At 41.3% G+C, this 104750-nt stretch overlaps 1 long non-coding RNA gene across 2 annotated transcripts; it reads right to left on the bottom strand.

Annotated features, from left to right (window-relative positions):
- Positions 1–9962: 9962 nt before the first annotated feature.
- Positions 9963–101523, bottom strand: LOC130514054 (uncharacterized). Of its 2 annotated transcripts, none has more exons than XR_008946895.1 (5): positions 101422–101523; positions 101215–101309; positions 64665–64735; positions 10268–10346; positions 9963–10114 (listed from the first exon to the last, which is right to left on the bottom strand). It is a non-coding gene; the product is annotated as an uncharacterized LOC130514054 (long non-coding RNA). The 2 variants fall into 2 exon arrangements; XR_008946894.1 differs by lacking the exons at positions 9963–10114; positions 10268–10346 and adding exons at positions 29856–31420; positions 33037–33115.
- Positions 101524–104750: the final 3227 nt, after the last annotated feature.

Here is a 104750-nt window from a genome sequence, read left to right as displayed (position 1 = left end):
GTGACACTGTCAATAGATTATGAAATCCTACTGTGTCAGCTATTCAATATTACAAATTACTTGTGTGTAGTGAGCAGGTGCAGATGTAAACGTGGTTGGTGTGTGCGTCTCTGACGAATACTATATATGCAAGAGGTTAATGGATATATTCTAGCAACGTCCCCATGTATTCACTCTGCATGATTAGGAACTGTCCTTGAATTAGTAAGATGTACCCACACACACATGCACACAAAACTAACCTAGTCATATTCCATCACAGATATCTCTTAATTCATTGTTTATTAGTGAAAGAAGAGAATCTCACCCGTAAGAATTTGCATGTTTCTCTGCATATGTGTGTGAGAGTGTACTGGCTGCTGTGATGTCATTACATTAATGGTCTTTTACTCGGACTGGTCATTAAACCCGGATATTAAAGCAGTAGGCTGTTTTCATATGCATAGAAAGATGGCATGTGGGGGTCACAGTTGCCTCAAATCATCACTCATGCTCAATGGGAGGACACACAAATCCACACCAGGAAAGAACCACAACAAATGAGCAAAATATGAATGAATGGGGTTATGCACCTATGTTCAGGAGACATGCTTTGATTTATTTTTTCTCTAGCATGTGGATAAATTTAAGGAAACACTTGCCCGACCCTCATTTGGGACTTTTAAGTGTAGCTTTCTCCTCTTGAACTTTGCTGATCAAAACATTTATGAGCAGAGTTTGACAAGAATATTATTATTTTCATTATCTATATTATGGACATCAGGCAAGGAAAAAGAAAAAAACATTAGGCCTGTAGAGCTGGTCCAGAAATTATCGGTTCCCCAATCACCAGTTTGATTTATGATTGATTTATGATATGCTGTGCTAAGACCCTTACAGGCACAATGCTGTAAAAAAAAAAGTTTCAGCCAATTGATTAATCAAGTTTCTATTTAGGTGGCAAATAGAAATATGTGTTTGTCATATATCTTTACATATATTGCCAAACTGGTGTTTTTGCCCTTCAGTTTAATTGTCTGACATTGTGTAGTGCAGTAGGATCAGGAAAAGGTGTAAGAAAAGGGCCAAGGAATACACTTTTTAAGCACAAAGGTACAGCATTTGATTAGTGAATGACTCATAAAAAAACAATTTAATTATCAAAATAACTTTCTCTGTCAGCTATTAAACTCTCTGCTAAAGGCAACAATCATAATGACCAACAAAATGATCTTAGAACAAAGCTAAACATGTTTGAACTTTTATTATGCTGGAGCAACCGGCTTCCTCTGCATCAGGAACAGTGTAGAAGACTCCCTTGTTTGCTGTGGCGCACTGCAATATTCAAAATTGATCAGTAAGCAATAGAGCATGAAGACACTTTGAAATCATTACTTCTAATCATTGCTGTCCTTAGAATAAAGCGGCACATCTTGTAGTTGCTTCAAATGTCATTTCCGTAGCTCCCCAGTGAAAATCTTTGAATGTGGAATATCGGACTTTGTTATGGGGCAGATATTATTCCAGTTACATTGCCTGACTGCATAGAGGAGATCGCTGTTTGCCAGTGATGCTAAAAGTTTTAAGTGAAACTGTAGCAGCACAAATCAAAGACTGTTGGCACCATTGTGGCCAATTGCTGTACAGATTGGAAACAACTTTTAGATTCTTGCAAACCGGTTTGTGATTCTGTGACCTCAATCAGTGAATAATGCTATTGCATATATATATATATATATATATATATATATATATATACATGTATAAATATATCATAATACACTAACTCTCTTTCCATTTTCAGAATCCCTGCACCTACAGTAGCAGCTTTCTCCCATCAGAACTCCACTTCAAAACAATTACTGGACATTATTTCAAAGAGGACAAAAGTGACTGTGAGCAAGGGCAAATATCTGCCACATGCAGTCCTATTATTTTGGGGACTGTAGGAAAAAAACTCTACGAATACACGCAACACCTTTGCAGGGCTGTCCTTGTTAACTCCAAACATGCACAGAGACGTTCCAGCTGAGAAGCACATTTCAGGGATTGGAGCCCAGCACAGCAGCACAGGTGAAATTTCAAAGGGAGGCAGGCCTATAGCTGGCTGTGGCCAGGCTGAAGGAATCAAAGCCAAGGTGATTACAGATTCTGAAGGCAGCACTGGACTCTGAGGCAGAGATTATTATGAATTTGGTCATTGGCAATGAGGACACTACAGGGGAGAGAAAAACAAATATTAGGGCCCCCCTTCAATGCCGAGGCCAGTGTGAGCTGTTTTCCATTTTAATGCATTATGTGTGTATAAGGGGGAGAGATGAGTTTCCCCCTCCTCCGCATAGACATATGTGCGTGTGTTAGATTTAGCAAACTCAGATTTACATTTCCCTTGCACTCCCTGCAAAATGATTTCAGACGTAGGCACCGTGACTGCAATAATATATAAGGTGGTGTTTCGCCCCCACCCCTTTCTTTCATACTCATACTTACACTTAGAAGAATAGGGAATAGGAAATACAGCTGTAATTACCAACCAGGGGACGGAAATGGAAATTCACACTTAGTCTGATTCTGTGGTTAGCTTTCAAGACACCTTTTCCCTTAATCTTTTATTGACACAAAGACTTAAAGTGAAAGTTCCCCTGATGTCATTCGTCCCAATGCACGGACAGGTTGGGTTTGAAAAAAGCTGCACATTGGAAAAGACTACCAGCAAGAAAAAGACACATGCAGAAATAGCAAAATTCTTTCTTGTCCTTTAATTACATCAATCTTTCTGTTGTATTTCTTGGGATTCTTGAAACCTAATCCTTAAGCAACAGTTTGTTTTGACACAGAAATTTAATGAATATCTTTCAAAGAATAACTACAATTAAAGTTACATTGCTTAAACATGTCTAGTAGAATGATTCCGCCATCATTATGTTTAGTTTACAGTTGTCATCTATAATATAGTATAATATTGCTTATACACATACTCTTTTTTGTATTAGCATTAAAGTTACAGTGTTGGCAGATGATCTTGAAAGTGATTACTTTTGCTTTTTTTAATGTTGGCAACAATATATCCCAAATATTGTAAAGCAATTAAAACTGAAAATGTAATCTCAGCAGGCACGAACAGATCAGGTTGCATCACTTGAGGTTTAATTGTGTCCCGAGAGCAGCGCTGCATTATTTCAGGATAGTTTACCATATTTGTAATATTGCTTCCACATGTTAGTGTGCAGATATTTTACTGTGGACAGGCTGCCTATGCCCAAAGGGGTCAGATTTGCAAGCATGTATATATTAAAAGGAAGAAAAAAATCATCGGCATTAACAATCTATCCATCTATCTCTACTTTCAGAACTTGCCTGGAGCTTGGCTCGGCCTGCTTGAGCTTCATCTCAGCACTTTGTCATTTTAAGTGTTACACAGGTATTGATTCCATAGGGTTGCATTCTAAATGCAATGTCTTCCTCCAAGAGCTGATCAAACTATTTTGATATTTTATCCTAAACTGCATTCCTACAAAGCGGGCACGGGTCAGTCTAAACCAGTAAATAACAGTATGCTTGATTTTTCACTCCAATAGCATAAAAGCTTCACGGTGGCATGGCTTGCTGACAAATATAAATTGAGGAAGAGCTCACACACTCTAATATGATTTAAGAATAATTGCTGTAGGGATCCTCACTATGCACGAGTTTTCATGTTTGGTGGACTATAAGCAAAAGTGAGAACGGACAAGCATTGTTGCTTAGAGATGATGATTTGCCATCTGGATCACAGTCTGTCTAGCTCTAATTGGTACCAAAATAAACACATTGTAACTCTTTTCGGTACCCTCCCATAGCTGTGTCAAAATAAGAGAGGTATGTTTATTTTGGTAGCCTTGAGGTGGTACTAAATTTGATGGTCCAGACAATATACAAAGGGTAGGCAGAAGCAAAAGTGTGTAAGTGTTGTTATAAAGGACCAGATACCGCCTTCCAGACCAATGGAAGCCAGTTGGTTTCAGGATATAGTAGAGGTGCTTCACAGCAGGGTGAATAGGACATATTCAATCCATGCCTGTCCAGATGGGGTTAGTAAATTGAGGATGTACATTAACCAACCAGAGATAAATGTGAAAGGTTAGAGCAGGAGAGGTTAAGGGCAAATTAAGGACATAGGATGTCACGACTGTGCAGCTTGTAAAGCCCTTTGGGACAAACACTGTTAGTGATTTTGGGCTCTAAATAAACTGAACATGAAACCTGAAACTTGGTACACTTAAAGGTGCATTTTTTGAGCTAATGTAAGCTTCTTCATCTCGGTTCAAAGGAAGTTAAAAGATCAACATAAGAGAAGACACATCTTTTATAAAGCCAGCATACAATGGAGAAGGTTTATTTGGGGATTGTGGATTTCTGAGCAAAGTAAACATTTTTATTATATTGCTAAAAGGAGACATGAAACATATTTCCTCTGTATCCAACTCCTTTTTCTTGGACAAAGATGTATCATGTTAACATTGAGGTATACTGTATATACTTATATTAAGTGCAGGACTTCGTTGAAAAAGTGCAAAGCCAAACATTAGGCCTCTGAAATCAAAGGATGCTGATTTATTATCAGTTTGCTACGTTTCCCATTTGGAACATATCCGCACGGTTTGTTTGACCAAACAGAGGAGCGTTTGAATGATAAGACAAAGTGAGCTGTATCTTTTCATTCAGTGTGTCACAAAGAAAAAAGAGAAGAAAAAGTCCAAACACCACCTTCAATCAAGCCCTTAGCTGCCCTTAACACTTGACCAGTCGCACTCAAAACCTGCATCTTAATGATGACGGCAATCTTGGATTCCTGGCACTGCTAAATAAAGACAAGAAAGGAGAGGTTGAAAAAGATGTTGGGATTTTAAATTTGCTGCGTGGATAAAGAACCAAAGTGAGAAAATGAGGCTCGGGGGTTCATATCAAACTGATGTGTGCACAAACATGCACGCACACAAGCGTGCACCTGCACCTACACCCTCACCAGGGCCCCCGAAGCTAATTAAAGTGATGGTAGGCGAGCAGAGATGTGATAACTCTGTGAGTCATGTAGAATAGTTGTAATGGGTGACCTTTTTTCCACTCCCTGTGCGGCGAGCAGAAATCTCATTTGAGAGTGAGCCGTTCCAATTTGGTGCGGCGAGGCAGGTGTCAAAGTCTCAAGCAGGCAGAAAAACATCCCTTGGTGCCTTCTCTTTTGTTTGCGATCATGTGACGGCCCTGTGTGAAAATGCAAACGGCTACAAAGCCATGGTTTTATTTCATCGATACCTATTCCTTCTTCTCACTCCTTCCTTTCTTTTTCTTTTTTGTTGCATATTGCCTTAATGCAGAGAACCTGAGTGATTTCTGTCTTCATGCTTTGTGTATAGAAAGGATTATGTTAGTGATCAGAGCAAACATGGGAATTATAAACATAGTCCATCTTCATTAGGCTGCAGGCCAGATATTACTGGGCTGGACAGCCTGGAATGTTTGGTCGTCCATTTAGCCAAGGGCAGGAGCAGGAGGACTGCTGCACAGGGCTGCAACTCCCTTTGATCTTCTGTTTGTGTGTGTGTCTGTGTATGTGTGTGTGTGTGTGTCTGTGTAATGCAATTTCACAACCCAAGTACACCAGCTGGTCCACGTTAAAGTTCCAAGGTAACCATGGCGCCCCACGGCTGCGGGAGTGTGTGTATATGGTGTGTATGCGTATTATAAGATGTGGTATACATTTGGATACACTCGTCTACCCCTCCCCCACCTTTAGCTTTGACTTTTAAAGAATTTGCCTTGTGAGCTTCTGCTTCTGTCAAGTAAACAGGATACGGGTTACTGATAAAACAAAACTTAACAAAAGACGTGCGCACACACACACACAGACATATATACGTATATGGCTTAGGTCATCTCAAAAAAGTATACGATGTATCACTATGTGGTTTGAGCCAATGCATATCTCTTCAAAGGGACTTTTACAAGACTGGATTTAATATAGCCAATGTTTGTTTTGGACTGATTTTATTATGTTTTAGAGGCCACGTTTGTCTTTTGTTTAATTTTCATTTTTATGTCATTTGGCTGGATTTCCTCCATTACAAACACAAAAACAAAAGTGTTACTAAGGAGTGTCACATACCAATGATACACCAGCGGTGAGAAAAAGGCCACGGTAATGCTCACAAAGTTGAACTGTAGCTAAAACATGGGGTGGCATAAAAAGAGAGAGATGTGAAGAGGTTGTTAAGGGTTCAACCTACAGCCTTAAAAATGTGTTGAAGTGAAATATTTTCATATATCTTGTATTGATTTCCTTTGTGGCCAGGCTGCTTGCTGAAGGCAGATGTATTCCACCACAATGCCTTCCAAAGGCTCATCCAATCGTTATCTACAGTTTACATCTCATGTTTCATTACCTTATATTTACTTGGAAAGAAAAGTGGATTCAAAGCACACAAACAACTGCTCCGTCACAAATTAAAATGTAGGACTTCCGATCGCATTGCTCCATAAGTGGGGCGACGACAACAATACAGGTGGGCAATGAAGCACATTGTCTGTATTCAGTTAAGAAAGGCTTAAACTAAAAAAAAAAAAAAAAAAAAAATCAAGCACCTGTACTCATGCAAATCATTTGTTTAGGAAGAAAATGTATTTCCTGGAGAATTTCTCACAAGAATAAATTATTGTTTGGTCCTGCTCACAATTATATTCATTTCTGCCTCTGTCGTTCTATGTGTCTCTATACGTGATTGGTGCCACTCTGGAGCTGACTTTATGATTCAGATGGGAACAATTTGAGAAGATTGAGAGAAAGCACAGAACAATACTTACAAGGTCCACCTTGTGACTGCTGACAGACTGTGTAGCATTTCTGTCACTGATTACCTGCTCTGAGGCTGTGGGTTTCTGAGCTCAGGAATGATCCCATACATGGTTCTCTTTGGGTTTTGGTCCAACAACAATAAAGCCAGATAGTAAGCAGCGTATGTGTGATAAGGCTTTTATTGTGTCCTTTTGTTCTCCCTCTGTTGTGAAACATCATCAAACACCATCCACCACCATCCTCAAATGTGTACTTGCTCCACCCATTTTATCAGGTATGCATCAGGCCAGATTTGCTGGACCTGGAACAGCTAGGTTTCAACGGCAGAAAGTGTGTACTTCAAAGTAAGGATATCCTAGTTTGTTCATTGGAAGTCCAGATGGCCATGTCAAAGAAACATTTGATGTACTGAAGGTTGAAGCTGTTTATGATGTATATCTGCAGTAAGTTGCTGACATAAAAATATTCAGGGGGTGGCTTTCTTTTACTGGTGGGTGCTTACAATGAGTCTGCAAGTTAAATATGCACAATGCTATCAACATCTGCTTGGCAGGTATTGGACCCACAAAGCTAGGTGGGGCCAGATCATTGGCTTAGCTTTATACACACTAAAACCTCCCAATTAAACCAGTGAAAACAGCATCGGGAAATGAATATGGGAGCTTGTTTTTAAAAAAAAGTAGAGCTGATGAAGGCTATTTATGTTCATATGTGCTTAGCGTGCTCCAGCACCCCAGCAAATTTCACTGCACACGTCAGTCTTTTGATTCGATTACAGAAGACTATGACTCGTTCAAATACCCCATTTCACATCAATAATCAGCAGGTGGATACAGGGTTTTTTAAAGGCGGGAACACCTGTTTAATATTGACATTTCACAATTTGAAGTTTTTCCTGCAGAGACGATGGGTCCGTCATGTTTGAAGGTGTGATGTACATGACCAAGAGATGCATCCAAGGAACGGTTAAGCTAAAGAAGAGCAAGCAAAATTGCAAATGACATGGTCCTTGGGGCACGCAGAATCTGTGAGAAAAAAAGGGTTAAAGAATAATAGTAAATGAAAAAAGAAACCTTTTGCTGCAACAAAAAGACTTTTACTTTCAAACACGTGGTCTGCACAGCAGGAGTAAATCCTAGTTTTAAGGGTGACTTTCTAGTTCTTGTAGTAAACAGCCACAAGCTTCCTGAAATGATGAAAGAGCTCAAGGGCTCTGCATTTTTTATCCATACAATTTCTACATTTAAATTGCACACAGAGTGCTTTTAAAATTGTTTTATTAATAATAAAATGGCAAAATCCCAACTGGGAGGACTGACATCATTGCACTGTGCAAACAAACATGGCAAAAATTCGGACCAACCTCTGGCATCGATGAAGATGTTTAATCTTTTGTTGAAATGAAAAATCATCCTGCTATCAAGCTGTCCACCACAGAGAGAAAAACCTAATGAAAATATAGTGCTACATATTGATAATGATATTCTGTTTCTTTCCATCCCCACCTAATCAGGGTTGGAATACGGTGCAGAGGCTCTCCTCCCTGCTGCCATGACAGCTACAATTCATCACAGCTTTAATTTAGTCTGTTACTGTGGGTGTCGATAGGACGGACACTTTCTGGCGACCCTCACTCACACAATCTTGCGCATGCACACACGTACACACCTGTGTTTGTGCACCTCATGACTACGTTTATGACCCTTCCAGAGAAACCCTCCAGCTCATCTCTGTAACAAACACACATAGAGAGACAAACTCTCCTTGGTCCAGGAGAGCTATCTGTTGTGTGGTTGTCGGTGGCCCTTAGCTCAAGGCCCTTCTTCCTGGATGTATCATCAGTCATTTAAAGCAATTAAGCACTTCTCAATGAGAATAGCCTGCTCTTCCTTGAGTAAGACGAAGAGGAGCGATTCACAAAGCCATTTTCTACCAAATCCTATTAAAGGTGAGGAAGGGAGGGGAAAAAAGGGGGTTGGAGACTTAAAATGGAGGGCTTTTATTTAAGGACTTTGAGGTATTACAGGCCAGATTACTCTTAGCTTATGTTCCTAGTCTGGGAAATTAGATTCATCGTTTTTTTTCATTTTGGTATTTTTATTTATTATTTTTTTGGAGTGTTCAGGCTTTGCAGTTGAAGTTGAGAATCACCTTAAGTCTCTCTTGTTTTTCACTTCTCCAATTCAATAGGCTGCTCTTGTTCTTGTTGTTGTGTTTTGCTAGAAAGATTTCTGTTTTCCACTTTTATTGGCACCCACTGAGCTCTTAGATACATCCCCGGGTTTGTTTTTAGGGCTAGGGGTTTATTTCAATTCCATCTCGTCACTTCAAGGGAAATGACTTTTCCATTCCGAGATCTATAGTCTTAATTATTGATAGCAAGGAAGACACACAAGCTGGAATTTCACGGGATGAGAGTGTTGTGTTTCAATCTCGCTGGGGTTTAAAAATCATACACCATAAAAACAGCTGTGAGTGATCATATAAATAAAATCACAAATAAAAAAATCCATGCGGCTGGGCTGGCTTTAACCATTGTCTCTTGTGTTTTCATTATTCTCTTTCTTAGAAGACATTAATGGTTTTCATATTGCAAATAAGCTTCAATTTGCCCAACAGGACTATGTATGATTCACGCTGGTAGTAGAGCTAGTACTCAATGCTAAGGTTATGTTTTACAGTCAATTAATCTAAATTTCTTCATACTATAACATTTACAATTTAAGATTGGTCATGTCTGATGACCATTGCTGAAAAGAAATTGCTGTTATCAAAGGAAGTGAGGTATTTCATTGTATCTATTATTTTATACCATTTAAGCATTTAATTAGACATAATATTATATTTACACTTGCCTGGCTTACCATCTGTGAAACAATCTGGGCGAGAAGACAGTGGATGTAGTGGTGTTAGCAGTGGACGGCTCCCTGTCACTATGCCACTGGGGGCTTCCTTGGGTAGCTTTCTTACAAGTTTGATGTTCAGATGGTTCCACAAGGAGATTAAAATAGCATATTTTCAAATCTGACAGACATTTTTTGTGATGATGCACATTATGACAAACCCACCAAGTCGAATAGTTAATGACTAAAAGGCTGTAGGCTGTTTTTCCACATATGGAAATAAGAAACACTGGCCACAATAAACAGTCCGGTTTGTTTTTTTATTTATTTTTTTTAATATGAGAAACACACACATAAAAGAACACACTTTCAGCAGAAATTGTATGCAAAATCTCCATTTCTGGCTGTTCTAACTGAAGCCACATGTGCTCTTGAACCTGACGCCGGACCCACCTGTCCACACCTTTACAGAAGAACAAAAATATGCAAAACTGTTGAATAAGTATATGCAAGTCTGCATGTGTGAGACCACTGATGTGTATGAATACAGACACACGTGTACAAATTCCATCTGTGTCCACCGCGCGTATGCGTCTGTGTCTGTGTTTGTGCTTACCTCTGCCAAACTGTAAAACGGGTTTTTGGTTTATTTTCGTTATGTGATAGCCAGGCCCAGGCGCAGCTGAAACGGACATCTGCAAAGAATAGACATACTCATTTGGCGTTAATGAAAACAGCCTGACTTTGTTCATGTAGCTGCAGTGATCCTCGACCCTCTGGCAGGAACGCGGGGAAAGAAAACACAGATGTGTGTAAGTTACACAGCTACACACACACACGTGCACATTTGAATAAAAGGTCAAATAGCTTTATCAATAAATGAAGAAAATGTGTTTTGTGAGCAGAAGAAACAGCTGATCTGACAGTGGCCACCGCCCTGATGAATAACTATCCGGGCAATCAATAGAAAAGAGGAGTTGAGGTGGAGTGGGGGAACGTTTTGTCATCCAACGGTACACTCCAATATCTAAGCTCATCCATCAAAGGCAGCAATGGCACTCCGTCCTCCGCTTTAATTGAAAGCACACTGAAACAAGTTATTTACATGACGGGATGGATTTGATCGGTGCACGTCAACTGGCAGCTTCGCTGTTGTGAGCTTGCTAAATGTTTGTTTCATGAGCTGACGCTTGACTGTCTCTGAACATGCTAGACGCTGTCAACTAACGATGGAAACTCAGACAAAGAGTTCCCTATCAAGTGAAAACCCAAAGGCACTGAAGAGAAACACAAGGGTATTTTTAAATAGGTGCGTGTTTACATCTACTAAATATTCATCACTGACAGTCAAAACGCCAGAGCGAAGAACCCAGCAATCCTGCTAAAAAAGATCATCGTAAATCAGCAGCGAGTTTAAAAACAAGTGCAATTTAGTGGCTCAAAACAAATCCTTTCGATTGCACCTCTTTTAAAAGTAAAACAACAAAGTAGCATCTTGTTTTACAGGCACGCTTTCAGCAGCTTGTAGGGCTTGATTTGAAGTGTGAGGTCTTTCATTTTGGATGCTATAGGGCTCAGTTTAATTAGCATGCACATATAAGTTTGAGATTTGAGTTTCAAAGACTGCTTTGTGAGGAAAAACCTTTCGTGAGTGTGAGCACTAAAATAAACATTACAAATATAGCTGTATAGTCAATTGTATGTATGTTTGAAAAAATAGTTTCTTGTTTTAAATCAAAGTAGCATAGAGGAATTTTGAAAATGTTGTTTTGGTGGTCAATGTAAGGTGGGTTACAACTAGGTAAAGCAAATTAATGATTTTGGCAGATGTTGCAAATGGGGTAAAAATGCCTTGTTTTATGTCAAATGTCATGAATCCTGCTGAAGAGAATCTCTCTTACTTTTTGCTTTTGCTTTTCATGTCATATAGTTTCATTTAATGTCACCATATGACTGGAATCAAGTCAATTGTTAATCAAAAATCCAAAGTCTTGTCTTCTTAACCACTTTATCCCTTCCGGGGTCACGGGGAGGCTGCACAAATGGGCGAAGGTAGGGTCCACCCCTGGATGAGCCGCCAGTTCATTGCAGGGCCCGATATGAGCATTTGTGGATTCGGTACCTACTAACAGAACACTTCCATGTTTTGTCTGCACTGGGGATCAAACTGAGAACCCTCCGTTTCTCAGCCCAGCCCCCCAACAGACTGAGCTACCACCACTCCAAAAAAGAAAATCCAATCCAAAGTGTGCTATTATGTCCACTAGTTGTGGAAAGCAGCGTTGCTCCAGTATTTTCTTAGTATCATCTGTTTTACAGTTGTGGTAGGTTTGGGGAAACAAGTGAGGTACTGCTCTGTATCGTTCAGTTTGCCCTGGTTGACCCAGTCTGAACTCCAGATGCTACTGTGTGTCACCATGTCACAAGCAGAGCCAAAAAGGCCAGGGGAGGAGGGCCTGCTGCCTGGGAGCCAGCTAACATCTGTCGAGCATATTCACATGTGTAGCAGACATCCACGCAGGCTCTTCCAGAGATGTTGACTCTGCTCCACAGCTCAGGATCCAAAGTCGAACTGACCAAAAAATGTTGTAATGAAAACTTGGACCACTTTTAACATTTTAGCAGATGCAGCAAAAGCCATGACGGTTTAAGCCACCACCTATTCACACAATGAAAAAAAAACCAAAGTTCCTCTCTGAAAAGGAAAATTGAGTCTAATTTTGGAGCCATGTTTATGAATTGGCAGCTAGTTCACATGTAATATTCAAGTAAATGACCTGATCTCACCAGTTACTGCTGTGAACATACCCAGTCCTGGCCACAGTAATCACCCATGCGCCTGTTATGAAAAACTGCAAAAGCTTACAGACCGGGCAGGCCAGCCTATTAGCAGCAATCCATGGGGGAAACATCATATTTTGACTTTGCTCTCTTTTCCTTTGGTGCTTCCAAACCAATAAAATAAAGCACGGGTTGAAATATTCCACAGCTTAGACTTTCTGGATCTTTGAATTCATGGATAAAACAGATGCTTCTGGCAAATGTAAAGGGTGAAATTTACATCCACTTTAGTCCAAAAATGTTTTAAATACTCTTTCCGGTGATTGTCTTTGTTCAGCCTGGGTCCTGGACGGCAGAGCAGGGACTGGGAATGTACTGGGGAAACCACAGTGAGGCGGGCCAGCCAAGTAAAACAGGGGTTCAGGGCTAAATCAATGCATATTTCCTTTTTAGTGGTGATGAGGACAGCCAAACGCACACTCTCAGCTCCATGCAGGATCTTGTGCTAAATTAAATAGAGATTGGAAAAGGCACTCTCATTGGTGGGCATGAATTTTTTGCGAAAGATAATTTGCCTCCTTTCCGATCCCACAAATCTATAGAGTTGAATTTCTTCTGTCTGCTAGAATTCATAGTCAGGCTCATTAGAAAGGTATGGCTTCCAGCCACTGTTTGTCTAAGGCTGTTGCACTTGAAGGCCTTTGCAGACTCTGTGAGGAAACTGTGGCCAGCTCTTCTAAATATGTTTTCGTTGAAGTGTCCAGACGTATTTTCTCTCCGGTCAGAGCGCTGAGGAGGCCCTTGGCTTGCGTGATTTCGTACATGTGTTAATGCTGAGGAGGTTCAGTTGTTGTAGCACATTCGATAGCATGTTGACATATGTGATGTTCCGGCCAAGCTCTGCATCACCATTGGCTGACGGGTAGGCCTATTGTTCAGGCTTTAGTTGCCTCTGGGGTGCACAGCGTGTTTGAACAGGCCATCCAATCTGTACACATTGGTTCTAAAAACAGACTCTATTGGTTTAGAAACTGAGGGATTTCACTGATGTGTAAGTCATTGTTTATCTGAATCTAATATCATTTAAATGAAAACACAAAGAACACCAATTACAGAGGTTGGGCAGTTGAGAAATGAAAACCCCTGTTTTGGGGGTTATTTGCCTCCATCATTGAAACACATCTGCCCTGCCTGAGGGGTTTGTGGGCTAAATGAGCCTTGACAATTATTTTCATAAAAAGCAATAAAGACCAGTAATTATAAAAATGCCAATAAGAATCCATCTTTCAAAAATCTATAAAGCTATTAAGCCGGTAATTAAAAAGATGAGCGGCTAAGTCTGAGAAAATTGCATTTTCCTGCGCAAGTGGCTGTGAAGCCTCGTCTCATGTTTGTTTGGCAAATTCTTCAACAAAAACATTAACTTTGAAATATTAATCCAATCTATGGTATTGATAGGAATATCCCATTAAAGGCATAGGCCAGTGCTTCATACGCATGCTTCATTAGCTCGGCTGCAGATCTAAAGGGTCATTAAGCTTCCATCCTGACAATTACACACACATACACAGTAGAGCAGAAAGAGGACAACATAGCCTCCAACCTGCAAATACGCTTTGAGGTAATCCTCTCATACAAGACATCCTCCAAATAAAAAACTCTAGTTTTTCACTTTAAGATGAATGAATTATACATGAGAATGTGTATTTCTCAGTGTTTTACAGTCAGGTTGCAGAAATACTGAAAAATAAAAGGTAAATCTTGCACGTCAGGCTTGACTTAAACTAAATGTTTACTTCTCATCTCTGCCGGACCGCCCGAAGCATTACAATGTTGGACTCTCATCTTCGACGCCTTGTTTGCTTAGAATGTGTGTACCTTTCCCTCTCACCGTCATGCTTTGATCTGGCCGTGTGTGTTCTCATTGGACATTAGACCATCTCTCAAACCAGTAATGGGCTTTGATTCCCCTGGGTAGCAGTGAGATGGCCACTTCCTACATTAGCCACTCAGGTATGACAGCGCCACGGCTTGCTTTTCCCTCAGCCGGACCGGATAAATAATAAATGAAAGTGGTATTTTCAGTCCTCCAAATCATCCGCAGGGTCGAGGCTTCTTTCTCTCAGTGAACTTTGTAAGATGCGCCGAAGCGCAACGAGATGCTAAAGGTTAGCGTCTTGGACAAGACAATTGTGCATTGGGCCTGCAAGCACGAGTAGTTTATAAACATCCTTCACAATATCACCCCCCCGCCCCTTCCCCCCACAGGTTGTCGGTGAAGAGCATCTTTTCCTGCTCTTAGTCGCCTTCATCTGTCAGGAAATCGGAGAGAGACATGAAGAGGAAAAGTTAGCATTCTTAGGGAGCATACATCTGCTGCTAAACTGGCATTTTGTATTGATTTTTTCCTGAAGCCTGTGATTTGGAAAGCTTGTAGCAGAAGATGAGGTAAATGTCGTTGCATTTGCTGAAACAGTTTCAACTAAATTGGATTAAGGCGAAAATGGTAAAGGCAGGCCAATGGAAACTTGAACGCAACAAGTCCAAGTGCTTAGTTTGATATCTGGTGAGAGAATATGCGACACATTATGGTTGCTCTTAATTTGTGAAAACAAACAAACAAAAAAAATGAAAAGAAGTGGACTGAAGTAAGCAATGTGTTATTCCTTAAATCTGACTTGTTTTACTCTGTGCTGTAATGTGTCTGCATTTGTTTCCTTTTGAGGAGGTCTTTTATAGCTGCACTTTTGGAGACATCAGTGTCAGACTGTGCAGAGAATAGGTGAATATGCAGGAACAATAAAGTGAATTTGAAATAAAATTAGAATTCATCACTCAAGTGACTCCTCAAGAGCACCAAATTCCATTAATTGTCCTCATTTATTTTTTTCCCCAAATCTACAGCAAAAAGCAACAATTCACAAATCTCCCTGAGCACAGAAGTTAATAACCATTGTTTATAACCTCCTCCCTCTCAGCCACCGGGGTTCATTTTTCTATTTACTCTGGAAGGTGAAGTTAACCTCCTTCAGCTCATTGTTGCCAGAGGAGAATGGCAGAGATTAGTGCGTTGGTCACGGTGATGTGACTGTGCATAAAGTACACGACGAGAGCCGACTGCACTGAATACATAACGCAGCTGGAATTGAACTTGCGGTTGACTATTTATTTGTCTTTGTGGATTGTAAAGAGCCATATGTTTTTAATGCTGTTTATGGCTTCAGCCTTGCAGGTCTAAAGTTCAATAAATACCCTTTGTCTTACAAAACAAGTTCACTGCTGATTTTCTTCTGCCTGTTGGCATATTGCCCTGCCAGTAGCGCTCATCTGTTCCAGAGTTTTCCCTCATCTGTCTGCTTTTGTCCATCCTTCCATTCTTTCATTCATCTATCCATCAATCAAGTGGGCTACTTAGGCCAGAAACTCATCAGAACAAAGCAATCAGCCTTGTGCGTCAGTCCTCTTTTCATTAGAGGCATATACAAACCACAAGGCATGGTTGTGTGTGTGCGTGAGAGAGAGAAAGAGTGTGCGGAGGTCGAGTGAGTGCTTATTAGGCGAGGTCAGTTAATTATTTGGCCAAGGCTAATGAAGGTCAGTGTGCTTTTCTGTCTCCACATTGATGGCTTGATTGAGGCATGTACTCTAGCTGTCAAAGTCTCATTTGTCACACGAATATATTATATATTTGTGGGGACATTTGTGGACATAATGCATTATCTAGCACTCTTTCCCAACCCAAACCATCACAACTAAAACTCCTGTGCAGTCTTTCTGCCCCCCCCCCCCCCCCCCCCCCCCCATATTCATTTACAGGTATCACCGCCTTCGGAGCTGCATGATGACCTCCAGCCCCGCTGACCCGTTGTATAATGTATTTTTGTGTGTGTTTCTGTGCTCTGTGCCTCTCCTCTCCTCCTCTCCTCTCCTCTCCTCTCCTCTCTCTCCTCTAGAAGATCCGAGACCTCGACCCTCCTCCCCCCTCCTTCTCCTCTCCTCTCCTCTCCTCCCTCCTCTCCTCTCCTCTCCTTCTCCTCTCCTCTCCTCTCCTCTCCTCTCCTCTCCTCTCCTCTCCTCTCCTCCTCCTCTCCTCTCTCTCTCTCTACCCATCAGCAGGAGGGTCCCCCTACATGATCTTGGTCCTGCTCAAGGTTTCTTCCTGTTAAAGGGGAGTTTTTCCTTGCCACTGTTGCTTGTCTGGGGTTAGGCCCTGGGATTCTGGAAAGCACCTTGAAATAATTTTGATTGTATAAGACGCTATATAAATAAAGATTGATAAAACCTTAACACTAACTCAAATCCAAACCTAATATTAAATTTTACTTTATAACCATTTCTTAACCCTCAAACACTCCTTTGAAGTTGTGAGGACTAGCTAAACTGGCCTCAATTGCCAGTACAGTAAATATTTTGGTGCTTAATATATAGAAGATACAAGGACACCCATGGAAAAGAGCAAATCTGATGCTCACATATGTATTTTTTTCAGAATTATAAAGATCTGAAAGGACTGTCATTATGCTGACAGATGGGCCAACCCCAAATTAGAGAAAACTGAATTGAAGAACGATTTGATAATAGCGATAAAATTACATATCCACTTACCTGGATGCTTAATGAACTGCAAGTGACATTGTCTATTATTCTTGTATCGTGCGTGATTAACACTCTTTATGATTATGTCGAGGCCGATTCAGCCTTCTCTTATTCACTATTGTAAAGGGAACAGAGGACATCTTGACAGTCAATGACAGCTATATAGAGACAGACAATTAGAACTGAAATGAATGATTTCTGTATACAGTTTTCATCATGTAAAGAACATGACATGTTCCATTCCTCACCTGATAAGCCTGATTCTGTTTTATATTAGATTTCTGGCACCACCAATCCATTGACAGGTACACACCTTATTCAGTCACACAATTACACTTGGGACAATTTAAAACACAACCTTAGAAATTAAATATCTCCATCAACCCAGGGGTCTCAAACCTACCAACCAACCTACCAACCAACCTACCAACCAACCTACCAACCAACCTAAAAAACCAACCTACCAACCAACCTACAAAACCAACCTCCCCAACCAACCTACCAACCAACCAACCAACCTACCAACCAACCTACCAACCAACCTACCAATGACTGGTTTCCAAAAGAAAACTGGGATCCCAGTTAAAGAGAAAGTGTTGTTGGTTTGAGCAGGATCCCCCTGAGCTATGGTAGCTGGTTAGAACGAGCTGATTCTTCAGTGCAACATATGTGTTCATATCCAGGAAATCTTTTTTTTAGTTGAAGAAAGCTGCTGTGAAGTTGCACAGAGAAACACAATGCTCTCTTGCACACAGGTTAAAAGGTTTCAGATGGGAACTGAAGTCACATGCTTGTGGGCACAATCTTGCCATCTTGTTTTGGATATGAACCTGTGTAAATGGATGATTAAGTTCATGCTTAGAGATATTTAGACATTTCATACACGATTCCTGATTTTCAGTTTTTTTTCCTTTGACTAATAAAGTATAACTGAAAGTCTCCCCCATTTGTCCCAGCACTTCTCTGGCTCACTCTACAAGGCACAATTCCTGGGCCCACCATCTCTAACAAGCAGCGGATACAGCGCTGGATTACTGTAGGCATTAAATCAATAGCTGCTGGTCTCCCAGGCACCGCTATAGATTATGAATCAGTGTTGGTGAGCAGAACGCCACGGTGGCGAAAAGGAATAAGGAGACAGGAAGAATGCAGAGAGCGGGAGAAGCGGAGAGAAAAAAACAAAGTGGCTGCAATAAATTGACACAGTTGTCATATTATGTTAAAAATACACTGTTTTCAGAGTGTCAGTTGTAAGTTAAACAGTATTTTTACTTTTTAACGAGTTGAAATTGTTGGTTAAATGCATTAATTACTAATGACTTTAAGGCTGTAATCTATTTAGGCCTCCCAACAGTTGTGTGTCTTACTAATGGATTTTTTTCCACACATAATGGCATTTTAATTAGCTTGATAAATTAAACATGCTGTGCTATTTTAGGTCACTGTGGATGCCGAAAAACACAAATTCCAAATCTATATTAGTAAATCTAAAAGCCGATATTACCTGGCATATAAAACCGTAACCTCTTGCGGACGTTTGCATACTTGAGTTTGTTGATGAAAAGTCTTTTAACATTTTAATCAAATTTCCTAAGTGATATATTGATGCACTCAGAATTCCCCCCTAAATATACACAACAGCAGCAATAATTAATAATAGCATGCCTCTATAATAGCATGCTTTCCAGCCAATCCCTGCTAGAATCTATATAACTGATTCATGGCAGCAAAGCTCATTAACCTGCATTGAACCTTTGGTAATCTCTGCACTGAGCTCTGCTGTTTCCAGCCATTGGTTTAATTCAAAGCCCTCTGAGTCCTGTTTACAGATGGCATCTAAGTGGCTTGATTCAACTGCCAATGAATATTGGCATGTGTCTACACCCTGTAGACCCAGCTATTAGGAATGGTGACCACGGGGTTAGCCAAACACAAACTGAACATGACATCTCCCGCGCCTCCACACACCTCACACACAAGGGAAACACACAAACACACATTTCTAATTTCAAGGCATATAAAAAAGTAGAAAAAAAATTGTGTTTATTTTTCAAACTGTATTCTCTCAGTAAAATGCAAGCAAACACCATACGGACACACACACACACGAACACACAGACACACGCGCGAACATTTTACAACCTTGCTATTGGGTGGGTTGTTAGACCCATACTGCCCCCTGGCTCACCTCGCCTCTCTCTGTTTGTCGGCAGTGCAGATGCCTGAGGAATAACTTGTCTCCCACCACAGATTCAGGGTCAGATTACCATGGACCAGCTCCCTAACCTTAACCATTAGAAGGATAAGGAAATATCTCTTCCAGGATCAGTGGCTGGAGGGCTGGGGATGATATTAAGGAGCTGTCAGAGGTGACTGAGTTCAGGGTCAGGCCCTTGGGAGCCAGGAGGTGGGAACAAGGTTGACCTAGGCTACCACGGAGCGGAACTGAGACAGTAGCAAACAAAATGCTGGGAAAACTAGTTGATTCCAGAGAAGAATGAATATACACAGCATGCTAATAATTGTTGAGTACACGTTACCTTATTCTATTACCTTTCTGTGACTATTCTTATGTAGGTCATTATACGTTAAGATATTGAAGGACTTTAAATGAAATATTATGTAGCCGTGCAGTCATTAAAGCTCTCCAATGCTACAGTGGTCTCTGTATAGATAACTGTGGTGCAGACACTGTATTAACTTCCAGTTTTGTGGGTCTGGCAGTCATAAGCTGCCAGCTATGTCTGAATGACTGAATCCCCAAAGTCACTATTGCTCTTGTATGGAGCTGTCAAAGTCAGCACACACGCACATACACACATGCTCAACCCATACGCTTCATCCCCGCTAACCACAAATGCACACACAAATGCATACACACCGCAGCAGAATGATTAACCTGTCAATCAACGTGTGCATTTCCTCCAGTGATCCCACCTATTTTCCCCGCAAAGCTTGTACGTGTGAACAGAAACTGTTTTCTAGATTGCTTCTCACTATACGTACGTTTGCATGCTCGTTTGTCACTTTTATATGAGAGCGCATGCGTGATTTATGAAATAAGCACCTCTTTTAGCTACATTTTCAGTAGAAGCAATGCAGCATAACTGAAAAGCACAGTCAGATATTAGATGGCAGAATCCATCCTAGTTATTCTAAGTGTGCATGTTTATGAAAAATGATAAGCGCCTATGCCATTTTAAAGCATAGCAAAAACAGAGGTCCTGATTTATGCAAAAATAAGGATTTTGCCACATGCAAACGTAATGGAGGAGACTGCAGCAGCCATGTTGCACCGGTGGGTAGACGAGATTCCCCGTTGTGTTCGGGCAGTTAGCTTCCATTACACAATTGTAAAGCCACATACCCAAACAGATGCAAAGAATTTCCCGCACATTTTATGTGCAGTTAAAAGCAGATCTGCATTTTCTCACAAACAGGAGAAACAGACACGCCTTATTTATTTACATATAGATTCTGAGTAAAGCAGCAGCTGCTCTGCTGCAACGAAGTGGGAGAAAACAGACTTTGAGAACAAAGAACGTGCTTAAATCTCATTTTAAACTTATTTTTTTGTTTTGATGAAATATATTTCATCATTACAACTTCTTATCTCAATCATATATTTGATTATTCTCTCTTCTATAATGCTATTTGTCTAATGAGATAAAAATTCATTTTACAAGTTTGTCTGCTGTACACACCTAAATAGGTTGTTGGTTTTGATAAAATGATTGTTTTTTCTCTTTAAGAAGATGCTTAGTTTGATAATGAACCCTCATGCTTCACATTTTCTTTCCAATTTATATTCTGTCATTGCTAATAACATGTTTTTTCTAACATTTTTTTGGATTTAATGAGGCCTGCATCCACATATATTAATTATCGAGAGTGTTCAAAATGCTTCCCATTCAACGTAATTGTCATATGTGATATGTAGATTTGCAGACTGCAGCTGCCTCTAATGAAGATCTAAGTACAACATCTCAGTTTCTGATTGTACAGTAAGATTGAAAAAGGAGCTTTAGACACAAATTACAACATTGAATCTTGTAATTTTACACTCTCATTTTTAACCATCCTGTTTCATTTATGTCTTTCCAAAGATGCTGGGAGAAGATGGTGTTCTCTAGACATTTATATAACTAATGTCTCTAACTAATCACCACTGTCCAAAGTTACTCTGGCTCTTCCGTTTTCTATTCCACTTCCACTTGTTCTCCCCACTTAATCTCAACCGGCCACCCAGTTGCTGATGCTAATTGTGGAAAACCTGGTCGGCTAAAGGAGAAAAAGTTGGAAACATGGCGACAGAGCCATTAGTGCTTTATTGGAGGAGCTAAAGGAGTTAGCCTTATTCCACTGGATCCAATCCGCGTCAATCACACTGGGAAAATTGGATTCCTGAATACGGAAATCCCAGGAGGGAAGTTAGCCTGTCCATCTGGATCAACAGAAGACATTTCTTCTTCTACTCCTCTTTCTCCCTCTCCCCTTCTGTCTTTCTGTCTCTACACCGAGCCACTGTGAGCTTCTGTTCTCACTTTAGTGAACCAGTAGGGCCATAATAAGTATTGATTAAGCTATTAGCCAACATTACCCAGGCACTGGCCGAGACTGTGTTTAGAATCTGCACCTCAGGAGTCTGTCACAATGTGTCACACATGTGCATGCATGTTGGCACAGACACTCACATTTTCAAGAAGCTGATTGGTTGTTAGTTAGTTAGTGAGGCAGCTAAAACACTATTCTCTTAGTCTCCCCTGTCTCTCTCTACCTCTCCTTCCACCCCTGTGAACTTCAATCAAGTTAGGACACACTCCAGAATACAAGGTGTTCCAATGAGATAGGCATTGCACGCAGGCACACACACGCATGCACGCGTGCGCACACACACATACACACACACTCACACACAAACACATGGCATCAGATAAAGGGTGTTTGATTACAAGGGACAAGGTCAAAGTGGGGAGTTACACAGGTTGGACCCAAGTTATCAGGGTTAAACCTCACACAAATATCTTTCTTACTTACACACCTGTGTACATATGCATATTATTTTACACACACTAGTTATGCAAATCATTTGTTTATTAATTCCAAATCAAAATTGCCAGTAATTGCCAATACTCTCTCCTACCCAGTCAACTTAGTTCCGATTATTATTATTGTTATTAGTAGTAGTAGTAGTAGTAGTAGTAGTAGTAGTAGTAGTAGTAGTAGTATTGGTAGCATAAATTGCTTATGCACTTGTATTAATATAACAAACTCATATGGAAACAGCCGGGGCAAGAGAGTGGCCAACAACACCTTTAGGACTCCGTGTTTTGATTATCGTTTCCAAGAGGGTATCTGATTGACTGATTTCCACCAGATTGTCTGGACAAATTACCAACACTTAATAAGATCCTTGGCGGAATCAGTGGATGGTCACTGAGGGAGTGGGGGTGGGGGGTGAGGGGGGTAGTCAGAGGGACAATGACAAGTATTAATTTGAGATTTTTCACAAACTGACACTCTAGTCTCCATTCTCAAGCCCTGGGGCTGTGACACATCTCACCCTTTCACAGACACACACACACACACGCACTTACACACCCAAATGCACACATTGTCTATTGGTTGCCATCCTTCCATTTCTCCTCCCCTCCTCCTGATTCCTGATCATGGAAGAAATTCTGTGCCGTAGCAATTACCGAAGTCTTTTATCGGTCATTTCAAAGGAGGAAAATTAGAGCAATTGTGTCAGAATGGTCATATGGGCAGAAATTGCACAGTTATTGGGTGCACTTATGCCTGTGACTCCGCTCCTTGCACACTGATGGGGCCCCATTGTTAGGGAAGGGTGTCTTCGAGGCTACTGATTGGGCCTGAGAGCAGATGCAATCCCACCACACCCTCTGCATCCCTTCCAGTTTCCATCTTTTTGCCACACACACATACGCGCAAACACCCAAACACACACACAAACAAATGCCCGGTCCATCCTCCTGCCATAGAACTTTTGCCTTGATGCTGCAGTCTCCCTCCATAATTGATTAAAATTGCAGCACTGCTTCGGTTTACACAGACTATCATCACATTTAAGACCAAGCCACTGACTCATTTGACCCATGTCCATTTGTGGAGTTACTTGCTGTTCCTCCTCCTCCTCTCCTCTATAGTTTAAGGCGGTGTAGGCTTGCTAAGAAAAAAAAATCCAATATTGTTACAAGGTAAAGCAAAGGTATAGAAGAGAGGGATTCTTTTAATGAGCAGATTCTGGAAATGCCATAATTTAAAGGAGAGAGGCATTTCCAATTATATCAATTCTAAATTAGGAATAAGACGTTGTTAAGGTCCTGATGATATATTCAGCGGCTACCGCGCAATATTGGCGATTGAGATGATGACCTTTTTTGTGAAAATCCATTCATAAGCCATTGTGAGGCTCAGCCAAATGTCACCTGCATTAGACCTCCCAACCAAAATCTGCGCTGAGGGTGGCAAAGAACAGCACTTGCTTCGAGATCGTCAAGCGGTTGATCTACTGATTCACACAGCCGCGTGCTAAGCACGATGGAGTCCATCAGCCCTGAGCCTACACCAGCCGATGATGGGATACTCGGCTAACGAGTGAAGCTCCTATCTAACACTAACATTGTGTGCTTGCAGCGATCTTTCCCTAAATGCTAACTAGATTCAGGCAGTGAATCTTAGCAGTAAATGCTAAGTCTATGGCTTAATCGTTGACTCTAGCCCCTTCGCACCGCAGGGAGCTGCCAGGCCTCTCTATTCCCACTCCACTGGCCACACATCTCCACTCAATCTGTCTTAGCATATTGATTTCCCAGCTGTCTCGTTGGTTCCTAACATAATTATGGCTGGCTGTGCTAGGGGCACAAGCACAGGGCTAATACATTTACACCAGGCCCCATCAGCGCTGGCTTATATTCATGTCATTGGGAGAGGCAGGAGATTGGATGCCCCTAAGAGGCAGTTCTACTAAGAGAATTTGGGAGGCTTAGCTCTAATGAAAAAGGGAATTAGCTGGCCTGACCTGCATCACATTGCGAGATCAATAGTGACGTTTGGGAAAATTAACTGAAAAAGAAGCAAAATGACGGGACTCTCAATAAAGACGTGGTTATTGATGTGATCATTTTGTCAGACGATTGTTTCTCTATCTTTGTTGATATGAAGCGGTCTGGTGCTGTAAGAACTGGAATATCTATGTTGATGAATCTTGCCAGCTTTATCAATGAATTAATCTGCATGTTGCCATCACATTTCAGGAAGAAAAAAGCTTCACACTTCGCTCTACACTGCCAATATTTCAATCAATGAAAATATGATAAAAGAAGTGGAAAAAAAGGTTAAGAAAGAAGAGAGAAGAAGGTCACTGTCTATCTGTTTTATGGTGCCTAATTGTTGTCAGAAGCTGACCTAAAATGCAGAGACAGTATTTTTCAAAGTCAAGGATGAGGTAGAGGAGGGGTGGGCAATTCATCACGCTATCTCCCTTCCTCCTCCATCTACCATCCAGGACCAACAAAGGTCCACTAGTTATTTAATTCCATAGATCAGGCCCTTAATGGCAAACTCCAGCACCATAAATTAGACATGCACTCGATTAGGATGTCTGGTTTAGAAGAAGCAATCTGAAGTATAATACTGACATGTGAGGTCATCCAGGATTTCTCAGATGTGTTTTAATTAATGATCATTTAAAAAAATGCCAAGGTCGATAAAGCTGAAGTCTGATAGACCGAGCTCATTTAACTCCAGAGAAAATTTTGAATACGCAAATGTTTCGTTGAAAAATGGCTTTTGCAGCACCGCCAGGTTGTGCTCAGCATGGTGCCCTGCAGGACATACCTCAGCTCTGCTCCTTTGAGGACAAAAATCATGTGCGATGCATTTTAAAAAGCCCAAGTTCACACACGTAAAATTACTTTGCCATATTCAGGGTTTACAATTACAGCCAATTTTAACCTTTGTGTCAAGACAGACATTTTCTATAAGAACTGTGCACGAACAATACTGTGACTTGAGTATCAAAAGAAAATCTTTTTCACTGCAGTCGTGACCCACAGCTTTTTCCACGTGATTTCTGAAAGCATTCTTTTTCCATGTGATGCCAAATTTCAGGTGGGTATTTATTTCTTTTTCGCTCTTTTTTGGTGCCTCGGCGGCATCTTGGACAGTCCCATACATTTGCTGACAGTGATTTCGGCTCCTGGCAGCGCAGACATTGACTGTCAACGGGACGTCTCCTTTCTTTTATTCATTTCTTCCTCCCTGAGAGATGCTGCTGAATGCAAGTCAGCCTTTTCTCCCTGGAGGTGGGGGCGGTGGTTAGCACTGAGAAGGAGAATGTGGTGGCGAGGGGAGATCTGGGGGGGCTGTAGACTGAAGAGATGGTGGAAAAGGGCTGCAGGGATGGGTGGAGAGGTCATATGAGTGACAAGACATGCCACCAAGGCGTGTTGTGGTTGACTGTCCCGTGTTCCCTCTCTCTTTTTGCTGTTTGTATTCTTTTATCATCCATCTCTCTTTTTCTGTGTGAGCACATCAGGAATTGTTCCCAGAACTCTCCCCAAACTACCAGATCAGCCAGATCTGACATTAAAGCCTTTTCAACATCCTGGAAAACATAAGCACAAGCTCAGGGAATGCATGTGTCTACCTGTGTCTTCAGCACGATGGAGACACAGGTGTAGGACAGGGGCTTCATGGCTGAGCACATGAATGGATGAATGTCAGATGGCCAAAAAAAAGAATTATAAGAGTTTATGCTTTCTGCCTGTGTCACTTTGACCTGTGTTGGGCTACATCCCTGCCTGTGTGGACATAATTAGGACGTCATGTGTCAGAGGAACACCGGCATCATTTTTTTTTTCTCTTGTCAGCCTGTTGGAGACTGTAATGGGTGGTTTTGCTTGATGAAAGCCTGAAAGCAGAGGTCCAGTGTGTGTGTTTTGACAAAGGGAATGTGCATGTCAGTGAGTGAACCCTGCATTGATGCTCAGATAAAACACATGATCAATAAAATAAACAGCACATCACCTCTATTAGTGACACAACACTGGGATCGAGGTATGTGGAAATGAAAGCAGAGGGGTTGGTAGCGCCGCAAAGGTTTTTGGTTTTTTAGGCAGAATAAGATGTGGGGGTGTGTGCTGAACGTGTGTGATTACTGAACTCAAAGCTGGAGATTGCTGAAATATATGAGAACATAACAAGCACAGTCTGCTGCAGCTGCTAATGATTGCTGAGGAGACGATTGTATTTTTGATTTGGCCATAAAATGACAAGAAAAGGAACCAGCATTTGATGTTGACGTGAAACAAATTGGCTGGCTTAAAAAGAATAGTTTTATACCAAAAAAACAAGCAAACTAAAGCCCATGTTGGCTTAGGACAGAGGCTAAAAGCTCTGAGAGTGGAGTTCCTCACTCAGCTAAATTGATTTCTGTTTGCTGTCCTTCTGTTTACAAGGTGTGCAGATTAATTTGCAACATGCCGCAACACATCCTCGGCTAAAAAGTCGCCAACCCCACCCTAAATCGAGGCGGCTTTTTCTGAAAGCAGCAGAGATGAAATAATGACAACGATTAGATTACTATTCTTAAGGATGCATTAGTCAAAAATGACACCCAGGAAATCACACAGTGCATTTTATCCTAATGCAATAAGGTGCCAATTATAACACTCATGTGGAATAAGTGGAATCATCTCCCACTGTTAGCTGAGGAGAGCACAAATCATCATTACCGTGTATTTCTTAATGCTATCTGCACTGAGAGGCATTAAGGACAGACTAATAAGTTTAGCCCTGCAAACAGAGTGCAGCTGTGTGCTCCATTTTCTCACTTGTTTTCCACACTCTTCTCATCAGTTCTTTGGACCTGTCTGCTTGGCGTGTTGCCGTATTAGCGTAATGTTTTCCAGTCTGTACATCCTTCTGATTGCACCACTTGTCTTTGGCTAGTTTCCTGTCTTCCAAGGCCAGCTACCATGTAAAAACTTGGGAACAGTGCAGTTGATTTTGACCTTGAGGCATTCACTTTTGATGATTAATAAGAAAAAAAGTACATAATCCCAGGAAATTTTGCTTTTACAGCAGGATGTAATAAACACTTTGTACATATTAGGCACAACCTCTTCAAAGCATTGTAAGCAAACAAGCTCCACCAAGCTTTCAGATGCTTTAAGCCATCTCAAACCATCAGCTCGAAGCTAGGAAAAAGCTGGCAAGCTAATATCATTGTCTGACTTTGCCAACAGTGGCCTGCTGGTGGGCTGTTAGTTGCCTGCCAGTTGGGAAGGGCATTAACTGCTAAAAAGGATCCTGTTGGGCTTGAGCAACTTTTCCGAACTTCATCTCATTGGATGAAAAGACAAAAAGAAGGAAAGAGAGTTTGATGGCAGTAAGGCAAAGCCATGGGGAATCTCAGTCAATGATGAAAGCAAACTCTCGAAGAGCCACAAAACACCACACACCCCCTCCATTACATCAAGGGGCAAGCAAAGAGAATTATAATAACTCTGCCTTTTCTTTTTTAATTAATGAAGACTGTTATTTGGTAGGAGGCAGGGCAAGCTGTAAGGGATCTTGGATGATTGGCAAACATCAAACAGGAACGTGTGTGTGTGTGTGTGTGAAAGAGACAGAGAGAGAAAGGGAGAGTCCATACGTTTGCATATGCGTGTTTGTGTCAAGCCAGAGCAGCTTGTTGCCTTTAGTAAATATGCCCATCAGGAGTCAGACGGACTTTGTCTTCTTGTGCAAGTGAAGCTTCTGCATTAATGATTGAAGAAGGGGAAACGAGCGGAGAAAAACATTATTCATACAACACATTATTCAAGTTATGGAAACTTTGAGAAGTTCCTCCATTTCTACTGAAGGTGGTTTTAATAAGGTTCCATGGGAGTTGGTGCTTCAGGGTGTTAGCGTGTCTGAGTGAATGCGTGTGTGTACCACACATGTGTGTTTTGTGTGTCTCGTGTCTGAATGAATGTGTTCTGTGGTGGGGCGGCACGTGGCATGCATTACGCATCAAAGAAAGGTCAGTCTCAAACACAGAGTCAGGCTAAAGGTTAGGGCATGGCTCTATATAGAACAGAGAGAAGGATGGGCCTTATCAAAGCTATCACTTGGCGAGAGACTGCTAGAGGTCACCAAACCCTCGACATGACGTTCAGATCTAATGTCTTAGCTGAAGATCAATAAAACTACACACGGACAAACCAGATAGGCTTAACATCAGTGTAGCCCCACAAGCCACTGAAGGCAGGAATCCACTCCCATCAACGGCAGCGGGAGGGCGAAAAGAAAGGAGAAAGGAACACGGAATAAAATGAAGAAAGACAAATAATCAATTAAACAAGAGTACTGGAATGAATAAAAGACGAGTTTTGCAGGATGCAAACAAGGGCTGAGCTTTGGATAGAATAATGAGGTGAATAATGCTGTCAGGTGTTGAGAAATAATTGCATGGGGTTCATATAAAGCTAAATTTGCATACATGAAGCTGATTTCCAGATTGATAATTGTTCCTTTTATTGATTTGTCCTGTCTAATGGGGGATCAGTTGACTTTCACTGTGCTTTTCCTCTGAGCTCTACAAAAGTGAATTACTTCTACTGACAGTTAAAATGGCTCTGGCCCGGAAAAAAGGGGGAAAAAGAGGAGGCATCATCCTTCTTCCTTGTGACTTCCATCTGCCTCTGCGCTTCTGAAAGTGACAGGACGCCGAGTGTTTTTGCTTACTCATCAATATTTCAGAGCACTACACATGGAATGCTCCAGTGACTTTGAATATAGGGCCTGTGCGTACACCTCGTCTTTCCCTCAGTCATATGTCATCAAGTAATGTGCGCTGAAAGTTGAAAAACCAGTACATCAAGCCCCCCAACCCCCCACCCCCACCCCTTTTCTAATGAAATCTGTGGCAGAATGGCTGGAAGATAGGAGAGCCATTATAAAATCAAGTACAAGAAAACACAAAGGAAATATACACGATGTGATGTCAATTGGTAAGGAAGGTAGGAACTCTGGGGGGGCTAAAGGCTAAGCATTTGTCATGAAGAAACTGCTCTGTGTGTATATGTTCTATAGGCACAGAGGTAGTCATGAAGGCAATGCCAAGGAGTTTCCCGTACGCACTGATGCTAAATTAAACCTAATTTATGCATCCCGGTACATCAATCTCGCCTCCTGCACCCCCAGTCCGAACCTAAAAGCGAAAAGTGGGAAGGAACATTGTATCAGGAACTTTGTCACTGTCCTCATTTATTTTGGAATCGTAATGTTGAAAAAAAAAAACATGGAAGAGATGCTGAAGTGAACAATAGTTTTACACACATTCTTAAGCGGCACAAGATGCGGGCATCCTCATGACCATATCAGAGACGTGCACACACACACACACACGACTGCCATCTGAAGCAAAGCGTCCATTTATCAAGGACAAAAGGGCCCCAAAGTGTCAGAGACTAATGGACACGGCCTCATCCTCTCTTCCCCTCATCGTGATCATCCTCAGAAATTAATTAGAAATAACGAATAGACAGTCTTTTTTCTTTTTTCATTCCACTCTCATTTATTACAAATGGTAATTGCTCTTCCCTCATTGTAGGTTAAGTCTTTAAACACTGTCTTACATCAAGACATACTCATCTCTGCCATCTATAATTCATGATATACTTTGCACCAAGCAAAGCTGTTAAATATTTAGTGAATCATTGCCTTAAACTTAATCACCCTCTGATAAATGCATGTGTTTTGTCCTTTGCTCTGCCCCCTTTTGCTTCATGCTCCCCAATCAAGAAGATACACACTTTGAACTAGTCATGTAATCTATTTTTAATTACACCGCCAGAAATGAACATAACACAGTTTAGCATAATGTATTAATTACAGTACATTGTTAAGTGCTGCATTATGATTCTGTGAAACAAGATATTATCACTGTACTTCATGAAGTATTAAAGCTAATACATATTTAAAAAATGCTTAAACCTTAATAAGTCCGACTTCCTGCTAATGTCTCTTTCCAGCAAACTCATCAAGTGTTTCCACAAGAGTAACTTTTTGCTATAAATTTCGTTTACCATCAGATGTTTTTCTGAAGGTGTGTGTGACACCGGTACACAAAAAACAGCATATTCCCCTGATAATTAATATCAGTATTAATACAGGTTTTTCCCTTTAGTAATGCATTAGAATGTGATACAGTGTGTTCTTTGTGTGACCGTGACTGGAGAAATTACTAGAAGTTAATTAACTTTCTTAATTTGAGCCATGAAATAACACCATTCTCCACTTTTATTGACATGGAGCATTAGGGTTAGAGTTAGGAAGGGTGCTAAAGAGCAAACAGGTACAAATATACAACGGTTGAGGCGGATGCAACATAGCTACTGGAGGGGCAGTGTTTACACCTTTACCAGTTGAGATTACCGTCGCCTAAGTTTTTTTATTTTGAGGCACTAGCATCACAATAATGCTCAGAAGCTGTTGATATTCCATGGAAGTCATGTCCACATACCCTGCACTGTTCATCTTGGCCCGTATCCAGGACTGGGTCTTCTCCCTCTTCTTCCACATTTCAGAATGGATTGTGGGAGTATATGAAGGTGCATATATATGTGGGCATGTGTGAGTGAGTGAGTGAGTGAGTGAGTGAGTGAGTGAGCGAGCGAGCGAGCAATGTGGTGTGTGTGCGTTTGATTAGGGGGGGATGTCTCGTGCTCGTGGGGCCTTGTGCCTGGTTCTACCTGCACCTTACAATCCTGGCCCTTGGTGGGGTTGGGGGTGCACTCTACTTGATTTAATCCATATGACGGTTGGTCTTGGGGGAGGAGTCCTGCTTCTCCGTGGTATGGGTGGTCCTTACATCTGTCCCAATCAGTGAAGATCATGGGGCACCAAGTGTTAAACTAATACACACAGGTGCACATCCTAACACATTTACACCCACACCCATGGGCATTTTTCACGACAACATTTTCTGTAACAGTTAGAAGCCAGTGTAGCAGTATTAGCAAGCCTATGTCTTATGTGGCTCAGGATCTGTAGTGCAGTGTCACCTCTGCCTCCTGTTTGCACTTCCTGATTTGCATCCTGACTGCATGTCCTTGTGTCATCGACTATGAGGTGGGCATCATGAACAAGCTTTAACAACATCATAAAAAGCACAGATGTAAATAACTGCACATTATTTCAAGCTCACCTCCCTTCTCCCAAAAGACAAGTGTACATCTTTAGAATCTAAACACCCTCTTCTCTTCTTGTCTTTACTCACTCCTTTTGCTCCTCTCTTTTCCCATCTCAGAGGCACTCCATCTTCCTGATGTTTAATTCATCACGCTTTTCCATCATCCTTCTACCTCTTCCCGCAGCTCTGTCGGGTAACAAACAATGAGTTTTTGATGTGAATAATTTAATGCATGTACGGCAAATGCCGGCGTGCAGCATTACCCATGCTGCACACACTGCTGTCATTAAGACACCTGATTTCCCCTAAGATTCCTCTCTATGCCTTTCAGATGAAAAGGTAACACACGTGTCGAAATTTCTCCCCTTTACATCAGGGGAGGAACACTATATTTTTAGACAGGCTAAATGAGACAATGACAGCAGTAAGCAATGAAAAGGAAAACGGAGGGAAAGCCAGATGGGAAGAAAGGTAAGGTGAAAAGAAATGAAGGGGGTGTATGTGGAGCTGAAAGGAGAGGAAAGGAACAATTCCCTGTACATATTTTTCTCATGCTCTCGCCCATTGTCACAGCATCAAACGATAACCCTGCATTCAGAAGCTGGTGGAAGCATTGATTCAATATTCTCTCCCCCCGTGTTGCTGTGATCCTGAAACTGCTCTCTGGCTACATCCAGACTGGCGGAGGAAAAATGATGGTGGCAACATCAAACGCAAACGCGCTGGGTGTAATAACAGACACAGCCTCCTTTCCTATTCTTTTGTTTTTTCCAGCTTGTCCCACCTTTTTCCTGAACCTCTTAGACGTGGATCAGCTCCATCATCTCCTTGCATACGCCACATTCACACCTAATGCATTAGCACTTCGTGCCACTCAAGGGCTCCTCCTTACTCTTAACTAATATGAGTGTATTAATTGCTGAGATCATATCATTAAGATATGTCTCCATTTCTTGCAAAGGGCAACCAGCAATGTGACAGTAGTATAGCAGCAGGGTTATGTGAATTACAGCAGCAGGGCCAACACACATTCATCTATCCTGTTCAGCTTCTGCTGCGGCGATTCAGCAGACAGACAATCAGGGCACACTGAGGCCGGCAAATCAGGATCGCCTCTGCTCGCAGTCAGGTCCTCTGTTTCATTAAAAAGGATTTTATTTTATTTATATTTTTTTGGCAGGGGGGAGACAAGAAGAATGTAGGTGATTGTTGAGAGAAAGGAGTGGGTTAAAGAGATGGGAGGAAAGCAAAGGATAGAGGGGAGATGGAAGGCTGACAGTGATGGAGATCCCGGCAGATATGAAGGCAAAAGGGCAGTGTATTTTTTTTAAATATGAAGGACAAGGATGAATAACGGGATGGATTCAGCAATAGTGGAAGGACAAAATGAAGGAGATCTGGTCAGATATGAAGGCGCGGGGTAATATGAATATAACACTGTGCAGCTCTGTGATGTGTGATGAGGAGAAAGAGAGGAAATAAAGAGCTCACTGTGCGGTGAAGGTGGGCTCAGTGTTAATAAGCCGTTGTGGGGATAATTGAGGAATGAGGGAGCCCTAAAAGCCTTTTTAAACCACCTCTACCCTCAATCTTTGATTCACTTTCATCACCTCCTGTGTGGCCACGTTGATTGTGTGAAATCAGCGGGAGGGCCTTCAATTATTACATCTCATCTGTGGTCTTCAGAGACATGTGTGCAGAGGGACAATGCCACACACACACACACACACACACACATACAAAGGCAAGTGTGGACTGAAGGCACACAGGACACATTACGTATACATCTGCAACATACACACCACTGAATTATGTCAATACACTGCTCCTTCTTCTTCACATATGATGACCCCTTGATTTTTATCCAAATGATGGAGAAGTCTGGAAGAAGGACATGCACAAAAGGAAGACAGAATGAGAGAGGGGGAAGACTCGATTATTACCTTTGTCTATTTTGTCATTAGCAGATAGGAGCTCCATAATGTATGGAGGTACTTAATGGCAGTCATACAAGAGAAAAAGAGAGCAAATCCTTTGTAGTTCATAATTACCCTGGATTTGTATCATAAAAGATGTGTGAGCATGTTTGCAGAGTGGCCTGTGGGCACGAAACACATACAAGAATATCTGCAAGAAATATCTCTAGGTAATACATGTGAGCATCTGGTCCACACGCGGCACATCCATTCATGTATCCCATTGACGTCACAATGAAGCCTCACAGCATAATATGGAAGGACACTGCTTCCCTCAGTTGCACTTTTTTTTTCTCTATCTTCTTTTCTTCTCCTATTCCTCTTATTCTGTGCTGGTAAACATATACATTTGTCACAGAAGGCTCAAAATACATCAGATAGATGTACATATGTGCAGATACAGCCACGCACAAACACACACGTACACTAAAAACAGACTCATTCTAAGTCACGGGTGACTCTAAACCTTGTTTAAACCAAACCTTTATTTCCCCTGTTGCTCACTTGGATTGTGACATAGTGTGTGTATGTGTGCGTGTGTGTGTGTGTCTGCTGTTAGCGAGAAAATACATGCGCATAGATGCATGTGTATGCTTGTGGCGGACATTTGTTTGCGCACGTGCTTTTTTATGAGAGTTGGTGTACTGTGCTTTGTCTTATTTATTCCTTTTCATCTTAATTAAAAGCGAGGTTCTGCTGAGTCCTGGTCACAAAGCAGCTCCTGGGAATATTTTTAATTATTTCGTACCTTCCTCATCCCCTTCACTCTTCTATTTGCGATTAGCGAGAGCAGCCGGAGATTAACTGACAGAGGGGCGTATTTGCACAGTTGGTCCAAAATTGACAGAAATGACTAATTGTGTGTTGTGTTCACGCGTGTGTGAAGCTTTCATATCAAAGGCAATCAGTGTTGAACTTATATTCCTTCAGCCATGTTTTCTGGCGTTGCAGGGAAGCTATAAACAGACAGATTTATATGATATGTTCAAACTGGAGCTATGCACACCTACAGGCGAGCGTGCTGTACAAATCAATCAGTCCATATATTTTTAATATAGTCCGAAGCACTAATAATGTTCCTACTTGTCTTGTTGAGCAGCATATTAAACACTGAAGGTATTCATTAATATGTAAACCAGTGTGCTGGCTTTAATATGGAGTTGGGGTTGAGAGACCAGGTTAAGGAGGGGTGGGTGCGGAGGGGGGATGAGTCAAGAGTGCCAAAGGTTTGGCTTGATTAAGTCCAGCAGATCTATTGGATCACCACATATGTGTGTATTTGTGAGCATTTTTCTCGGCGTTTAAATGCTTTTCAATGCCAGCAGGTTGTTTATTGGAAGACTTGCGCGTCTGTGCGTGCAGGGATTTTGCATGCATGTGTTTTCCTGAGGTCTCCAGGTCCCCAGGGTGATTAAAGAGAATAAATATGCTTGATTACAAATGTCCTACCTCCACGTCAACCCTGCTAATGTATGCAGTTTAATTGAGCGTTACGGGCAAAGTATGAGTTATGGAATGGAGAGACAGGCCAATATCTCAGAAAGGTAGGGAGTGGGATGGAAAGCCAGGAGAGAGACGAATAGCCTTTGTTTGGAAAAAAAAAAGGTGACGTACATTCAAATAAAATGCTTGCATCTATATTAAAGACATTAAAAAATGCTCCCAGAGTAGTACATAACATCAACATCAGTGCATACCTGTTCAAAGTATACAACAAGCTACCTCTATCAGACACAATGTACAGTATTGTAGCATTTTGGATAGCATGCTGGGGTCAACAAGGATAATAATAGGCATTCATACACAAAAGTTAAAACTGTTCAACCATTTATTTTACTCTACATGGGACCTCAACTTATAAAATGAACATGAATGAATGATGGAATGGTTAAGCACTTAAAGAAAATGTTCACTGCTGTAGTTCACCAGAGGAGGGTTATTCTTCTCAGGTTCTTTGAGCTGTGGTCACAATCCTGCTGGTAAATCACACCTTGCTTTTTTTAGACTTGGAAGTTCATTATTGGAGCAAAGAAGGGAGTCCATTTTGTTCCTTTGGGAGTCCATTTAGAACACATTGTCTTGGCTGCATTACACAACATGTCAAGACATATTTTTCTAGCAGAACATGTAACAATTATATTAAACTAACATTAGCAATGCCTTTAAAATGCAAGAGCAAATTTGAAAGCAAACAGATTGAGTTCTCAAGCAGATTGATGTAGATGAATGTTATTATTACTAGTAAAGGTACCAGTATTAGTAGTGATATTGCTGTTGTTCATGCTGCACCTGCTTATGTATACCTAACTTAATGCAAAATTAAAGTATCAAAATATTTCATCAATACTTCAGATGCCATGATGGCATTAGAGTTGAAGACACTCAAAGGAAGAAAGACTCTGCATCATTAAGCTTACTATCTTATTACAGCAACATTCTACGACAGCAACAGGTGAGCGCGCAAGGACATCACGGACCCAGGGAGGGCGGGGGGATTGCTTTACCACTGGCCTTCTCTCATTTTTCATGACTTTTATTCATTTTTATTTTACAGTTTTCTATCTATCACTGTTAATTTTTAATGCTTTCCAAATTGATTTCCTTCCTGCTTTAGTTTTGACCTGTTGTATCCAAAAATGCTGATTGTTAGTCACTATTAAAAATTTGCTCTCGATAAAACCAGATTTCGACACTGCCTGTATATTAAACAGCTGAGATAGGATATACATGAAATAGGACGCATAGCTATTTGCCAAAAAAGGGTAGCCAAGAGTGAAATGCACTTATATATACAGTTGTTATGTATTATTACCGTACAATAACAGTCCTTCATCTGAATATATTAGAAAAGTATGCTTGAAGAATATTTGTTGCTAGTTGCTACTCTACTTTCATCTTTTGGTCACATTTTAGCTTACCCCCGCCAAACACACACACACACACACACACCACACACACACACTCTCACACACAAGCCCTAATTGGCTTATTGTCTTGAGGAGCCAATGACAGAAGAACCAGTAGGAGGCAGACTTTTATTTGAGGTTATTGAGAAAGAAAGCTAATTTCCCCACCTTTCCTTGTCCAGGCCTCACTGGTGCACACACACATATATCAGACCCTCTCTGGAGGGATCATTAAGAGTCTGGCATTCTGACTTTCCCCTCTCTTCCGCTGTCTCTCTCTCTCTCTCACCACACACACACACACTTTATTTCATTCTCCAGGTCAACAACCAACAACACAAACAGCTAACCTTTAGAAGGAAGTGAGACAAACACTGGTGCCTCCATGATCAGAATGTATTATGCTACTCATGAGCCCCCCCCCCAAAAAAAACTCATATACAGTAGGTGCATCACTAGATGGTTCTGCAGAAACACACGTCGTGATTCTCAAGTCCTGCATTTATTGAAATCAGGATTTTTTTGTACGGGGCTCTTCCATTGAATCTAATGCTCATGACTAGCATGACTACATGGAGACAAGTAGAGGTACAAGCTCAATTTATCAAATGTAACATAAATTATTTGAATGCAGAGTCTGTGGAAAAGGCCTGAGAAAACCAAGTTGATTAAAACAAGGGCCTCATTGTTTGTACTAGGCTATAAAGCTAAATTTTAATATTGCCCAACTTTCATGACCGATATCATGAATAATCCACGGAACATTTATATGCATTCGCAAATATATGTCAGTAAATCTTTGCTCTAGTGTGTAGATCCTCTACCGAGGAGGACCGGAACATGACAGGACAAACTTACTAGTAAGAGTGCAGGGGGCAGTGATTGCTACGCAGGCCATAAAAAGCGTGCAAGCCTCCTTTGGGGTTTTAGGACTAAGGCAACACCCTGGGAGGGGTACTGCTAATTTACGAGTCCCTCTGCTCCGTGGTCAACAAAAATAAAACAGCTGGGGTAATTACTAATTCATTATTAACAGGCAGCATTATTTATGAGCCAAGAGATGCTACAGGCCTGTAGTTTCTTTGCTATCCCGACCCGACCAGAGCTGGGATGATATGGTGAAGACCCAGCCTGAGGCACTCCTCCTGCCTCCCCTGCACAGGCCTGATGTCCACTCCCCTGGGTGCAGGCCAGAGAGGGCAGATGTTGAGAGCTGAGAAGGGGAGTCCAGCACTTAGCTATGACCAGCATCTATATGGGTTTTTACAATAAGAGAGAGAAAGATGCACATGCAATATAGACGTGTGTTGATGTGCTAGTCTGTGTGGTTGCCCAGTCACAGACTTAGATATAGACGACAATCAGAGTGGGAGAGAGAGGCTAATCTTATCCAATTGACAGTTATTGAAAACTAGGCACTCTTTAGTCCAATTACGTCCAGCTATAACTCAGAAATGCATCACCTTTTCCCCTAAACTTGGATGCCGTACAGACATATGTAACATATTCTGACCTTTGTGGCAGAATGTGTTGATGTGATGAAAAGGTACTTGGTAGGTCTCAATTGCATTTGCATTTGTGTTATTTTTTTTTAATGGATATGATTTTATTATTATTTTTGTACACAATGGTGCATTTTGAACAAGGCAGACTACATTCTGAGAATCGATGTTAACTGTGGCTTCTCTTAAATGCAGCTACATACTGTCACATTCCGCGGAATTACGGAAAATGTCTCAGCGGCAGAAATTATAATAGCTCTCAATGTGATGAGAATACTGGTATTTTTAGGCATTTGATCCATCCTGAGGTTCATGGATTTAAAAGCTTTTGTGTTATGCCTGTGAAATGATACATTTGCAGGCCTGCTTAAAACTCAATTTAACCGTAGCTGCAGCATTGCCATAATGGCTACCCTCTATTTCCAGAGCTCTCCCAATCAATAACAAATTGCTGAAAGCACAAATGATTCCATTTTCTGCTGGGGGGAAACGAGAATGATGAAAAAATAGGTGAAATTGATATGTGAGGGAATATTATCAATGCTCTAAATGTCAGCAGGATGAGGTACTATGACCTTTCATGGCCAAGGGAGGAAAAAAATACAAAGATAAACCCTAAAATGCGGACAAACAATCATTGTAATGCAACAAATGTGAAGCATGTTCCTGATTATTCTTTTATAGCAACAGATGACTATAGGGCATGACTGCTACAAAAAAGAATGGTGGTGTGAACTGGGTCTTGCAATTTTTTTTATTTCTTTATCATATGAGTTAATACCACAGATGAGCAGTAATAGTCAACTTGAAATGAACATGGGTAAGAGAGGATCAGCACAGCACTATTGATCATTCATGCTGTACATTAGGAACTGTACAAGATGTAGAGAAGATTGGCACAGAGGTGTGATCCAGAAGAAGAGGTATGGCACAGGGGTGGGGCTGTCCATAAGGGGCAGTGGTGGGTGCAGGAGGACAATCTGTTGCACACTGAGAATTCTGATGGCCTAATGATTTTTGGATGATTCTGAGTGACCCGTGGAGCCTGCTCCTGAGCTACATCCAGTAAAGTGCTGCTCCATGACGATTGCTCTCTGGCGAAGTTCTACACTTGGTTTTGTACATCCTTAGACCCCATCCTTAGAGAGGTTACTGTTGTTGCACCGGCTGGTTAGTGCTCTTACCCCATCAAGATGGCCAAGATGAGGCCCAGGGTGGGCAATGACTTTACAGTTAGGCTTAATTCTGGTACATTTTTAGGTTACAAGAAAATCAAGTCTTCTCACTATACTTGGATTTTCAGGATTATTGAACTGTACATGACAGTTACACTGTTATACACATCAGTAAATCGTGGACAAAGCAAGAGCAATTGGGCATTTGATCCACGCTGTCACCTCAACTGTTCTGGAAGATCTAGATGAGATGTCCAGGGCAGGAAATTTTAAAATAATGACTGATTGTGGTTTGCTATCGATGGTCCTTTTTTTTCTCACAAAGAAAAATAAAAAAAGGAAAAGAAAGTTGTGGTTAATCTACTGCTGCATGAGAGACGTTTTAAATTAGAGCTATAATGTTTAGCTAATCAAGTTCAATTGATGTAGATTTTTGATTCTACAAATATAGAAGTGTGATGCCTGGAAAAGGTGACATCTTAAAACATGATATTTCCAGTAATGTATAGTTACTCACACTATAAATAATTGGTAATTGTGTAACATGTTGCATATAATTTTGGTTTAGTGGAACTTTGAAGGCAGAGAAATTAGTAATATTGTGTAAAATCTGGACTGTGGCAGCTTGGTTTTGAACTGTCTAGGACATATTATGGGAGTAAACATGTTTGAAGACTTTGTGTACGATATATACATGTGCCAGTTTTTCGACACTTTGCTTCTGTGTTGATGCCCAGTGGTTCTTCACGTTACATGGCAACAACTAAATAAATCATCCTTACAGCTCCTTTTAAGGGAAAATTGAATAAGGATTTTGATTATAATCACACATTCTTGACCTTCCACATGGAAGCTATAATAAAAATATGGTCCAAGTGAGCTTCACAGTAAACATTCAACGTCTCCTTAACCTTTTTCCTGAATAACTGTATGTGCATATCTGGTTAAGGGTATATCTGTACATTTTTTTCCCCATAGAATGGAATGTACAAGGCCTCTGAATGTATAGCTTAAAGGTCATGTGTATTATTGTTGGCATGCTGAGGGTTGTTTTTTTTGCAAGGGCAAATATAAGAGACGTGACTATCTATGAAATAGGTGACATGTTTTTTGAAGTCAACAGTTATATTAAGTTGCTCAGTGTGGAGATATAAATGAAACAGCATTACAGGAGTTGAGTTCAAAAGATTACCTTTCCACATCACTCCAATGAATTCAACATATAAAACCAGTTGTGACTTTCTCTCCCCCTGTCTTCCTTGTGGGTCACCACACAAGTCCCCTCAGAAAAACAACTGTGCTTAACAGAATGAAGATGGGTCTGAAACTTTTCCCAAAGCAGGGTCAGAGGCAGCAATGAGGCCGGTGGCTAGGCCAGAGGCTGAAACAGGGCCTGCCCTCCTCATGGGGGAAGAGCCAGCTCCAGTGGCTCCTCCGGGTCTAAATGAGCAGGCTTGAGATGATAAATTGCCACCCATTGTGGTTTACCCCGCCATGTCCACAACGAAGGTCTCACATCACTGCGCCTTGGAACAGGGAAGACTTTTGGGGTCCGATGACTATCATGGCAAATGAACACTTACCTAGCAGTGACAGGTCCTTGAAGCAGGGGACTGCAGTGACAAGACATCATTGACCAAGCCCCCATTGACCAAGGAGCTGCTGTATCCTGGAATAAAACTCCCCCGGAACACCTCCATATACTAACTTGGCAAATTAGGCCTGGAGATCGTCCGTGGGGTCCAAACGAAGACCAAGCAGGATTGAAAAATGGAGGAACTAGCTGGCTCACAAAGAAGCCTTCCTGGAGCAGTAGAATCTCTCTCACTGTTGTGTGGGTTGTATGCTGTGATAATGTTCATACCCAGGAGCTACATGGCCAAAGTTAAATGCTCCAACATAAACCGTGGGTCCTTGTCTGAGGGATGTCCAAAAGTGTGCAAATGTTAGCCACTGTCTGGTGCAAGAGCAACATTGTGGCTACTGCCTTTATCACTTTATCACTAAGCTCAATGTATTTACTTACTTACTTATTTACTTACTGTTAATTTACTTACTGTTAATTATTCAAAGAAATACAACATACAAAATTGTGATTGTGTCAACCGTGTAATTGGAATAAGAACTCACCCCCCTAGGTCTCCTAGTGGGTCACCATGACAGGAACGGCAGTACAAAATAGCATAGAAACGATTACTATAGACATTTCAATAAAATACTGAGTGTTGCTGCTTTATTATTTTTTTAACCAAATGCATTATTTGAGTGTTATGAACCCAAGAGACAATGAGGTTATCCTTTAATAAAGGGGCAATTGGATTGAAGTGATAAAAATAAAGCATACACAAATGCTGTGTTGGTCTTTTAGCTGGTGATCCTGGTAGAGCAGCCAAGCTGGGAAAGGTTCTTGTTCCAGTTTGAAAGGAATCTTTGCTATGTGGTCCTGGTGTCACACATTGGAGGAGAAAAGGGGCTTTGAGGAAGCTTGTTAATAGTGTAGTGCTAACTAGCTGGGTGGCTTGAAGATTAACCTGAAAACTTGTTTTGTTTTTAATTAAACTCATTTTTCAGTATCTTGGTAATTCCTAAATACTCTAGTTTCATTGCTGTGAGGAAAGGCACCATATCTGCTTTGTTAGCAGGCTGCCTGAGACATTCAGCTGCAGCTCAGCACCTAGGGGTCCCGGTGGAGAAGAGTGGAGGTAGTAGAGCAGAGGCAAGAAAGTGCACCTTCATACAGTATGACCTAATGACCTCAGGGTCACATGCCACTGCCAACCAGTGGCAACTGCTGGATCAGATTTTCACTCCTGGATGATTGTAGCACATTTGGGGTACCATTGCTTTCCTTTGTCTCGAAGAGAAAGTAGGCCATAGGGTCAACTTGTTTATACATGGTGTGACATAATTGCTCACTCACAGTTCCAGGTCCCAAAATGAATTGCTCTCTGTTCTGTGTCATTGTTCCTATTGAATAATTAAATTTGAACAGCATGCTTACTCCAAAGTTGATACTGTAATCATGATGCCTCTGGAGAAAAATCCCTTTGAATCTAATTTAATTGGAGTTTATAATCAAAGTTTGCCATATCGAACCATTCAGTACAATTTCACTGTTTCACTGAGTATATTTCCTGTAATGGTAGAAAATAGCATTTGTCTTTTAATGTCAGAGTAGAAACTAAACCAGCGAGTTTGTTCTCCCCGCCATGAACTGTCAAAGGTTTGCTTGGGCTCTGCTTGTTTGCATGCATTCCAGGTTTTCTCCCAAAATTCAGAGACAGGTGAAGGTTGACTGAAGATCAGGGGTATTGGTGTGTGTCCCAGGATGGACTGACAGCCTGTCTAAGGTGTATTCTTGCCGATGGCCCATGACAACAGTCATCGTCAAACTGGAAGAATGAGCCAAATGTTTGACATAGTGAAATATAGTCACACTCATATTCCCTAAACTCAATTCAACCCAGAAGGCCAACTTGGTTAATTATATTTTCTAGAACTAAAACCAAACACACACACACAGAGATATATACGTCTTGAGTTGCACTCAGCTGCTAGCAGCAATAGATCAAGTATGTATGTAACAGAAGCTGTGCGAAAAACCCAAATAAGAAGTGTTGGCATATTAAATTAGTCCATAAAATAAATCTGTGAGGTTGTTTACAAGAGTTAGAACTCACAGGAGACATCATGGGGAAAAGCTTGTGTCAGTGAATAAGTTTCATGACAAACATATAGTGCACATACAGATGCATGAATCGTGCCTGTAAATCTGTGCTAATTGCAGTTGTCATTTTAAGGTCCAATCATCTAACATGACTGTTACTTCATGGCTACCGACTATACAAACATCCTGCAACCATAATTGATGAGTCGTTGTTTTTGCAATTTAAAGCTTTAAAACTTCATAGCATAAATAAAGAATAAGTGTAAAAATGCAAACTGAGAGACAAACAACATGTAACCCACATCTGTCTTTTTAGCTCCTGCTTCCTGCAGAACCACAGTGAATGAGATGGACAAGTACGCATACACAAACACAATCGTGCTCCCAGACCTTAAAACACCTTGACATCACCCAGTGCTGCCATGGTGATTCGTGCCATTTCCAGACAGTTCATCAGCATAAGAGCACTTACCTTCTGTTTGCGCAGTTGTTTTTTGCATGCATTTTTGTGTATTACAGTTGTGTGTATTATAGTTGTGAGGGTTTACGTCTTCCTATAAATGATAGGACTCAAAATAACAAAAGTTTGGTCCCCATATGATTCATTTTAAGGTTAAAAAAATATTTGGCTTGTGATTAGAATTTTAAATAAAGGCATATTTATTTGCATAAATCTAAGAATAAATTCAGAAAATCCGCTAATTCAGAAATCCAAGACCACCACTTGTCTTTTAGATCCCATCCCAACACACCTGTTGAAGGATGTTTTACCATTGATAGGCAGTTCTATCCTGGACCAGATCAATGGTTCTTTAGAGACAGGTTATGTACCCCGGTCCTACAAGATGGCAGTGATTAAGCCAGTGCTTAAAAAAACCATCACTGGATCCTGATATATTAGCAAATTATAGGCCAATATCCAACCATCCTTTTATCTCTAAAGTTCTTGAGAAGGTGGTGGTGACTCAGTTACTGCAGCACCTGCAGAGAAACAGCCTGTTTGAGATGTTTCAGTCAGGCTTCAGAGCTCATCACAGCACAGAAACAGCACTTCTTAAAGTTACTAATGATCTGCTTATAGCTTCAGATCATGGACTGGTCTCTATGCTGGTTCTGCTGGACCTCAGTGCTGCTTTTGATACAGTTGATCACAGCATCCTGTTACATAGACTGGAACATGTGATTGGGATTAAAGCGACAGCACTAGACTGGTCATATTTATCTGATAGATACCAGTTTGCTCATGTCCATGGTGTTCCCTCCTCATACAGTAGGGTTAGCCACGGAGTTCCACAAGGTTCTGTACTTGGACCAATCCTCTTCACGTTGTACATGCTTCCCTTAGGGAAATTTATTCGGCAGCATGGGATAAATTTTCATTGTTATGCTGATGACACTCAGCTTTATTTATCCATGAAACCAGAGGAGACAGAGAAGTTAGTGAAGCTCCAGACCTGTCTTAAAGACATAAAGTCCTGGATGTCTTTAAATTTCCTCCTCCTTAACTCAGGAAAAACTGAGGTCATGGTGTTTGGTCCTGAACCTCTCAGGGATAGATTAGATCACATGATCACTCTAGATCAGGGGTCTCAAACTCAATTTACCTGGGGGCTGCTGGAGGTTGAGGCTGGGCCGCATTTTTTACACAAAATAAGATGAAAAAATAAACAAATTAAGAATTAATAAGAAAATAAAGTAATCAGCAATAAATAATAATAATATTAATAATACAGCAGATATAGAAAAGTGAAGAAACCACATATAGTTGCTGCTGACCAGAGAAATTTAATTACTATTATTCACATTCAAATGTCTGTATTAACAGTTCTTTAACCTCTAACTTTCTGAACAAGAATGGAACATTGAACATGAACTGTTCTGAACATGGCGTCTCTTGCCTACTTCTTGCTGCTAGAGACCTGACAGCGCTTCCTCTCACATAGCCGAGCCACATTTGGCTTGAGGGATGAAGCAGTTGAGACCCTCAATAGGGCTTGAAGATGCTCATCAGTCAGTCTGGACCTGTATTTGGACTTATTGAAGTTCAAGGTGGAGAAGAGCTTTCCGCACAAGTATGTGCTCCCAAAAAGGCACATGGTCCGCTTGAACATCCGGGAAAGCTCAGGGAAGCTGGAGGTCAATTCTCTCAAAAATTGGCCAAGCTTGTCTGCTTTTCCACTAACCTCCCTGAACTTGGCTTTAAGTTCAGAGTTGCACTGAAGGTCAATGAGCTCCATTTGAAGCACAGGAGGGGCATCTTGCACATCAAAGGAGAAGGGGTCCGCAAAAATTTGAAATCTGTCTCTGTGCGTATTGAAGTCTGCGAATCTGTGTTCAAATTCCTCCTGCAGCTTTAAAATTCTAGAGTCTAGATGGTATCTCATTAACATCTAGTCTCTCTGTGAGGAATCTAGTAGAAACCTTTGACCAAAATCTCTCCTTCAACTCACACATTAAAACAGTCTCTAATAGTGCCTTTTTTCACTTGAAAAACATCACAAAGATCAGGAAGCTACTGACACGGCATGGTGCTGAAAAGTTAGTCCATGCATTTGTTACTTCCAGGCTGGACTATTGTAATTTTTCATTATCAGGGTGTCCTTTAAGAAGCCTCCAGCTGATCCAAAATGCTGCAGCCAGAGTTCTGACAGGTATTGACAAAAGAGATCACATAACTCCTGTACTGGCGTCTCTTCATTGGCTGCCCGTTAAATTTAGAATAATTTTTAAAACCTTTCTTTTGATCTATAAGGTCCTCAGAGGGCTAGCTCCATCCTACGTGGAGGTGCTAGTGATACCTTACCAGCCCAATAGACCACTCCGTTCTCAGAATGCTGGTCTACTTGTGGTTCCCAGAGTTTTTAGGAGTAGAATGGGGGACCGAGCATTTAGCTACCAGGCCCCCCTGCTATGGAACCAGCTCCCTGTCCAGGTACGGGAGGCTGACTCCATTGCTACTTTTAAGATTAGGCTTAAAACCTATAGGCCAAGGCTGCTGGGGTCCAGAAACATGATCACCTGACAGGCCTCTGTCACCTCACAGGGTCATGGTTTCCTCTCCTCTCCTCTCCTTTCCTCCTCCTCATCAAGCAGACTAGTTATGCTGATTCTTGTGTAGTTTCTATGCCCCCCCCCCCCCCCCCCCCCTTCCGTATTCATTTACAGGTATCGTCGCCTTCGGAGCTGCATGATGACCTCCGGCCCCGCTGACCCGCTGTATAAATAGTGTATTTTTGTACGTGTTTCTGTGCTCTCCTCTCCTCTCTCTCCTCTCCTCTCCTCTCCTCTCCTCTCCTCTCCTCTCCTCTCCTTTCCCTCTCCTCTCTTCTCCTCTCCCTCTCCTCTCCTCTCTCTCTACCCAGCCGGCCATCAGCAGGAGGGTCCCCCTACATGAGCCTGGTCCTGCTCAAGGTTTCTTCCTGTTAAAGGGGAGTTTTTCCTTGCAACTGTTGCTTGTCTGGGGTTAGGCCCTGGGATTCTGGAAAGTGCCCTGAAACAATTTTGATTGTAAAAGACGCTATATAAATAAAGATTGATTTCATTTCATTTCATTTGAAATGCTGTAACTTATATTTTCATACCTATATTTCAACAGTTATCAGTTAGCTGCCAATTAGACTGATGTGACAGTCTAGTATCCATTTACGTGATAGCATTAGTCGATAATGAAGCAGTCATGTTCAGTTTAGGTATTAGTTTATTAGGATCCTCATTAGCCGTACCATGCTATTCTTACTGAGCTCTGATACATTTACATAAAATTTTACAGTCCATTACGTAAAAACACTTAACACTGCAATATACTAGAACAGAACCAAATAAATTGTATATGTAAGTTACATCATGGTACAATCTAATTGTTCCACAGAAAACATACATTTAGACAAAATGCAGAAGCAGCACAAGACAGCCGTAGGGTCTAGTGAGTGTCCCCCATGACTGGTGAATGTAGTTTAACTCAGGTACAATCAAAGAAAAAACAGAGGGCCCCGACCCCAACAGAAAGATTCAAAGACTGTTGTGGGTTTTTTTTTCCCTTTGGATTATATAGGATGATATAACAAGTGTTAATTATATGCACACAATAACACATTATGTTTCTAAGCATTCTTTTATTTTTTTTACCTGGCTGTTCTGTGGGTGTGGATCTCTAATCAGATGACCTGTTAAACACTCCTCATGTTCCTAATTATACAATCCTGATGGCAATCAAAGTCATTGTCCATTATCAACAGTTCGCTCACCCTTGTGGTACAAATGATGCAGCCTAACCTCTTGTTTGTTTGCAGGATTCCCAATATGATCCAGTTTGTTGCCATTTTCTAGTGTCTGTGCGTGTTTTCATTAAAATGAGACATTGTGGCGTCGTTATGTGGGCAGTAATGTCAAAGTGTATGTGCTTAATGTGGAAAGTTTGATCTGCCTGTCCTCCCACGGGCGGATGTAATTGACCGGTCATTCTGCTCTTGGCTGAAGTCTAAACGATATGTTGAAGTGTCTAGTCTGAGTGGACGTTTAGAAAGAGAATTAAAGAGCTTCTATGACATCTGAGATTGTCTCTGCAGACATGTGGTCAGACCTTCCAATCACACATAACTTCACCGCAACTATTATTTTCCTGTTTATTTCAAAGTTGTCTGTTCATTTGTTGATTCCTGCATCTGCATGTGGTGATTTAACTCTGGCCTAAGGTCTCTATAGGATGGTAGCTTTAGGAAAAGGTGAGATTTTATGTCTGGTTGTGTATAAATGTCAGTCTACTCTCTCTCTCTCTCTCTGTGTGCGTGTGTGCGTGTGTGTTGTGTGTGTGTTGACCATGGAGGTATAGCATGGTCCATTTGTACTGGCCCAGTGCACCTTCGAAATTGCCTCTGGGTGTGCAGGGTGCTCACAATGTTCTGGACCATTAGCCCAAATAAGTTACAGCCCAAACTCTTAGTATCTGTCTCTGTGGCCAAATGACAAACTGTGCATCCTCCTAAATCTAAGCTGCAACGGCAGGAGCGGCAGGGAGAGGGGAAGTTCCTGTTTTTAGCCCACAAAAGTTCAAATTACTTTTCATTTTCTGTACAAACTGTGGTCTTTCCATTTAAGTAGCTCTTTTTGTAATTATCCTTCGAGCATCGCTGGCAAATATCTTTCCGCAGGATTCTACAAATTGTGACAGGGAGCTGTTTTTAGTCAGGACCATTCCTGCTCTGGACAAAAGCACTGAAATATTAAGTGATCAGACACACACTCTGGGGGTGATAATGTCTCAAACTAGGGCAAGGAGTGATCATAAAATAAAGACGGTCTCCACGCACGTTCATGTACCGTAACCATACATGCATCCCTGCAGCAGCACCATTTGGAGTAGCAGCTCTGTCTCATTGTTTATTCTGTCTTTCTTGTGCTGTTCTTTAATACATTTTTCATCTCTTCATCCAGGCCATGTATCTCGGGCAGGATACTGCCACGGATGGTGCGCACGAACTCCCGGACGCGTGTAAAAAATACATGCGCGTCCACATTTGTGCACAGAGACACAAAACCATCCTCTGGAGTAAATAAAGTTTTGGAATTCTTAAAGGCGGCCCACAGTCAGCAGACGGCTTTGTTTTATTCACCCCGAACACCACCGCCACACCTCAGTTTGGCAACTGGGCCTGTCTTCCTTGTTGCCACCCTTCACCTGACTTTCAACACCGAGATCACAGCTGAATTCCCTTCCTTGGAGATGCACAGAAGCACACAAAAATGGCAAAGGGATGGAGTCCACCTGAAGCGCATTTCAGCTGGTTTCATCATCGCAGAGCTGCGTGCTTCATGTGGCCTCCACTGAGGTGCAATCAGAACATCGCTGCAGTCTTTAGGATTCACTCTTACCAGCCTCCAGAACCATTGACTGATGAATCCAAGGAAGGTTCTTAACGTGCTACACAGAGCGATGCTTTGATTCAACCAGAAAAAAATCACATGCTGTTTCTAGGGGTGACCTAAGTTAAAGTGCCGCAGAGGGATTATCAAAGTGTTTAAAACACTCAGTGCCGCTGCAGGACAGATAGAGGCTGTAAACTGACTCGTCTTCTTACCTGTGTGAAAGGACAGCGAGGATCTAGGGCTGGCGAAAACACTGGAAAAAGAATTTACTGCAAATAATAGATGAAAGGTCGTATGGTTATTGGTGTCCTCGTGCTGTTGATTCTGATAACATGTCAGCGATGACTTTCATTACTTTAATATTGTATATCTTCAATTGTCTGTATGGAGATGGGGACATTTTCAAAATATTGTGTTTGTGAGTGCCGATAAGTGGTATTTTTACATTTTTCAATGGATCATTTTACTTTTAATAGGGGTCAGTTTTAAATCTAAATTTGCATATATTATTTTTTTAAATGGTGAAATGGGTTTTTAAAAGTGACGCTTAATTTTGATTGATAATAACTGCCCTCATTTAAAAAGATGATAGCAGTAACAATCTAAGTGAAATGAAAAACTGCGTGGAGAGTCCAATCACTTCGGAGTCTTTCTCTTCTCAGGTATAAAATGGCTTTTAACCAAGGCAAGTGGGAACCAAGGTCAGAGCACCCTGTTACAGTGCTGGACTGGAGGTTTCAACAAGCCTATATGAAGACCCCAAGCCACTTAAGAAGTTGCTGAAAAGTATAGGTCAGGTTATGATACAAATCTAACTGTAATTCAATGAGACTGGACTTAAACTTATTATTAGAAAATGGGAACAAAATGCCTCCTGACTAAAAAAGAGATAAAGAGAGCTGTTGTCACATAGCTAGTGAAGGTGCTAGTAGGAAAAAGGAGGTCACAAAGACATCTATGACGTCTTTGGAGGAGAGTAAAGTGTCACCTGTGCTCTACATCAGTCCAGTAGCAAAGAGCATAAGTCTCCATGAGAAGACACCAACAGAGTCCAAATTAAAATCAAAGATCCTTTCCTCTGAGACCATAATAAAGCTTTTTGGCCAGTTTGTTTGGACGATATCAAACATACTGCATCCCATAAACATATCAAGATTGGTGCCATGCTGCATAGAGACATCTATACTCCTGGCTTGAAAAAAAGAATATTTGCTTTCCATCAAGACAAAGTCTTAAAACAAGTCGCATAAAAGATAGAAATGGTTCACAGACAGTTTAATGATTATTCGGATTGAAGGCATCAAATAAATAATGACGCTAAGGGGTGAATCTATATGCAGTTACTTGTTTTGCAATACATTTTAAATAAAAAAATTGGCATTATACGTATATTTGTAAGATATATTTGTTGCAATAGTAGCAAAACTTACAGCACTGAACTACACTCTCTAAAAAAAGCAACAGAAATTAAACAGAACTGCATTAAAATGGAATCCCAGCAGTAAAGCCGTCAAAATCTTGACCTCAGTTTGACTGCAGAACTCATGACTGCTTGTCTTCCAAGGTGCCACGGAAAAACTTTAATTTAAAAAATAGCCATGTTGTGTTTTTTGTTTTTTATATAAAGCAGTTATAGTTAGGACCATTATTTTACAATGATGTCGTAGGAAAAAGTTGATGGTGACAGGAATAGATCTCTGCTTTAGGGATAAATTAGCTTCCATCCTGGCACTGCATTCAGAATCATTAAGCACAATCCAGGCCTGAGAGGGAGGTGGAGTGCTGAAGCCCTGACTTCAGGAGGCAATCACATTAAGCCGTAGTTTTAACACTTAAGACCTCGCCTCTCAACAGAAAACAGCTCTGAGTTGGAAATGTGTGTAAAACAGCGAGTTGAAAACCCAGCCTAACTGCCTCATTTGTCTTCGTCTCTCTGCCAATGGAACAATGGCTTTTGTTTAACCTTGTTTGATTTCCCTCTTAGCGTTGATCCCCTGACGAAGAGGGCTATTATTGGGCCTCTCAGAGAAGCATGTTTCACTAACGAGCGATCACTAATGAAGGCTTTAATGTAGGATTAATTACACTCCAAATTGAATGTCTAATTGCTTTTATTCCCTCTTGATGAAATATGCTCGGGCTGCCACTTCAGAGCCATCTGTTGTAATTAGAAACAGAGAGATGGAGTGGGGGGTGGGGGGTATTGGAAACAAGCAAAGTTTAGTCTTTTGCCCTGGTCACAGTTTATGTCTTGCATTACTGATCCTTCTTTTTTCTGTCGCTGCCTCTCCTCCCCTTTACGCCTATTCCACAGCCTCCTCTTGCTGCCCTGAATCCACCTCTCTGATAAATGATCCCGGCTGTTCTGTTCCCCTTTGCTAATTGTGTCCACTGATGAGTTTAGGCAAACACATTAGCTAATTGCATTTGTGTCTCTCTGATGCTGCCTGATGGATTTAATGCACATGATGCTGAATCTTTGTACTGTTTGCTGCTTGTCCATCTCAATGGCAGTCCAAATAAACGCACACAAGTGTGCACAAACGCTGAGAGGGAGACAAAAATGACAGAGTATGATTGATGTTGTGTTTGAACAAATTGTTTCTGTCTTATTAAAAACCATTGATTTCTTTTAAACCTATTTTTTACACTCTAGTGTTGGGTCAGAGCCAGTTGTTTGAATGGGGAGCCACTTAAAAAGCAATACTTTGGAGTCAAAAGGGGCTTTTTGTCTTCTCAAATGTTGGGACACACATCAGGCTCACATCTATTAGTCAGGTGGGATATTGAACATATTTTATAAACTGAAACCCCCCACATATAAACCAAATCAACTCGACTGGCACCTGCAAGGCTAAGTCGCCCTTTCATTGAAGTTTTTGTAGGCATATTTTCAACAGAGGTTTGAACAGACAATGTTATGATAACCATTTTAGTGAATGAATCCCATATGAATACCATTGCTGGCATGGATAATAACATTCATGTGTATAAAACCTGCTGAACCTGGCACAGCTAATTGTCTCAGTATCTTGGCTTGTGTTAGGGTTAGGGTTAGAGAGTGAGGACATATTGAGAGGTATGGACATTTTGACTGGTCTTCACGACATCAATGGACTATTTGAGGGTTACAATTTGGCTTTAATGGTTCAAGGGTCGGGTATGCCAGGATCAGACTATACAAACAGACAGGCCACAGACAAACGTTCACTTTCCTTCCCAATTAGAAGTTGTAGGATCACTGAACAAGCATCTTTACCCCTTGTAGTTTGACGCAATCCAGGATTTGCGACCTGATGTGTAGCATGCTTCACGAACACAACGCTCAAAGTCTGGGTGTCAGAAGTATTGGGCTTTTCTGCCTCGTGCGACACGTCCATGTGACTTGTTCTCAGACATCATACATGTACCTGATCTGCACCTGATGATGAGATCAGGGTGGGGCCACATGGAACCAAGCAAATTAATGAAACAGGGACTGTTTGTCATGAACGACAAAAAAAAAAAAAAAATATTCTGATCCAGGCATAGGAGGCTAAGGAATCTATCACAGCTATTAAGTTAGCACAGCTAAGTTGTCACACAGACAGAAATGTGTGTGTGTGTGTGTGTGTGTGGTTGTGTAGTACCTTTAAATTAAAGCGGGAATGATATCCTTTTACCTTTTTGGCCATACGGTCTCTCATAGGATGTTAAGCAGTTCTTGGCTGCTAGATTAGATTTGGCAATTAGATTTGACATTCAGGAATAAAGCGTGACCTAAAAAAATATATTTTATTTCTCTTCTACTTTTCTGTTTTATTTCAGGTTCATTCCAATATCATAAATGAACACATCTGGGATATGCAATTATTATCATGCTGTTGTAGCCTGTGTAGAAAGCCAAAAGGTTAGCCATAAGGCTATTATATTCTATAATAGTATTATGTTCTTGAGCTCGCATTAATGTTCTACTGAATGGACGTGTGGCAGGTGCGCTTTGTACCAGTGCTCTGCAACTGTCTGATAAGACAATGACACAATATGATGAGAAACAACACTGGTTGTCAGTAATTGTTCGCACAGAAAAAGATGACACAGTTGTCAATAGCCATGCTCGATGTGCCTGTGAGTGTGGAAGAGGCTGCATGTGTGTGTTACAAGGACTCCCCCAGGAGCAAATGGCTTTAAGCAACACAAGCACTTGATCAATATATCAATATTCAGCTTAGGAGGTCTGAAGACACACAGATCTATATGTCCACTCACCAGAACCCTCAAACACACCAGTGCATACGCATCCATGGACAGAGATACACAAAAACAGATACGCTTTAGGCTCTGTGTGACCCTTAACTAATCAATTATTCAACACTTGATAGGGACGCCACGCGCCGCCGTCATCATTAAACTCTGACACGCGTCCTCTCCAACACATTATGCACATATGCACTATTGTTGGGGTTGTAAAAGATTATGGGTCCACAAAGACAAAGATGGTGCTGTTTCTGGCAAAGAATAGACAAGATGCTAATCAAAGGCACACCTCTAACATGACCTCGCCCCTGCAGCTAGAGCTTATTTAAATGTCAGCTTATGGCACCAAAGGTATTGTTATTCTAATGACAGACTTGAACAACAGTATAGACACCACGGGAGATGCGTCTTGTGTGTTCAGATAATCCAACTGTCCACACTCTACACACACCAATTGGTCACAGTTAGGGGTCTGCAAAATCAGATAGTAAACCACGCACGTGTGCACTGGGTAGGGTTTGCAAAAAGAACATGACAGGGGTGGACTGGACATACGATGCAGCATCTCCTGCTACATATCTAGTATCTTGTTTTACTTTATTTTGGCTAGTTCACATTCGAATAAAACCAAATGAAGGACTGTTAGTAAAATAACTATTACTAAATTAACTATTAAAAACAATTTTTCTACAGTCCTAAACCACCAACTGGTGACAGCTCCTTCTTCTCATGCTTTAAATAAATATCTATATTTGTTTCTATACACATTATAGTACAGAGAGTAAGAATAACCTCAAAACACACAAAATTAAAGTAAATATGAAGGTTTCCGTATTATGATAATAATAAGAAGCTACCAATGCAGCTTGACTGAGAAATCTTTTGGAAAAAAATTATTATGCAAAATGTGTTAAATACTTTTGATGAAGTGTAAATTCTGGATAAAACAGGCAGTGCAACATGCTAGCACTGTAGCCCATAATGATAGCAGAGCAGCCAGATATTATTAGCTGCTAATCAGACAAATTCAGATGAAGGCAAGTCTGTGTGTTTACCAGGAATCTATGTGACAACCCTCACCAATAGTCATGATTTTTGGGTAATGACCAACAGGACAAGAAATTGGACATCTGAGAGATGAACGTTCCTGAGGAGAGGAGTGAGTGGCCTCACTGTTGAGGCTGCTCCCACTTCAACCAGGAACGGATAAGTGGTTGGAAGGTCAGACCAACAGCATGTTGTGGTGGAGGCCTTAGCATTTTGCATTATTCAGTGTGTGCAACATGTGGACACCATGGCCATTATTGATTTCAGAAGCTCTAACATTAAAAGATCTTACACCTTCTTAGGAACTCGGATTTGATGAAATTTGATCTATAAACAAAGTTTTACAAATTGCTTTAAATTGATACAAGTTCGGCACACTCTAACATACTAACCTTACATCTAACCTCAGGCCATACATTATCCCTGAACTTGAGTCTTTACTCTGAAACTGCATGACATTACTGTGATGATTGGACCCCCCCAATGTTTAGAAACACAAACACACACACACACACACACACACACACACTTTCTACTCTGTACACATACCTATCCAGTGAAGTGAATGTAATTCAATTGCATATCTGGCTAACACGATTCAATTAGACTGAGGCATTTAAACCAATCACTTCCCTGGTCTTCATTCAAATCAGTGACATCATTCTGATCATTTGTGGCACCACTTAGGCAGTAAGGAGCCAAATAAAAATGGAAATGTGGCTCTAAGAGCATCGCTACAAGCTGCAGCGGATTAAGGAGTTAAATGGGGGTTTTGTTTTAGGTTCAGATTAATTGACTCTTGCATCACTGGCGAACAAACAAAAAGATAAGAGCTGCCCTTTTAATCATTAATAGCGATAAGGAAAGCTTTGAATCTAAATGTGGCGAATTTGTACTGTGGAACAGGACTAATTATCAGAGACTCACTCTGAAGGTGCCATTTGGCTTCATCCATGTTTTAGCCAGGGGTTATAAATGTATAAGAGGCAGCATCATGTAAACAAGTCTGTCAGCAGATGTCGATGGGGGCTTTAGGGGAAATCCTTTATTTTATCATTTCACGTTGATTTGGGCCTCTAACTTTTCCTCTATTGTCAAAAAGATGAATTATTTTGCAGATGATGTCTTGACTTTATTTAGCATGCAAATGCAAGCAGAAAAGGCCTGGAACAAAACACTACTGCTGCTTTAGAATCTTTCAAGATGTTAACCGTAATATGATTTAAGTGAAAATCAAAGGGCCCAACTATATATTTTTTTTCCTGCAACTCATTTTTTGGGTACTTGAGCAACTACCAAAAAAAACAAGCGCAGAACCTGAGGAGTTATTCACGCTTAAATTGCAAATAATGATTGGAAGGATTAGGGTGAGGGTTAGTCTTTCAAGGTTTTAACCTTTCAGAGGTCACTAGGCATGAGTGTTTGTGTGATGCTTTTCCACAGAAGTTATTTGTTATCTATTACAATCCCACTTCAGCCACATATATCACGCTCATAAAGAAAAGGCCATTCAAAGAGTTTTTCATGCCTGAGTCTCAGATAACTGATCAATATTTTAAAATGCTTTCATGCACTTTACACAGCCCAGGTCATCTTAAAACCAAATTCTAAATGCTTCATGTTGAGGGATTTTTTTTTTTAATCAAAGAGAATACATGTGGTTTTTCATCACAAAACATGCACAGTTACTGTACTGGGGCTCTGAAGTAATGACTTTCTGTACACAGCTCAAGGTTATGTAAACCTGTGACCTAGCCAAGTCACACAGCAAGGAGCCACACAAAACACAAAATAAGACGCAAACATCAGGTTTTAATTGGTTTTCTGTCACTATACACAAGTGCCTTCTATGGTGTTTAGTTTTTTTTTCTGTTTTTACTCTTTTCTCAAGCAGTAAACTGTAAACTGTTGAAACCTCAGTCGAACTGTAGGTTTTAGTTTGGGAACATTGCTTATGTAATCACACAGCACTTAACACTTTAAAGTTTCATCAAAGGATCTTCTTTGATACGACCTGATGTTTGGGTCAGCTCTGTCCCTTTCAAGGTGGAATGAGAGCTTCACACATCACAGATGATTCTGCTCCCTTCATTCACATTTGCTTGAACTTCTGTAATACAGTGCCAGCAATTAAAAAAGGTATAATTCCAACTTCCCTATTTTACAACCAGATGTATGTTTTCTGAGCAGCAGTGCCAAGTGGCAATGGTAAAAATAAAGAAATAATAAAAATAGAACTGATTCTGTAAGCAATTCTGGGAACTCTCTCTAACTGTTGAAACTAAATGAATCAAAACAAAAGATTATGTCAGAGAGATTGAAGATGAAGAAGGGAATAATGGCAGAGATCTACAACAAGGGACAACTATCGCATTAAAAGAGGCAATTGTAAGAAACGTCCATAGAAACTCCAATGTCCAATAGAAACTCTTCCAATACAGCTAAAATACATCACCATAAACCTTTTTGCCCTTTCTTCATATTTGAGATTTTTATTGTCATGGCAAACTGTAATGTGGTAAATGTGCGTTTTTGCATTAGAAAATCTTTTCCTTGAAAATATTTTTTAAGTACTCTCCATCTGGACTTTGATCTTAAATGTGTCCTGCCAGCATCCTGTCAGATGTAACTGCTCTAATGAAACCATGCCAACACATTAAGAGGCCACATATACAGTATGCAGCTGCTCTTTCTAGTCCCGAGCAGGGAGCATATATGCAAACCTGCTAATTTAAAAGTGAAAGGCAAAGTTTAATGGAAATGTGGGGATAACATTAGTATATTCAGGACTTTTAAGGATTCAAATTGTGTCTTGTGCTAAAACGTAAAAATCAAGGATGTGTCTGTAATCACACACTGGTTCCCTCATCCCTCCTCCTCATACAGGGGATTGGATTGAGGGCACTATGAAACCTGTCAGTCTGCTCATCTCAATCAGCAATCTAGCAAACCCATTTCTTCTCTCAGCTCGCCAGCACGATCTGTTCGAATCTCAGCTATTTAAACTGCCTGCCTGGCACCCAGTCTTTGCCAGGCTCTGTTGTGCCCAGGCCAGATCTTTCAGTGGTGTTTCTGACTGATTTTTGGCCTTGTCCTGGCCTGATAAAATGCCTTTTCTCAAGTCTCTGCCTGCTCTGTGCCTGTTATCTTATGGCTGAGTGTCCTACATTTTAACCCGCAAAGAAGACTTCGATTGTCACCGACACTCCTCTGAAGGAGGCACTTGAAGCTGAAAGGCAAGCACAAGGAAAAAAAATGGCTATTCCAAAAGAAATGCAAGGCAACCAAATCCAAAATACCAGAGATGCGAAGCAAGGGGAAGAAACAGCGGGCAGGTACAAAATGAAAAAAAGGTGAGGTGTCTTTACCAATTGACTTCCATTGGTGAACTATGGCCACACTTCAGGACTGGTTTAAGTTTCACAATGTACCGATGCTTTATTTTTTTTGGTTGTCCAATTCAATCTGGAATTTTGAGTTTAATAAAGATAAAACAGGCAGTTGAGACAGAGCCAAAACCCTACATAACAGCAGCTCCTAGTGAATTTAAGGCTTAAATTAATGGCTTAAATTTTAAGCCATTACGTGTTGTGTAATAGTTTGTGTGAATGTTTAACATGTTCAATGATTTTTTTCATCACCAACGCTAAACATTTTCTCTGCCTGACTTCAGTGTTCACTTTCAAGTAAACAAAGAGAAACAATGATTTTTCTGCTGTTTTATTAGTTGCAAACTCCAGCGAATAGTGGGGGCAACATGTCACATGTTCAAATTTTTCATTCAATCGCCTTTAATTCACTCCGCTGAACCACTCAACTCCTACACCAGCACTTTGTTCTAATTAGTGTATTTCCATGATCTCTGCCTATATGCTCCTCTACCTGTCCTCCACCCCTCTCCTCCCTCTCTACCCAGGCGGCCATCAGCAGGAGGGTCCCCCTACATGAGCCTGATCCTGTTCAAGGTTTCTTCCTGTTAAACGGAAGTTTTTCCTTGCCACTGTCTCTTGTCCGAACAAATCCCAGGGCCTGACCCCCAGGTTCTGTAAAGCACCTAGAAACAACTTTGATTGTAACAGAAGCTCTATAAATAAAGAGTAATTTAATTCTGCAATGAGACAAAATATGAAAATGACAAAAATACAAAATATATATCTGAGACTTTGGTCTTTCATGTGGTGGTTTAATATTATGTATTTATTCCAAGAAACTTGTAAGAGAGTGAAAGTGTGACAACAAGCCACGTTCTCTACATTGAGTATTATAGAGGGAACAGACACCAAGTGAGTCACTGTATAGGAGAACGGTGGGTTTTGGTCAAATGGTAAATACTGCAGGCTCACGGTGAAATGAAACCTGAGAGTTAAGCCAGGTTTACAAAGTTGGAATACTCCATGTTTCTGCAAAAACCTCTGATTGTGTGGTTCATCCCATAATGACTCATAAAATCCTAAAACATGAAGGCAGATTTGAACTTCCAACTGTTATTTTCATAGTAACAAATTTACCCCTTTATAAAGGTAACTCTGGTCCATTTGGTCCTGTCCTGACACGTCAATGCACCTCTGTACTACTTCAAATACCACTGCATAGCCAGCGTTTGATCCATTTCTACATAGTCTTATGTGAATGTCTCACAGGATGTGACCAGCAGAAAATATAGATCGCAGTGTCCATAATGTGTCCCCTTATGTGTATTAATCAACTCTATTGACCTCACTTCCTCGCCACGCATCGCTCTGATTGCTTGTTTACCATTAGGGCCGATTGTCTCGCTTGCTCAATAGCCCACCTCCATCTGCATATAAACAATGAAACCATCAGCTAGGTAACAAGAGTGGGGACAGCAGTTCAATACCACTTTGAGAGGTCTCCAATAATCAGCCGTGTTGGAGCCAGGCGGGGTGCACGCGAATACAAGCAAGAGGTATTGACAGGCGCTGGTTGCCTTCAATCAGCTTATATCTACTGGCAGGGAAATCTGCCGCACACTGTGTGCGCCCCGAATTATCACTGAGGAAGACATCATTTTAGAGAGAGGTAGAGAGTGAGAGGACACGTCCACAGAAGGAGCAGGTGAAGGAGGTATAATAAATGGAAGCTCTGCAGGACTTTTGTGTAAAATGTGGTTTGAAGGCCATGACAAAAGCATGAAAGGATAAATCTGGTCCATTATAAGTTATCTACATAAATATAGGGGACTTTTTTTTTTTTTCAAAAGCCTTATAACAGTATAGCTTGTGGAATAAAAAGCTATATGGCAGCGAAACGGCACAGTTGTGACTTACTTAGGTGGGTTATATAAGGTAAATGAATAATGCTTTCAACTTTGGATTGATTGAAACTTGGTGCCATTTTAATCAGTCCATTGTCTTACTTCTATTTTTGTCCTGTTGGTGATATTGACATGTAACATGGTGGATTATTATGCCTGCTGGATAACTTAGAACCATTAAAGTGCAGTTTGCCTGGGCCAGGATGTTATCTTTAACCTTCAGAGCTTAAACTTTTTTTTATATGTTCATGCTAACAACTCAAACCCAAAGGAATGACTAAGTTACTGTACTATATGTACGCTTTTGTCATGACAGAAAATGGAAGAATGAAAAGATCTATGCATTTCTTGAATAAAGATCCATTTTTGATAAAATGTCCCTGATTAGGTGAGCGCCCTGTGAGCCTTGCACTTTAACCAAGAATGCACTCTCCATCATTGGAATGCTCTCTCTTCTCTCTCTCTCTCTCTCTCTCTCTTTCGCTCTCTCTCTTTCTCACACACACACTTCAAAACCCAGTGGTATCAAAGCTGCCAACACATCATTTACATAATCACTTCTTGTTAGATGCTGGGCTTCCTTGTTTTGGTAAAATATGCTTAACCTCGTCACACACACGCATGCACACACATTAAAACCCGTGCACGTAGTGCCTGGCTTGGGTCATATTAAGGTCACTGGTAAATTGGCTGAGGGCAGCAGACCTCACAGCTCTTACATTATAGAGGCAAATTAATTAGTGGGTCGCTGCAAAGTCAACACATTGTCGATGCAGCTTACATCACCATGATGCCAAGAGGTTTCTCTAAATATGACCAAAATAATACTTCACATTTCTCCACCCTGAAAATCAAGAGTTTAATAACGCAAATGTAGATATTTGAGCAATAACCAAGTAAAGCTGACTTTAAAACAAGTTCTGTATTTGCGCTTTTATGTTGCTTAAAAGTGGTGTTGAGTTGTGGCAAACTGCAACAATAATTGTTGATGGATGCTTAATTCTTTCCCAATTTATTTGTGTGGTTATGACAGTAGCAGGAGCCGTTGCAAATGTGTGTTTTGCATCTATTTTGGAAAGTGATCTATTGGGAGATGAGCTGCACCTTATCGTATCATCTCATAGATCTCTGTCAAAATACTTTTCTTGAGCATTTTAACACCTGCAAAACACAATAATAGTTGGAATTATAATTTAAGGGAAAGGGTTAATCCATATTCTGGGTACAACCAAATTATGTGTCTGCTCCTTAAAGGAAAAGTTCTGATTTAAACAGAAACCCGATGCTGAATCATCAACAGGAGAGGAACTCCTGTTGCCGTTTCTGTCAGTCACCGCTGCGCTCGCCAAGCAGCGGCAGGCGAACAGTTGGCAGCTCGGGGGCCTCGGGCCAACCCCTACCATATGGCAGACGCTGTAGCATGGCTGTGTCAAACTCAAGCGTTTTTTAACGACCAATTAGGCTCATTAGTCCTTGATTAGAGACGGTGCAGCCTGGGGGAACCACATGGAGGGAAGGGGGGGGTTACAGTGGTGACATCAGAGAGCGACTGCAGTGTGTGAATTAATAGTAATGTGCACAAAGCAGAATAAAACAGGTGAAATGGCCTGCCAAACTGAGTTTAACTGGATATATATATATATTTATTTTATTTTATTCATTCAAATTCTGAATGCAAATGAAGCAAAAATGGAGAAAAACAGAAAAGTTTAAGGTTGCTCTGTTCGTGGAATTTTTTTTTTGTGAATTTGTTTTCTTCATAGACATTTAATTGAGTCTCTGCTTTGTTACATTTTTTAATACCCTACATAACATGTTACCATCATCCCACAATTAGTGTTTTTTATTATTTCAACTGGCCATGCAAAAAAAAAGTGTTTATCTGTGGGGGGATGTTTTGAACTGATAGAAAACATCCAAAAAAAGCAAAACTCCCACATCGCCAATCATCACCATCTCAAAGGCATTTAACTATAGGGAGAATGGTTACACAACATGCGTGTGTGTGTGTGTGTGTGTGTGTGTATGTAGGGGGATTTAGACTCTAATGATAATTCTACATATGGTGACTGGATAAACCTGCCTGAGCACTGAGATCATAAATCCAATCTGAGGGATAATAATCCTTGTGCCAGATGAGGAATTAATGCCAAATGTTTTGCAGTTGGAAAGCTGTGATGTGTTTGTGGCGTGTTTTCTGTTCATTATGCTGATAAAACACATCAGCGGGAGAAAATTACATTACCGTGTTCATTTCTTTAGCCCTCCCATTGTTGTGTGGGGCTGTCTCACATCCAACATAAAGGCCTGTTCTGATTTAACTGAATATACGCAGCGCCACGCTGATTCCAGCCACCAGAATATTTGCATCTCGCAGAGTGTTATTTATTTTCTTCCTTTTTTATTGTGTGAAGTCACCCTGTACTAATCCTGCAGCATTGCTATTAAGCTTAGGGCCGTGGAAATGGACAAAGTGTAAGACATGCGGGGCACATATAAGCCAGATTAGCACTGAAACCCCCCCACAAACATTGTTGCCTCATTCAAATTCACATTTCTATGTATGTTGTGCTCAATAGGCCGTTATGCTACTGTGCAGTTATTCTGAGAAAGTTTAGAAAAAGGCTTAAGTCCTCTGGTGAGCATACAATTTAAAAAAAAGAATAAAAATACAAAGAGTGTGAAGGAATAGGAGCAAAATGGTTAATAACAACAATGATGGATGACAGACAGAGGTGAGAATGTTATTAAATTAATCCTCAACAATGAGCAACAATGAGCTGCAGAGAACCTGGAAATTAAAAGAGAAAAAAGAGGGAATCAGGGAGGGAGAGAGAGAAAGAAGGAGACAGAGGGAGAGAGAGATCTCCAGTGTTTGACATTTCACCTCGCTCACTTGATAAGGGGTGTCACCCTCTGGTCCTCAGGGCTTTGACTGCTGTCTGCAGTCATCACCCCTCCCCAGCACAGGAAACTATTGATCAGCCAGACAGCACTGTCTGTGTGTGTGGGTTTGTGTGTGTGTCTGTGTGTGTAGGTAACTCCATGTGCATACAGCACGTGTCAGTAGGTACACCATGTGCTTATTCAAGCCCAGAATTTGCATCTGTGGCGTAATCAGTCGACTCTGGACCCCTTTTTTTCCACCACTGCCTTCATTTTGTGTTAATGTCCTGTGTTATCTCATTACCGTGTTGTGTGTCTGTTTTAGGAAGTCCATTAGTGTCCCGTAGCTCTTCATGATGAGAGTGAGAGATCACCGGGCTGAAAGAAAGTGACTGTCGATAGAAAAGCTCAGTACTCACTGTGGTGCAGCTTCACACCCGGTCGTGATCTGATTTACAACAGGCTGTGTGTGTGTGTGTGTGTGTGTGTGTGAGCGTGCGTGCGTGCGTGCGTGCGTGTGTGTGTTCTCAGATGGCTTCAGTGACCACTGCTTTATTCACGTCCCACGTTCTCAAGATTGTTTTAATCAATTCTAATAATTCTGCTTTGATCCAGCAAAGGAATTCTACACAGACGTATCACATTGTCCAGATCCAGAACCTGTAGTGGGTGTGGTTTAGACCGGAAGTTCTTTATTCATTACAAATTGGGGAAAAAGGCAATAAATTAATATATATAAAATAAAAATAGTTTGGTCCTTTTTGTAAATGCTGGCCTATTGAGGGAGTAGAGTGTTTGTTTTTAGGTCATTGATGAGAAATATAAGAAAAGTAAAGGGTGAGCTTTTGCAAAGAAAACATTAGCTCTGATGTATTAAAATTTTCATTTAACTCAAACACTGTGAGATAATTTTAAAAGCAAAAAAAGGCAGATGTAGCTCGAGGAATATATGTGTCTAATATGAAGTAAATGTTGACGTAATTAGCATTTTTTTCTTGCTTTAAATGAATTCACTGCATTTGGAAAGATAGACGTGTACTTATTTTCATTGTTCCCTGAATGAATTCGGAAAACTCATAAAGAGAGATGATTTTGTGGGCCATTTTGTAAATGTTAGAAGGCAGCAACAGTAAAACTCATGATTATCTCACTCATAAGGTATGTTTAAAGGGTTTGTTCTTCACCACAAGGACTGAAAACAAGAATAAACAGGTTAAAATAAATTGCAAAACAATTGAAAATCGATAGTTTAACCCAGGCATGGGCAAACTACGGCCCGGGGGCCACACGCGGCCCGTTAAACGTTTTAATCCGGCCCGCCAAACTTGAAAAATTAAATGAATAAACCTTGTTAATGTTATATTTTCACTGCAATTCTGGTGTTTTCCCACTAGAAAAAAGACAGTCAGGAGGAGAGTGATGGTGATATCCTGAAGGATAACAGAACTTTCAGTGCTTTAAAATAGAAATGGTTATTAATTTTTTTTAAAAAGGCACATTTTATTCATTTGATTTTAAGTGTTTTAAGACTCATTCCAAAGTCAGATATTTTGTTGTAATGCTTCTCTTCATTTTCATTTGAAATTAAAGCACATGTTTTCTCCATATCCCAAGATGTGTATTTTTTCTCCAATGAGGTGAGGTTACCAAAGCACTCCATCCATCCATCTGCTCCTGGTCCGGCCCCTTTGTCAAATGTTAGAACCCATTGTGGCCCACGAATCAAAATGTTTGCCCACCCCTGGTTTAACCCTCACTTATAAACCCAGAGATACCAAAAAATCTCTGAAAGACATGAGTTAGAGTAGAACTATGAGAACTAAGATACCTTGATAGAAAACCCAAAAATGGGTCCAATAATATCACCTGTTCAGCTATTATTACTCATCATAATAGTCAAAAGTAAACACCCCATTTCCAGTCCTTGATGCAGGTTTCTCCATGCAGATGCTGCTGTCTGGTGTCTCTTCTCTGAGGAAACCCTGTTAGCATTAGCAATGGTCGTTGCTGGCCCAGAAGACAGTTGAAGGGGAAAAGCATATTAAAAAGAAAAGGCCTGATTTTCAGCCCCACAGTTCATTACTTTCACCTTCGAAGGAACAAGACTATAGCAGTATCAATAATCTTCTACAATGTGTTATCATCAACTCAAAACGAAAAGGAATTATTAAAGATATCATGGAAACAAGTTAGTCTAACAGATGCATAGAGGAAGAAATCGATATTGTGATGGGGAATATACACAAGTGGGATTGAAAATGAGATTTAGATGCTACAACCTTCTGAATAAATATAATGTAAAGGTTAACGAGAGGTAATTAGGGGTAAATATTTACCCTTATGTCTTTGTGCAAGTACAGATTTCAGTCATCTCTTACCTTTTTCTGCACCCGGTTGACAACTTGCTATGTTAATTAGCAGCAGTTAGAAGCTCTCGCAAATGCCCAGTTTAGGGACTAAAACAACTGTAGATGAGTTTTTTTTTTGAGGGCTGCAAAACATTTTAAATTTAGCCCAAGTCTAAAAGGGATCATTTTCATACTCTGGTGGTCTGTACTGAAATCACCAATTTTCTGCAAGGCCAGAAACTCAGAAAACTCTACGATATGTTGTAAAGCAAGAGAGTTTTGCTTAATGTGCTCAAATTATGCGAAGCAAAGCCTGGTCCTCCTGGATTAGAGTTTAACTAATGCATTAGCGCCCACACACACTTGAAGCCCACACCTGACCTGAATTTCACACCCTAAACCTAAACTCCACATCAGAAACGGCGCGCTAATTAGCCGTAATCAAAGGAAATGAGAGAACACATTTCTGCTCGTCTGTTTCAATGGTGTGAGAAATTTTACCGTCCTGGTGAAGGCAGAAGCTTAAGAATTCTGGAAATAAATGATGCACCTGCATTGAAAATTCTCCCATAGCGAGATGGATGCAAGGGGCTCGGTCCACTCTGTATTTGTTCAGTAGCTCTGGGAGGAGAGAAAAGGAAAGAGAAGGAATAAATGCGGGTGAGCACAGATTCACGTTAAAAATGACACAATTAGTTCAACTCTGAAGTGCGTGTTAGTCACGCATGGCTTCCCCCTTAGACTCACATGAGGTGATCAGACAGGCAAATACTCCCAAGGCCTGGATGTATAGTCAAATGAAACACACTTGCTTGCACACGAAAACATCAACACACAATCAACAAAAGGCTATGAGCTCCCCAGTAAACCAACAGGAGCGTGCCGCATTCACATCTACTGTCCCCTTTTTTTAAATCTAAACAGCACTGAAACCTGCTACAACATGCACAGGGCAATATGGAAACATTACAGGAACGCCTGTAATGATTGTGTGCAGGAAACACTGTTCTAATTCCGAGCGCCTCAAACACTGAAAAATTGATCTTTACTTTGGGGCGATGCGTTTTGAGACAAAAGAGGAAAAGTAACTTGATATGCAGGAAATGAAGAAATGAAAACTACAGTACACAGAGCACTTTGAGTTTGCGCTTTCAAAGCTGGGGAGAAATGAGCTTTTGAATCCCCCCACTCCTTACGCCTCCCCCACCCCCCGTGAGACAGCAAGGAAAAGGCAGGGCCTGATTTTATTAATTTCATCTGTAGTTATGTTTCTCCTGAATAAAACATTAATGCTCCCAGGAACAAGGGAATAACAGAAACAGAAAGAAAGACAGCTGCTTTTCTTTTAATTAGCAAGCGCAACTCATGCTCTCCAGCTGTCCCAGCTAGCTGTCTTTATATCGCCCTTCAAATGTTCCTCTGTCAATCAAGCATCTTCCTCCCAATGCGAATGAAAGGGAACTTTTGTCGACTTTAAAACCGCAGCCTCTCACTGTACAGGCACATTTTTGAGGTTGTCGAAGGTTTGGGGGTAAAAAGTTTATCATTGTTTTCTGGCTCCATGCCCTCACATCCGGCTCATCAAGTGCTGACTTTAAATGTTAGGCCATGACTGAAAACACCACCAAAGGTATACCTGAGCATGGAAATTCTCGCTTAACTAAACAAAACTATGGCATTTCATTGTGACCTTCAGGAAATCTTATCAAAAAAGTGCAATCATTGAAACATTTAACATTTTAAACACTGAAAAAACAAGGATGGCACTACCACAGCATTTGCATTGCTTTTTTAACGGAATTTCGATTGAAAACAGACTTATTTCTAACATTTTTAATGCAGGTAAATTTCAGGTGCTGCTTTCAATTTCTGAATGAGGATAGACAGATGATAGAAACATAACCATCCATTTGGAAATATAAGTCAAACATAGTGGCCATATCAGGGAAATGGAAAATATCATGGATTCCTGGGTAAACTGTTGCTAGTTGGTCATGTTTAAACTCACTGTACACATACTGAAGGATTTTACACTTCTTTTCTTGATATTAGAGACAGCAAACATGTCGCCAGACTCATAAAATGTCTGTCCTCTACAGAGGTTAAATGACAGTTTATGGAAATAGTAGGCTAATATAGTTGCAAAAGCTCTAAATCCATTAAGTTCCACTCTGGCATAACAGAGACCTCAGTGATCACAGTGAGCTATGCAATCAAGGGTCTCAAGAGCACCTCTGAGGGGTGGTTGTACCAGTTGTAACACATGCACACACGCTTACACATGGTATGTATACACATACCGTCTCCTCTGCCTTGCCCCAGGGGGGCAGCCAGGCTGGGATCACACTGGCAGGATCACTTGTAAAGCTGCAGCTGGAGGGTCTCAGACAGAGAAGCACAGCTACTGCTGCTGATGCAGGTACAAACAGTGCACTTCAAGAGTTTTACTCCAAAACAAGATATTCCTCTTCTTGGAAAAGGTGTGACAAAATGATTACTGGCATGAAGAAAAGGACATATACTTAGAGAGCCTTAAAGGCCCCGGTCAAAGAGATGCTTTTAGAACTTAAATCAGTGTCTGATGTACCCCAACAGCACCTTGCACTGCTATTTACTCACTCATTTAATGAGGATGAGACTTTTACCTCTAAATTAGGCAATCACGACAGTAACATATTTTCACCAAGACCAGAAAATAAATATTCCTATTAATATACCACTGAGAGCAGAGGAGATTGGGAGGTGAAGCGGAATAGGAGGAAAATGGATGGAAGTGTGGCAAGGACGTCCCGGAAGAGTGAAGGCCTCAAGTATTACAGGAAAGTCAGCAGGACAGGAGGAAAGGGGGAAATATTAGAGGGAAAAAAGAGGAAAACACTGCAGAAAGGCAAAAAAAAACTGTTCAAAAGCTTGATGCAATCACATTCCAAAGGCAAATGCACCACATTGAATATGAAAGAACAGGAAACTATACATGAAATGCAAAATTTTAAACAGCAAAATTGACTTATTTTAAATTTTTGTGGTCAATTTCTAACATAAACTGATGCTACAGGGTAATTAATTAATGTGGATGAAATAAACAGCAACAATATTCTGCAAACATGCAACAAAATAAATTTTGTCCTGAGTTGTTTATCAAATCATGTCAATTTCAGAAAAGGATTAGGTAAAAGTGAGCATTCTAAGATTCTAATTGCTTTCGTGGAGTCAGTTTCACTAAGAAAAATCATATAAAAGTGTTGGATGAAAAGCTTGGATACGTCTAAGGGTTGGATATGCTTGACACCCCTTTCCCCCCTCGCTCGCTCCGGCCGGCCTGTATCTGCGGTCTACCTATGCCTCCTATTGGTTCAATCGCTGCAAACCACAACAATCTCAGTCTCCCCACAGGAGGAGCAGGGAAGACAGATGAGAGATGAGGAGCAGGGGGGAGCAGGGGGAGGAATGATGGTGACTGACAGACTGGGAGAGAATGGAAGGGAAGAGGGGAGGAAAAGGGAAAAAAGCCTGTGGTGGTGGGTTGGCAGGGCGGAAGGAAGATCTTATGAATGTTGACCACTGTCCCTCTACATAAATCTGCACATTAACTGCTTCAAATGAGGCTCCCCATGTTTTCTCATCTTCTCCTCCCTCAGCATCCCTTTTTCCCTCCCACTCTCTGTCTCCCTCACACACACACACACACACACACACACACATACACACAACCCCCAGTCGCCATCTCCACATCTGATTGGACAGTGTCATTTATAATGTGTGTCCACATCAGGGGACATTGTTGGGACCACAGTCCGAACAGCACTTCCTTCTGTCACGCCCCAGTACCTGATGGGCAGGAATAAACCCACCGCTGCTCTGCGGAGGAAGCGTCCGTGTCTCACGGCTAAAATCTACTATGAATAATGGCGCGGCGCTTTTCTCATTGTTTCCATGGACGTTTGGAAACTGAGAGGCAGAGAAGGAAGCAGTTTCTTCTGCCTTTTGAGAGGCTCAAAGAAAACGTTGGCAAAAATGAAATACAAATAAATAAACACAAATATAAGTGATGATTTTACTGTCTGAATATCCACAGCAAAAATAATGTTTTTACAACTAAAACAAATGAAATAGGTTTGATTTCAGGAACACACATGAGTCATTTTTACATTTATTAGTCGTTAAGAAGAAAATAAACATTCCATATGTAACCGTTTAGCCTCCAAATTAATGAATAGTTTTACATACCATATTTATATTTATATAAATATGGAGAAAGAAATGTTTGCTGAATTGCACATAAATACAAGTACAACTACACTGCAATTTTTTTTCCTGAATTTAGGGGCTTCTAAACATTAAATATTGGCATACACACACACACACACACACACACACACACACAGTCTATTTGCTCTTATTTTGTTTTCTTTTTCTTTTTTGCAGAATACAAGCAGGGAAAAAAATTGAGGATTTTGAAAACTTACCCACGGCAGACACATTTCAAAAACGCACATTCCGCCTACTTATGCTCGAGCTGTTTAAAATAATGTGTTGCAGGTTATTTTTGCAACAAGTGTTATGACTAAAAATATGTGTGAATATCTGTGAATAAAAATACAATACATTGATTGTAAAGTATTGGCTTTTTTATCAGTTGCAGCCGCATGTGTGTGAACAATCTGTATAATTTTCCTCAGGTCATATAAGCAGGGCAAAAAATCTTTGAAGCAATGACCACTGATTTCCTCCCATGAGTTGCTCAACATTGGGACTCATACATATATAAAAGGTGAGACACCTGCCCTGAGTTGGTCTTTTATGACAGTGGCAGTAGAGGAAGTGTGTTGTTCTATGAGTGGTCAATGACCAGCAGCCATTTAACTATTTTAGGACACAACAAATGACAACTCTCAGGTTCAAAAAGCTTAACTCAGCCATAAACCATAACCTCTTTTATTTTTTTAAGTTTCTCAGTGTCTCCGGGTAATCCCACTTTTGTAGCTGTCAAGAGGAAAGTGGGGAGGGAGAGAGAGAGAGAGAGAGAGAGAGAGGAGTGAAAGAGGTTAGACCAAAGCCAAGGGAGCGATTCACCTCACCAAAGATCAAGTGGGTCATCGCTCTTTCCTTGTCTAAGCAGGCATCTCAGCTTTAACATTTCCAGCTGGGTTCTAATGAAACCTTAGTTACCACAATGTAGGTATTTAATTCCCATTGTCACACATCATGTGCGAGTCTTCTGAATTGACCAAAAACAGTTGAGTTGATTGTTCTTTGGTCCCCAGGAGCTGCTTTATGCTAATGTTTGTATCGATGCCTACAAAGCCACTGCCGCTGTCCAAAGGCACATCAAGGAAATGAGAGAGCGGGCCGAGCCTTTGTGTGCGCCGTGTACAATAAAGGGAGGATTTAGAGGCCTTGCCGGCTGACCGCAGGGGACGAACAAAATGAATGAAGTGAAGCGGAGTAGGGGTTGGGGACTCTTGCCATGGTGGGTTAGATTGGGGTGTTGGTGAGGGGGAGCTAATGCACCGCCTCCATAACCTCCCCAGCCGCCCCCGTCATCGCAGGACAGCCCATATATAACACAGACACGTTTGGTCTCCCCAAAAGGTCACAAAAGGGTAAAACTTAAGAGGAAAGATGAGAGCATTGCTGTCATAAAAAAGAAAAACGTGTGCACGGGGAGAATAAGTGGCTATTCTTCTTAAGCCGGAGATAAAATATTTCAGATTCAACGATGCAGCATCCCAGCCACCGGGGTTCTGGATTTATTGTTGGGGTCAAAACTCAGTGTCGATCAATAGTCAATCAGAGTTATCAAACACCAATTATATGAGGACAATATCCAGACGTAGTCCGCTGATTTATCTCCCTGCATTTGTTATTCCTCAGCAGATGGCTACCGCATTGCAACGTCATTTATTTTATCAGGGATGTTTTTAATTCATCATTTCATTTGAATGCAAATTAATGAAATGATCTTTCCATGCACAATAATTAACAAGTCCAAAACACATCTGGTTGCATGCTGTGTGACGGATGTTTTCAGCTGGCATTCAAGTCCAAAAACAAGCTTGATTTTCCGTATTTGTCTTAAATTTTCCATCTCAACAAACATCAGAAATGCAAAAATGGAACACGGAGCGGCGCCTCTTCACATTTGTAAAAATTACAGATCTCACAGATCTGCTTTCATGAACAAAAAAAAGAGCCATTTTAGCAGTGGGGGCTGCTGAAGAAATGTGGTGTAATGGAAGCACTTAATAGACATGAGAGGTTTATACTTGAAAGCCCCATCATCCCCCTTAATGCATATCCATTTGTTTATTGAAAGGGATCTTCATTAAAAACATGTTGGAATGTGGAAGAAAAATGAAAAATAATAATTATGTTGATGGCCTAAAAATCGCATCGAAATTAGGATATTCATCATGGCTGTAATCCTCTAAGTGCTCAGTGAAGTTCTTCTTTTAATGCCACTGGCAGGGTGAAAGCAGGAAAAACAAATAACAAAAGCAACCCTTCAAAGGATCATTTTTGTTCCTCCTCCTTCACTCTCTTCAATCAGGTTGTTTCCTGCCTTCATTTTTTTTCCCTCCAGAGAAAAGGGGCTCTAATTGCAACTCAAAGGGGAGCAAAGAAACATCCTGAGTAGTAAACAGAGAGATGGAATATTCTTCTTTTTAAAATATATTCCTGCCTCCTTTAAATTTCAAGGGCGTTGAGCTGGTGCGGCCATCAGGCGGCGGGCCATCATGTTGCTTTTCGTCCTTACGTCTCCTGATACTTTCGCCACAGCCAGATATGAATCTCCTGACCTGTATGTTAAATTCATAGTTCCACTGGTGACATCGGCAGCGCCTGGATGACTGAAAGGGGGTGAAAAAATATAATATATGTGTGTGGAGGTGTGTACATGTGTGTGAGAAAGAAGGAGGGTAGGGTGGGCCGTGGGGGTGATTTTTTTTTTCCTGCCCCCGTAACCATGACAACCCTCATCTCTTGAGCATTGAGGGGAAAGGGATGGCGACTCACTTGGGGAGATTCTTATGTCTGAGGTCCCCCTAATTTCAGTGTGTTGTGCATTTGCTCAGGGCATTTGTGTGTATGTGTGTGTGTGTCTGTGTGTGAGAGAGAGAGACTCCATGCTGTAGGTATATGCATATATATGATAATTATACAATTACACTTCTATTTGAATATACTAAATGAAATTAATTAAATCTCTATATATTAAAATAGTCCCAATTTTTAATAAAGTCTTCTTCTGTCTGAATTGTGTCTCCGGCTGTTGTTCAGATCATTTCCTATATGATGACTCCACAATTCTTCACGCGTGGCTCATTGTACATAGGCATGATTCCAGATCGGGGAATATGAATGTCAGAGGGAACATTCTAATCATTTGGCAGGGTGGAAGCCCAATCTCCAAACATCCACATTTTGACACACAATCTCCCTCTCCCCTTCCCGCTCTCCTCCCTCCTTCCTATCCTCCGGTTTCATCATCTCATCTCACACCCTCCGTGTCACAGGGACCTATTAAATCCCCCCTCCCTCCTTCACCAGAACACCTCTCTTCCTCCCTCTCTTTCTCTCAAATGTCACCTTCATTTTTCTCTTCATATTCTCACCATAGAGTTCCCCGAGGATGGTTTAATTTTTCCAGTCAGCGCCGCTACCTCTGCTGCCCGCTGTGCTTGCTGTGGCAGGGGATGATGGGGCCTGAATTTGTGTGCATGTCTGTGTATTTGTTGTGCACATTCTTGTAATGCAGGGAAGAGAATCTCATTGTAATCCCAACAAAGAATTTAGAATCACTCTTTGTATTAGTCCAGAAGGATGAAGACCCCGTTACCCCCCCCCCCCCCCCCCCCCCCCCCCAGTTATCATGAATCACAAGCCACAAACACTTTCTGTTGGTCCCTATTCCTGCAGGCCTGCACAGTTTTGGCCAGGATTTCTACTTTTTCCGCCAGGCCTTGTGGATTTGATAAAAGTGTCTGGACTGCCAAAGAATTATTGCAATATTAGCCTCATCCATCAGAACAACTCATTACATGTTTCTTCCCAAGTATTTATAATTGTGTTAATTTTTTTCAACCATCCAAAACCATCTCAATACAACAAGACCACAGGAGTCCATTGTGGTGTCTAATACAGCTTTAGCGCCCCTAGTGGTTGAGTTGAGATTTCCAGTCACATTCTGACTCTTCATTTGCTACTGCTACCCATTAATATCCACAATTTACCATTGAACAGACATACAGCATCTAAATTTGTAACTGTAGGTTATAAAAACTTCTTACATCCATGGATTTTTGATGTACTTTTTTGTTTTTACATGGTCTTTCATCGTCCAGTCAAGAGGTGGGACAAGGAGAAGAGTTATTTGATTTAATTCTATACAACACAGTTTCTTGTGAAATGGTGCTTGTTCTACAAGATCCTGTTGGTGTGAGTGTTGTTAACAGAATCATATATTGTGATCTTGATACCTGCTTGCTGTTAATATCTATGTCACTTCACTACAATATTGTATCTATTCTAACTTGGATTTATCCTCTCTCAGTCTCTCTCTCACACATGCACGCACACACACACGCACACACACACACACACACACACACACACACACACACACACACACACACACACACACACCCCAGGCAGGCTCCAGCTGCTGCCAAGCACTGCATGAGGGTATAAATTCTAAGGTGTTGGCCAGTAATTCTAAAATGCAATCTTCCATACTCCATCCCCACTATCTCTCTCTTTCTCTTTCAATTTTCCTCTGCTCTCGTCAGTCTCCCTCCATCCTTACTAAAGCTCCCTCCTGCCTTGTTTGTGTCTTGACCTTTCTTTCTGCTTCTCTGAATGTATGCTTCTTTGGTTTTGGTTGTGTTTCCCCATATGTCTGTCCTCACTGCACCCCCAGATTTCTTAATAAAAAGCAGGGAAAAGGTCACATGAAAATTAGTGGTACACAAATCCCAGGAGATTGGACTACAGGAGGAGCCTCAATTGACAAGAAACTGTAATTCAGTCAATTGAGGAAATTGTAAATTCAAAATCACACAAGTTAAGGAAATCCTTGTAAATTCTGTTTGATCTTCTTCATTTTACACTGTCTCATCTTTCAAATTTGGCCAACTGCTACAGTGCTGTAGTGCAGTGTTTTCCTTCTTCCTCCCTCTCCTCTCCTCTCCTCTCCTCTCCTCTCCTCTCCTCTCCTCTCCTCTCCTCTCCTCTCCTCTCCTCTCCTCTCCTCTCCTCCTCTCCTCTCCTCTCCTCTCTACCCAGCCGGCCATCAGCAGGAGGGTCCCCCTACACGAGCGTGGTCCTGCTCAAGGTTTCTTCCTGTTAAAGGGGAGTTTTCCTTGCCACTGTTGCTTGTCTGGGGTTCGGCCCTGGGATTCTGGAAAGTGCCTTGAAACAATTTTGATTGTAAAAGACACTATATAAATAAAGATTTATTTGATTTGATTTGATTTAGTGTATAAAGCCACACTTTACACTTGACATGTAAAGGTTGTAATCTAAATTTTGATATGAATAATATATTTGGCAATTCTTGATCCTTAATTGAGGATGATTTTCAAACACAATTCTAACATCATGTCAATACAATAATTGGTTACCCTCCTTTTAGGGTCTTAGCATGTGGTCATCAATGTTTAGCACAGATTATATCAGGAGTCTGCAGAGGATGTGACACAGCCATCACAGCTCTTTTTAGCTCAAATATGTCATTTATTTATGCAATGTAATCACCACATTTAAGTTAAGGTTGTTGTTTTTTAATTTCTTGTCCCATTCAAATCACTCAATGACCACCTTATGAATATATGATATGGAATCATGAGGTTAATGCAGCAGCTTTTACTATTTCAGAAAAAAAAACAAAAACAGAATAATTATGCATTTCAGTTCCTGAAAACATAGCTTCAAAAACAGTCTGTCCACACTGAGTGCCTGTTTGCTAATTGCCTGCAGAAAAGAGGGAGAAACAATGGCAGTTTAATTAAATCAGAAGGGAAAAGGAGAAACATCAAATTAAAAGATGAAACAAGGGCAAGAAAAAACAGATGAACAGATGGAGTCGCGGAGCGTATGAACGTGAGAATAAGAATGACACAAGGAGATGGTAGGCACTGGGACTATTTGTGTCCTCTCTTGACACAGTGAGATGATAATACATTTTAATGGCGAGACCTGAGACTGGTTTTATGAAGGGATGGACACACACAAGGGCAGAGGAGCCCTCGTCCCTCACACCCTCTGATACTGAACTCAGTTTTTAGTCAAAACTTGAGGAAGGAGCTCACCTGTGAAACGTGGCAGACGAGCAGGGAGGGAAGGACTGTGAGAGATCAGCAGGAAACTATGGGAAAAGGCAATTTAGAAGCAATCAGAGGGAAATTTGAAGGGGATTAGGCCGAGGGCTTATTGGAGCTGGGACTTGACTCTGTATCCATCTGTCAATGAGAGGCCTTCATCGGCAGTCATCTCTTTCCTGGCCCAATCAATCTCACCACCTCACTACTACCTCCTCTACCTCCATCACTTCTGCTTATCTCCATCCCGTTTTTCTTGCCTCCCCAGGATTTCACAGCCAGTCTCCCGAAGAAGACCGAAAAACAAACTAAGTAAATGATGTGCGTCTATATGGACGTGTTGTATAGGCCTCTAACGCCCAGACCTCCTAACCAACCTCTGCTCCCCTCCATGTGTAAATGATGATGTCAGATAATATGAAATCTGCAGCAAAGCGCAGAATGTTCCTTAAAAGAATAGAACAGCCCACAGTAGAGCTCCACTTCGAAAATGGATTGATTCAGTCTCCAGACACTATTCACCCAATTTCCTATATTACCTTCTCTCCATCATTTACCATACATCAGTTATCCGTGAGACTCATTTATGAGGCCTATTTCATCTTTGGAGAATTCTCAGATGATAGAAAACTGATCTCTCCTGCTTTGGTATTACTTTTGACTGTGACCCAATCTCAAAGCAGGCAGAGCTGAAATTGCTTTAATATTCCCTTAGTTTCAGCAAGTTGCTGGTATAGTTCTTTGTCTGACAACAGCAGAGCTATAAGAAAAGATCAAGTTGAAATTCCTTTCATTTTTATTTTGACTTTTTTTATTTTTATAAACTTCTTTTTCTGAGTTCCATGTAAATGCTTTAAACTATACAATTTCCACAATATGTTGGATAATATACTTTTAGCAAAAGTATCTACTTTGTGGTAGTGCAGATGTGCAAGAATTTGTTTTAAATACTATATTAGTTATCAGTGTATTACTGTTGTCCCTGGAAATGCCTTCTGTGAGTTGCGTATCCTTTTGTGCATGATCATTTGAGCTAAAATGCTGGTGTCATTAGCAGAAGTGGGCTCATAGCTGGGAGGCACTGGTGATGCTCAACGTTTAGCATTAAACTGCTAACGAAGTGCATGTGAAGCCATGCATACATGACATTTATTACATTAAACAACAACACCCGGTCACTGCTTAGAGCAAGACACTGATCCCTCTTTGGATGATGCATTATTACCCTAGACACTGTAAATGTTGGACAACAGCACACACATTAATAGAATGATGAGTCAAAACACACATATATACATACATTTGATATAAATGATTAAGAAATAAACAGGGACACATGTTTTTAGCTATATGAGTCTACCTTTACTGAATCTGTGACCTTTATTTAGGTATGAAAAACACCCGATTCATTTCAAATAACATTGAGGTTAATTGTTTTGTATTTGGTGATATGGCCGCTCACTTAGCCTTCAAAATGTCCCTATGATCAACATCTTATGGACACCACTCTTGTTCAAAAATATGAGCAATTGAATTTATTTGCATGTCAGCATTGATCAGACAGTAAAGCTAGAAGTTGAAAAGATCGCTGTCTTTTTAAGCCTGTGGGCTACAGTGATAGTGATCTCCCGCTGGGATGGAATTAACCATAAACTCTTCCGCAGCGCCCTGACCTAGATTATGAGAAAGGTGGGTCAAGACAGAGGACACTGTGCTTATCAATATTCAATAGCGTGAAGGAAAGTAATATGTTTGTTCTGGCAGATCTGTGTTGAGAGAGATAAAGGGTTACTACGGTGATTAATATGGTGGTCATCACCACAACCAAGAAACAAGGAAGGCAAGCTGAAAACCGGGCAGGAAGTTGTTCATCCAGAAGTGCCGTATATTGGAAGTCTTTGGTGGTGCATTTTATCATCTACCGTATTTTCTGGACTATAAGTCGCACTTTTTTCATAGTTTGTCAGGGGGTGCGACTTGTACTCCGGAGCGACTTAAATAAATACATTATTACGGAATTTCACATGTTCGTTATTTTCACACTGGCAACCACAAGAGGGTGCTCTAGGCGTGTGTACCTGAGGAACAAGTTCCTTTAGAGACACAGAAGAAGAAGTGGTGCTTCGTCTATGGAGTTAGACTTGATTGTTTGGTAAACCTGCTCGGATGTTCTTTATGCTATAATTATCTAAATAACTGTTATTATGTTACGTTAACAAAGCAGACACATACTCAGTTCGTTGTGGGTCATGTAGCTGAATTTGTTATGTTAGCATCCCGTAACCCTATTGCTAATCCATGCTAATTGCCTTTCAAGATGAAATGTATGTTCTTAGTCTCGGATTTTATCAAATAAATGTTCCTCCAAAATGCGACTTATAGTCCCGTGCGACTTATATATATATTTTTCTTCTTTATTATGCTTTATTATTTTTTGGCTAGTGCGACTTAAACTCCGGAGCGACATATAGTCCAGAAAATACGGTAAGTCTAAATGGATCATTTTTATTCCATCTAGACTCTTTCAGATTCCAGTTTGTTGTTCTACCTCCAGTCTAAAAGCTGGAGCATGTTGAAAAAATATCGGCAACGTATCGTTCTTTCACTACATTCACACGCCCATGAGGCTGCTAAATAACACTATTATAACCAGCACGTTAACTTAAACCTTCCAATATTAGCTTACATATAAATGGCAGTGTAGCAGACCAAACATCATCATGCCTTAAGTTTGCTGAAGTTACAGCTCCCAAAAGGATAATTTAGAATATGTTATGGTGGATTTTAACCAACTTGCACCTAAAAGTGACTTAATTACTGTGACATACACGCTGTCATGAATTTCTGGCGTCTAAAATGTTTCAACATCGAAGCAGTAGGCACACGCGTAGCCATGATTGTCTCAGAAGCTGGGTCTCACTTCGCTCGCCTATTTGATGGGTGGGGAGTGAAAACCGGTTGCGTTCTTCATGAACCAGACAGTTTAACTGATGCTGAGACAGAGATTGCTTCCATGGTCCCACCAGCAATGTGTTTCCAAAGCCGCATATTCATGACTGGAAAAAAAGAGAAAAAAAAATCACTGGATATTTACGCGATACATGGAATAGAAAATGAAGAGTGAGGCAGGGAAACAGAACGAGCACAGATAGCATGTGGAGGCCATTATTTTTGGTGTGCTCCAAGGCTGGGAGAATTAGAAAATATCATTCTGTCAGGGTGATTTGATAGTGCGATGAAAAATGTCAGAAGTGGAGATGACAAATCATGGTGCTGAGGAGAGGAGACTGGGAGACAGGGGATGTCATTTGTCATGAGTGCCATTTGACTGCACCCCCTTTCCTCCCCCCTCCTCTCCATCTGCCTCCTCATCCACATCTCACCCTTTCTTCTGTGCTTCAACTTCCTCCTCTTTTACCTCAGTTGTGTAACCTCTCTCCTTTTTTTCTATTTAGACACAATTTCTCATCTTTTTCACCCTCTCATGCGTAATTATTTGACATACACTGGCAGCAATGCTGCTATTCCAAATTTACCCAATTTTCACTCTTTTCTGACTCAGCGCACACGAAGAAAGGGATGAGCCTTATTTAAATCATTTGTTTTGTGCTCCTTGTCCAAACGTCATATCTCCATCACTCCTCCCACTTCTTCTTCCTCCTCCACCTTCTCTTCACAATCATCTCTCTTCTGCCAAATTCACAGACAAAATCGAAGCCACCGAAATGAAGGACGTAAATACACTTAATAGAAAGACACACCTGCACACGCATGTCAAAATGTCAAATCTGCTGACATTTCAGCATTTTTATCTTGTGCACAGTGCATTTCTAATCTTCAGAGAGATGACAGTAATGCAAGTGGCAACATTATCATTGCCGGCCATTTTGTTTTTATTATTCGGAGAGCTTGATTGGGGTTTGACAGCTAGAAAAATAGAAAGTCTTCCTTGTTGCCCTCATTTCACCCAGTCTTACAATATCCTCCACCCACCTTTTCTCACCCTGTACTCCCCCTTTAGTCTCCACCTCAATCCCCGCCTACCAGTATAGCCTCAAGGTGGTGAAAGAGACAGAGGAAGAGGGGGGGAGAGAAAGAGAGAGAGAGGGATGAGCAGCATCTACGCATGAATGGATGTGTGTAGATTTATGTCCGTGTGCGTCTACGTGTATATGCGTCTATCTGTGTGCATTTTGGCATGTGATGCAGGAAAGCAAAGGGTGTGACAGGTGAGCATAAATGGAGGAGGGGTGTAGGGTGTGCTTTGTTGGGTTTGGCTAGCCACACCATAGCGTGGTCTGTAGCACCATCCAGGGCTTTAATGCCGGGGTAATTAAGGAACAGCTTCAAGGTTGCATGGACACAAGACAATCCAAGCCTAATGAAGTATCGATCGACCGCATTGGGGCCCATGCTTGGACTAAGGCAAGCTGACATTCATTTAGAGAAGGGCCACTGCAGGGGGAGCAAGCGTGCACACACACACAAAGCACACACACACAAAGCACACGCAAATAGTGCACACATCACAAAAGCAGGCTGATGACAACATAAGAGACTCAATGGCACTCAGTTTTAATCACATGGGAAACAATGAAGAGCCTCGCTTAGTGCTGCTGGGTTTATCTGTGTATGTGTGTGTGTGTGTGTGTGGAGGGGGGGGGGGCTCTCTCTAGAACACTCAGAACAACCAACAGGACTCTCAAAGCAATCTCCCATTGAAAACAGTCCTGATTATACCAATGATGATTATGGCGGTAATGATCCGCCTGCCGTCGGGATGGTCATTACTGTCTGTTGCACAGGAAAAAAAAAAAGACATGTCACACCTTACAATCAGCGTCATCACCCCAAGGGTAATATCCCAATTCACATTATCTCAAGCTATTAAATTTACATTTTAATATTCACACATTGAGCAATGACAGCGTCATCCAGCGCTCCTCAGGTCTGGGCTGCAGAGGGTGATAGCATATAATCTTTTTCTTTAATTAATAGGCAATTATAGACCTGTTTGTCATTACCGGAACCATCATATTTTCTTTTGCGATTCTGCAGTCTCTGCCAGGGAAACAGTTTTGAGCTGTTCTTCGTGGCCAGCTGACACATTCGGGGTTTTCGAGTACCGGTGGAGGAACATTGTGACCCAACGTGGAACACGCTAGTAACGTTTTTGATGTGCTGTGTTATGTAATGTGCCCCATTCATGAATATGATTACAATGATGTGACATCAGCTCTTGCAAACAGCTTAATGTGCGCAGCAGCAGGCGGCGCTTGAAGTTCACGTACACTGTGTTCTTGGATGGGGCCTCTTACACATGACAGGATACTGTTTGTCAAATGGGGCTATTTGCAGTAATAACCACCCATCTCATACATTTTCCAACTATGGCTGTCCAGAAACTTATTGTGAAATATATTAAAACCTCTGATACTCCTACATTGGTTTCTTTCATGCATGTGAAAGTATTAAGACCCTTGTGTGTGTTGGTAAATGTGGATTTGTTCATCCGTACAGAATCCACTGTTACATTTCCCACCTCAGCCAGCGGCACGGTGATTGCGTCCCTGATTGACATATGCTTGAATTCACATCTATTGGCCTACTTCTGCACTGATTGAAGACTTGACTTCTCATCTCCCGACAACTTTATCAAGGCAGTAATGGTCAGACAATCAGACTGACGGACAGAGACAAAGGAATAAAGAGAAGAGACACAGACTGGGACACGCCGAAGATGGGCTAGCATGAATGATCTTGATTGTAATGGCTATAAGTGCTGTTTATCTGGAAAAACTGCCACGCAAAACCCCTAAATCTCCCTCGCTTGTCTACTCAGGCACGTACTTGCAAACACACATTGCTAAACTACCGCAGGAAAAAAAAAAATCCGCACATTTAACTTCGCCATTAGAACATTCGTAATTGTGCAAAAACTGCACTGCTTGCACTCTTTACTCCCACGACAATAGAGCTTCATGTTCAGTGCCTATTATTCCCTGTCCTTGTATTCAAATGTATTTAAATGAGAGGTATTTAGATCCACTCTGAGCTGGCAAAACAGTCTAATGCTGCAAGCTGCTCAAAGCAGGGGCACGGGAACCCAACTTAAACCTATAAGCGCGATTTTGAGGACGTAACCCTACTCTCACCCCTGCAGTCCTTGCAACTTTTAAACATCCAGTTAAAAGCGCTGACTTCACATTACCATGCCCGCCCCCCTTCCCACTCCCAACCACCCTTGATCTGGCAGCACACTGTGAATTTTTGAGCAGCGCCAAAATGCTCTCATTTCAACTGATCGTTCCAATCATATGCAAATGTAGCAGACAGGTGGGGGTATATCTTTCAGCGGTAATTGGCGGTTCTCTAATGGAGACTTTGGGTGTCAGTTGGAAATATGTTTTAAGCCTTAATGAGTTTTGACGGGTCAGATCAGAAAGAGCTCGGCATGCAATTGTGTCTATGCGTGCGCGTGTGTGCGTGCACTCGCTCGTGTGCCCGCACGTCTACCCTGCTACAGGGAACCTGATGCATTTTTAAACAGAACCAATTACCCCACATACTGAGTTTTACTAAAACATTTTTATTGTGTAATACCCGCCACGTATAGAGACATCAGCATTCATTAAACTCACAGCCCAGACAGGTGATACACAGGATGATCCAGAACAAAATGGAAGGGGAGTAAGGGCACTAAACCGACTCAGGAGGGTCAAATAGAACCTTTAAACACATGCATTTATCACATGCTTTATGAAAGCCTATTTGTTGCCTTGAAGGCAAAAGGAAGGTACTGTAAAAAAACTTTACACGTGAGACCACATATAAGTATTCAAAATAAATGTGTCAAATAAACCGGTTGTTTAAGCATCTGTAGCATACTTGATAAGTGCCGTACAAGTGCTGCCTGGAAACAGTCAGAAATTATTCATGTTGCATCGGTCAAAATGCTGGGACATCCAAAATCGCCCATTAATATGCATGTGTCTCTATCCCCGCAATTTACAAAGCAACTTATCATTTTGCCCTGCTATAAAAGTGCGGCGGTGGCAACAGATTGCTTTGACACTCCAAGTGGTTTTAGATTTATTGTGCATAATAAACACATGAGCAGGTTTTGAATAAAATCATCCAATGCATCTACATTTACTTTTACTTTATCTGCAGTGGGAACATGTATAAATGAATAGCGCGTTTGACGGCAGCACTCCCGGCATTCTGACAGATCGTAAATCATGGGAATTATAAATCAAGGTGTGTTTGGGAGTATAGGACATGGTTGAGGAGTGAACCTGCTGTCCAGTTTATAAAAAGTGTGCAATAATAAAGAAATGTCCTCCCGGGTGGCCGTAAATACAGAAAAAGGAGGGGGCGCCAATGATTTGGGTTTGGAAATATGAAGTATGACGATCCTACAGAAGGAAGAGCTCAAGTATCATCTACAAGGTAAATCGCCTCTTTTGGCAAATCCGGACTGAGAGAAAATCAGCCGCATTCCTGGGAGGCCAGAGAATGACAATTCACGCTTTTTTTTATACAACAAGAGTCATTCATTGATCATTGATGTGACGTGATATCTTGTCCTGCAAATACAAGTAAATTCTTATATTTCCATCGTAATGATTGACCTGTTTTCATCAAAAAGTTGCCTTTAAGCTCTTTCTGGCGACAACGGCATGCAGAAAGCTTTAGGTTGGTTAGTCTGACTCAAGCACGTGTCATTTTTAGCTTTTTTTCCAGGATTCAGTTTAATGGATTAATAAAATACTTTCGAGCATTTAGAAAATGTATCGCTCAATGATGAAACCGGAATTGAGAGAAAGCCGACACAAATTTGATGACTTCAGCACAACAGTCGTGAGAGATTGTTCAAAACCTGATGTAAGATAAGATATGAAGGATTAGATATACCAATTTAAACAATTTGCAAAATATATGGAGTCAAAAGACAAAAAGCCTGAGAAAGCTTTTACTGAACATCACATTATAAAATCCTGGAAGTGTTTTTATTGTTTTTTGTAATGACCATGCACATCTGGAAGCTACAGGTTTTGCATTTTGTATCACTGTTTTACAAAATTCATTAATAAAAAACCTATTTGAGTAAATTGCATTTTTACACATTGCAGTAAACAATCACTGACTGTGTTGCACTGAAGAAGAAGAATGTATTTAGCAGTCCTTTGCTAAACAAACCTCCATGTCAATTTATGCCATGTGAAAAAGTAGGACAGCATAATCCTTTAGCACAAACCCAATCTGGGAGATCTGAAGAGTACGTGATTAATTCTTTGGTATTAATCATGTAATTCTTTCATATAAAACAAAGCTTAAGCCTTATTTGCTAAGATATTTGACCTTGGCTGAGAGTTAAGACATTACAGCTTGGATTAAAAATGCATCTAAAGATTAAAAATGATGGTTGACTATTACTGAAGATTATAAACCCAAGGAAAATTGCTTTTTTCATTTTGAAACAAAACTAGTTTTCCAAGGGAGCTACAGGGTCAGGTGGTATGTGAGGTGACAACTTGAACCAGTGTGGAGCAGATTTTATGACGTAAAGAGGGTATGGGGTAAGAGAGAAGGCATGTTATACTCCAGTTTCACACAATATATTTCCTTTTTCCACCCAAGCATAGAAATTAAACTAATACCCCTGTAAGAGAAACGAGATTTGTTCTAAATTTATGCTTGACTGCTCGAGGCTACACGGCACCTCAGACAGACAGAGTTTATTTGAACTCTGCTCGTCGAGGGGAAAGAAAAAACCTTTATGACTATCAAATGTGTTTCGTTCTTTGGCTGTGAATCTTGTTTACTGATGCTGCCATGTGTTTATCTGTGAATGAAAATGACTCTGGAGACACCATGCACTCCTTTTCCACCAACAACACATATTTCTTTCATTTTGTGCTCTTTACAGAGACTCAAGTGAAAGTACAAGGTCATTTTCAAAGAGACACCTTTCATAATTCATGGTGGAGTTAACATCGAAGGCTTCAAATTGAACCAGGACCCCCTCTAAATGTTTTATTAAAATCATGGCAATTGGTTTTATGACTACTTGAACAGGAGACAGGTAATGACACCTGTTGGCCAGCAAACAACTTTGCTTTGGAATAGAAACAGAAAAGTTTCTGTGTTATGCAATAGTGCCAGTGAATACCCATTTTCCTCACCACACACTCATTACAAAGTCCCTGATTAGTTGCATAATCCACAAACAACACACACACACACAAAGGTTTAATCTTCCAGGAACTATTATGTTTTCATTACTTTATGGTTGAGACACAGTCAACTGGTGGGATCATCAGCTTGTCCTGGTTGCAGCACAGCTAGAATTAAGTTGCATTTCTAGCAGTCCGGTAAAATGCCTTGTTTTTATGAAGTCAGAGGACCTACACCTCCTGCAGCAGGAAGTCCAGCCTGATCACTGTGTTGTAACATAAGGGTAACCATCTTTGTCACTTGATGATCCGAAAAAATATAAAAACAGTTGGAAGGTGCAGTGGAGGAGGTGTGCAAGCAAGAGGGTCAATTTGGTAGAAAGAAAAATGTTGAAATTTGAGTGAGCTGAACTCCCACAAGAGGTAAACACGGTAGCTTTAGTCATGCAAATTACTGAAAAAAACTTTTTTTTTAATGCTCGGACTCAAATTGCATGTTTCTGCACACATGCTTTGATGTTGCCATTGCTGTCAGTGCTTCTTACAACAAGTTTCCATGCTCACTGCTGGTGTTTGGTGAGTTCTCATTTGTAAAATCAATCTGTGGTTGTGATTATCATCGTGCATAAAGGCCTTTTCTTTAAAAAAAAAAAATTACCCAAAATGCATGTGCACTGCTGCAGGTAGCCTTCTGGCCAATGCAATATCGGGATATTATTATTTTTTTCACTCTAAGGTTAGAGGAGGTAAGGATTTTGGATATTTGTATTTTATTATTAGGATTAAAGATTAAGTAACTGCGTCTTAACATGAAAAAATGTTAAATATATGTGGACATTCAGGCTGATGGGTTCAATGCTGACAGAGAGGAGGTTAAACTACAGGATGTCGTGATTATTGTAGCAGCCTGCGTGTTCCTCCATCTTGTGGGGAGTCAGAACAGTAAACAACAAAATTAGAAATTTGTCAGCTGAGAGCAAGCTTCTGATTTTCTATATCACTTTGTAGCATCAACTGACCCACAGCAAAGAGCTGCCAACTTTACGTCTTCATGCAGAAGGTTCAGGATGTGTCCTTTAATATACAGTTGCTTGATTAATTTGCATTGACGGTAGCGCCCAAAGTCTTGCTTCTCTCGTATGTTGAGTGTCGACTTTGAAGGATGGGGGCATCTGCAGTGTTGGATAAAAAAGAGAAGATGATGAAGAAGGAGAGGGCCTGGCCTCAGAAGCAGATGAGCCCAGGGGACAACTCAACACGACACGCACAAACAACGTGTGTTGACCTTGCATCTTTGGGCAAAAGGCCTTAAAGGTGTATAGGGAAGCCATGCAGACGGCAGAAAAAAGAAGGACTGCTTTTGAAGTGAGGTGTGTGAGTGTGTGTTTGGAAGAATGTGGATGTGTGAGGGGTGGGGATGGGGGGGGCAGCCTATTTCAAAAGCAGGCAGCGATACCCATAGGCCTGAATTCCTTAAAGCTCTTTGATATGAGCATCTTAGAGTGTTTATAATTACAAACAAACCAGATCATGATTAAAACATAGAGAGCACAGAGGTAGCAAGCAAGAACTCATACGACCCTGTGTGTGTGTGTGGCCGCGTGTGTTTGGTGATTGGCAACAGAGGTGCCTTTAAGACTCATACCGACTCCATCAACGGCTGCCAGTGTGAAAGCGAGCCCGTAATGACGCGCGATCAAGGCGACACACCTGGAGGGCTGACGGCCGACAGCGCCGCCGTCTCTCAGCATGTGTATCATACGTGTTTGTATGTGGGAGTTTTCATCACCAGGCGTGTTTCAAACAGAACATGTTTCAAAGGGAGGACTAATCCTCAGAAATGAGGCGTGAGATCAATATTCCCGTGTTTAATTGGATGCCGGCTGATTTGGTCCAGAAATAGCCCGCACGCTGTCCTTCTTTCATGGCAGTCTAGGCCCACACGCCTGCCAATTTAAATCTGGAGACGAGCATGTAAGAAACAGGCGGACGGACAGACAGCTAGAAAGTCAAAAAAAGAGTGGAATTGGGACGTGACTTCAAAGTGTTAGGACGTTATGATTGCTGCAGCCATTTAAGGGGTTTTGGGAGAGAGGAGAAAAACCTCGGGGGGTCGTCCCATCATCATATGGCCCACTTGCTGCTGTGATTTGGTGATTTTTTTTTGTCCGGAAGCCATGTTTTAAGAGAGAGCAGGCAGGAGGGAGGGGCAGCTGCTGAAAAGAGGGCAGGAAGACATGACGGGGTGGGGGGGTGGGGGGGGGGAACAGTGTCCGGGACCACTGTCAGATGATTGAGGCATTGCCATGGCAACAGTAATGAAGGGTCTCAGGACACCCCGGGGGGAGGCAGGAGGAGGGGTCTATCGGGGAGAAGGGAAAGTGATGGTAAGGAGAATGAGGTGGGGGGTGGGGGGGGTCAGAAATTGAAAGCTAAGAGAAGAAAAAGGCCTTGAGGTTTTTTCTTTTCCCTTTTATTGTTCAGCACACTGACAGTGTTGACGCTCATCATGCCACAATTCTCATAGAATTGAACTCTGTCTGATTAACAAGCCTCATGTAACCTGTGTGGAAGAATCAGGCGCATTTGCAGACACAATAATATCCTCCAAAAGCTGGATGGAAGGCAACCCACGTGCACATAATAATTAACAGTTATTTCTCTTATTTCAAATCTCAAAGCAGCTTGAAAACTACACTCATCAAACTGTTGCAATTAATACCAAACTGAAAACCTTTCACCTCCCATCCAGCCTTCAAAAACACATTTTCACACCCTCCCTCTGTTCTAGCTCCTTCTTTTTTTACGTCTCCGACCTTGGAACACTTTGCTAATATTAATTGTTGTGTTTGGTTTCAATTCCGCCCTAATTGTTGTCTGAACGCTTGAAAATATTCTTAATTCAAATAAATTCATATAAATGTGTGTATTTATATAAAGATGTATTACTGGTCACCGCTGCACCTTTGACAGGACAACTTTAATGGTGTCAAACTTGATGTTGGTGTTTACTGCTACGTGTGGGTTCTATCCTATTATTCAGTTTATTCCACTAATGATTTCAACTATTTTTGTCATGAAATAGCCATCCAAAAAAAGCCTTTTTTATATATAAATGTTTCCTATGGAGGAGTGCCCTGGATATTTGTTTAATAAGAACTGATTAACTTAAATAAAAATCTTGCGTTGAAGGCATGTTGGATTTAGTGTGCTGCTGGTAAGTTAATTGCCGTTAGATTTTCAGAGGTTGTAAGGTTTTAACTACATTTTTTTTCGAGTGTGTGTGGGTGTGGGTGTGTTTATGTAAAGAAATAAAATAATGTGCAGTTTTATTGTGTATTTGATGGTGCTTGTATAGCTGTCTAGCTGTCAATAATGCCAATAATCTTGCCCTGGAGGTAGCTCAGCTATACTTGATCTCACTGTGTGGTCTCAGGAAAAGTCCAAACAGATCCACAAGGCTCTCCGCAGCCTGAGATACTTCATTGCTCATTGATAGCGTGATCAATACGTGGACATGTGGGTATTGACTAAGATAATGATGAGAGTTGTACCAGCCCCCCACCACACACATACACACACACACACACATAAACCAGTATGTACATGCTCAGAATGGCTGAGGTCCCTCAAACACACGTTCAAAGGAAACTTGGAACAAAACTAGGTTTCAGCCAAAGTCACATTAATGTGTTTGTACATCACAACAAATAAACAGCGCTAATCCTGTCAGTGCTTCCTGCAGACGTGAGACACCTCTCTGCTCTCTACATTGACCCCGATGTGGTGCTGAGCGACATTCATCGACCACCTGACCCAGATGGGGCCAAAACCTGAGCCAGGCACTTTGACACTAATTTGACTTTGTTTTTTTCATACATTGATTTATTTGTACGACAATTCAAAACATAGATCTGATGAATAAAGCAGGATTCCTGTTTTTTAAGGCACCCAGCTGATTTTTTGTTTCATTACCTCTGAAGGCGTTTAAGTCTGACCAAGCTGGTGTTTGCAAAAGTAGCAATATGCTATATTTTATTGAGCCACTGTTCAGTGACTAAAGCTTTCTGTCCTGATAAGAACTTTTGATACACATTTATTTAGTCCTTGGATGGAGATTTGGCACTTACAAGATACCATTACAATGCAGTAAACAGCTAAGGAAAAGACATAAAGCTGAAAGGAAAGAGGTGATTTTCATGGATTCAGACTTTAAATGCTTAATGTTAAGTAGCAAAATAGCAAATTATAGCAGTAAAAATAGCAAATTGAGGAGAAATACTAATCCATCTATAAGAAAAAAGCTCAGAATTCCTTGGAAACAAAGGCAAACTCCTGATCTGACTGGATCTACAGGATCTTTTCCTTCTCTTCAAGCAAACAGGCATTGCTCTCTTTTCAAAATCTATTTACCACTGATGATATTTGGTATTTTCCATTAAAAACATCATCACATGCAGTTTATGCACACAGTTAAACACTAAATGTAGAAGGAGTAGAAAGACAGGATATATTCTTGCCAGGGTGTGCATTAATCACCAACCTGAAAATGCCCTCACAGCAAAGAGGAGGCCACCTTAATTCATTACAATAATCTCAGCGTGTCTGGATGTTGGTAGGAGCTGTGACACACATCAAGGAATTGTTCAGGGAGGCCCAATAAAAGCAACACTGACTTAACAGGCAATTGTGTCTGTCTTGCTGCGAGCGCACTCTTAGTCACGGACAGTGAGTTTATTGGGTGGATCAGTGTCAGGAGTACATGCACACATCTCAAACCTACACACAGACACACACACACACACACACACACACAGCAGCAGCTTTAATAAGCCCACACTTTAATTTAGGCCCCGTCACTACAATGAGGCCTCTAACATCAGACAGCAAATTGTTCTTGTTCAGTGGGAAAAAAAAACATCCTGTCTTCTTGTCTGGGAAGAAAGAATGGCGGACAAAACAAAAGGAGGGGGGGTGGTAGGGGGGAGACAGTGGGTGTTCAGTCATGTGTGTGCATAAGGCCAGGGATGTGTGTGTTTGTATGACTGTTCCAGCTTGTCTGTAGTGTACACATACGGAGATGAGACAGGGAGTCGTGCTACAATGTGCATCCACAACCTTGCACACCTGGTGTTTTAACATACTGCATTGATGCATTTGGGGCATATGCATGCGTATACTTACATAACTGCACACTTGTATGGGGATGTTTCAAGCTACCTGGCAGGTGCGTGAGAGTACTTGAAGCTGGAGTGTGTGTGGGTTAACATGCGGGAGTGTTCAGTGTCTCTTCAGCCTCTTGAATGTGTTGAGTTAAATAAGCCGATTGTTCTTTAAAAGCTTAATCAAAGCCTAATTTGCATAGCTGTAATTGCACTTGCCTCGTGGCTGTGCCCCATTGACAGAGATTCCCGTGCTAATTACTGTAATTGCCTTGCTAATGCTAATGCTTCAAAGTTATGCTAAATGGTTTAATGAGTAATCCACCGAGTGTTTGAAATGGCTGTCAGACACACACACACACACATACACACACACACAAAGAGAGAGAGAGAGAGAGAGAGATGCTGTTAAATCTGTACATGGATGTTTCTTTCAACATAAATATACATCAAACTACAGGTGAGGACACGCTTACAGAATTGAAGTCATCCACAGCCGTTAAGTGCAGGCACTCAACATGTCGCACAGAAGTTAACACAAAGCAGCACGCACAAGTGCTAATGTCGACCAATACGACCCCCCTGTGCCCCCAACCCACGCACAATCCTACAGTAGATGCACATCAAAGTGTTAATTCATAGCGATGAAACACACTTAGTCTAACACTTGAAGCAAGGTTGTAATAATAGAAAAACTTAATGAAGACCAATGCAGCTCCATTGCTCTGTCTCACTTGTTCTTCCTTTCTCTCTCTATCCTCTCTCATAAACACAGACACACACAGACAATCACATGCACACAATGGTAAAATCAACGCATGTTTAACTATATGGTCTAATTGCCCTTGGTTCATCTGTCTCATCTCTTGTATTTACTTGCTCCTCAATGCCAACCCACCCACCACAGACACACACACACTCACACACACACACCGATAAACATCAATGAAGGCCTGTTGACTGCTGTAATCCATGCTAATACACTAGGGAATTAAATCAATGTGACCCCACCGTCTTTGTGCATAAAGCACTGCAATAATGAGGTTGGTGTTAGAATGCCCCCCATCACAAACTGTTTTGATGTATTTATCCTAAGAAAAGCGTTATGACTGTGTCAAAAAAAAAGTATCATAACCATGCTTTATTTAGAGTATAAAATGTAAAAAACTAAAATTAGATTTGCAAACTTTTTGAGTATTAAGTTTAACAAACAGGCCAAAAAACAGCTGTCACGCTCTCATTGATGGTCAGTCCTCAACTGGGGAGAACATAGACTCAAACCTTATTGCCAATTAATCATATACGCTGTATTTTTTAGATATGATTATATAAGCTTTTTCAGACATGAAAACCTTTGCATAGTGTGTGAGTTGCAAAGCTGCAGCCAGTTGGGCACCCGTGTCAAACCAGTAATGCTTCAAAATGGAACCTTTGGCACCACAAATTGAGTGAAAAGGAGAAGGATGCCAAAAAAAGAAGCCTGTATTATAAATATGATTTATTTTAATCTGCTTTTGATTACACAAGTAGATCAAAACACTTACATTTTCTAATATATTGATAATTGTTTCTCCCTGCTTTAACTTTTCCTCCTTCAACGTTCAGGGCATCACTGAGAAAGTCAGCATTTGTGTTCAAATCAGAGCAGATAAATATTCACTTACTCACTCAATCGTATACAAAGGCATCACCCACCTACACGTTGCCCCCACGCACGCGCGTGCACACACACACACAGAGGCATAGTGAAACAGTCCACATGGACAGCTCCCCCGAGAGTGCCACTACAACTTCCACCACTTTATTATTGGTCAATTTGGAGGCTTCTTTCACAGGGGTGACATGGCTTAGGAGATGTCACAGCCCAACCAATCAATACCACTCTGAAAGCTCCGGACCCACAGCCTGTATGTGTCTCTCAGCCTGTGTGTGTGTGGTGTGTGTGTGGTGTGTGTGTGGTGGTGTGTGTGTGTGTGTGTGTGTGTGAGCTGTTGAAAGCTGCAGCAGCTGTGACTGGACTCTACCCTTCTGACCTGTTTACCAGACAGTAATTACATGGGAAGAGACGTTTGTCCGGCTCCTGCTGACCAGTTCAACTAATGAAGTGCAACACAGACAGATACAGTGAGACAGCTAGACGGAGACAGGCATATATGTAGACAAATGGACATATATATATGTATACTCATGATGTGTTTGCATGAGTGCATGACCGTAAAAGCGTGCTTAGGATTATTGCCTTGTTTTTCCATCGCCTGTGGCAGGATGGGCCGGTCCAGCTCGTGAACAAGCCTCACAGTGTACAGTGAACTCCCAGGCGTGAGTTTCCCTGACAAAACTATTGATTCTTATGGATTTCTACCCAAAGTTGTGATAATGACACATCATGGGTGGATTTGACAGGCCAGACTGCTGGGGAAGAGGTGGCAAACCAATTTGCAGCTGTACGGACTGAGGGGAGACTTTGATTACCGACATCTCCAAAAAACAAAACGTGAAAGAGAGATGCGCTCCTCCGTCTCCACATCAGAGGCTCTCTACCCCCCCCCACCTCCCTCCTTGGGTGTCTCCTTTCCCAGTGTGTCGATATGGATGTATGAATTGGTTACAGGCACAATGGATTGGCTGTGCTGCTTTGTTAAGGGCTGCGCAGGTACCACAACGCGTTGGGCCCCTCATAGATAAAGCCCTTGTTTTTTGCTTCCAGCCCCACGGCGTCTAAACCCTGAAGCCTCCTGTAATATTGAAACGATCCCTCAAGTTTGGGCTGAAAGCTGTTTTAAATAAATGCATGAGTTGTTTCGGAACAGCAACGCTGCAGAGTATCACATCAAAATATAGTTGAGATTTCTACTTTTATGAGTTTTGTATTCCAAATGGATGTATCTCATCCATTTTTACAAAGAAACCCCAGTTAAGATATTAAGATTAAGGCATCCAGGTGTCGCGTAATATGAGCAGCGACTCAATAGAATCAATTATGTATTTCATGTCACAGTGTGGCAGCCAGAGATTTTGTTTGGAGTTTATGCAGAGATTCTGAGAAGAAAAATCTTTTTCAGCACCGCAGCATTTTCATCCGGAGCCGCTGAACAAAAATAACTGTCTTTTAAGCCTCTTAAAAATGCTGAAAAATTTAATTTGTGATGGGCTGGTGCAAAAAAACACAAGTTTGCATGAAAGGCAATAATTTATGGCCCATATTTCACTCTGATTAAAAACCTAAGCGGCGATTATAGCGACTACTCAGCAATCTTCTCTGACATCAAGGCCTGTTTTCCCCTCATTCTAATCCTCTCTATAATTATTCAGTCATTTCAACTTTCAATGGGGAAAAAAAAAATAAAAAAAATCATCTTCTGTTTATGCAAATGACGGGGCCGCTGAAAAGGTTCCTTTTGGCAGATGGCTGATATTTAAATGGACTATCTGGTCATTTGGCTATTTCTGTCATGAGATAGTTCTTTGATTTAATGAAATAGAGGATTAAGCTCATTCTGAAGAATATACAATACAATTACTTGATAACAACTGCCATCTATGATTATAGTAAGTATATTGCATGTGTGTGTCTGTTTGGCTGCAATGTTTGTGTGTTTTTTTACGTGTCTGCCTCAGTTCTGCAGGATTTCTGCAACACTTGACCCACATGCACGAGCTTAATCACAATTTCCTTGCTGCCTGTTTGCAGTTAATGGTGTACCATATTTTCTTAATACATAATTAAGTCCGCAGTCTGTAGTTTACTGCAAACAGATGAATTTATCCAGAGGAGTTTAATATCCTATTCTCAGTTTTAATTTTCTGTTTGGATGGTTTTCCACTTGTGTGTTTATTCCTTAGTCGTAAAAGAACACAAGGCTCCACTTCTTTTGTCTTTAAAGGAGAGTGTCTGGCTGCCAGTGGGGCATCCAATCCCCAGCCGTTACGGCCAAATCAGAATAATAACACCTCCCTTTAAACCAAATGACCACAGCGTGGGACTGCCAGCTAAAATTAATTCCACCTCTGACCAAAGGCGAGAATACCCCACTGCGTAACCCCCTCTGCATGCACACATGCACCAAAATACACACTAAAGCCCTCACACACACACCACACAAAAAGACACATTCAGGCACCAACACGTACATACAGAGTGGCGCACGCATGCACGCGTTCTGAATATGGAACGGCCCTATTTGGTCTCTCGGCTGGCTCACTGTTCAGTTCCCTTACATAGCTCTGTAATCACACCCAACTTTGAAATCACCAAAAGTTCCTGCGCAAGTTGCAAATTGCATTTAAATTAGACAGATAAGCTAAACGTGACCTCTTTTTTTCCCTCTATGACGAGTTGTATAAAAAAAAAGGTGAACTTTAAATAGGCGAGTGTGTTTGGTGACTTAATCAGACGAGAAACTTTACATGTTCCGAGCAACATTTGTTAAAATGTTGGATCTGGACAAAAAGTATCCACAGGAAAAAGTATGATGCTTCTAAAAATATGTGTGCTGTAAAGGGAATAGTTGATCCCACAGCATTAGCCTTGCACTGCAGCAAATATTGATTTACAACATCGATAAAGGCTGGCTTCTTCTTAATACATTTAAAGTCTAAAAAAGCAATATGTCACAGATACTTGACTCTGATTTTTCCAAATAAACACCAAGTTCTGAAAACTGTGCATGAAGCAAGCTTGTTAAGACCCTTGGGTTCGGTTTTAGTCTGGCTGGCTGTTAAGTGACCTTTTGTTAACTCGCATTTAAGTGACATTCATTCTGCTGTCCCGGAGCGCGCTTTGTCTTTGTTACCGAGGGGTCGCAGCTATTCAAATTTCCACGTTCTTTGAGCCTCGCGGGATCATCGGAGCAGCGCGGGCTCTGCGTTCTTTGGCAGCGGGAGTGTTTGCATAGACAAAGGTAGAAAATGATCAAGATTCATTGCCCATCATTTGTCTTCACAAACCCGGAGAAAAGGAGTCCAGCTGCAGCTGCCAAATATCATTCAGGCTCCAGTGATTTACTGATTACAATATCGAGGATGTTAGTGTTGTGTGGTGAGATTAAGATTCCAGCTTGGTTTACCGATCTGCTACATTTCCAATTCATTTTTTTCCCATATTTGTCGCAGTTGAAATGAAAGGAAACATTAACCACAAAAGGAATGTCTGCATGGAAAAAGTCCTCCGCTCAGTGAGCGAAGACGTCGTTTGCAGCACATTGTGAGCGTGTCTCCGTCTTCAACTCACCTCTGAGGTCTGCTTAAATCAGCCCCACTGTCCAGTCATCTCTATATTACATTTATTTTATTTGCATAAGAAGATAGATGCCCAACATTTGCAAATCTCGTCACTGTTTCATGATAATTTCATTTGATTTTTTCCACAGAAAAACAAGGTTTTTGCTTGTTTCCTTGAAGGTTGTTGGTCATTATAAGAAATCCCAGAACTTCCGAGGAGGAACTTAAAATCTCTGTTTGAAGAAATAAAGAAAATATATTTATAAGGCTGTGGGTCTCTGTTGGATAAGGGAGGGGGCCGCCAGCATGGAAGAAAAAAAGGAAAAGAGGAGCAGCAGCTGAACATTTCAAGGCTGACACACCTCTGTAAATAGCAATGTGCATCCGACTTCACCTTAAGATACAGACAGAGGAGCAAAAAAAATACCATAGATGGCAGCAGTTCAAGCCTAAAACCACAGCTGGGCAGAGAAGAGCGAAGCATTCACATTCCAAAATACACAGTGCTGCTCCCAAGGAGTTTTAGAATAATGTTAAGTGTGGGAAATGAATGCCAAAGTGGATGGAAATGGAAAACTGAGGAAGGGCAGACAGCGAGGAGAATCAGAAATGCTGAGAGCCACCCCCAACGTGTCCAAAAGGCCAAATACGATGGTCAGTGTTCAAGACAGGTGGATGGAGCGTGAGTGGTCCAGGCAGGGAATGATCCCTAAAGCCTCCAAAGCAACTAAAGGGACCATTTCAATTCAGAGGTCACGGCAGCAAACGATCGGCAGCTGCCGTTACATAGTCCGAACGAAATAAAATCCCCAGCTGAGATGCCGTCGGGCTTAAAGCAGCAACCAAATAACTTGGCTAACAACAATCTGAGCAAGGCAACATCACCAAACAACTGATGTGCAGTTAAGGGAATCTTTTCACTACAGTGGGTAGAAAACAACTAGCAACAATGTTCATCAATACCATCATAACCTGAGCTTCTACACTAACACTAATACAGTGTTTCTGGATGCGGTTGGTTCAGGATCTCTCTCCGCCTGCGACCATCCCTCCTGACTGATCAGTGTCACTCTTTGGCTCTTTGTCTTTCTCATCGCGGCGATCTTTGTTCCTCCAGTTGGAATTTATGCATTTAGACCAACTCTGCTTCACAAATCAAACCTGCGTGCATCATCGGTCGTGCTTGGCCGAACGTCTCAAGTATAAACGCGTTTATGCGCGCAGTTTGACGACTGCAGCTCAGCTCTCTGTGAGTGGCTCTATTCAGCTGCCAGAGGTTGGTAACAAGGCAGGCATCAACAGCTTGTGGGCTCTCAGCTGCCAGCCTCCCACCAACCGCTTTGGTGCCGCAGCCACTTGACATCTCCATTTACCATGTGTGATGATGTAAATAATTACACTCAATTAGAACCTAATTAACAAAGCTGAAACAAAAGAACAAGTCCCAGGGTGCAGCTCCCCTCCACTCTATGTACGTTGCTCTTTCTCTCTCTGCCTCTCTCTCTCCACTCACACACGCACACACACATCAGGGAAAACAAAACATGTCAGCTTTTGACAATGTGCCATCTGTCCTCGAGCCAACAGATAGGCTTAGGCACATGCACACACAGATACAGCCCCTCAGCGCCATAAGACAAGCAGAAACACTAATCGGGTCCTTGGGCGACCATAATTACAGCTCACCACGTTAATTACCTAACAATTAACATCCATCTTTTCCAAGAAGCAATCAATGAATTAGCTTGTGATTCCCATGTTAAGTTGCCACACAAGCCCTCCCATTCACACTCTTATCACCTCTCCCAATTATGCTTGGACACATTTTCAGTCTTCGCAATGCGCGTGCACACACACACACACACACACACACACATACACGCACACACGCCTACACACACCACACAGTTGAAGACAAATACTTATAGAACAAGGATCAACAGAGGCAATATGAATTAATTCACACGTGGACAAATTAGCTGAGTTGATATCCCAAGGAAGCTCGTGAAAACGTTTTGCACCTCCAGTTAGCAAAGAGGTCAGAAATTTTATTTCTCCTCTACACACACCTAATGCTTGAGGGCAAGAGTTAAAAATTCAATGTAAAACAGAGCAAGGAACAAAGGGTGCGGGGGGGTATAAAAACATAATCACAATGGTGGAAATTGAACAAATTGGGTGTCTTGTATTGCTCTTTGTCTCTGCAATTCCTGCTCGTTATCAAATGAATAATGAGAAAATGTTGCCCCTGCGATGCCAAATATGAATCTTAATGCCAATTTTGATTGGAAATAAATTGGTGAAGCAGGTGCAAGTCCAAAGACTAATGATCAATAAAAAAAGCCCTCATATTTCATAATTTTTAGCAGACCCCAAAAAGCTATCAGTATGAAAAATGTGCACACTTTAGCAGAGAAATCATCCATCACTCTTCCTATTGAATTTCCCATATTAAAACTCCAATATGAAAGTCATATAGGTTGATAACACAATCAGATTGAAAATTGAGAAAAATTCACCTCAAGCCGATAAATGTATATCGTGGATTAGCGCACTTGGATGGTTGCTAGCCAACTAAATGGGTCGGTAAACAAGCCATGCAAGTTCTCTTGTTGCACTTCAGACAGGTGAGCTGCTAATACTTTATATCAAGTTCATACAACATATATTATTTGATTTTTGCAATAAACTTTATTTACACAGTGTATTGTCATCCTGAGCAGCCTGTATTTCATGACCACCTCATTGTTACGTTGATAACAACAGGCTTAAAGTGTGCATGTATAGACGCTTGCATTATTTGATGGATATAATTGAATTGACCCTCTTTGGCTTGTCCTTATAGAAATTTTTATTCCTCTCATTACTCTTCATATTGCAGTAGATATTACTGTGGATATTAGAGCAGTACAGATTGGCCTTTAGCTTTTTTTATTACTAGCGTGTGCGTCTGGCTAGATACTGCACATAGGTAATTCGTTCATCCTGATTGCCTTGTGTTATATTTATGTCGGTGCAATATGCCTCTGCCTGCCTCCTGCAGCAGCTGCTTGTAGAGGATTATAGACCATGAAATCAAGGGATGAGTGACATCTATTGTAGACATTTACATATAGCACATCCTGATAAGTTAGCATAATTAGATAACAACCCAAAATAGATACATGTTGGTTCTCGTTTGGCTTCACCATTACAGACCACAGTGGCCATGCTAGTCCAAGCCACAGAAAGACCTCTAATAGGCCTGGCTGTCTCCTTCTTAATTTGCTGAAATTGCAAAATCAATAGGTGTAGTCGTAGCTGCCCGCTGCCTGTTTTAGTGGGAAAAGATAAAGTCTATGGGAAGGCAATCTTCACTTTCAATTTGCTCCCTGTTCAGCATCGAGGCCCGAGTGCTTATCACTTACTTAAAGAGACCGTATGCCTGTCTAACAGTGGACAGACAAAGCTGTCCCTCAGTGTTCCACAGACCTTGGAAAACACTCTTGCAAGACTTTCTTATTCAAACAAATACCAGCATTGAAATGTGCTCATAGCTACTGCAGGTTAAGTTGGTTGGACCTTTTTATGCTCGTTTATCTTGCCAATATTTGGCATGTCCAAATCTTCCACCTGCAGATGTTGCTCTCTGAATGTCAAAAAATAATAACAAATAACTTAAGAAACCTCCTCAACCGGGTTACACATGGCACCACAGTGGTTTAATCATTCAGCCTTGGATCTCCAAGTGTGACACTTCCTCTAAAGGATCAATCCAGAAGTCACATCTAGGCTGTTGCCTGATGGAGCCTTTGTGTGCCTGTTTATGCTGTGTTTGCAGATGAGGTCATTTGGATACAATTATACACACAAGTTCACGTGCATGGCTGGTGTATATGGGTTTTTGTTTTTGTTTTTTCTTGTTTTGTTGTATTTTGTATTTTGCGTGTTGGAAGCAGCTCTTGTCAGTGGGATCTTTTGTCTCAGCGAGTGCGGTCGTCCCCTCCTAATCTCCCCTTGATGCAGCCTTTACCCATAATCCTTTCTTTCATTAACTGCCCTCCTTGTACAGCGCCACCTTTATTGCAGCCTTTCACTTAGTAATTGCAAAGAGACAAGAGCAGTGGGAGGTGTGTATGTGTGTGTATGTGTGTGTGGGTGGGTGGGTGTGGGCATGGGAGAGAGGTTGGCAGGGTGGGTGGATTCAGAGCATCTGCATAAGGAGCCGTGTTTGTAGAGGCCAGACCGGCCACGTTCGAGGGGGGCAAGGGGAAGACCAACAGGCACGGGCGGGGATGGCTTTGTGGTTGATTGCAGAAATAATTTCACATGTCGTACAAAAAGAGCTTAAAGAAGAACTTTTTAATCTCGATATTAAGAACATTATATGTCCGCTTTAAGGGGGTCATCACAGTGGCTGCTGCTGGCAGGAAATCCATAAAAATTAGAAACAGGCTTTTGATGATGAAGATGAGAAAAAAGAGGGAGAGAGAGAGAGCAGTTAATATGTGTATTTGTAGTACTGCCATTATTCTTGGAATTTTCTAATTACTTTGTGACTTCAAAACATTTTTCTAATCATCCCATATTATAATACAATAAGCAGATTTTCCAGAAGAGGGGAGGAGGGGAGAAGAGGGGGAGAAAGAGCAACCGGGAGAGAGGCAGGAAGGGAGGGATGTGTTTCCAAAACATCCACTGGAGGGTTGCATTTTAAAGATGTTGTTTCTTTTATGGTGTGTCGTTAGCGCAAAGAAAAGAAAAAGAGAAGAAGGGAGGTTTTAAAAGGGGGAGGAAGAAAACAAGAGTGAGGCGAGGCTGAGTGTTAAAAACACTAGTACTGATGCATATTTATGGCTGTGTGTCATAAAGGCACTTTATGATGAGGTAAATGATACACGCAGGCACATCAGACATCACTTTAACATATTCCACAAGCAGAGTTAAAGACCGCCTTGTTTGCTGTTTCCTATTTCACAATAGCCCCTCACACAATAACCCCCCCACACACAGACCCAGTCCTCCCAACCTGCTCCCCCCCCAGCCTTCAGCTTTTTCCTCCACCAATAAACACTGGCCTCACTCTGGCCTGATACTTGGTTACACACTGGCCCCTATTGGCAGCCATATTCCTGAGAAAAATCCTGAATCCTCCATTCAGATGGGGAAAAAAAAAACACCTAGTAGGATTTATAATGTTAATATATAATGTTACATTTATTATCGCTTTACAGCTCGAATTACTGACTTCAATCTTATTTTGTTATTTACACCTTTTCCTTTGTCACCTCTTTGACATTTAGATAAGAAAAATAAATTAACAGAAAAACTGTTTCACAAGAATTTGGACAGTATAATGTATATATTTTAATTATAATTTTGGGTAAGTGAGACTAAAGTGTGAATTGAAAGGAACAAGCGCAATTTTTGTATATATTTTCCCCCTTTCTCCTGTCATTTTCTCTCTTGCTTTTTTTAACCATAAATAAATATTTGCTCAGGTCCGAGGGAATGAATATCACTGTCAGGAACATGGAAATTGATCCCAACGGTAATATCCCTCAATTAATGTTTGGACTTTTCTAGGCAGGAACTGTGCGTCAGTACATTTCTGCAGCTAAATACATGATTATACTTAAGCCCCTGTCGTTAGGTGTGCCCAATTTCCACAGACTAACGCAGACAGAACACAAGGTCACACAGTGAGAGCCGGCCTGAGACGGAGGACACGTTGCGCTGTGAATGAATAGCCCACACAGGGAAGGTGTAGCATGATTACATTATATTAGAAGACATTTTATGAAGTAGATAACAGGATACACCTTGCCAGCAGTTTGTCAGGTAGGACGATGATGCACATATTTGCCTCACACACCAGAATTGTGACGTATCCATAGAGGCAGCCGGGACATGATGGGGTTCAACCCCCCCCCCCCCCCCCCCCTTCCCTCAAAAGATTATTCATTATTACAACATATAAACACAAAATGCATGTTAAGTATTTACATATATTAGAGAGAATAATACGTGGGTTTATATAATATTTTAAAAGGCAAGTCAAAGTTATTGCAATGTACATCCTAATAAAATTTACCTACATGTAAAAAACAAAGCTGATCATTCCATGGGAAAGAAATAATTTCATAGTTATTTATTATGTCCTCTTATGCATGTAGAACATAATTTCTGATTGTACTATTTTTCAAAGCACTAAGCATGCACACTAAATTCTTTTTTGGCAGGAAACTGTTGAAACGCTGCAATGAGAATTCTTCGTGCGGCACCGAAAGGCCGGAAATTGAGGAAAAGCAAGACAGAAATTCTTTAAAATCCCCTCCCTTCCAAGCATGACACTGAGATCGCATCCGTCACCGCAGCGGCCAACAGCACACGTGCATTTATCCCCAGCCCCTCACTCCGAACAGAAACACCAAGTGTATACATCAATGCGGCCGTATATTTTGCTTGCACTGACAGCTTTTCAACAGTTACTCGTCCCAATTCAGATGAGCAGACTCTCTCCCTTTGCCAATTGAGGTGAAGTGATATGAGCAGCTGAATATAAATGATTGGGGATGATTGATAGACCCTCCCACTCACCGCCCTCCTCAGACAGATAGGGATTCAGACAGACATATGCATCCCTCTCCCTGCTTCCTTACATTTCACTCAGTACCTCTTCCCTCCGTCCCTCCGTTCACTCATTCAGTAAAATGCACGTATCCCATTCAGTCTATGCAGAGCAGGCCTCAAAATTCCCCTCGCACGTGCAAACTTTGCTGAGTTTGATGTATTATTAAAAATACCCCCCTTCTAATTTATCACTGAGGCCGGCAGCAGAAACAATGATATTTGACATCCGGCTTCCTGAGAAGTTTAACGTCAACTCTGTGGAGTACAAGAAATGACCTGCATGAATAAATCAACTCAATGGACCATGAGAATTTTCAATAAGTCAGCGCAGCCATTTTTTAATCCCCCACGGTGTCAACATTCCTCCATGACAAGCCTCAACGTGTGACAAGTAACTGCTAAAGAAAAAAGACGGGGGTGAAAAAATCCATCTAACTGCTCCTGCAACATCCCAATTGACAGGACAGCTCACCTCACCGTACGATGTATTCAGTCTGGCTGCAGCTCCGCCAAATCTGTGCACGCACTGACTGAGCTCTTTCCCTGACAAAAGCAGCATTATGAAAAAATAAAAAATATATATATTTGTGTGTGAGTTAGAGCCGTACCTTCGATGACCAAACTCAAGCAGGGGCCTCTTTAAACATACAGAAGAATGAAAGCATGTTTGCAGTCCGACACGAACAAAACCGCACAGCTAAGACTGGAAATACACAATAATGTGGACAATAAAAGGAGAAGGAAATTAGAGATAAGGATTCATTGTACGCGTTGATGCAGACAAACAGAAAACATCTACAATAGAACATATTTACCTGGGTGTTTCCATCCAGTGGCTCTCCCTGAAGCTGGACCGGCCAGGTATGTGTACATCAGTGTGTGTGAGCGCCTGTTGGAAGCTTCTGTGTGTGATTTCTTTCAGACAGGAGACTGGAAATGGGGTAGAAGCCATTACAGTTTGAGAATCACCCACAGCACCCCGAAATGAGGGGCAAGGGCCTGTCAGCGCGCATGCATGTGGTAGTGCGTGCGTGGTTTTATGTGTTTGTGTGCGTGCACACAGGCAGGGGCCAGCCGGTGACCTTCTTTCAATGAGCCCCCCTACCATGATTTATTTACTGTGCCCTTACCCAACCTCTCCCTCACACACACACACACACACGCACACACACACACACATACATGGCCAAATACAAACACATGATTTCTAGTAGTTCAGTGATAAGGTGGGATCTGCAAATGTGGATCCCCCCCCCACACACACACACACACTCTTGGGACAGCTGGGAGAAAATGGTGTTTGGTGTGGGGAGAAGAGATCTGTCACCCTATCTCTGACTGCAGTAGCATCTTATTTTCCCCTCCATTTCTCCGCTCTCTGTCCTCTTCTCATTTGAGCTCTTTCTCCAGAGCCAAGGTCTGCCTCCCACCTTTTCTCTCTTCCTTACCCTCACTCCTCCTTCCATTCTCACATTTCGTTTGGAAGCCGACCAGACTGGCAGTTCTAGATCACATCACCCCCTTCTCTCTGTTTCACTCTCTTCGTCTTTTCTCCCTTTTTCCTCTCATTCATTTCCTGTCTCTCTCACTTTTCCATTCCCCTGTCTTGCACTGCGTGTGTGTGTGTGTGTGTGTGTGTGGGGGGGGGGGGGGGGGTAGCTGTCCAGAAGCAGGATGAATTTGTGATTGCTTTCTCATCGGTCAGAAGAAGTGAAGGCTGCAGAAATTTACAAAAATAAAAATGCTGATTTTTTTTCTTCGCTGGGCACAAATGACCATAATTGCACCCCTTCTATTTTCTCCCCCTCTGGTTTCTTTCACAGCAATGCAGCAGCAGGCTATAATTTGAACCACCGGAGCCAATTATGCAAATGAGCGTACCCTAGGTTGACCAACGACCTTCTCCTCCAGCTCACATTTGTTTACAGTATGCAAATGACCTCGGGGTTCAGAAACATGCCTGAGGATGTCAAAACACCTTTAGACTAACACTATACTACCCAGAAACCTGCCTGACCTCCCCCCACCTCACATGCAAGAGTGTAAAATTTGGGAGAGAAGATGAATGACATCACAAATGCTCAAGACTGCCACCTGATGACTGGCTGCAGCATATGTTTATGTAGCTGAATTTAAAATCTTGTGCAGTAGCAACTTTACACTCTTAATGTCTGACGCTGAGATGAGATACTTCTTCTTGAGATACTCCTTCTTTTCCCAAAACTTTCCCCTCGTTCCACATTCGCACTCGATCCCTCAGGTTCCAGGAGTCACTTTCTCCCCCTCTCTGACTGTTCACCCCCTTCACCACCACCACCACAGTCACACGCCCGCCTCCCCAGTTGGTCCTGAGATGGAAGCAGCTCTGTCTAATTAGCTGTATGGTTTACCTTGGCTCAGTGGGGCCTGACAGCTTTAGCGGGGTTTAAACAGGGAGATGGACGGAGTAAAACGCTGAAACCTTAGACTGTAATTAGAGGCCTGCTCATTTAGAGCACACTACTGCTGACACAATGCTTCTTTTCCACCAGCCGCACAGAAAATACGAGGGAAACGCACAAGCGTGTGACAAACATGCAGAGCAGATGCATAAAAACAAAAAGGAGCAGGTCTGGAGTGCACCCATCCATAAGTTTGGTCAATTTTATAAAAAGAAACACGCATACATACGCAGAGTCTCGGAAAGAACTTCTGACCATCAGACATTTAAAAATATACAATAGAGTCTGAAATATATACGGGTGCTGTTATTTTGGAACCATTGGTCTCATTGTGATCTCAGATTTTTCCTGCTCAAGTCTTGCACAAATATGCCCACACAGTGCAAATTATGTTTTTTCCCTCTCTTATTCTTGTCTTTGCTTTAACAGTGACTCTCCACCACTCTGCTCCATCCCATTCTGTGATTTATTATTGCTTTTATTACTTGTGGACAGATTTAAAAAGACCCCCAAACCAGAATCCGATAAAGCCAACACAGGGCTGAGGCCACGCATAGCAGCACATGCACTCATGTGATTGGACTGGAAATGTTGTGTTTATTCCCATCAAAGTTAACTTCATCAAAACAAGGAACAAAGAGACAGAACCAATCAATGAAAATCATTAATGAAAAATGAAATGCATTTCATTCTTTTCTAATTACACGCATTGTAGCTCATAATTGAGCGGGTGTATCACTGAGATTATTGCACACACTCTGTGTGTGTGTGTGTGTGTGTGTGTGTGTGTGTGTGTTATCATGCATGGGTGTAAAACTAGTCAGAGACAGGCATACAAAAAGATGAGGCTAGATGTCTTTGAAAAGCAAGGGGGGGAGGTAATGAAACGATGAGGGACTGGAAATCTTCTTCTTTGGTATTTTACTGCCCCCTGCTGGCTGTGCAGACAACAACAGCTGCTGTCAGCTGTTGGCAGAGACCTTTGCTTTTCACATCTCGAACAAACATCACTCCAAATAACCGAACAGACACAAACATTATGACACATCATGATAGCATTATATCTTTGATTTGAGTTCAGTGTATGACATTCCAAACTAGATTTGGTTGAGCTTATTGACTTCCCAAGAGGAAGATCTTGTCATGAAGCTCAAACGCAGGCAGTCATAACAGAGGAAAAGTCTGTGATAGCAGAGCAACATTGATTAAATTTTATTTTTCTCTATATTTATTGCCTTTTTATCTTCCTGAATATGTGGTGTTTTGTCATGATTTCATGTCAGCACAACAACCCTCTTGATACTTGTCATTGCTAAAGCCCGCGTGTTGTTCTTGAGATTAAAGAAGACTGTTAAAAAGAGTGCATGTACTTACAGGTGTCATATTATTTTAATGTGTTGTGACAACTACAAGGCACTGTCATCAAGATCCTGCGTACACATGCCGCATGTGTCTTTTAGTCATTGTTCACCTAGGATCAAACAATGATTAGATAAACATCAAGCGATGCTTGTTTGTGCGTTCATGTGAATGTGCACCAGTCTGCCTGAATGTGTGTACTGTTTGCCACCTTGCCCTAACTGCCCCACAATAACAAATGTTCCAGCTTTCTGATTGGGCAATTAAAAGCAGCAGGGGCACTATGTTGACGGGTGAGAGTGTGACATCCATCATCTGAAACAATCAGCCCCTACCAAGTAACT

The sequence above is a fragment of the Takifugu flavidus genome, chromosome 17 (genome assembly GCF_003711565.1).
Source record: "Takifugu flavidus isolate HTHZ2018 chromosome 17, ASM371156v2, whole genome shotgun sequence".
In the NCBI taxonomy this organism is placed as follows: domain Eukaryota; kingdom Metazoa; phylum Chordata; class Actinopteri; order Tetraodontiformes; family Tetraodontidae; genus Takifugu; species Takifugu flavidus.
This window is presented reverse-complemented; position numbering and strand designations above follow the sequence as displayed.